This window comes from Giraffa tippelskirchi, chromosome 13 (assembly GCF_054371585.1).
Source record: "Giraffa tippelskirchi isolate mGirTip1 chromosome 13, T2T-mGirTip1v1.2.pri, whole genome shotgun sequence".
In the NCBI taxonomy this organism is placed as follows: domain Eukaryota; kingdom Metazoa; phylum Chordata; class Mammalia; order Artiodactyla; family Giraffidae; genus Giraffa; species Giraffa tippelskirchi.
In genome coordinates, this window is record NC_137287.1 from 108,777,197 (window position 1) to 108,920,538 (window position 143,342).

The 143,342-nt window shown below is 48.2% G+C and overlaps 2 protein-coding genes and 1 non-coding gene across 3 annotated transcripts; 1 reads left to right on the forward strand and 2 right to left on the reverse strand.

The window, feature by feature from the left end:
* Positions 1-15,256: 15,256 nt before the first annotated feature.
* TGM2 (transglutaminase 2) lies at positions 15,257-49,844 on the reverse strand. Its single transcript, XM_081558821.1, has 13 exons — positions 49,644-49,844; positions 45,356-45,535; positions 40,218-40,460; positions 34,816-34,934; positions 33,149-33,277; positions 31,993-32,170; positions 29,379-29,514; positions 28,644-28,747; positions 26,701-26,943; positions 24,637-24,909; positions 19,026-19,186; positions 17,891-18,027; positions 15,257-17,189 (listed from the first exon to the last, which is right to left on the reverse strand). The coding sequence occupies exons 1-13, from the start codon at positions 49,651-49,653 to the stop codon at positions 17,039-17,041; spliced, it is 2,064 nt and encodes a 687-aa protein (XP_081414947.1). The 5' UTR covers positions 49,654-49,844; the 3' UTR covers positions 15,257-17,038.
* A 14,262-nt stretch (positions 49,845-64,106) lies between these two features.
* On the forward strand, positions 64,107-64,213 carry LOC145533666 (U6 spliceosomal RNA). The gene has a single exon (XR_014074246.1). It is a non-coding gene; the product is annotated as a U6 spliceosomal RNA (small nuclear RNA).
* A 37,639-nt stretch (positions 64,214-101,852) lies between these two features.
* On the reverse strand, positions 101,853-140,604 carry KIAA1755 (KIAA1755 ortholog). The gene is made up of 14 exons (XM_081557146.1): positions 140,237-140,604; positions 127,816-128,013; positions 122,230-123,574; positions 121,555-121,752; positions 118,596-118,719; positions 115,615-115,708; positions 114,480-114,566; positions 113,287-113,403; positions 111,043-111,141; positions 110,017-110,165; positions 108,142-108,280; positions 106,795-106,917; positions 105,941-106,159; positions 101,853-103,126 (listed from the first exon to the last, which is right to left on the reverse strand). Exons 1-14 carry the CDS (start codon positions 140,237-140,239, stop codon positions 102,425-102,427), a joined length of 3,597 nt encoding a protein of 1,198 aa, XP_081413272.1. The 5' UTR covers positions 140,240-140,604; the 3' UTR covers positions 101,853-102,424.
* Between the last annotated feature and the right edge of the window lie 2,738 nt (positions 140,605-143,342).

Consider the following 143,342-nt stretch of genomic DNA (forward strand, 5'->3'; position numbering starts at 1 on the left):
GGGGTGCCTTCTATGGTTTCCTGTACCATGCAGATATTTGGATCACACTGCTTCCTTCTTCTGTTCCCCATCTGGATTGCAAATCCTCACCTATCCCTCTCCATCCTCCACTCCTGGAGACAAGTCTCATTTCCTTTCAAAACCTTTCGCTGGATAGTTACGATGGAAACTAAAGCCATCTTCATCATTTAATCATTTTCTGTTTGCTCAACAAAAAAAACTACTAACTGCTAGGCTGTTCCTATGGAGGATACAACGATGCCTCAATCTGCTGTTGAGAAGCTGTATCCTGGGAGAAGGCTGATGTGAGAAAAAGGGAATGTAGGGCTTCCTTAGTGGTCCAGTGGTTAGGAATCCACCTGCCAATGCAGGAGACATGGGTTCAACCCCTGGTCCAGGAAGATCCTACATGCTGTGGGGCAACTAAGCCTGTGTGCTGCAACTACTGAGGCCGTGCTCTAGAGCCCGTGCTCGGCAACAGCAGAAGCTACACAATTGAGAATCCCAAGCACTGCAAGCAAGACCAGCCTCCACTCACTGCAACTAGAGAAAGCCCACACATAGCAACAAAGACCCAACACAGACAAAAATCAATACATAATATATTATTAATATTAATAAATAATATATATTTTAAAATATACTATATTATTTGTTTCTTTTTGGCTGTGCCGAGTCTTCGTTGTGCACCGGCTTTTCTCTGGTTGCAGGGAGCAGGGGCTCCTCTCTAGTTGCAGTGCACCAGCTTCTCATTTCAGTGACTTCTCTTGTTGCAGCGCACAGGCTCTAGACCTGAGGGCTCAGTAGTTGTGTCTCTTAAGCTCTAGAGGACAGGCTCAGTAGTTGTGACAGGCGAACTTAGTTGCTCCAGGGCATCTGGGATCCTTCCAGATCAGGGGTCCAACCGTTGTCTCCTGCATTGGCAGACAAATTCTTTACCACTGAGCCACCAAGGAAGCCCAATAAGTAAAATATTTATTTAAAGAAAGAAAAAGGAAATGTAGAATGAATTCTACATACCTTCCTTGAATGCCTTTTGGGTGCCTGTCACATAGCTGGGTTCTGAGTACACAAAAGGGAACAAGATGTAATCTCCTCCCTCCAAAATTTCACAGCAGAGTAACAGAGATGAAATCAGATCTTAAATAATCCTGTGAAATGTAATAAGTGCCAGACACATGATAGATGCCTTATAAATCATCCATGAGTGAACGATGTGAATTAACATGGGAGTTCAGAAGAGAGAGAAATTACTTCTAATGGAAATAGATCAAGGAGATCTTTGCAATGGCATTCGAGTTGGGCCTTAGAATCAGTTGTTTTGGGGGCATTCAGAGAACTAGCAGAAGGTAGGGACAATCTAGGTATGGGAAGAGTATGAAAAAAGGAATGAAGTACGCTTTTATTTTTAAACAGCTTTATTGAGATATAGTTTACATACCATAAGCTTTATCTATCTATAGTGTACAATTCAATGGTTTTACTTGTATTGAAGAGCTGGGCAACCATCATAATATAACTTTAGAACAATGTCCATCATCTCCCAGAGAAAACACTCATTTGCAGTCATTTCCTATGCTCTCGAGCCCACCTCCACCCTCTCATCCCTGACTCTAGGCAACTAATAATCTATTTTCTATTTGTCTATTCTGGACACATCATGTAAAATAGAATCATAGTATATGTGGTCTTTTCATTTAGGATAGTGTTTCCAGATTTCATTCATGCTGTGGTATGTATCAGTACTTTATTCCTTTTTATTGCTGGATAATATTCCATCGTACAGATGTACCACATTTTATTTACCCATTCATGAGTTGGTGGACATTTAGGTTTTTTCTACTTGTTGTCGGGGGGCAGTTGTGTATACTCTTAAGCTACTATGAATAATGCTGCTATGAGTTTTCATGTTCGGCTTTTTGTGTGGACGTATGTTTTTTTATTTTTTTTCCTAACTCCAGTAGGAGTAAAATTAATGAATCAAATGGTAACTCTATGTTTAACCTTTTGAGGAAGTGTCAAACTGTTCTTTCAAAACAGCTGCACCGTTTCATGTTTCCAGCAGTGATGTAGGAGGGTTCCAGCTTCTCCACATCCTACCCATACTTGTTATTATCTGCTTACTGAGCATAGCCATCTGGTTACTATGAAGTGGTGAGTCTTTGTGGTTTTAATTTTCGTTTCTTAATGTCTAATAATGTTGAACATCCTTTCATTTGCTTATTAGCATCTGTATCTATTTTGGAGAAATGTCTTTCCAAGTCCTTTGTCTCTTTTAAAATTAGATTATTTTCTTTTTCATTATTGAGTTGTAAGAGTTATTTATGTATTTTGGATACTAGTCTCTTATCAGATAGATGATTCCAAATATATTCCCCACCCTATGTGTTGTCTTTTCACTTCTGGATGGTATCCTTTGAAACACAGAAGTTTTAAATGTTTGTGAAGTCCAATTTACCAATCTTCTCTTTTACCACTTATGCTTTTGGCGTTGTATCAATTGTTCCATTTTTTAACCTGGGTGCTGGTTTCATGGGTGGGTTCAGTTTATGATTTGTGGACTTTTCTGCACATGTACACAAGACTTCAATAGACAGGTTTGTTTTTTTTTTAAGGGGGTGATAATAAGTGCAGCTTCCTCCCCTGGGTCATTGCGGCGACTGAATGGATGAATGCATACACGGTATCTGGCACCCCTTAGTGCTAATACACAGTAGCTGTTAACTGTTGTTAAAAATCAGTCTCTGCCCCTGATGGAATGAATGATCTTGGCCCCAAGTTACTTCACCTCATCAGACCTCAATTTCCTCATCTGTAAAATGGGTAGCGCTGTGTGTATGCCCAGTCGCTCAGTCATACCTGACTCTTTGCAACCCCATGGACTGCAGCCCACCAGGCTCCTCTGTCCATGGAATTCTTAGCCAAGAATATTCCTTGATGATCTCCTTAATGCTTTAGGAAGCTCCCTCCAGCCACCAGAATGGCTAAAACACAAAGCAAAAGAAAATAATTTGAGTTGTCAGTGAAGATAGTGAACAATAACTACTTTCCTATGGGTTGCCATTTCCTACCCTAAGGGATCCTCCCAAACCAGGGATCGAACCCAAGTCTCTTACGTCTCCTGCATTAGCAGGTGGATTCTTTACCGTTGAGGCACCCGGGAAGCCTGTAAAATGGGTTAGTACCACCCATTTCACCAGGGCCACAAGGTTTCTCAAGGAGACAAGGTACATCATCAAGCTTCAAGTCTGCCTCTGCTGTGAAGGCAAAGCTCTCTGAACTTCATTTGTCTGTGTGTTTAAGCCAGAGACCTGTTGTTTATCAATCAGTTTAAAATGAGGCAATTTTAAACCAACGAGGATCTTTTGCTCCATTGTGCTTTTTCTTTTTTTAGTTACTCATGAAATGAAAATGAAACACTATTCCCAAGTGTTTTCTTCCCTTCCCAAGAAAGCCCTCCTCATTCTTTTTTTTTTTTCTTTCTTTTTTTAAGTTACTCATGACATGAAAATGAAACACTATTCCCAAGAAAAGTGTTTTCTCCCCTTCCCAAGAAAGGTCTCACAAAAGTTTGGGTCAATGAAACAGGGAAGTTAAAAAAAAAAACAGTCGTGACCGAGGAGAGACAAATTTTCAGCTCTATGAGCATCTGGGTGGCTGCCAAGAGCTGGCTGTGGGCCCCTCAGAGTTTCCATGAGCAGAACTGGCCGGGCCTGGGAAGGAGTGAAGGAGGAGCTGGCTGACAGAGAGCTGGCTTCCAGGTGGAGCTGGGGTGCCAGGCTTGGGCAGGGCTGGAGCTTGAGCCTGGCCGGGCAGAGGCCAGGGAAGTTCACTGCAGAATGGTCAGAGACCAGCCCTCCTCTCCTCTTCAAGCCCCTACCCTGGCTGCCCCTGTCCTAACCCGAACAATCCTTCCCACCTTTCCCTCCCCCCACCTTCCAAGCCTGTCTTGCCCTTGAGTTGCTGCCCAGGAAGACTTCTCTGCCCTCCCCCAAGCCTCCCCACTTTCTCCCTGGGGTGGCTGGAGAGAGCTTCCTAAAGCATCAAGGAGACCATATCACCTGCTACTCACCACCCTCCAGTGAGAACCACTGCATGGTAATACAGTTAATAAGTTCCAAATCCTTCTCTGGTCTCGAGGTCAAGTCAAGGTTTCGAGGGGCTTGAAACTTATACCTTGGAGGGGGTTGTTCGTTAAAGCACAACATGCATAAAAGACATACATCATAAGCGTATGTCTGGATGGTTGTTCAGTTGCTAAGTCATGTCTGACTCTTTGTGACCCCATGAACTGCAGCATGCCAGGCTTCCTTGTCCTTCACTATCTCCCAGAGTTTGCTCAAATTCATGTCCACTGAGTCGGTGATGCCATCCAACTATCTCATCCTCTGCTGCCTGCTTTCTCCTCTTGCTCTCAATCTTATCAGCATCAGGGTCTTTTCCAGTGAGTCAGCTCTTCGCTTCAGGTGGCCAAAGCACTGGGGCTTCAGCTTCAGCACCAGTCCTTCCAATGAATATTCAGGGTTGATGTTCTTCAGGATTGACTGGCTTGATCTCCTTGCTGTCCATTCCCCTGAATTGAACACATCTATGTAAACTGGCCCCCAGCTCAAGAATCAACCCACCACGAGCACTCCAGACGCCTCCCAGATACCCCTTCTCCTGCTTTGGCAGGCAGATTCTTTAACACAGAGCCACCTGGGAAGCCTTCCAGCTACAACCATTCCCTATCTGCGTTCCCTATCTGACTTCTCACATTCTCACATCATAGCTGAGTTTCGCCTGGGGTTGAACTTCACACAAATAAAATCATTCCATGTGTACCGTGTGTCTGGCATCTTTCCTTAACGTGCCTGTGAGATTCAACTAAATTGTTGCACATAGGTGTTCTTATTTTTTCTCATTCATTCCTGTAATATTACTTTGAATGACTATACCAGTTTATATGGGGCTTCCCTTTTGGCAGAGTGGTAAAGAATCGCCTGCCAACGCAAGAGACGCAAGAGTTTCAGGTTCAATCCTTGGGTTGGGAAGATCCCCTGGAGGGGAAAATGACAACTCACTCCAGTATTCTTGCCTGGAAAATTCCACAGGCAGAGGAACCTGGCAGGCTACAGTCCGGTTCAGTTCAGTTCAGTTCAGTCGCTCAGTCATGTCCGACTCTTTGCGACCCCATGAATTGCAGCACGCCAGGCCTCTCTGTCCATCACCAACTCCCGGAGTCCACCCAAACCCATGTCCATCGAGTCAGTGATGCCATCCAACCATCTCATCCTCTGTCATCCTCTTCTCCTCCTGCCCCCAATCCTACCCAGCATTAGGGTCTTTTCCAATGAGTCAGCTCTTCGCATGAGATGGCCAAAGTATTGGAGTTTCAGCTTCAACATCAGACCTTCCAATGAACACCCAGGATTGATCTCCTTTAGGATGGATTGATTGGATCTCCTTGCAGTCCAAGGGACTCTCAAGAGTCTTCTCCAACACCACAGTTCAAAAGCATCAATTCTGCGGCGCTCAGCTTTCTTCACTGTCCAACTCTCATATCCATACATGACCACTGGAAAAACCATAGCCTTGACTAGACGGACTTTTGTTGGCAAAGTAATGTCTCTGCTTTTAATTATGCTATCTAGGTTGGCCATAACCTTCCTTCCAAGGAGTAAGCATCTTTTAATTTCATAGCTGCAATCACCATCAGCAGTGATTTTGGAGCCCCAAAAAATAAAGTCTGACACTATTTCCACTGTTTCCCCATCTATTTCCCATGAAGTGATGGGACCAGATGCCATGATCTTAGTTTTCTGAACTTTGATCTTTAAGCCAACTTTTTCACTCTACTCTTTCACTTTCATCAAGAGACTCTTTAGTTCTTCTTCACTTTCTGCCATAAGGGTGGTGTCATCCGCATATCTGAGGTTATTGATATTTCTCCCGGCAATCTTGATTCCAGCTTGTGTTTCTTCCAGCCCAGCATTTCTCATGATGTACTCTGCATATAAGTTAAATAAGCAGGGTGACAATATACAGCCTTGACGTACTCCTTTTCCTATTTGGAACCAGTCTGTTGTTTCATGTCCAGTTCTAACTGTTGCTTCCTGACCTGCATACAGGTTTCTCAAGAGACAGGTCAGGTGGTCTGGTATTCCCATCTCTTGAAGAATTTTCCACAGTTTATTGTGATCCACACAGTCAAAGGCTTTGGCATAGTCAATAAAGCAGAAATAGATGTTTTTCTGGAACTCTCTTGCTTTCTCGATGATCCAGGGATATTGGCAATTTGATCTCTGGTTCCTCTGCCTTTTCTAAAACCAGCTTGAACATCTGGAAGTTCACGGTTCACGTATTGCTGAAGCCTGGCTTGGAGAATTTTGAGCATTACTTTACATGGCTACAGTCCATGAGGTCACAAAGAGTCGGACATGACTGATCAATTGAGCACAACACAGCACCAGTTTATATAATCATTCTGCTAGCGTTGGACTTTTAGGCTGCTTTCAGCTTTGGGATATTATAGGGGGAAAAAAGTTTGCTAGAAACATTCTTGCACATGTCTTTCAGAGAATATATGGACTTATTTTCTGTTGGGTAAACATCCATGAGAGGAATTACTGCCTCATAAAGATAAATGATCGTACATTTAGAAGATATGGCAAATAGTTATCCAAAGTGGTCATACCTATTTACACTCCCCTCACGGTCACATAGGGAAGTACTTCTTGGTCCATATCTCCACCGACAATTCCAATTTTTTCTCTTTTGCTTTGCATTTTGGCCATTCTGGGGAGAAGGTTGTGCTATCACATTGTACATTGAGTTTTAATTCAGAGGGAGAATCATCTTTAACAAAAAGAATAGAAGATCAAATTACAAATATAAAATTGAGTACAGAAGTGATTATTTATGAAGAATGTGAAAAGACATCATAACAAATTGCTGGAGACTCGCAAGTTTCTGACTCCCTCCTTCTGAGCATTTTTTGAGGCTCTTTCCCAGAAATGTTTATATTGAAATGCTTTCTGATAGCAACCTGGCTCCCCTCCCTGCCTGGAACACTCCACAGCTGCCTGTGGTCCTTGTGTGAGCAGGGCCCCACACAAGTGAGGGTCCCAGAACCTACAGCATCAGCTTTCTGGAAAATGGCCTCTGCACCCACCTGCCCCCAACTCTTCCCTGGCCTGGCTCCTCCTTTCCAGGGTCTCAGCTTCCATATCAGCTTCTCAGAAGGCCTTCCCTGCCCTCCTGGTTGAAGAAGACCCTCTCATTTTGTAGGTGTACAACACAAGACAGATGACAATACAGTAGGAGGTTAGGATCAGTTGCTGTGGACCCAGCCTGCCTGGTGGGCACCCTGGCTTCCTTGTTTTCTAGCTGTGTGACCTTGGATACATCACATAACCTCTCTGGGCCTCAGTTTCCTTGTGGTAAAATGGGGACAGTAAGGCTAGCTCCCTCCTGGCAGGGTGTTGAGAAGACCCAAGAAGTTAATGCATGTGATGTATTTACTTTTTAAAATATTTATTTATTTATTTTGGCTATGCTGGGCCTTCGTTGCTGCACAGGCTTTTCTCTGGTTGCAGAGAGTGGGGGTTACTCTCTAGTTGCAGTACATGGGCTTCTCACTGTGGTGACTTCTCTTGTTGCAGGGCATGGCCTCCAGGCACTCAGGCTTCAGTAGTTGCAGCTCATGGGCTCAATAGTTGCAGCCCCCTGGGCTCTAGAGCACAGGCTCAAGAGTTGTGGCACGTGAGCTTAGTTGCTCTGCAGCAAGTGGGATCTTCCTGGATCAGGGATCGAACTTGGGTCTCCCGCATTGGCAGGCAGATTCTTTACCACTAAGCCACCAGGGAAGCCCCATATAATGCCTTTAAAAGGGTGCTTGGCACCCTTGCTCTTACGATTGTACCAGTGGCTCCATTATTCTGAGCCCTAGTCTTTTTTTCTGACACATCTCATTTCACTCTGGTCATCTGCGTGAGTGCTCTGTAGGACAGGACCTCCACTGTATCCCCAGTGCGTAACTCAGTACCTGGCCCACAGTGGAGGCAAAAAAAGAGGGTGTTGAATAAATGAATCTCCTCTGTGTATCTCACATCTGTTCAGATGAGTCCAAGACAGTCACACCCTGGTCCAGGCCACCCCCATCCCTTCCTGCTGACCCTGGAACTAGTTAGAGAAATGGTACCTTGATCTTGCCTTTCTCAGATGTGGCTGGAGTTCCTGTTGGCTTCCACAGATACAACCCTTTACAGTTTATAAGGTCTGTTCCATCATAGTCACATCCCTGGTGGGGAGTAACAGGACAGTAACTGGGAGTTTCAGTGTGACAAAGCCCTGGAGAGGGAAAGTGGTTTCCTCAAAGTCACACAGCAAGAGAGAGGGGAGATGGGACACAGGCCCGGGACTCCCAGGGAGGGGCTGCCCATCCTTCTCAGGGTCTCTCTCATCCCTTCCGGAGAGCGCCTCAGGCTGAGCACATAATAGGCATATTTTCATATCATGTTTTCATGACAAATGGAAAGAGAAAAGTCCGTGGCTGCAGCCTTGGCTCTGGGACCGTGGACCTGCCACTGCCTACCCACACTTGTTTCCCCGTCTCTAAATGGGCTTCACTCACCAAGTGAAGGCAGATCCCGGTCTCACCTGGTCTGGTTGGCATTTCTCCTGTCTGTCTGTCTATTCCAGATGACTTTGGAATGAGCTGACATGGAGTTGGGCTTCCCTGGTGGCTCAGATGGTAAAGAAACCACCTGCGATTTGGGAGACCTGAGTTCTATCCCTGGGTTGGGAAGATCTCCTGGAGGAGGGCATGGCAACCCACTCCGGTATTCTTGCCTGGAGAATCCCATGGACAGAGGAGACTGGCAGGCTACAGTTCATGGGGTCACAAAGAGTCAGACATGACTGGTCAACTAAGTGCAGTACAGACATGGAGTTGCGAAGTGATGAAGTGCTTGAAGAGAAACTGGGATAACTACCTGTACCTCTGGTACCCTTGGGCAGTGGCCAAGAGCAAGGTTTGGGAAAATGTCCCTTCTGCCATTTTTCTTTCTATTTTTTTGACTGTGCTGTGTGACATGCAGGATCCTAGTTCCCCCACCAGGGATCAAACCTGTGCCTCATGCAATGGAAGCTCAGAGTCTTAATCACTGGACCTCTGGGGAAGTCTCTCTTCTGCCATTTTAAAAGGAGTACAAAGATCTCGATGAACTATTACAAGTTTGCTTGCCCCCAGGTGACTCCCGTGTTCCACAGGCTCGGCAGGGAACCGACGTGGTCATGAACATCATGGCCACATTAGTGGTGTCTCCGTACTTCTCTGTTGCTACCCTCATCTCTCCCCTGTGACAGCTGGGCTACCTAAGGCCCAGAGAAGGGAAGAGGTTTACCCAAGGTCACCAACACATCCAGGCAGACCTCCCGAATCCAAATCAAGTCAGATTCTGGGGCTCAGCTTTTTTTTTCCCCTGTTCATTATTAATTATTTATAAGCAGCTTTATTGAGACCTAGTGCACATACCTTGCAACTCACCCTTGTAATGTATATAACTCAGTAACTTGTAGTACAAAATTGTGCATCTATCACACAATCAATTTGAGAACATTTTCATTACCCTAGAAATCATTACCCTCCATGATTTTTAGCTGTCACCCCCTCCCAGTCAGCCTTCCAGCTTCCCAGCCCCAGACAATCACTAATCTACTTTGTCTTCATATAGTCACCTCTTCTGGACATTTCCTATAAATGAACTTATGCAATATGTGGTCTTTTGTGATTGGCTTCTTTTCATTGAATGTAATGTTTTCAAGGTCCACCTATGGTGGAACATGTATCAGTACTTCATTCCTTTTTTCTTGCCAAATAATATTCCATTGTATGGATATGCCACATTTTATTTAACCATTCATCAGGCATTTGGTTTGTTTCCACTTTTTGGCTATTATGAAGAATGCTGCTGTAAACATTTACAGACAACTTTTTGTGTGGTTATATACTCTCAGTTCTTTCGGGTTTATACCTAGGAGTGGAAATAATGGATCATATGGTAACTATGTCTATGACTCCAGCCTTTCAACACTGGCTTTCTCAGACCTTGAGGGGTGCTTATGTGGGGAAACTTGCTACTCCCAGTGGCCAGAGTCTATGGATCAAGTCTCCACCCCACTTTGGACTTAATTTTAGAACCTTCAAGTAAATATTAATACAATATTTTTTGAACTAGACACATTTTCACAGGCTGAATGTACTTGTTTACCCAGCACACAGATGAAGACAGTCAAAGCCATCTCCATGCTCCCAAACCCACCTTGTGCTTCTGCTGACTCTCTCCTCTGCCAGGGAAAACAGGACCCCGATTTCTAAACACCATGGATGAGTTCATGACCTTCATCCAAGTGGAATTATGTGGAAAATGGTCTTTCGTGTTTGCGTCTGTTGCTCAACTTCAGGTCATTACAGATCCTGTGTTCTCGAGGCTGTGTGTGTGTGTGCATGCTAAGTCCCTTCAGTCGTGTTCACCTCTTTGTGACCCTGTGGACTGTAGCCCACCACACTCCTCTTTCCATTGGATTCTCCAGGCAAGAATACTGGAATGGGTTTCCATGCCCTCCTCCAGGGGATCTTCCCAACCCAGGGATTGAATCTGCGTCTCTTATGTCTCCTGCATTGGCAGGTGGGTTCTTTACCACTAGTGCCACCTGGGAAGCCCCTCTCAAAGCTGTACACTCCATCATTTTTGTCATCCCTTCTCCTTTTTATGGAACCCTTTGGACTTTGCCTCTTGAAACAAAACATAAGGCTTCACAGACTTGCAGATACGTGTCTCTGTGTATGTGCTCAGGTCTGTTGGTGAGGGAGGTAGGGAGGCTGGGAAAGCGTATGTTCTGACCTGGTCCTGGCTCCATGCTTGTGTTTCTAGGAGGTCCCTCTTGGCCCTGCCACTTACGCCTCACCTCTCGGATTCTGTCATATTTCTGTTATTCTGGGCTTGCCGTGAGGCTAGGGGGTGAGCTGGCAGACATCCCAAGTAAACAAAAGCAGCTGGGAAGGAGAGGGACTTTTGGAAGCGGAAAGGAAAGGAAAGGGAAGTCGCTCAGTCGTGTCCGACTCTTTGCGACCCCGTGGACTGTAGCCTACCAGGCTCCTCCGTCCATGGGATTCTCCAGGCAAGAATACTGGAGTGGTTTGCCATTTCCTTCTCCATTGGAAGCGGAAAGATGGACCCAATCAGACACCCCACTCCACGAGGGCTGTGGTGGAGATTTCTGCTCACATACTCTGGCACATGGTGGAAAAGGAGGGTCCCAGTGGAAACTGGGCCTTCTCTGGGCTAGACCAGGCACTGGGATGGGGGTGCAGGGCAGACTGCCTGGGTTCTAATCCCCACTCTGTACCTAACCGACTGTGTGACTGTCAAATCTGTAAAATGGGGGAACACTGGGTAAGAATATTTGAGGAGTGACTAGCTCACTGGGTGAAAAGTTTCCTGACCTGGAGGAAAGTTGGCTGTTAGGTTAGAATGTGCCAGGAGCCAGCTAAATGTTTTGTGTGCAGCATTCTACTGAACGTGTGCACCAGTCATGAAAGAAGACCCCAAGTCACGCCCATTCAACAGATGAGGAGGCAGAGGCACAGAGAGGTTGAGAACCTGCCTGAAGCCACACTGTGAACCCGTGGCAGCACCAGGATTTGAGCCCAGGCCTGTTTGGTCCAGAATCCAGGCCCTTGACAATTTCACTTATAAGCTGAGCTTGGGTAGGGGCCCAGTAGTCTTGAGCTCCAATAGGGCAGTGACTAGCACTGTCCTGTAGGGCCCCAGACTCAACCCTCAGCTCAGGCTTGGGGAAGAGGATCTCAGGCTCATTTTTCCTGTCTATAAAATGGGCCTACATGACCCACAAAGCCTTCCTCCTTCCTGGGTTCCCAGTTAGTGAGCTCTTGGGTTGGGACAAGCCTATTGGGAGGTCCGAATCTGCCAGGGCACTGGCAGACCTGGCCAGGGAGGCCCTGTCTCTTTTTAGAAGGGGAGGAGTCAAGCCTGGGAGCTAGAGTTGGCACTATTGAGTTCACTTAGGGGCCCCCTCCTGGGAGGTGTGCCCCGACTCTGCTCTTGGAGTGCTCCAGAGCATGAGCTAGGTGCACAAACAGCTGGTCCTAAGCTAGACTGAGCATATAATTGTAAAGGGCTCTCTATCATATACTAAGTGGAACCAGAGCTTGAAGCAGTTGGCTGCAGTCCAGGAAGGCTTCCCAGAGGAGGTGTCTTTGGAGTAGAGTTTTGAAAGCTGAGTAAGAGTTACATAGGTGGAGATGAAGGGACAGGTTTTCTTAAAGAGAGAGCAGCAATACGTATCAGCTACTCAACTCCCTCCCCTGCCCCCACCCTTGCCTAGCCATCTCTGTTTTTCAGGGGCTGGAAGCCTAAAAATGATAACTACCAGAGCCCCTTGCCAGCCAGTTTCTGGTGAGGATCTGCCAGCGGGGAGAAGGCAGGAGGATGAGAGATACCAGTCTGCCTCTGGCTGCTGCCAGCACTGACTTCAGCAGTATTTGTAGATTCAGCAGCTCTGTTGGTTCCAGGGCTGTAGTGACAGCGCCTCCAGCAGCTGGGTGGTGCGGACCGGCTCTTGGGCTGCTGAGCATCCTGGATAGTAGACTCCTGATTTCTGGGTACCACTCCTTCTACTCTGCTCTTCCAGCACCTCAGATGCCTTGGGAGTCCATTTCCCTTATAAACTTCCTCCCCACCTGAAATAATGGTTCTGTTTTCTTGCTGGGCATTAATTGATAAAATGCTCAGGCCATCTAGACCAGACCCAGGTGCAATTTAAAATTTTTATTTTATTTATTTATTGGCTGTGCTGTGTCTTCATTGCTGTGCAGGCTTTTCTCTAGTTGTGGAGAGCGGAGGCTACTGTCTAGTTGCAGGGCTCAGGCTTTTCACGGCGGTGGCTTCTCTTGTTGTGGAGCACAGGCTCTAGGGATCGTGTGCTTCAGAAGCTGCAGTTCCTGGGCTCTAGAGCATAGGCTTAATAGTTCTGGGGTACAGGCTTAGTTGCTTGGATCTCACAGCATGTGGGATCTTCCCAAAGCCGATCAAACCTGTGTTTCCTGCACTGGCAGGCAGATTCCTTACCACTAAGTCACCAGGGACGCCCCAGGTATAATTCTTTAGGAACAGAAAGATTCAGCACCCTGAAAAATGTAATAACACACTTTGAGTTTTTTACTTGCATGTCAGGTGTTTCAACATGAGTTCCCTGAAGGCAGAGACTGTCTCCCAGCCTCTGCTCAATCAACAAACATTGATGAGTGCTTCATCGGTGTGGAATGAGATGAACGACTGGGTCCCTGCACTCCGGGAAATAGTCTAAACCGGGCACCATCCATCTGAAACTGAGTCCCCTGAAACTGAGTTCCCCTGATGAGTTTATGATTAATGTCTCTATTCAAAACTTTATTCCCTTTCTTGTCCCACCTCTGTTCCCCTAAAGATTGAGGAGTGTCAAGGAATAGGGGGACCATACCAAGCAAGACCTTGTGGGGATTTCCCAGGTACAAAAGTCCCTCTGTGTCCCTTGTTTCTTGTTAGTAAAAAAAAAGAAAAAAAAGAGGGTGTGGGGGGAGGCTTTAGTCTTCTAGACCTTCCTTAAATTCCAAGGAGCAGATGCAAGCAGTTAACAATGAGGACTATAAAATTACAGGCTTCCTAATTCCTCCTGAAGGGATATAGATAACAATCTGGTGCATATCTTTGAGTTGCTCAGTAGAGACGAAGACCATCCCCCGCCGCCCCCCCCCCACCCCGCCCAGGTGGAGAATGACGGCTATGTGCTACAAGCACGTACTCTAGACTAGTTAGAACCAGAAGGTTGAGATTCCTAAAACATCCCATTACCCACCCCCCACCAACCAATCAGAAGAAGGTCCACCAGCTGATCATGCATCCTATGACCCTCTCCCCTTACACTGTATTTAAAACCCTTCCCTGAGAGCCAACGGGGAGTTCAGGTCTTTGCAGCATGAGCTGCCTGTTCTCCTTGCTTGAAAAGAAAGTGAAAGTGTTAGTTGCTCAGTCATGTCCGACTCTTTGCAACCCCATGGACTGTAGCCTGCCAGGCTCCTCTGTCCATGGGGATTCTCCAGGCAATACTGGAGTGGGTTGCCATTCCCTTCTCCAGGGGATCTTCTCAACCCAGGGATTGAACCCAGGTCTCCTGCATGGCAGGCAGATTCTTTACCATGGAGCTATCAGGAAGCTCAAAGCACACTGTTGGCAGTGGCATTTGGCAAATAAAACCTTACTTTGCTGCAAACACATGCTGTCAACGTTTGGCTTTCTGTGCGGCAGGCACATGAGCCCTTGCTCAGTAACACAGTGTGGTAGCCAGTAGCCACCAGAGGCCACAGAGCACTTGAAATGCAGCTAGTCCTAATTGAAATGGGCTGTCAGTGTAAAATACACACCACATTCCAAAGACTTTGTATGAAAAGAAGAATGTAAGATACCTCACTCATAATTTTTATGTTGATTATGTGTTGCAATAACAATGTTTATTATACATGTTTATTAAACACAGTATGTTTCAGACATATTAGGTTCAACAAAATGCATTACTAAAAGGTATTTTACCTGGTTCTTTTTTTAATAGGGCCACTAGAAAAATTTAAATTACATATATGGCTTGTATTTGTGGCTCACATTATATTTCTACTGAACAACACAGGTCTTAGGGGAACTGAGTTGAAACACATCAATTGACCAATTCAGCATTTATTAGGGTCTGTTTAAGAGATACTTGGTCCCCACCCTTGAGGACTTCAGACAGGAAGTGGGGGACAGGTATATCAATATGGAACTAAAAGTCACTGTGATAAATGTTTGAGTTGGTCCATGTTCCAGGGTTCTGAGAAGAAATCTGGGTAGACTTCACAGAAGAGGTGACTTTAATGTGAAGCATTATAAATTGAATAGGAGTTCATTAGCTGAGTAAGGAAAAAAGAGGGGCACTCCAAGGTAAGAGGTTGAAAGTGCATGGGATGTTAGAAGAGAAACAGGCACTTCATTCTAATCTGAACATGGCTGTTTGGAGATAGGATTGGAGATGGAGCTAGACAGTTGTAGAGCCTTGAATGCTGGTTAAATATAGATCTGAGGGAGGCACTGAAGCTAGGGAAAGGCTCTTAGCATGAAGTGGCTTGTCCAGATGCTAAATGAGCTCACGCACTCACTCTCCTCAAAAGCATGACCAGACCTTGTTTGAATGTGAAAAATAAACTTTTATTTCAGTGCTCGCTCTTTGTGGCTCAAAAGCACATCTACTGCTTGCTTGGAACCCAAAAGCGTTTATAAAACCATAGGGAAATTGAGCAATATTTATATAGAACGAATATATACTGGCTCATCTTGTGCTTCTTGTGCAAAGCAGAAAGTTCTAAGTGTATCAGTGTGACTTTCACCAAGTCCCTATCTGGGGCTTGGGGGCTCCCTGGAGGCTCTGACCCCACTCCAGACACAGAATTCTCTCCCACTTCCCTCCTTCAGACTGAAGGAAGCCCGGTTATGTGGAGAGAGTGAGGAATAAGCTCAGAGATGGCAATTCGTGGGGTCCTCAAGCTTAGTCAGGCGGGCAGGGGCTGTGTTCCAGGACTCTGGCTCTTCAAAAAGGAGATGGCTTAAGATGCCAGCCTTGTTGGTGGGTGATCAGCATAGGCAACTAAGGTTGTTGTGAAGTCTAGGCATTGCGGTGGGCGAGCTCGTGGTTAGGACGGGGGTTTCTGGGGGGGCTCTTTCCCCCTAGAAATGGGCTCCGAAGGCAGATGCCTGGGCACAGGTGGGGGACCCTGACAGGATTGGGGGCAGGAAGGTGGTCATGGTCATGGTCTCATACTTCGAAACATCCTGGGTCTGTGACCCAAGGCTCTGTGAAGCCCGGGAGGAGGACCTGCTGTCATTGGCGAGGCTGGGTCATACAAGGCACCTGAAGTGCAGAGCTGGGAGGGCCTTGGAGATGAGCTGGTTCAACCACTCCCAGCGACCAAAGAGGAAACTGAGGCCCAGAGGAGGGGAAGGCAGTAGCTGGCCAGACCTGGGGCTCGAACCCAGGGCTCTAACCCCTCCCCGCCTCCTCGTCCTAATTGGATCCTTTTTGATCAGGTTCCAAATGGCCTCTTGGACGCAGCCAGGTCAGGGCTGGAGTGGTGGATGGGGCACTGGACTCAGAGTCAGAAAGGCCGGGCTCCCTTCTTGTGCCTCTACATTAGCCAGCCTTGCAAATATCCAGGAGCCCACAGGAGCAGGGCCGGCCACCTCCCTTCTCTGAGCCCAGTCTCCTCACTGAGAAAACAGCTCCCCCTCTGCAGTTTCCCGTGGCGATTGAATGGGCTGATGGCCGTGTGAGCACCAGTGAGCCCAGGAAGTGCCAGGCACTTACTAGGCGCCTAACCATTGTGAGAGGGTGGGGGGAGTATTGGGTCAGGGCTGCTGGGATGTGAGGGGATTTGGGGTGTGGCCTGTTCCTGGGACCCTCCCCATCTGCACCTGCTCAGACTCTGCCGAGGGCCCCCGGGGTCTGGGCTCAACCTGGGGAAGGGGTTCAGGGTACTCTAGGGAGCTGAGTTCCTTGATCCGGTCACTGGGCACACTTCTTTTGCCTGCTCCCAGGAAAGGAGCTCTGACGTCGATCAATCAGTGTGGCGGGTGGACAGTGGCTTTTTAAGGGGCATCTGGGCTGGGAATGGAGGGGGAGATGGCCTACCCCCCAGGCCCAGTCAGCCAAGACGAGGGCTCCCACAGTGCAGGCACAGAACATCTCTCATAGGTGGGGAGCCAGGCTCAGGGGGACAAGGTGGGCGGGAAGTACATTCAATTCCAAAGGGCCCCCTCAGGCAAACCACCCCTGCCCTGAGGTCCAGGGCCCAAGGAGGGGCACGTTTTGCTCATTAGCTTGGGATAAAGATTGGGGTCAAGCTGCTTGGGATAAAGATCGGGGTCAAGTTGGGGGCCCTCGGTGGCTGAGGTGGAGCTGGCATGGGGACCCCTTAGGAGGGGCCGACGATGACGTTCCTGAAGCCCTTCACGGCCTTCAGCCTGTCGCTCTCGAAGTTCACCACCAGCTTGTGGCGGCCCGGGTACAGGGGCAGCAGGTCCACCCTCACCTTGACTTCCTCCCCCGCCTCCACGGGGTCGGGACTGGGAGAGAGAGAGAAAGAGGGTGAGGAGAGGGACCCTGGCCTGGTCCCCATGATGAGGCCAGGCCAGGGTGACACGTGACTACTGAGATCTTAGCCCAGCGCCTCCATGATGTCCAGCTGAATAACGACAGGATAAAGTGGGCCCTGCTCATTGCTCTCAGGGGCCTGGGCCATCTGCCCTCCTGTGTGTGTGTGTGTGTGTGTGTGTGTGTGTGTGTGTGTGTGTGAGAGAGAGAGAGTGAATGGTGTGCCAGGGCATAAGAGTGTGGATGCTCATGTGACCACATGCATGAAAATGCACTGAGATGTACATATGTGATTTGTATTGTATACTGTATGCAAATGATAGTACAACAAAAAAGTGAAAAACAAGTATGTATGCTCATAAGCGTATGTGTAGATAGACACTTATCTGTGAGGGTACACAGCACAGGCACGCGTGTACACCTGTGTGCGTGTGAGGACCTGTGTCCTGAGGCGGGGATTTAGTGACTGAATGCGTACCTGTTCAGGTGTGTGAACCGTGTGCATGGGATGCAGCTGATGTGTGGGTGTTTGGACGTAGACATGTGTGGGTGAGTGTGTGGGTGATGAGAGGAGGGGGTTACAGTCCAGGGCTCGGTGTCCAAGGGCACCTGTCCCCTCCACGAGCATCGGCCCTCTGCTCCCAGGCCCCAGGTGGGAGGGATGGGCACTTACATGTCCACGGTCTTCTGCTCCTCAGTCAGGCCCGCCCCCTCCACAGTGAAGGTGCAGTCCAACAGCGCCACGGTGAGCGGGTTCTGTAGAGACACCTCAGCCACCAGCTTGCGGTTCTGCTTGGGCTCTCCCAGGATCTGGAGGAGACACGGGGTGGATGCCAGGTGCAGCAGAGTGGGAGAGGGGCCCAGAGACCCTCCAGGGCAGGCAGGGTCCCAAATGAGCCACCTCCATCTCTACTGCAATTTGGCCCCATGTCTGCGCAGCTCCACCTCTGTCATTCCTCGCCTCGCCCAGAAAACACAGATGATGGCTCCTGCCCAGGCCTCCTCCTTCACGGAGCTGCAGAGAGGCTCCACGTGACCCACGGGATGTAAAGTGCCTCCCTCATTCTAAGGTCTGGAGTGGAAAAATCAGAGGCTTTGGAAGCAGGCTGATCTCTGTCCTGTCCTTGCTGTGTGATCTTGGCAAAGACACCACCCTCTCTGAGCTTTGGTTTCTTCATAGGAGGGAAATGCATGACTGCAGGGTTTTCACAAGGATTCACTGAGCTAACATATGCACGATTCTAGCAGACTGTCCGGCACACAGCACTCACTCCTCACCCCGCCACCCCCTGCTCTTTACCATTTATTTGTAACAGAAGTACTTGGGGACCTGGGGCTGAGACTGCTTCAAGTGAATCACTCTGATGACCATGATGACGCTGATGGTAAGTATTAATCAGCTTTTATTGCACCCTCATGACGTGCTGGATACAGTCTATGTGTTTCCTGTAGACGCACAGCTAATCCTTATAACAGCCATTTTACAGATGAATAAATAGACTCCAGAGTCTGAGCCCTTAACAACTCCACCCCTTTCTGCCCCACCAGGGCCCCAGGACCTCAGCATCTTGCCTTAGTTTAGCTTTAAGGGTCACACAATTATGAGATCCCTAAATGTCATGATCCTACTACTCTGGGATGTGGGGATTCATTCCTAGAGGCTGTGAGTCCCAAATTCTTTCTGTTTCACGATGCTTTTCTTTGATGAAGCTAGGATTTGGGGAACCCTGGGGCATCAGAGATCTTGAGTCTGCAGGGAGGGAAGTGTATGCAGGTGCGGGATCTGGACTTGGGGACCCAGCCCTTACCCGGATCTTGATTTCTGGATTCTCCAGGTAGATGTCCCTCTCGGCCAGCAGGTAGCTGTTGGCAGCTGGCTCAATAAGGAGGCCTCGCACCTTGATAAGGTTCGAGTCGGTCAGGCAGTCACAGTACTTTTCATAGAGGATTCGAAGGGGAATGCTCTTCTCTGCAGAAGGGGAGAGGGGAGACCATTCATACCATCTGAATTGTGGCCCCCACCTCTCCTATGGCACCTCCACAAGGCACAGAGAGGGCAAGGGATGAGCTTGAGGTCACACAGCTGGTGAATGACTGGGCAGGTCCCAGCACTTTCTCCCACCTGCCCTGGCTCTAGCACTCCCAGGAAGGAAGTGGGAGGAGTGGCCTGGGTTTTAATCCTGCCTCTGCCCTTTGCTACCTGGGAACGCTGGGTGAGTCACTCCACCTCTCAGGATGTCCGTTTCCCCCCACGAGGTTGGTGGGACTGTACTCATTTTACAGATGAAGAAACACTTCTGCCCGTAAGTGTTCAGATGGGGAGAGCTGGTCCTGTTTGGACCACTGACTGACAGTGTGAGCCTGGGGAGATGACCTCCCCCCTCTGTTTCTGCTTGGTTCCCTCTCTGTTCCTAGGAACATCTGGATCCCACAGTGCAGAGCTAAGACCAGAGATCAGTTCAGAGCAAAAGTCACACAGCGATAGGGATGAGAACGAAGCTGGCAGGGCCAACCTCCCCACTGCAGAGAAGCAAAGTGTGGATCTTAGCCCCATTTCTCAAACAAGAACATGGAAACCCTAGGGCACCAGAGAAGCTTATGAGAGGCAGGCAGGAGCAGTGGAAAAGGGCACAGGAACTGGACTGATTATCCACAGACCACAGAGAAAATTCGGTACACATATACAGTGGAATATTACTCAGCTATAAAAAAGGATGAAACAGTGTCATTTACTGTGACATGGATGGACCTGGGAGTTATCATACTGAGTGAAGAAAGACAGAGAAAGACACTATTCAAATGGTATTGCTTATATGTGGAATCTAAAGAAATGGTACAAAGGAATCTATTTACAAAATAGAGATTGAGTCACAGATATAGAAAATAAACTCCTGATTACCAGTGGGGAGAGGGGAGGAGGAAGGATAAATTGGAAAACTGGGATTGATATATACATACTATATTTAGACTAAATAACTAGTAAGAACCTACTGAATAGCACAGGGTACTCTATTCAATACTCTGTGATGAACTGTCTGGGAAGGGAGCCTAGAAAACAGCATATATATGTGTATAACTGACTCACTTTGCTGTACAGCAGAAACTAACACAACATTGTAAATTAACTATATTGCAATTTTTTTAAAAAAAAGAGAGAAAGAACCCACAGGCTTATGCCAGGCCCTGCTTGTTCATGTGGTCACAGAGAACCTTGGGAGAAATCCTTTCTGCCCCTTGTGTGTGTGTGTGTGTGTGAGCTGCTCAGTCGTGTCTGACTCTCTGTGATCCCATGGATTGTAGCCCGCCAGGCTCCTCTGTCCATGGGAATCTCCAGGCAAGAATACTGGAGTGGGTTGCCATGCCCTTCTCCAGGGAATCTCCCCAACCCAGGGATCAAACCCAGGTCTCCTGCATTAAAGGCGGAGCCTCCCCCATCAAACAAGAATGTTGGAAGGATGGTGCTGGGACTCCGTGGAGCCCAGTCAACCTCTCCAGTGCTATGATGGGAGATGCTGCTTCCTCTTTTTCTGTCGTCTGCTCCCTCCCTCCCCATAAGAGACTCGAGTTTCCCAAACTCCAGTCCTTCACGTGATGTTTCACATGTCTGAGTAAATCCTCATTATTTGCTCATTATTTTTCTTTCAGTCCACTCACTTCATACTTTTCAACTTTTTCTGCTTAGGGAATTTTGTTACCATTATTTGCAGCAAACCTGTCTATTTACCATAAGTAAAAGCAAGCTGGTAAAAACAAACACCAGCAAACAAAGTCAGGTTTATTCAATTCAGGCTCATATTCTTGTCTGCTGAGCACTCTGAGTTTGGGACCCGAGTTTACTGTTAATGAGGGAGATTAGCAAGAGTCAGGGGTGCTCAGGCCAGTGAGCACCCACTGGGAGGTCATCTACAGGACAGTGAAGGCCTGAGCAGGCAGTCACCTTCTCTCTGCGTGGGTCAAGGTCTAGGTCCTGGCCATGCACACTCGGTGTCCCCTATCCTGCTCTCTGGAAAATGAGTGCCCAGCCCTCTCGTCACTCATTCCCTGGGTGGACCTGCCCCAACCTCAGCTCTGATGACTTAGAAGGGAAAAAAAAACAAAGCTTCTGCCAAAAAGGACAAAAAGGAGTAAAAAATTCCTGGGTCAGGACTTGGTGGAGCGGAGTGGAAACTCTGACCAGTTCCACAGAGAAGAAGGAAAACCCGGTTCTCCAGGAACCTGGAGGGGGTGGCCCCAACTGTTAACTTTTCCAGGAGGCTGAGGTCAGGGTGGGACTGGACCTTTGAGAATTGCCATCCACAGGCTAGGGGCCTTGGCCTGGCTTCGGGCCAGTGCTGGCCGAAAGAAAGAAACGTGTGCGGTTAGTGTCACTCATTGCTTAGATGGTTCCTTTGATCATCACGAGATTATGCTGCCCCACCTGGAGGGGTGAGGGCCCCAGAGAGAGAGGAGGGGGAGGGACAGGAAGGGGGAGAGCTGCAGAGCCAGGAGGCTGGGGTAAAGACCGCTAGTTTCAATTCAGCTGTCCTAGGTCTAGCTTCCTGTCCATGTGGAAATCCCCTGGATCTTATCATCAAAGTATAACCAGCAACTCAGCCAAAGTTCAGGGTCTCAGAGGGTAGGAGAATCAGTCTCAGGGTGACCTTGGACTTGAGGGCCTCCATAGTGCATCCTGGCCTAGCCCCACCTTCCAGCTAGAGGGCAACGCCCCAGGCTGCTGCCCTCCTCCGCCTTCTCCCGACAGGCTGTGCCCCTCGGGGGTCTGTGGAGCAAGTGGGACCCCCCTGCTGTGAACACTTTCCCAGGAAGAGACACTGCGGCTGGCGTGGCTGAAGCAGAACAATGCTGTGAGGAGCCCAGATGTATCTGGGAGGCAAAGTGTGACTCAACAGCTGCCCGGGAGGAAGTTACTCTGGCATCCTTGGTTCAGGTTGGGGTTCACCTTATGAAACATATTCCAGGAAAGACACTTCCGCCCTTTGAAGCGGTTCTGAATATGAGGAAGAACTGACATATGTGTATTCACACAACAGGGCTGGCACTCTCTAAAGATGAACCAGGTCTCTCTTGCCTTCGGAGATGGCCCCCACTCTGTCTATGGGGTGGGTTTCCTCCCTGAATCAACCTTTCACTTATAAAAACAAAAGAAAAGATGAACCAGCCTTTCTACAAATAGGGAAGCTGAGGCCTGGAATAGAGAAGAGAAATACCCAGGAGCTCACAGCCTGCAGGCGGAATCGAAGGAACTAGGACCTGGGTGTCTCCCAACCACCCCACACACCTGGAGGGACAGAGTCCTGCCCTCGACTGGGGGCCTGGAGGCAGAGTTGAGACCCCAGGTCCTCCCGACACCAGCAAGGTTGGCCGTGACTCAGGAAGCTCTGAGCCCGGCCTGGAGAGCACTGTCCGGCATAGCAGCTGTTCAGCAAAGGTGCTTCTTGTCCTCCCACACCTGTCTCCACTTGCTCAGTGGGGTGTGAAGGGCCCCACCATGGCCAGGCACCATTTTACATCTTCCAGATCTTTCCAGAACACACATCTCCTTCAGTCCTCACAGCCACCCACAAGGGGGATGTCAGCCCTCAAAACTGATGGATGAGTGCGGTGTGAGGCCTGAGGCTGTACATCTAGAAGGTGGGAGAGGTTTCTCCCTGTCTGTGCAGCAGTTAGGACTTTACACTCCCAATGCAGGGGGGCAGTGGTTCGATCTCTGGTCTGGGAACTAAAATCCCACGTGCTGCATGGTGTGACCAATAATTAATAATAATAATAGAAGGTGGCAGAGCCAGATTCAAGGCCAAGTCTGGCCTCTGCACATGTCTTTTAGCATGAAAGTGTTGGGGCCCTATCCCTGGTACCAACTGGCTCTGCCCCCAAGGCTTCCCTGCTGCTCCAGGACCCTGACAGAGTTTGCTCTGTCCTGGCGTGTAGCTTCAGGAGTGCCTGCCGTGGGCCTGAGATAAAGGCCCTAGAGCTGACTGATGTCCTACTCAAACCACGCTGTTCCCAGGTCCTCTCCCAACTCCAAGACTCCCCTGTCCTCTTCATGCCCGCAGGCTCCAAACCCAGAAGCCAGGAAAGGACTGCTGTGGGGGCTGGGGGTGGGGTGGGGGTGGAGACCAGGCTCCACGCTGCATCACTAAGTGACCTCATCAGTCACAACCCTGCTCAGGGCCTCCAGCTTATTTTTAGGGAGATAACCAGGCGTGATGACAAAGCGGGCAGTGAAACAGACCAAGGGGACAATGACTGTGCAGGCGACCGACCAGGAAGAAAGAGCAACAGAGGTTCAGCCCAGGGGTGAGGGCTGGGTGAGCTGCTGACATCATTTCAGCTCCAAACATGGAAGAGGATCTGCTCCCAGGGAGGCTGGGGGCCAAATTCATGCATAAATGTGGAGTCTAGAAAAATGGCACAGATGAACCTATTTGCAGAGCAGGAATAGAGACTCAGACAGAGAATGGATGGGTAAACACAGTTGGGAGGGGTGTGAATTGTAAATTTAGGATTGATATATATACACTATCATGTGTAAAATAGATAGCTAATGGGAAGCTACCTTATAGTACTGGGAGCTCAGTTCAATGCTCTGTGATGACCTAGAGGGGTGAGATAGGGAGCAGGGGGTGGGAGGTCCCAGAGGAAGGGGATATATGTAAACATATAGCGATTCATTCTGCTGTACAGCAGAAACTAACACAACCAAGTAAAGCAACTATACCCCCAATTAAAAAAATAAAAACCTAAGAAGAGAAGATCAAGGCTTTTCTCATCACTGTTGGAGCAACACTGTCCCACATGAGGCTGTTTAAATGAAATGAAAACTTTAGTCCCGCAATTTCACGAGTCACATTGCAAGCATTCAATAGCCACATGGAACTAGCGGTCACCGCACTGGACAGCGCAGATATAGAACCTTCTCATGTCTCCGACAGTTCTCTGGGCAGCACTAATCTTGAATCTCTTCTCGCTGAGCCTGAGAACCTCCAGGGGAACAGGAGGGGTTCTCTAAAGGGCTCTGGGGAGAGACAGCTGCAGCATGAGTTGCTAGAGACAGAGAGAAGGAATTTGCTGGAAGGGGCAGTAAGTAGAGAGTCTGGGAAAGCAGTCAGGGGTCACATAAAGATGAGCTGAAACAGAATAGTTGCTGCGAGTACAGCTTCAAGTTTCTGTCCTGTCACTTCCTAACTGTGTGCCCTTAGGAAAGCCACTTAACCTCTCTGTTGGCAGTCTTCTCAACTGGAAAACAGGGGCCATAAAAGAAACCACCTCCTACTTTTGTTATAATAAGGAACGGGGTTGCTATTTATAAAGTGCCAAGGACAGGGCCAGACCGCAGTGAGATAGATTGTTCATACTCAATGCTCAGGGCACGATCCAGTCAGTGTGGTCAACAGCTGCTCCAGGAACACAGATCCTTACCAGAGTAGGGCTCCAGGGAAAGGTTGAGCAGATCCTTGGTGCCGCACTCAGGTCCCAGGATCCCGTTGTAGCTGACAGTGCGGGCACAGAGCAGGAGGCGGCCAGTGTGCTCCTCGGAGGTGCTGTTGGTGATGTAGGCAAAGACGTCGAAGTCGCAGCCCCTGTTCATGCCCTCACCCACACGGATCCGCATGGCCACCCCTGTCTCCTCTTTATTAACCAGTTTGTTCAGGTGGTTGGCCCTCGTGAAGGCTTCCCTCTCCTCTGGGGACCCTGTGGGGATAGGGTAGAGAGCTTCATCACAGCTGGACAGGGGATCAATGAGGAGGAGGCTGGGGGCAGAGCAAGCTGGCTTCTCAAAGTCTTGGTGACTCAGAGCACCCAGAAGGAGTCCCTTCTTTACATTACTGTGCCAGGAGGAGGAAAGAGTATTTTATTTGCTTCCCACAAGCAAACTCCTATACATCCCTCAAGACCCATTCCCAAATGACCCCTCCTGCAGGATGCCTTCTCTGACTACTTCCCCAGGAATAACGACTCACAATGCCTTTTGGAGTTTCATAGCTGCCACTGCCTGCCATATATTTGGGGATTTTTGGCCCACTGGGTTTTTTTTTTCTGTTCATATGCTTACACTCTCAAGTCTCTTGAGGATTAAGACTGTGTTTCACTTAATCTTAAGTCATACCCAATGCCTACAACAGTGCTTAGTGCCTAGTAGGCACTAATACAATTCAAACTTTCTCACCTCCAAGCATTTGCACAGGGACCACTTTTACCTGAAATCCTTTCCATCACTTCTCCAATTGTTGAGTCCTCCAGCAGAACTGCCCCTTCCTTTATACCATTTACTTCTCCCCATGTGCCTTTTATTTTTTCCCAAGTGTTGCTGGGTATATATCTATTTTTTCTATCAAATCATCAGCTCTAGAAATTTCAGAGGCCAGGGAAAGCATCTTTTCCTTCTGTTTTATCCCTTCCTGCAAGAGCATGGCCACTTCATAGCCAATCCCCAGGCAGCCCTTCAAAGGTCAGTGGGGGTCAGATGAGGGTTGTGGTTTCTTAGTCACTTCTGTGAACCCTACTGTACTTGGAACACAGTAAATGCTTCAAAAATATCTGTCGATTGAATTGGACACTGATGTGCAAAATACATCCTTTTCCTACTCCTGATTTAACATCAGTAGCAAAAAGAAGCTTCATCTTTGTGTCTGACTGAGCCCATCTTATTATCTTTAAGCTTTTTTTGGTCCATTTCTCTTTAAACCTTTCTAATCTTCCTTCATACCCACTTCCCCAGCTCTATGTGAAATACTGCAATGATAAACACTGCAGCTTCTCTTACATGGCCCCTCTGGACTTCCAAGCCTCTTTGGCACAAATACACTGCAGTAAAAAGGCATGGAGTTGCCCATCTATTGTAGCTCCCACGACTAATGAGTACTGTTAATAAGGGACTTCCCAGGTGACACTAGTGGTAAAGAACCTGTCTGCCAATGCAGGAAATGTAAGAGACATGGGCTTAATCCCTGGGTTGGGAAGATCCCCTAGAGGAGGGCATGACAACCCACTCCAGTATTTTTGTCTGGAGAATCCCATGGACAGAGAGGATCCTGGAGGGCTACAGTCCATAGGGTCACAAAGAGTCAGACACAACTGAAGCGACTCAACACAGACGCACGCACTATTAATAAACATGGACATCCTAATTTTTTGTTACGATGCATGCCTCTCCTGTATAACAGCCATCCCTTTCAGTTTTACTAAGAGTCAAACCAACCAAGAAAGTGAGGCTTAAAAACCAAACGGAATCCTTTTGTGGAATATAAAATTTCTTCCCTAAATAAGTAATCCTTTACTATTGCCTCCCTCCACACACTCTGTGTGTCAAATTTGCACTTGTTTCTAAGGAATTTCTTGAAATAGACAGTAACCTACAGATCAGTCATGTGCGGGCTGCCAGATAAAACACACACACACACACACATACACAGGCATGCACGCCCACCGGGCTGGTAAAACCAGCTGCTTATGTGCAGGGCAGTGATGAGCCCCAGCACCTACCCTCCGGGTACTTGTAGTTGTGGGTGATGTCCTCCCGCTCATCTCTGCCCACACTCTTCGTGCTGATCTTCAGCCCCACCGCCAGGGAGTGGTTGATGGATTTGTGCAGAGATCCATCATCCTGCCGGATCCAGTCCACCACGTCAGCGTTGACCTCAGCAAAGACGAAAGGGGCATCGTATTTGGTGCTCAGGTCGCCCTCCTTGATGGCACGAACGGGAACCGGGCCACAGCAGTAAGTCCCTGGGTGGGGGGAGGAGGAGACAGAGATGGACCTGGGCTGAGGGGAGGATGGTACCTCCCAAACCTTCCACAATCAAACCACATGTGGGTAAAACCCACAAGATGATACAGCGCTTTGACCCAGGAACTCCATTTCTAGGACGGCAGCATCGAGTAAGAACTCAGAACTCCCAGAGAGGAAGTTCCCTGTGGTCTAGTGGTCAGGACTCTGCTTTCACTGCTTGGGCCTGGGTTCAATCCCTGGTCGGGAATTGAGATCTCGCAAACCTCACAACGCAGTCAAAAAAGAGAATTCCAGGGGACGCTAGAACTCAGCTTCTGGGGTTCAAATCTCAGCACAGCCTCTCATTAGCTGTGTGACACTGGGGAAGTCACTTAACCTCTCTGAATCCTGGCTTCACGTGATGATATTTGTACCCACAAATGAGGACTTGCAAACTCTTGTCTGCTATGTGTTTGATAGAGAGAAATGTATCCCAAGGCACTTTAGGAGATGAGGGAGCCAAGTGTAGGCAATACTTTACAAGGGCGTGTGTCTGTCTGGTTTCCTGCCCAGAATGAGAGTAGCAGTCAGTGCCCGACACAGATTCAGAGAGTGTGTGTGGACTGAATGAACAAGAGAGATCATGAACAAGACAGCCTGATGCTTATCTAGGTGTGGTTTACAGCCGCCTCAAACCAGTCACAAATTGCAATGTTGAGGATTAGAGGCTCAGTAGCTATATTACAATGCATCTATCTGATAGAATGTAATAACATTCAATTAAAATTCAAATCACGGAAATCGATCTGATGCAGAACTGCTAATGCTATACGGAGAAGTGAGGGGGCCAGGAGAAAAGGTCATGTGCAGCCAGAGTTCTTAACCTGGGGCCCATGGATCCCCCCGAGGCGCAGCAAATAGAATTCAGGAGTTCATGAACTTGGACAGGAAAAAAAAAAAAATCACCTCATTATTTTCATTATATTTTGATAACACTTTTTTTCAATTGTGCAAGCAGACCACAAACCACAGTCTTAGGTGCACTTGTGACCTGTCACTCATAAGAACCACAGATATTTTCATATATCTTTATAGTTGTCACAGATAACTGAAAATAGAGATTATGTTCACCTCTATCAAGAAATTAGGGAAATTACTATTACTGACTCTACCACTAGATCATGTTATGTAACACATATATTACTATATCACAAAAATATTTTTAAAAATTTTGATAACTATGTTTCAGTGTAATTCAACCCTTTTTCTACTCCCGATTTAACATTAGTAGCAGAAAGAAGCTTCATCTTTATGAAGGTATTATATTCAATATACGTGTTATATTGTGTGCATTTAAAATATTATTCTGAGGAAGGAGTCATTTGAAATTATTGGAAACTGTGTGTAAATGTTAATGAAATTTCTTTGGGGGGGAAGAGGACAAAGATGCTACTTGATTTTTTTTTCTTTGTGCTTCTCCATATTTTCTGTTTTCCACAACGTGCATGAATCACTTTTCAAATTATAAAAGAGGTGTTTCATAAAACACCAGTGAGGCTGCCCCAACACTCAAAGTTCCTTTGGAGTTGGCCAGACCTGGGTTAGCATCCCAGCTCTGCCCTTCTCTGCCCTTCTCCAGGGAGTCCCTCAGCTGGGTGGGTCCCCTCCAGCTTCTGTTTCTCCATCTCAGTAATGGGACCACTCCTGCCCAACCCACCTTCGCTCTTTTCCTGGGGCGTGGGGTCGACGGCTTGCCACCCCTCGTACCCTGGCTGCAGGTCTGGCCTGGTCATCCACGACTCCACCCAGCAGTGGAAGTTCCTGTTGGGGAAATAAAGCAGAACGTGAAGCAGGACTCACACACACTCCAACGTGCTGTTCACACTTGCCTTGTCCTAAGCTGAGCCCATCACGTCTTCCCAACACTTTGCTCTTCCTCCAGGGGTCCCAGCCAGGTGTTCCTTCCTACACTGAGAGTCACCCTCACCCCCTCAATCCCTCGGTCCACCTCCCTTCCCCTCTCAGTGGCTCTGCAAGTCCAGCTGACTTGACCTCCTAATTTCTTGATTGACCCTTCTTTTCCAGCCCACAGGTTCTGCCTGGATTCAGGCCCCATCACCACCTACCTGGACCACACCCCATCTATCTTCCGATCTATACCCACAGTCATCAGACCACTCCTCTCCAGTCTGAAGCCTTTGGAATCAAGCCCAGACCCCCAGCCTGCAGTGCAGACTCTGGACAAGGCGTTCTCCTTTCATGTGTCCTGTGTTGATTTTCCTTCCTCTCGGCCTTGGCTCCTGCTGTTCCTGCCTCCCTGGGAGCCTCTCCAAGTTCTGTTTCCTTTTGTCCAAATACTGCTCAACTTTTAAACCTAATTCAGAGGTGACCTCATTTGAGACATCGCCCCATCTCCTCTTCAGGTGACCCTGCCTACTGGGCAACCCCTCACCAGATCATCTCGCTCTTGTCACTCTGGATCTCCCCGAACTCATTGCGGAAGTACTCGATGAGCAGGTTGCTGTTCTGGTCATGGGCTGAGTTATAGTTGGTAACGACGCGGGTAGGGATGCCAAGGCACCGCAGCACTGAGTGGAAGACATGGTGGAGAGAGTTTAGGAGGTGGGCTGGGGCCCTAGAGACATCTGCTCTGCCTGGGCCTCCACATACCCATCTGTACCCCAGGGAGCACTGTACCCATTGTCCAAGTGGTGAGGTTGTGCCATCCCCTTGCCCAGACAATGGTGCCCACCTCGCTGATTGCCCCGTGTCCCCCTCTCTCCCCTTCACCTCACAGCTAACAAAAGAAGACTCTAAATGAAAATCTGACATTAACAGTCTGCTGCTAAACCCTCAATTGCTCTTCATGGCCCTCAAGGTCAAGGCCAAACCTCCACTGTGGGCCTTGCCCTGCTGGGTCTGGCCCTTGATCACTTCCTACACACTTTGCTCCAGCCACACTGGCCTCCAGCACTCTTCACTCCCACCTGCCCTAGGATGCTGGCGTATGCCCATCCCTCGGCCAGGAAGGCCACCCATCAGGTTTAGATTACCCCACCATCTGCATTCACAGCAAGACTAGGGATGCATCATCACTCTCAATATATGAGTATGTGAGGGATTCTTTAATTAGTCCTCTGAGGGCAGTGAGCGATCTGTCTTATGTTACAGTCCCAGAGCCCTGCAAGACCCGGTACAGACTAATTTGTCAAATGGGACGAAGGAGTGAAGTAGAAAGAGAAGGAGGAAGGGAAGGAGAAAAGGAATGACAGATTCAGAGCGAGGAATGAACAGTTGGGTAGGCAGATGACGCAACAGAGGTCAGGACCCCTCCGTTCCAGCTCCAGCTGCTCCGGGCTATGTGGCCTGGGGCCAGTCCCTTCACCTCTCTGTGCCTTGTTTCATCCTCTCTGGCTCAGAATTCCAGTGCTCTGGGGCTCCACTGTAGACCAGGAGGGCCTGCACTGGGTCGAGGCACAGTTTTCAGAGAGGCTGGAGTGACTGAGAAAGGGGCTGGTGTTGCAATGATAGGTGACAAAGAGGCAGGAGGTCAAGTGGCATCTATAGACCACGGAATCCTGCTCGAATAGTGGTGCTGGGTGTTCCTGACAGAGGGGATTATGGGTGCTGCTTCCCTTTCATTTTTTAATATACTTTTTATGTAAAATGTAAGAGTAACATATTCTCAGGGTAAGATAAAGAAAGAAACATCTAAAAAAAGAAGTGAAGCAGAAAAGCCTACTAAATACAATCTGTAGGACCTCTGTTTTACTTTTAGTTTTGATGAGGTTGAGTCTCTGCAATGGGGGAGAGGCAGGAATGTGACCTTTGCCCAGTGCCTGCCATCAATCGGGGCATAAACTTCCCCGAAGGCCCCGGATTCAGGTCAGCAGATGTGAGAGCCCCGGGGGAAGGGAGGAAGGAGCAGCTGTGACCTTCCACCTCTTGCCTGGTTCCTGTGCCCTTTGGCCTGGGTAGGGGCCAGACTCTCTGCTGCCCGTGGGGAGAGCTGGTGTTTCAACTCCAGGCCTTGCCCCATCACGACAAGCTTCAGAGTACAGACTCCAGGCTGGAGGAGGCTTGTCCTCGCTGACCCAGGAGCAAGGCTCCACTCCTGTCCCAGGGATGGGGTCCCGGGGGGGCCTCATCCTCACAGTCTAAGACCACGAGGCTGTGCCCGAAGCTGGCCCACCTGGTTAGATGCCTGGCTGTGCAGATCACCAGCTGTGTGACCTTGGCCAAGCCACTTCTCCTCTCTGAGACTCCATTTCCTCCTCTAAGAGGAGCTAATAATAGCAGCTTGTCGGGATGTTGTAATGATTCAGAGAGGGATGGGTGTGAGCAGTCTGGCAGAACAGAAAAGTGTGTCACCGTGCCTGTCACTGCAAATATCCGTCCAATCACTGTTGGCTAACTAACGGACACAGAGAAAACATCCCAGGATCCAGCCGAGGAATCCCAGATGTCCCTGGAAACCCTGAAACCCAACCTAACCTGACTGACTGTGCTAAGTGACCTCTCCCTGAGTCCTAAGAGCTCCCTGTGACTTAGGTCAGTTACCACTGTCTCCATTTTACAGGTGAGGAAACTGAGGCCTGGAGACACCAATTCTCTTGCCTGGGGATTAGAGGCAGAGCTCGGATTCAAACCAGGCAGTCCGACTCCAGTCCCTGGGCTGATCCACTATTCAGCTCCCTGCAGAAACCCCACAGCTGGGACTTCCCTGGTGCTCCAGCGGCTAAGACTCGGAGCTCCTGATGCAGGGGGCCAGGCTTTGATCTGTGGTCAGGGAACTAGACCCCACATGCTGCAACTAAAGAGTTCAAGTGTCATAACTAAAGATCCTGCATGTTGCAACTAAGACCTGGTGCAGCCAAATAAATATAAATATTAAAAAAGAGAAGAAACCCCACAACCACCGGGGTCAGACGTCCCATTATTTGACCAAGTTTTCCCAGGCTCTGTTACACATCAGGCCTGGGAGAAGGCCACAGGAACCCTGACTCAGCCTTGGCTCCTGGAAGCCGAGGACGGTTCCAGGCCCCCCATGTCTGTGTGCCGCTCACCAGTGCAGGCCACGGCGGCGAACACCCAGCACTGGCCATACTTGACGCGCTGGCAGCCATCTTTCTTCCAACGCCGCAGGATGTCCACGCTGCCGATCCAGAACATGGGGCTGATGCCATCCTCGTAGTTGTTGTCCCAGCGCCCCAGCAGCACGCCCTGGTCATCGTTGCAGTTGACCTGCGACCCGAGGGGGCGTCAGAGGGACCAAGTCTGGGGTTAGTGACGGCTGGGCTAGGGTGGGCATGAACTCGGCACGTGGTGAAAGGCAGGGGAGGGGCGTTCCAGGCTGAAGGAGCAGCAGGTGCAAAGATCCCGAGGTATGATTAATGGGGAGGTTGGAGATAGGTGCAGGGGTGGAAGAGGAGGTGGAGAGGCATCAGGGTCGTGAGGATGATGCTGGAGACGTGAATGTGTGCAGGGGCTGGCAGGCAGCATGATCTGAGTTTTACAGAGGCCCGTTCTGGCCCTGCCCAGATGGTGTCATTGCCCCCAGACCCCCAGCATCCTGCTGCCCTGGCGCTGAGCCAAGCAGGGTCTGGCCCCGCCCCCTCTGCAGCCCACCCACAACGCTCCCCCTCCTCTTCACCCCCGCCCCTCCGCTCTGGTCACACTGGCCTCCTTTCTGCTCCTCATATTTGCCAGTCATGCCTCCTCGGGGAACCTGTGCACAAGCAGTCCCCTCTGCGTGGGACACTCTTCTCCTCCCAGTTACATCAGCTCCAGAATCATCACTTAGGGAAGTCCCCCAGTCCTCCACTGGGGTTGCACCCTGCGGTCAGACACTGTCACACCTCTGGCCCCTTTGAGAGCTCATTGCAACATGACTGGGCATTCACATGATCCTGTGGTTAACTCTGGTTTTCTCCCACACTCCCTAGAATAGAAGCTCTAGGAAGTGAGAGACCATTCATGTCTTCCACCTGCTTCTCCCCGGTGCCTGGAGCATGGGTAGCACTTGATAAATACTTGCTGGATGAGTGAATGAATGAAGGAATGAATTGCTTTGCGGGACCACATGGCCCTCATTTGTATACATCTTGTCTGTCCAAATACAAGGTCTCCTAGCTGAGACTCACCCATCTCCCAAGTCCCCCCGACCATGACAGCCGGGGCCTGGTCTCCATTATCACCTGAGACAAGCCTGCGCTCACTCACCATGCCGCTCACCACCCGGCCCACGTAGACCGGACTACTGCGGCGGGAGCAGTCTCGGCTGGCGTTCTTCAGGAACTTGGGGTTGACGTCCAGGAGCATCAGGCAGATGTCCAGGATCCCGTCTTCAAACTGTGTCAGAGGAAAGAAGGGCAGGATGAGAGAGCTGAGAAGTCACCTCCTCCAGGAAGCCTGCCTTGAAGCCCAGCGGCTGTGGGAACCCCCTGCTCTGTCTCACACATCACATGTGAAGGCTCGGGTCGGGTCTGCCACATTGCCGTGGTGCCAGCTTTCCTGGCCAAGGAAAGGGGGTGGGTGGGGTGGGACAATGGCTGAGTGTATGAGAAAGGGGATGGGGTGTGTCTGCATGCAGACTTGGTGAGGGGGGTGGGGGTCCTGGGAACTTGGAGTGGAAGGAAAGTCCAGAGTCCCTGGAGCTTGACTGCCCTCAGTCACCTCAGGCCCAGCCACTGCCCTCCCTGCCCCCAAAGCCAAACCTTCACTTCCCTAAAGCCTGACTCACCCCACTGAGCTGGTAAGTGTCCCTCCTCCCCCACCCCCACACACTGCTCTGATTGGAACCAAAGTATAAATTGTAAAGATGTAAATCGAATCTCATCGCTCTTGTTTCCATTGCACCTAGAGTAAGATGGAGACGTCTCTCCGTGGCCTGCAAGGCCCTTCATGATTGGTGTCCCACCCCATCTTAACCTCACCTCTCACCACTCTCACCCACACTCACTCTGCCCCAGGGCTTTTGCATATGCTGTTTCCTTTGCTGGGAATGTTCTCTCTGCCCCTCTCTCTATGACTCACACCTTCTCATCCTTGCAGCTTAGGTGCTGTCTTTATCAAAATCTCTCCTTGTCACCATCCGTCAGACCACTTTGGTCACATTCAAACGCTTGTCCATCTGCTCCCTGCTCTCTGTGTCTGTGGCCTTGTCCCAAATCAGGCCTTATCACAGGCCTCCTTCCATGACTCAGAGCAGCCCTCCCTGGCTTGGCCCATTCATTCTTCGGCTCCCTATTGCCATCGGCCTGACGTTCACGGCTTGAATACTGTGGACTTCTCCCACGTCATCTCCTGGGGCCCCATCTCATGCAAGTGTTCCCCAAGCTGCAGGACACTTCTTAGGCACAACATAGTTTCCCACCTCTGTGCTTCTGCTCATGCTATTCCCTAGGACACTGCACACCAATATGTTAAAAATGTATTTTAATGCAATTTTTTCTGGCAATTTAGACGTGTAATTCGAGTTTGAGAACCACTAATTTAGACAGTGGTTTAAAGCCCCTCTCAGCCCATGCCTAGCACAGAGTCAGTGTTCTCCAAGTACTGCCCATTATTTTGATATATGGCCTTGAATGGCTCCCTTCTCCCTCCTGGAGCACCTGCCAGCCCCATAGCTCCTAAAGGGTCTCTGACTCTTTCCCATCTTGAATCCAGAGCTGCTGCTCCCACAATGCACAGGGCCATCCTTTGCTGTGTGACCTCAGGCCTGGCCTGGGCCCTCTCTGAGCCTCCAGCCATTTCAGGGCCCTTGAATCTTCGACAACATGGGGTGGGTGACTCTGAGACCTTGCTTACACTTTCTGATTTTGTCTCAGACCCAGGGCCCAGCTCACAGCAAGCCAGAGATGGTTAGGAGGGGCAGGGTGTGGCCCTACCTGCCCAAAATTCCAAGGTATGCTCTTGATGAACTTGGCTGAGCCCTGGTAGATGAAGCCTTGCTGGGTAAGGACGTACTCTCGCCTCTCCTCATCTGAGTCCAGGTACACAGCATCCGCTGTGGGTAAAAAGGAAAAGGCCTCAACTCGGCATCCGGCAAGGCCAAGCTTCCCCACAGACATGGCAGGCGGGGTGCCAACTCTTCAGGGCCGGGGCAGCTCCCCAGAGGCCATTCTCTCTTTTAATCAGAAACTAATCATTAATTAATAATCTCATATCAATAAGATAAAGTAATATCAGTTGGTGAAAATAGTGACTGTCTTTTATCCAACACTTGCCACGTGCCAGGACCTGTGATAAATGTAACGACGTAAGTTAACTTGTTTAACCTCCACCAAAGCCTCACGTGGAAGGCATCCTTGGAAGCCCCATTTTACAGATGACAAAACTGAGGCTTGAGAATATTTTAGGGATGGGAAAATGACACCAGCACAAGAGACAGAGGAGCACTGACTGGGGCCAGGAGTCAGGAGTCCCCTAGCTCTGAGTATCCTTTGCTGTATGACTCTGGGCAGGTCACTTCTCCTGCCACCTGACTGTGTTTCCTGAGAGTCAAATGTGATCACAGAACTGAAAGGTGCTTTGCAAGCTAAAGGCCTGAGGCAGTGTGAGGAAGGAGCATGAATCAGAGAAAGTCAAGGCAAGGTCGCTGAAGCTCAGAGGAAGCAGATCTGTCCAGCTTGGGGGTCAGTTGGCACCTGAAGGTTGCCTTGATGACATTCTAAGCAGAAGACTAGAGAGATGAGCGGTGCAGCTATTGGAAAGTGGACGATACTTAGCTCCCTGTGGCTAGTGACGACAGAAGAGGGCCTGAGGCAGTGGGGCCAGATGGCAGGAGGGCAAAGGTTAGTCCGACTTTTCCAATTCCCACTCACAAGTGAAGAAATTAAGGCTGGGAAGGGGAAATCTAGAGCCATGGTATGGCTTTGATCAGTCCTAGGTATTTGTGCCTTCATGGGCTCCTTCCTCCATTAAAGAAAATTTTTTTGTAATATATTTTTTACTGCATTGGTATAACGCTGGATCTTCCCAACCCAGGGATTACACCCAGGTCTCCTGCATTCTCAGGAGGATTCTTTGTCTTCTGAGCCACCAAGGAAGCCCAAATATATTAATATTATGTGTTAAAACATATTCTCTGGCCTGAACCTTTTTTTTCTTGGTCTTCTGATTTTAAAAGAAGCGAATACATTTTCATGGGTCCCTAAGAGTGTGGTGGGCCCAGGCAGCGTGCCTACTGAAATCAGCCTGGGGAAATATGTCCAGTGCCTGGGGAAGCGGCTGCCTGGCCCCTCAGAGCCCTGGGCCCCTCTACAGGAACAGGCAGGCAGCCCCCGCCTGCACTGCTTGGAGGAAAACAAATGTGAAAGTGGCGAACACCTTATGCATCCTGCCGGGAGGCTCGGGCGATTGCGCAATGAACACCTGTCTTCAGATAAATGAGCTATGTGGCTGTAAATCAACTGGTGGCGTGGGAGAAAGAATCTGAGAGAAAGAAAAGCCCACGATATTTCCTTATCCAGTGGGAGGGTCAGCACATGTTGAACTGTCCCCACCTCAGCCCAGGAGGTCTCTGGCTGGTAAAGATGGAGGTCTTGGGGACGCTCACTTGGGATCCTGACCATGCTGGAACTCTGGGACCAGAGGCCCCCAGGTCATGGGCAGATGTTGCCCTCTCCCCCAAGAGGGAGAGCAGTTTCCTCCCTTAGCGCCCCCCACCCCCTCTGAGCCAAACTTCCTATCTCCACATTTCCAGCTCCCCGCCCCGGGATGTTAGTCCCTTTAGTCATTGTGGTGCTTGGCTGGCTGCCACCCCATCCCTCCAGGCAGGGAAGAGGCAAGGCCACGGGGAGGGGTCATCCCCCAGAACCTCACTGCCCGTTCCTTGAACTCCGAAACCCCACAGTGATGGGGTTGGGGAGGGGCACTGCCAAGTTCCTGCCCCAGGGGCAGGATTGCCAACTACCTGTAAGTTCACACTGATTAAAATCAAAATGAGTGGACAGTGGGACCAGCAAGGCCACTTCTGTCCTGAGAAACCATTCGGTGTGACCACATGGCCTGTGAGCAAGGACACTCCTCCCTGTGATAAGCCATAGGGAACCAACTCATGTCTGTGAATGGGAGCCAGATGGCAAGACCCGGGGCACTCGCAGCTCTTAAAAAGGATGAACAGTGACTTTCCTGGTGGTGCAGTGGCTAAGATTCCGCACTTCCAATGCAAGGGACCCAGGTTCAATCCCTGTTTGGGGAACAAGATCCTACATGCCGCGACTAAGAGTTTGCATGCCATAACTTAAGATTCTGCACGCCACAACAAAGACTGAAGATCCTGCAGGCCACCACTAAGACCCAGTGCAGCCAAATAAATAAACAAAACAAAAACGAAACAACAACAAGCGATGAGCAGATGTATGCAAACTGATGTGGAAAGAGCCTCAAGACTGTAGCTGCTGCTGCTGCTAAGTTGCTTCAGTTGTGTCCAACTCTGTGCGACCCCATAGACGGCAGCCCACCAGGCTCCCCCGTCCCTGGGATTCTTGGGAGAAAAAAAAAAACCCCAAGTTGTAGGTTGATGTATACGGTGGGATTCTTTAATGTTTAAGACAGGGAAATCCATAATGCAATGATGTCTTCTACAACATCATCAATGTAATTAACACTGCTGTATGTTACATATGAACACTCTTAAGAGAATAAATCCTGAGTTCTTACCACAAGGAAAATATTTTTTACTTTAATTTTGTATGTATATGAGATGATGAATGTTCACTAAACTTATTGTGATAATCATTTCATGATGCATGTAAGTCAAATCATTATGCCGTGCACCTTAAGCTTATACAATGCTGTAGGTCAATTCATCTCAATAAAACTTGAAGAAAAAAATAATACAGCAATGTCTCCGGACACACACACTTGAATTTAAGGAGATAAGCCCTCCAGAGACAGCTAATAATGGTGTTTCCTAAGGAGGGGAGTGAAGGGTGGGAGGCTATCTCTCTATAGTGCTTGAAACTTTTATAAAGAGGGTGTTCTCATATCTTGTGGCTTCCCTGGTGGCTCAGAGGGTAAAAGCATCTGCCTGCAATGCGGGAGACCTGGGTTCGATCCCTGGGTCGGGAAGATCCCCTGGAGAAGGAAATGGCAACCCACTCCAGTAGTCTTGCCTGGAAAATCCCATGGACAGAGAAGCCTGATAGGCTACAGTCCATGGGGTTGCAAAGAGTCGGTCACGACTGAGCGACTTCACTTTCACTTTCTCATATCTTACTGTTATAATTAAAAATAAAAGCCAGGCTTCCTTGGTGGCTCAGTGGTAAAGAATCCACCTGCTATTGCAGACAGGGGTTTGATCCCTGATCCGGGACAATCCCACATGCCAGGGAACAACGAAGCCCGTGTGCCACAACTACTGAGCCCATGCTCTAGAGCCCAGGAACCACAACTATTGAAGCCAGCGAGCCTAGAGCCCGTGCTGCACAATAAGGGAAGCCACCTCAGTGCAAAGCCCATGCACTGCAACTATGAATAGAAAGTAGCCCCCACTCTCCGCAACTAGAGAAAAGCCCGTGCAACAAGGAAGACCCAGCACAGCCAAAATGAAATGAAAAAACGGAAAGAACAGCCAAGGTATATAAAAGAGAAAATAAAAGATCTTTCTATTCGAAGAAAATGCCCCAAAATGGAGAAGAAAAATAGATAAATAAATAAATAAAGCAGTGGTCCAGTAGGAGGCTGGTGGTCTGGAGGTCTGGTCTGGCCCAGTAGGAGGCCAGAATTTCTGCTCTGGGGCCGGGCTTCGAGGAGGGAAGTCCATCACCAGGCTGGGCCTGCCCACATGGCCCCTCTCTCTGCCTGGCTAGGTATGAGCAGCAGTAGTCATGTGAGTCGCTCATTCCTGTCCGACTCTTTGCAACCCCTTGGACTGTTTGCGACCCCCTCCTCTTTCTTGCTCGAGACGGACTCAGCTCTTTCCCTGATTCTCTGGTTTTGTCTGGCATAGGCCATCTTACTTCTTGAAGGAGCTGCCAAAAGCCACTTATCTCTAAGCCTCAGTTTCCTGTCTGTAAAACGAGGATGCTAATCTCTGCCCCTGGGGGTTGTTGAGAGCAATCATTAAAAGAGTGTATAAAGGGACCTCCCTGGTGGCTCAGTGGTAAAGGTCTGGGAAAATCCCACCTATCACGAAACGACTAAGCCTGTGCACTGCATCTCCCAAGCCTGCACTCTATAGAGTCCGAGAGCTGCAACTATAGGGCCTCTGTGCTGCAGTGAAGGAACTACTGAAACCTGCACGCCTAGAACCTGTGCTTCAAGCCACTGCAATGAGAAGGCACCCCAACAAAGGGTGGCCCCTGCTCACTGCAACTAGAGAAACTAGCCTCACAGCAACAAGGACCCAGCACAGCCAAAAATAAATAAATAAAGATATATTTTAAAAATAGAAATCAAAAGAGAAGTTTAAAAAAAAATGGTGATAATGATAATTTATTTAAAAAAAAATAAAAAGAGTGTATAAGGAGCACTTAGGTGGCCAAACTGCTCCTGCCCACCTCTTCTGGGTACCCCATTCCTCCATCTCCCTGCTTCCCTTCCCCAAGCCAGTCTGGTGAGATTTAAAACAGAGCCCCACAAGACAGAACCAGGTGTGAGGCCATGGCCCTGGGCCTCCACTGGACAGTCCTTTCCTGAATGGGGCTTCTGAACCCAGGCCACCTCCAGGCCCAGCTCACAGTGCCAGGGCCTCAGACACAAGGTGGGATCCCTTTGTAGCTGTGTGCTGTGCTTAGTTGCTCAGTTGTGTCTGACTCTTTGCAACCTCATGACTGTAGCCCATCAGGCTCCTCTGTCCATGGAATTTTTCAGGCAAGAATACTGGAGTGGGTTGCCTTGTCCTCCTCCAAGGGATCTTCCCAACCCATGGATCAAACCCAGGTCTTCTACATTGCAGGTGGATTCTTTAGCATCTGAGCCACCAGAGAAGCCCAAGAATACTGGAGTGGGTAGCCTATCCCTTCTGCAGGGGATCTTCCCAATCCAGGAATCAAACCGGGGTCTCCCACATTGCAGGTGGATTCTTTACCCTCTGAGCTACTGGTAGCTGTGTAGACTGGGGCAAGTTATTTTGCTTCTGTGAGCCTGTCCCCACCTTTGTAAATGGGAATAATGAGAGTTCTGACATCATGATGTCTTGGGAGGCTAGAGCCTCACTCAGTCCACCTGGATGTCTCTGCTGCCCCATCTTCCGCCCACCACCCCCCCACCACCAAGTGGTTCCCATGGATGGGTCCAGCCCTGCCCATCTCCCCATCCTGCCCACGAATAGAGTGCAGCTCACCTGGACACCAGCTGTTGAAGAGCAGGGTGAACTGACCCAGCATGAAACTGGAGCCCTGGTAGCCGGTGGAGGCCTCCAAGCTGAGGTGGTAATGGCCAATGGGGGCGTTGGCCGGGGTGCTGAGCTGCAGCGAAAGGGTGCTGTCTTGCTGGTCCACTGCCACCGCTGCCCAGGCCCCCTCCTCCACAGCATCGAACAGCCTGAAGAGGGCCTTGGTCCCGGCCTCCTCGCTGGGGTCTGGGCCTGCAGAGGGAGAAAGCAGGGGGCTGTGAGCCGGGGGTGGTGAGGGAGGGTAAGCACCAGCAGGGGCAGAGTGCACGCCTGGGGGGTGCCCTGGGCCTGGGTGTGAGGCCCAGTTCTGCGGCTAACCATTGAAGGAACTTGGAGGAGTGGTTTCATCTCTCTGAGCCTTGGCTTCTTCATCTGGGGACTGGACTCCAAAATGTACAGACTGGTTTTGTGGGAATGCACGAAAAGTGGCAGGCACCCAGCACGTCCTCAGTCTCCTGGGAGAGGGGACAGCGTGGCCTGGGACAGGGTCACAGTGACACTGTTCTGGACTGGCGTGACTTTGAGTAAAAACATCCTTCTCTCTGGGCTCAGTTTGCTCATCTGTAAAATGGACAGGAATGAGGCAAGGTACTCCTCAATGGTCCTCCTTTCCCACTTAAGTCCTTTACCTCCTGCTTTCTCTTTCAGAAAAAGAAGCCCAGACTCTGAGTAAAATGGGACCTTGGTCCTCTGAAGTGGCCAGTGGGGCCTGTCTGAGAGTCTGCTTGCTCCTGGCTAGCAGAGGGTGCTGGCCATTGTAGATCCAGATGTCTGTCTCCCCAAGGCCCCCTCCATTTCTTGGCCTCTGTATCTCCATAGGCAACTCTGAAGAGCCAGAACCATCCCTCACCTCCCTACAGCCTCTGACACTTTACCAAGTACCCTTGGCACTTCCTGCTTCCCCCGAGACCCCTTTTACAGGTGGAAAAACTGAGGCTCAGAGAGAAGGGCTCTTCCAAGAATGTTTCAGGGGTCTGTGGCAAAGTCAGCATTTGGTCCAAGGTCTCCAGGCCCTGGGGTCCCCACATTGTCTCTCATTCCCAAAGGGGAGGTTTCCCTAGTTGGGAGGGCATACTGCCTCAGGCCTCAGTGTGGTGAGGGCCTCCCTCCAACTGGCTCTTTTTTGGGGAGAGGGCAGGGCCCCGCTTTTGCAGGCAGGTCTGAGTCATAGGGAGGACGAGGGGGGCCAGTCACCCTTTCTGGACTTGGGTGGTGAAGAGAAGAAACAGAACTTTCTCTGCCTGGTTGGGCGGCTGCCCAGGAGGGTTTCTGTTTATTCTTCCATCTCCCTCCTTGCCACTCTGCCCACCCACTGCTGATAGTATGGGGGCCTGCTCAGTAAGGGGCTACCTGCCAGCCCCGCCCACACCCGGGCCCAAATATAACTATGAACTAACAGGCGTGATGTCGGCCTCTGGGGCCCTGAGTGCCAGGAGCCAGCTGTAAGTCTTTAAACACTCCCTGTCTTCCAGAGTTAGTATTTAGGGGAGGAATTGGGCAGCACTGGAGCCTGACAGCCAGCCTGAGTCTGGTCCCCCCAGTGAGACCTGGAGTGCTCATGTGACCTCAGCTAAGTCATGAGACCTCTCTGATCTGCAATTTTTCCATCAAAGACGAAAACAGGTTTAGGCTACATTCCTGGAAAGGTTTGATTCCAGGTCTGAAACTGACTCTGTGATCTTGGACAAGCTATTTAGCTTCTCTGTGTCCCAGTTTCCTCATCTGTAAAATGGGGTCAATTGCAGTACCTCCTGAAAAGGTCATCGTGAGGCTTAAAGAAGCTGAGGCTTGTAAAGCACATTACAAGGTGCCTGGCACACAGTAAGTGCTCATAAGTAATAGTTATTTATTACTGTCACTACCACCTTCTAAATGCTGTTTAGAGGAATTGGTGAGAGTTCATAGAAAGCATTTAAAGCAGTGACTAGCACATAGTAATCATGCAGTAAACATGAGCTATCCTCAGTGTCATCCAACAAGACCATTACAAATCAGAGTTCTCATGCCAAATAACAGATTTTGAGACTGGAGTGGAATGTAGTAATTGCCTAGTACAATTGCATCACTTCACAGATATGGAAACTGGGGTTGAGAGTGATAAAGTTGGGGTGACCATACATTCTAGTTTTCCCAGGATAGTCCTACTTTATGCTTGTTGTTGTTGTTTAGTGTTGTTTAGTTGGTAAGTCTTTTGTAACCCCATGGACTGTAGCCCTCCAGGCTCCTCTGTCCATGGGATTTCCCAAGTAAGAATACTGGAGTGGGTTGCCATTTGCTTCTCCAGGGGATCTTCCTGACCCAGGGATTGAACCTGCATCTCCTGCGTTGCAGGCAGACTCTTTATCGAGTCACCAGGGAAACCCTTTCATGCCTGTGGTCCCAGCATAATTCTCTCATTCATAATCTTTTCATTCTCAGAAGAGACTCTGTTGGGATGATCAATGTTCTGGTTTCCACAGTAACAGGCTGGGCCGGGTCCCATAGTCACTGTCACCACTGACACACCGCCCTTGGGGACCGGCCAGGAAACACTTGCTCTCTGTCCTGTGGCAGCCTTGTACACACACACACACACACACACCTTTCTTCTGAGGGGTCTTGGAGGATGGGATGAGGATGGGCTGTCCCCAACCCCACCACTGTTCACGTAAGCTGGCTTAGAAAATTCCTTGGCTGCGGTTCCATGCGGTACTCTTTGTGGAGCCAGAGGCTCCGCAGAGACCCCACTGGGCATAAATGACCCTGGAGACCTGAGGGGTCCTGGCCTCTATCCTGACCACAGCAGTGAGGGGCTGGGTGGGGTGGATGAGGGGAAGCTTCCAGAGTCAAGCCTGCTATTAGCCTCATAAGGGTTCTTTTCACTGTTCCAGGCTGACCTCACTGTCACTCCTCCACCCTCAAACCCTGGCCTCCCTTGTGGGGGAAGTAGAGCTTTAGTCCGTAACAAGGATGGTGCTTGTCTGCTGTGGTCTGTACCCCACAACAGACCTGTCTGGCCTTGAAGTGTCAGGGTGAGACGCATAGCATCTGGGCATGGGTGGCATCAGGCCACACACTCCATTTGCTGGGTGACCTTCACCAGCTCTCTCCCCTCTCTGGGCCTCAGTTTCCCTGAAGAGGTAGGAGAAGCAGATTACAGGCTAGAATGTTCTAACACCAAAGCAGGGTGCCTGGGCCAGGCTTGGCCAGAGACTGACCCAAGCTAGGCCTTAAGGCGGGAAGCCTGGCTTCCTGGCATTGTCCCTCAGCTTCTTCAGCCCACGGGAGGGTCTTGGTAGGTCAGACAGGGAAGTCAAGAGCACCCAGAGATACAGTGCCTTCTATGGCTGCCCTGGGGGCTGCGGAAGTTAGCAGGGGAGGTTGGTGATGGCTTGGATAAGTTGGCAGAGACGAGAGAACAGAGATTAGTTACTGGGGTAAGAAGGTCAGCTGCCTGCCTCCCGCTGTGGTCCCAGCCCTGAACTAGAGGCCTCATTACCTAGCACCAGGTTGCCTAGACAAATGGAAAAGAAGGAAAAAGAAATCAGACACCTTGAGAGTGAAAGATGGGGGAAAAAGGTGGGAAATTCCCATACCAGCAGTTCAACGACCATCTATTTCACAGAAGAATAAACCAAGGCCAGCAGGCCCTTGTGGTGAATACGTAGATGTCTCTGCTCTCAGATCACAGCAACAAAAAACCTCAACTCTGGGGTCAAGGTTTGAATCCTGCTGTGTGACCTGGGCAAGTAAGTTGACCTTTCTGAGCCTCAGTGTTCCCATCTGTAAAATGGGAGTTAGTTATGCATTCAGAACAGAAGGATTCTGGATAAGTATACTTACACCACAGATGTGATTTTCCTCAGCCCAAGCCTGACTCTTCTCAGGGCACCACCCCCAGCCCTTAAGTTCCATAGATTCAGGCTTCCACTTTACAAAAAGGGAAACTGAGACTGGAAAGATCGGAAACTTGCCAGAGGGCCCTCAGGCCTATAGAAAGAACCCCAAGGCTGCTGGGTGTGCGTGGGGGGGGGGGATGCCCCTGGTCAGTAGGCGTGTCCCTGCCAGAAGGGAAAGGAGGGGAGGGGAGGATGGAGGGGATTTCCGTGGCAGGTCTGCAGGCACTGTGATAAGCTTTATCAAACGGCTTCCCAGGTAATACAAGCCTCAGCCTGCTTGCTCTCTGGCCTCAGAGACCTCAGAAAGAGCTAGAGCTGGCCTTTCCCACCCTCGAGCCAGAGTCCCAGCTAGGTGGCCCCTCACTGACCTCAAGGGAGTGGTTCCCACCAGAAGCCAAACCCAGCGGCATTTAAGGTCACTTTCCGGGTATGGCAAACAAAGATGACTGGGCATTGGGTGTCTGGAGATGGAGTTGCTGGGGCCTCAATGTCCCTTCACCCACCACTAGAGTCCCTGGAGCAAGATCAGCAACTGCTGTGAACATTTGCAGGGCACTCCCTCATGTCAGGCTCTTTTTACCTAAGGACCTTCTACTAGGAGTGCTTTAGCTCAGAGAGGCTAAGTGATGTGCCCAAGGTCACACAGCAGGCAGGCAGTCTGGCCCTCACCAGAATCCAAGTCTGTGAGTCTGAGGCAGCCTCCTGATGCTTAGAGAAAGAACTATGGAAACACAAAACTGCCCACTCAGAGAGCTAGAAAAAGCTGGGTTCTCTCCACCACCCAGACTCCCTTTGGGTCCGATTCCAGAGGCCTGGTCAGGTTGTGTGGGTTTGGAGAAGAAGCTGTCGATAATTGGAAAATTGTTTGGATGTGGGAAAAGGCAGGCAGGATCTCTATGGACCTGTGTGCTAGCAAACGCCCCCCACCCCCCACCCAACCCTGGTGATAACAGGTCATCAGGAAGCCAGGCATCCAGAATCACCAACTTGTCTACAAGGCTGAGTGGCGTGAGATGACATCTCTCCACTCTCTGGGCCTCAGTTCCCTCATCTGTAAAATGGGATAGTGACTGCTGGGAATTTCTCAGGGGAATTCCTGAGAATTTCTCAGGAATTTCTTCCCAGGAGGAGGAGTGGTGTCACCTTTCCCATGGTCTGTCAGGGGACAATGAAATCACAGAATGGGGAGGGGTGGGGAGTAGTACTCACCAGTCACGGCACAGAAGGTGAGGCTGTCCAAGCTGGCCTCATAGTTTCGGCCCTCGAAGTGCAGAGTCAGCCAGAAGGGCTGGCCCCGCCGCACCACCAGCCTCTCCCTGCACAGGTCGGCTGTGTGGTGGTCACGGCCATTGGCCTCCAGTTCCAGGTCACATCTCTCCAGGATCAGCTCTGTGGAGACAGTGAGGGGCTTGAGCCAAGGTTCCATCTCACAGCCAGCTGTGTGCCCCAGGCTCCCTGGACATGGGGTGTTCAGGGCCCTCCCAACCCTCAACTGCCCTGTCATGTAGAAGTTAACTGGGCGTAAATCTCCCCAACTCTTTTTTTTTTTGGCCATGACACACTGCTTGCGGGATCTTAGTTCCCTTACCTGGGATCGAACCCAGGCCTGCTGCAGTGGAAGCTCAGAGTTCTAACCACTGGACCAGCAGGGAAATCCTCCCCAACTCTTAATCATAGGTTGTGCACCCTGAGGCAGGTGGGGAAGGCTCTGCTACCTCCTGGCTTTGGCCCTCAGGTGACTCAGCTCTTCTGGGCCTCAGTTCCCCAACCTGAGTCTACAGCGAGAGACAGTAGGACCCAGGGTGGCTGTGAGCCATTTAGCCCAGTGCCTGGCACATAATAAAACACCTCCTAGACACGGGCTAGTCTATTGTGACTGGAGGGTTCTTTTAATAAAAAGTGGGGTGGTATTTGGTATTGGTTAGTTACACTTTGCCTTTTAGGTTTAATTTTCAATTTCCAGGAAATACAGAGGACTGAGGAGCTCATTAAGTTTAGGACCAGGACAAGCATGCGTGCTTAGTCGCTTCAGTCGTGTCCAACTCTTTGCAATCCTATGGACTATAGCCCGCCAGGCTCCTCCGTCCATGCGATTTGCCACGTAAGAATACTAGAGTGGGTTGCCATGCCCTCCTCCAGGGGATCTTCCTGCCCCAGGGATCGAACCTACGTCTCCTACATTGCAGGTGGATTGGTTATCCACTGAACCACCTCCCAAGTCCCAGGACTTGCACCTTGATCAACAAAATTCATGCTCTGGGAAACTACAAGCAAAGTATTTGGTTTCTTTAACCAGTAAATTTCAAAAAAGAAAGAAAGAAAAAAGACAAGAAAAGAAAGTTGAAGGGATAACCTATAGACTAAAAGAAACCTAAGGCACATTATAACCCACTGTGCTATATAAGCCTTACTTGCATTTTGATTTTAAAAACTGTTTATCACACGCAATTAGAAATTTGAACACTGATAGAAAATGGTAATATTAAGGAATTTTTAATTTGTTCTTGTCTAAAAAGGAGTCCTTATTCATTGGAGAGAAATATTGAAATATTTACAGATGAACCATGTGATGTAATGGGAAATGAAGTGAAAGTGAAAGTCGCTCAGCCATGTCTGACTCTTTGCGACCCCATGGACTATAATCCATGGAATTCTCCAGGACAGAATACTGGAGTAGGTAGCCTTTCCCTTCTCCAGGGGATCTTCCCAACCCAGGGGTAGAACACAGGTCTCCCACGTTGCAGGCAGATTCTTTACCAGCTGAGTCACAAGGGAAGCCTGGTGTATGGGATCTGCTTTCAAAAATGGAGGACGGGGTGATGAGGGGGCAGGAAGCAGCGGTAGCTATAAGTTGGTGGTGGTTGAGACTGGGTGATGAGAACATAGGCATTTATTGCACTATTCTCTCTACTTTTATACGTGCTCAATATCCTCTATAACAATATTTTTTAATGACAGGAGTTTGAGAGTCTTCAGGACCTGGGTTTCAGTTTGGACGTACTGCTGTGTGATCCTCGGCAGGTGTCTCTCCCTCTCTGTGCCTCCTTTTCTGAAGATCCAAGGGCTTAGCCCAGGGCAAAAGTTTGATGTGTGAAAGTTCTCTTTATAGTTTCTGAAGGAGCTGAAGACCAAAGTAGGGGTGGGGTGACAGGACAGTGAGGGGCTAAGGAAAGCACAAGTCTCATAACCTTGGCAAGCTCAATCTGACATAATCAAGGTCAAGATTAGGGGGACAGTAGGGTGGGAGGAGTGGGCAAGGCAGGACTCCCAGAGCTATGGGGCCCTTGAGAGTAAGTGTTCCCACTGAGGCCCAGAGGCAGGGACTGGCCAAAGTCACCCGGCAGGTGAGTCCTCCCATGGGGTCATCCGCGCAGTTCTCCTCCCTCCTGCCAATGAACATCCTCTAAACGAGGTGCAAACAAATTGCCCAGTGACTGCCAAGGACTTTGACATGGGTTATCTCCACTTAAACTCACAACTGCCCACTTCAGTTCAGTTGCTCAGTCGTGTCTAACTCTTTTCGACCCCATGGACTGCAGCACGCCAGGCTTCCCTGTCCATCAACAACTCCCGGAGCTTACTCAAACTCATGTCCATCGCATTGGTGATGCCATCCAACCATCTCATCCTCTGTTATCCCCTTCTCCCACCTTCAATCTTTCCCAGCATCAGGGTCTTTTCCAACGAGTTGGTTCTTCACATCAGCTACTATCACTATCTTCACTTTCTAGTGATATTATGTGGCCCCAGGTCTCATGGCAAGTGCAAGACCAAGCTTGGGGATTTGAATCCAGAATCCAGGGCTGTAGAGTCTGGACCCCGGCCCCAGTAACCACCTTAGTCACAGCTTAGGCTCTGTTGTCTGTCCCCCACCCACATCCTGCGTTGTTTCACACCTGGGAGGAGACCTGGGAAGAAGGTGAGGCCCCTGCGATCACAGCAGGAGAGACCTCCACTAGCCACAAGGAAGAACTTCCTGCTGGCCTGCTGGGGTGAAGAAGGAAAACTGCAACGCCAGAGAGCTGACAAAGCAAAGAGGCTCAGGGTGCTGAGTCCAGCAGCATTAGTGCAGGCGCGTCCCCCATTGTAGAGATCTCGCCTCTGAAATTTGTTGTCCCCACAGGAGACCTTAGAGAAATGGTCAGACCCTGGGGTCTGGGGCAAATGGGGCGCTATCTCATGCTATTGTGTGAAGAAGGATTCCCAGAAATGATGCCCAGCTCTAGAGGTGCAGAAACACCAGGGTCTAGGATCATAGGATTTCTGTACTGAGAAAGGACCTGAGGTCTTCCAGGCCACTGAGACCCCTGTAAGAAGTGGCCACTCTGGCAATGGGGCAGGGGGCTCATCATAACTGGCCATTCCAGGTCCCCCAGCCCTACTGAGCCCCACTCTTGGAGACAGGGATGGGAAACTGCATGGGACACAAGTGGCTGCCGAGCTGGCTTTCAATCACATGTCCTTGGAAGCTGGGTCCCAGAGAGGAACAAAGGTGGCCCGAGAACACAGCCGGTCAGGCACGTCCATGGCTCCTCCCGCTCATTCCCGCTCCCTCTGCCCCATGTGCCCCTCCAACGTCCCCTCCGCCTACCTTCCTTCCTGGGGGCTGCGGTGGTGCCAAGGCCACCTCCAAATGGACTTGACCCAAGAGTCAGCCAGAGTGCTGAGTCCAGCAGCATTAGGGCAGGTGTGTCCCCCATCATAGAAGTCATGCCTCTGAAATGGTAGCCCTGCCCGAGTGTGAGTGTGTGTGTGAGAGAGTGTGTGTGTGTGTGTGTGTGTGTGTGTGTGTGTGTGTGGAGGGGGACAGGAAGGAAAGGAATTGAGCCCCTTCTCCACTGCTCTCCTCACAGATGTACCAGTGGCTGCTGTTACTGTCCGTGTTTTACAGGATGGGAAACCGAGACTCAACCAGTGGCCAAGGACAGGGGATGCAGAACTTGGAGGCAGGGAGGGGCCTGCGAGAGCAAGTCTGCTCTCAGGCCTCTCCTCCCCTGGATGCTAGGAGCTCCTCTCCATCCGCTGAGACCAAGGAGACAGCCAGGCTTGGCTTACACGCCATGAGGGACTAACCAAAGCTCAGTCCCTGAGGCCAGGCCAGCACCCTCTGCACAGCTTTGTGCCCAGCACGCAGCAGGGAGCCAGGCTCCACTAACTGACTGAGGACGACTGGCAATGGTCCGCGACCAGGTACCTTACAGTTTATAACACGCCTTCATGGTCCATTGCCTCATCTGATCCAGGGAGGCAGGGGTTAACGAATATGCCCTGGAGATGGGGAAACTGAGGTCCCAAGCAGAGCCAGAAATGGGGGCCAGGCACCTCTCATCCAGCCCAGCCCTCCTGTTTGTGCTCCAAATTGGGGGCTTAGGGATTGAGCCCAGCCCGGTCCTGACCCCCACTGCACCAGTGGGACCACCGAGACTAGGGAGAGATGGCTGGCCTCTGGACCTCGGGGCCCCTGCGCGGTGGCGGCACCCCTGACTCTGATACTCACCCTCGGCCATGGTCAGGTGGTGGCTGTGCTCCTCGGACGGGTGGCAGGACACTCCAAGTGCAGACCACTGGCGGCGGGCAATGCAGAGGTTGAGAGTGAAGTGAACTTATAGCCCGCTTAGGGGCGGGCTGGGGGCGGGGCCGCGGGGAAGGCGGGACCTGGAGAGGCCGGCTTTGCCCGGTCTGGGCCCACGCGGTTTCCACCAGCCTGCAGGGGCGCACCGGGAGGCAGGAGCCCAGGGAGGATGGGAGAGGGTTGGGCAAGGGCGCCCTCTGGGGAAGCAGACAGACCGCAGGGCTGGGACAACAGCCACAGGGACACACAGGCCAGGACACTCAGACACACTTGGATACACAGAGTCAGATCTTGGGTGACAGAGACACCTGGACACAGAAACACACACACAGAGACAGACACACGGTTGCATCAGGACACACAGGCATACTTGGATACACAGACACGGACCCACAGTCAGGTCAGACCCAGGATCAAGAAGACACACACCTCCTCAGATACAGACTCACAGAGACCTAGGGATGTGGACACACAAACAGACAGATACAGCAGATGAACCTGGACACACACCTGGTGACCTGGACTTAAAATCAGTGACATGCCTGTACGTAGACACAGCCAGACACACCTGGACAGGTATCCACTGAGAACCACACGGAAATAAGCAGGTGTCCGGAGGCACCCATCTCCCAGACACACACAGACAACACGCTGTCAGTGTCAGAGGTGGACACAAAATCAGATTAGGGCACCTAGAGACACACAAAGGTGCAGATCCTGGGAGTGGGACACACACACAGACACGGCCTCCTGTACAGACATGCAGACACACCCGCAAAGACAGACATACCACACCTGTCTCTGTAGCAAAACCCAGACATCCCTCTAGCTCATCTGTTCCTCTGTCCCATCCATCTAATCTAATCACTCATCCATCCACTCATCCATCCATCGATCCATCCATCATCCACTTACCCCTCCCCCTCTCACTTCCACTGATGATGCTCCTTGCAGGCCTACCCTGTGCCAGAAGGAGACAAAGCCAATCTCCCGGGGACTCAACCTCTGCCCCCTCACTCCTAGCATCTGGGGGCAGGAGGCATCACCCAGTCTTCTCCCTCTGATCCTCCAGCCTCCTATGGTTCTTATCCACCATGAGTCCTGAGCAGGAAGGGTCTCTGGGGAAACAGGGGCCTGTGAGCCTCCCCCAGCCCTCCTTCCTGAATGGAGCTTCCTGCAAGTTTCATGTCTATTGATGGATTGGGGCTTATAAAATTGGCCCCAGTTTCCATTCTGGTGTGACACAGCACAGGGAATAAACCTGTGTTGTTTCAGTAGATGTTTGTCACTGAGTCAAATGGACCCTGCCTGGGATCTTAGTGAACAAACTCACAATGATTTTGGGCCCTGCCGATCCATAAAACAGTCCCATGGGTGAACTGTGTAATTGCTCCATTTTATAGGTTGTTGTAGAAAGTGTCCCCTGCAGCTGACGAGAGCTCCGAAGAGGAAGAGGGGCGAGTGAATATCAGTCAAGAAGTGGGGTCTGAGATCCCACTATGGAGCTACGGGCAGGTATTTTGAGTCTCCAGGTATTTTAGGTTTCCTCCTTTGCAAAATGGGGGTAAGAATTCCTCTCTCTCAGGCCTGGCATAACACTCAACCAAAATGACTACAGTTGGGCGACTAGTACCTGATGAGCACTAGATAAATGGGATTTCTGAGTTTTGGAGCAAAAATGCCATGTGTCCCAGAATCTGGCCCTGAGGGACAGGGACCCCAAAGAGAGACAGGAGGCCTGGGGACAGTCAGGCTCTGCAGAAAGAAGGCTGTAGGTTAAATGTTTCTATAAGAGTCAGCCTTGCCCCAAATAAATGGATGAATTTTGCCTTTGTTCATTCTTTTCCATTTGAAAATATGTTCTTCTCCACGTGGTACTCATCTTTCTTTATCGTCCCCACCTGGGAGCTCTGTGGAGGGCAGGAATGGACTGGGATCTTAGTAGAATGCCCATCAGGTTGTTCCTGGGGCCTGGCTTGAGGCTTGGCACAGGGCCCCAGATCTGTTCTTGACCCAGACAGCCACCTCCTCTTCCTTCCTCTCCCCGATTCTGTAGAACTGTGACCACCTACATGATGCAGGGCCTTGAGCAATCCCAGGACAGTTGGGGTCAGAACTGACTTCTGAGAAGTGGCGGATAAAGACCAGAACCCAGGCTGGGCCCGAAGACCTGAATTCCAGGCTTAGTCACCAGGGGCCCCTTGCCTCAATCTGGGACTCCATTTTCGCATCTGTTCAGAAGGCCTGGGAAATGCTGCCTTGTCTTACCTCACTGGGCAAGTAAAAAATTCAAAAACTCCCCCTCAGTAAAATGAGGGGTAACTGAGGTCCAGGGAGGGTAGTTATGGGCTCAAGGTCCCTGGACAGTGCAGGAAAGGGTCCTTCATCATCCCTTGCAGGGGAAGTGCAGGGCAGGGCACAGCTGAGGTCATTCTCGACTGTACGATCCCGGATAAATTACTAGAAATTATCTCCAAGCCTCAATTTCCTCATCTCTAAAATGGGTATAATAAGAGTCACCGTTGTTGGGAATTAAAGATAACATCTGATGCAACGGGGGGCACATAGTAAGTGCTCAAAATCACCTAAAACTTTTTTATGATGATGTCATCAAGCGTCAGGACTCTGGGACTTTCCTGGTTGATCCAGTGGTTAAGAATCTGCCTGCGAATGCAGGGGACAGGGGTTTTATCTTCCCTGATCTGGGAAGATCCCACATGTTGAGGAGCAGCTAAGCCTGTGCACCGCAACCCCTGAGCCCACACATAGAGTCCACGCTCTGCAACAAGAGAAGCCGTTGCAGTAAGCCTGCACATCTCAACGAAGAGTAGCTTCTGCTCCCCTTAACTAGAGAAAGCCCATGCGCAACAACCAGTGCAGCCAAAAATAAATAAAATAAAGAATCAGGATTCCCCTTTCCCCACAAAAGGAAGATTCTGACGTGTGTAGGTGAAGCAGGTTGCAAACAATGTAGACTATTTGCTGAGGGTTACTTAGAAGAACTCCCAGTTCCCAAATAAGTCTTGGACCCAGGGTTACTGACTGAGGCCTGAACTCCCCCTTTTAAGGGGTCAGTCCTTCACTCCATAAGGATTTCCAGGTCTCGAGGTGGATTTCCAGGTCTCGAGGTGGAAACAAAGGTGAATTTTTAGAACTTCAGAATAACCCATTAGCGGCCAGATGTCTCATTTAAAACTCACAATATGATTTTTGTCCTTTATTAAATGAGGAAACTGGGGCTCAGAAAGGTGAAGTGACTTGCTTGAGATCACAGTCAGTAAGTGGGGACATGAAACCTGGGCTTGGTTCAAAAACCTCTGCTGGCTTTTCCAGGGTTCAGAGGTCAGTCCTATCCCACCCCTCCCCCCTCCATTCCCACCCACCTAGGGGTGGCACCTCAGGGGCCTGGGTCTTGTTTAGTCTTAAAGCTCTTGGCAAGTGAGACCTCTAATGGCTGTGGTCCGTGATTGTGACCCATGGTGTCTGGTGTATTGTAGACATTCAATACATATCTATGGCATAGGGGTGGGAGTGGGGATGGGTGGCGTGGGGATGAATCAGAGTAAAAGGAAGAAGGAAAGAAGGGAAGAAATTAAGGTTCAGAGAGGTTGGGGAAATTGCCCAAGGTCACACAGGTCAGTTGAGCTCCAAAGCCCTGGCTGGACTCAACTCTTCCCTAAGGACCAGAGACCCCTAGACCAGAGATCTCTTGGATGGCTGAGTTGGGAGTGGAGGGAGGGCTGGGCAGTAGTGGGTGGGACTGCGATAGGACGCAGTCTCAGCTTTTCTACCAGCTGGTGACTAATGACAGATGAGCAGCGTCTAGCTTAAAGCCCAGAGCCGGCAGGGCCAGATTCCCCTGAGGTGGGAGGGGCTGATGTAGGAACATCAGGACAGGGGCCTTGGGGAAAATGTCAAGGGGGCAGGCATGACCTTTTCAGGCCTTTGAGAGGGAGTGGGTGGCTGGCCTCTCTAAGGCAGAACCTGGGTGTCCCAGGCCATGGGGAGCAGAGAGCAGGACATCTGACTGGGGAGGACTCTCCCCAGTCCATTTTGCAGATGGAAAAACTGACCTAGCCATGGTGTCCTCAGCTCCACCCTTAAAATGTGCCCCCCACCCCCCACGGTCCCTGGCCCCCAGCCTAGCGTCTTGGTCCCAACTCTGCCACTTAAACTCTGGAGACCATGGACCCTTTAGTTCATTTCTCTGAAACTGCAGTTTCTGTGAGAGCAGGAATTACCACCAAGACCTCAGGGAGCTGACATGAGGATGGGAGGTGTGGAGCCAAGAGGAGCCTTCTGAGAAGTGATCTGAGCTTGTCTCACTCCTGCTGAAAAGTTGAGGCCCTGTAGGCATGGCCCAGCTTAGCCTCCAATCACATCTCCCACATTTGCACCCTCCAGCCCCACCAGAACCCCCCAAATGCACCCTGAAGTCATCTTCCTCCAGGCCTGGACTCCCGTTGTGCCATCTGAGATGCCGTCCCTCTTCACCTATCAGTTTCACCAGGCTTTCCATGCTCCCGAGCAGGATTTCCTTCCTTCATGCCCAGCACCCACAGGGCACAGCTACACTCTGCCTTGTATAAGGACCCATGTGTGTGTGTTTGTCTCCCACTGCCCACCAGACTCCTGGTGGCTGCTCAATAGATGGTTGTTGAATGAACAAGTGACCTGCGGCAGAGAGAGACAGAGAGAAGGGGGAGAAGGAGGGCATTGTTCAAGCTGGGGCAGGCTCTGATGGTTAGCTTAGATCCCTGGTTGACAGGATCTGTGGTGCTGGTTGCCTGGGGCAAGGACATGGTTCTGGGGCATCTTTCAGTTCTTGTTGCCTCCACCAGAGATAAGAGGTCTGGGCCCAACTTACTCTTCAGTCATATCTCCTACGATCTCAGGAGCAGACAGACCCACTGCTGAGCCTCAGAGAATGCAGATAACCTTTTCAAGATCACACAGCAAGTTAGGGCAGAGAACATAAGTCTTGGCCTGTACCTCTCCTCTCAATTTTGAAAAGGCAGAAAGTTGCTTTTATTTAACTTGGCAATTGGACATCAATTGAAACCAAGAATGGTGTGAAACTTGAGACTTGCACGATGGAATCAGGGTGAGTTGGTGTGGCAGGGGCTGACACAGGGTCCAAGAGTGCCAGGCTCTAGCCCTCTCTCCCTCCCTTTATTGGCCGTGTGACCTCAAGTCTTAATCTCCTATAAAATAGGACAACCCCTCCCCTCCCCCGCCACAGCCCACTGGACTCAGAGGAGGAGGCCCAAAGTAGTGACGGCCCCTCCCAAGGAGAGTAAGCCGATCCTATTATTGTCACTATTATGTGGTTGCAGTTCTTAACTCTCCAGACACCCCAGGGAATGGAGGGTTTTAGGATTTTTGGAGAGTTGAGCCCTCCCTGTTCATTTCAGGCTTCAAGACTTGCTTTACTCGTGGGAAAACCCACCTCAGACCCTTACTCACAACCAGTGATCACTTAATCGGCATACAATCCTAACAAAGATGTAACACCCTTACTGATGCAACAGCCCCTAAAGGTTAGACACAGACATTAGGACTGCGGAGAAGAAACACCAGAGGTGGGAAGTGTTGAGAGAGAGGGAGACGTCAGAAAAGCTGCACAAGTAGACAAGAGAGCTCTGACGTTGGTAAGGTCTGGGGGCATCTGGAGCTGGGTTAATAGTCCAGCCTCATGGGGCCATCATCATCTATCAGGACAGTGACCCAGAAGCAGCCTATGAGTAAAAGGGACTTCATGATCTGCCCATTGAGCCCTTGAGACACTTTTCACTCCCTCCCTGCTTCTTTTCACAGCACTGATGTCCAGCTAGAAGGACACAGATGTGGGAGCTCCACAGACCTGGGTTCAAAGCCAGCTCTGCCAGTTATTGGGTTGGCAAAAAAGAATCGTTCAGGTTTTCTATAAGATGTTTTGGGAAAACTCGAAGAAACTTTTGGCCAAACCAATACTTTCCTGGGTGATCTTGGCTAAGTCATAGCACTTCCAAGCCTTAGTTTCCTCATCTGTAAAATGGGTATGATAATAATCATGCCTACTTCTTCTCAAGCTTTCTGTGAGGATTAACACCATGCCTGGTAGAGAATAAACACTCAGAAATGGGTGAGTGATTATTTGACAATTAAGAAAATGAAGTAGTGATGCGTCTACCACATGGGTGAACTTCGAAACCATTGCACTCAGGGAAAGAAGTCAATAACAGATGCCTACATAGAGTATGATTCCATTTATATGAGATGCCCAGAACAGACAGGTTCATAGAAAAGGAAAGTGGGAGAGTAGTTGTCAGGGACTGAAGAGAGGGGGTGGGGAATAGAGAGTGTATAATATGGGTGCAGGGTTTCTTTGGAGGGGATGAAGGAAATGTTCTAGAATTAGATTGTGGTGATGATTGCACAAATATGTGACTATACTAAAAACCGTTGAATTGAACATTATAAATGGATGAATTTTGAGGGGAATAAATTATGTCTCAACAACATGGTTTTTTAATATTGCAATAGAGGGACTTCCCTGGTGGTCCAGTGGCTAAGACTCCACATTCCCAATGCAGGAGGCCCAGGGTTTGATCCCTGGTTGGGGAGCTAGATCTCACATGCTGCACTTATGATCCAGTGCAGCCAAATAAATAAATAAAATGGCAGTGGATTAAAAAAAAAACATAAAGTAAGAATAAAACTCTGGAAGCCTTTGCAAATATTGTCCCATTTTCAAATTAAACCTAACAGAAATACTTGCGCTTGTGCCCAAAGGGCCTGTACAGGGAGAGTCTTTATAGCATTATTTGTTACGGTCAAAAGTGGCCACAGCTTAAGTGCCCAGCAAAAGGAGATGAAAAAATAAGCCGTGCTTCGGAACATTATACAACAATTAAAAACCAGAAGAGATAGTCCTCTGTGTATGGACATGAAAACAATTCCAAGTCACAATGTTGAGCAAAGAAAGCAAATTGCAGGACTTTACCTAGAATATGATTCCACAAAACTATTCATTTCCTATGAAAATAATAAGTAAACATATGTAAAATATGTAAACAGAAGTACACAGAAGAAGGTTTGGAAAATTTCTCTCCAACTTGCTGACGGTGATGGGAGAAGTATTAGGACCATAATTAAGGGGTGGTAGTGGTAATTAAAGGCTTCCCAGGTGGCTCAATGGCAAAGAATCTGCCTGCAGTGCAGGAGATGGGGTTTGACCCCTGGGTCAGGAAGATCCCCTGGATAAGGAAATGGCAACCTACTCTAGTATTCTCGCCTGGAAAATCCCATGGGCAGAAGAGCCTGGTGCGCTACAGTTTAATTGATTTGCAAAAGAATCAAATACCACTTAGTGACTAAACAACAACAAGTGGTGATTAAAGGTGATTTCAGTATTCCCTGGAAGGTGATAAAATTTTTAAGTGGAGAAGTATTTTTATGTATCACTTTGGTTAATAATTAATTTTTCAAGAGGAAAAGAATAACCTGTTTACATTTCAGTTCAGTTCAGTCACTCAGTCGTGTCCAACTCTTTGCAACCCCATGAACCGCAGCACGCCAGGCCTCCCTGTCCATCACCAACTCCCGGAGTCCACACAAACCCATGTCCATTGAGTTGGTGATGCCATCCAGCCATCTCATCCTCTGTTGTCCACTTCTCCTCCCGCCTTCAATCTTTCCCAGCATGAGGGTCTTTTCAAATGAGTCAGTTCTTCACATCAGGTGGCCAAAGTATTGGAGTTTCAGCTTCAACATCAGTCCTTCCAATGAATATTCAGGACTGATTTCCTTTAGGATAGACTGGTTGGATCTCCTTACAGTCCAAGGGACTCTCACGAGTCTTCTCCAACACCACAGTTCAAAAGCATCAATTCTTCGACGCTCAGCTTTCTTTATAGTCCAACTCTCACATCCATACATGACCACTGGAAAAACCATAGCCTTGACTAGACGGACCTTTGTTGACAAAGTAATGTCTCTGGTTTTCAATATGCTGTCTAGGATGGTCATAACTTTCCTTCCAAGGAGTGAGCATCTTTTAATTTCATGGCTGCAATCACCATCTGCAGTGATTTTGGAGCCCAGAAAAATAAAGTCAGCCACTGTTTCCACTGTTTCCCCATCTATTTGCCATGAAGTGATGGGACCAGATGCCGTGATCTTAGTTTTCTGAGTGTTGAGCTTTAAGGTAACTTTTTTACTCTCCTCTTTCACTTTCATCAAGAGGCTTTTTAGTTCCTCTTCACTTTCTGCCATAAGGGTGGTGTCATCCGCATATCTGAGGTTATTGATATTTCTCCCGGCAATCTTGATTCCAGCTTGTGCTTCTTCCAGCCCAGCATTTCTCAGGATGTACTCTGCATATAAGTTAAATAAGCAGGGTGACAATATACAGCCTTGACGTACTCCTTTTCCTATTTGGAACAAGTCTGTTGTTCCATGTCCAGTTCTAACTGTCGCTTCCTGACCTGCATACAGGTTTCTCAAGAGGCAGGTCAAGTGGTCTGGTACTCCCATCTCTTTCAGAATTTTCCACAGTTTATTGTGATCCACACAGTCAAAGGCTTTGGCATAGTCAATAAAGCAGAAATAGATGTTTTTCTGGAACTCTCTTGCTTTTTCGATGATCCATCGGATGTTGGCAATTTGATCTCTGCTTCCTCTGCCTTTTCTAAAACCAGCTTGAACATCTGGAAGTTCATGGTTCACGTATTGCTGAAGCCTAGCTTGGAGAATTTTAAGCATTACTTTACTAGCGTGTGAGATGAGCGATTGTTTACATTTAGAATTGAGTTTTTATAAAAATGGAAATACTCCAAAATAAAGAAATTTTAGTAGGTAGGAAAAAATATAGACTGAGAAAAAAAAAAAAATCCACAATCAGCCCATTAAAAACAACAACAACTTTTGTCAATATTGGCACAATCTTACAAAACCAAACCCACGAGCATAGCACATGAGTAAAGAAGAAATACACAAATGTTCCCACATCTGAAATTTGGAATTTTGAAAAGGGTACACTGTGTTTCTGTTTGCTTCCCAATCCTATTTATGTCTTTAAATGCTTCTGGAGCACTTAATCCCAGTGAAATCTAAGAAAGTGTTTGAAAAATCTTTTCCTGTGTTAAAAGGAGGGTCAGAGAGGTGAAGCGATTGCCCAAGGTCACCCAGCTCAGAAGGGGCGGAGCAAGTGCCCCAAAGTGCATGCTTGGAATCCATACGGCGGGAACTTCATGCCAGGGGATTTCAGCCTTGGTGTGGGAGCCTGGCTAAGCCACCACGGCCGTTTGGGGCTGCAGAGGCCTGGGAGATGAACCACTGGATTCTGTAGCATCACCCCACATCTCCCCCACTTAGACTGAGTCATTGGTTGTGTCTGCCTGACACACCCCGTTCAGTCAATAAGAGTCAAACACATTTTCTTTCATGGAAATAAATGACTCTCTAAGGCAGAGGCTGAACTTGTCTGACTAAATCGAACACTTGTATGGCTTGAACTAACCACTTGTTTCTCCCGCCTGCTTGATGAGCCACTCAGTTGATTGTCTGAACCCAGTGCTCGTAGGTCTGAAGCAGCCCTCAGCTTGACCCCGTCAGTCTGAAGCCCAGCTTTCATATCTGAGGGCAGTCTGCCAGCACCACGTCCCATTGTCACAGAAGATGGAAGCTTTGGCCACGTTCCTACAAAGACAGAGCTCAGTGTCTAGGATAATAAACCCCTAGGCTATAGGCCTCTGCAGTTGGAGCCCTCTTGGTAGATTCAGCTTGATTGCTTCTGGGGAAACTCCCCTTTCCTACAGGCTTGATGAAGCTGTCAGTCAAACGGCCCTGCCCAACTCTAGTTACCTGCGGGCCTGGGACCCAAACTCAGTCAACCAGAAGCTCTCCTGGGACTTGGCATCATCCAACTCTGACACAAGTTCTAAATGATGGTTAAAGTTCTTTGGTTCACTCCTAAAACCACTTCACATTTTGTCTTTTCTGAAGCTCGGCTTTTTAGCTTTTGTTTGACTTTTTAAAATCAGATTTATTGAGTTGCAATTTATACATGCATTCCATTTCACCTTTCTGAGTATATAGTTCAATGAGCTGACAAACATGTACTGTCCTGTTACTACATCACAATTGTGATTTAGAACGTCTCCAACAGCCTCCAAATTTCCCTCCTGCCCTTTTCCTGGCAATTCTCTCCCCACTTCCTCTGTGCCTGGCAACCGCTAACTGATTACTGTTCCTATTTTTTGTCTTTTCCGGATGTCATCTAAGTGAAATCAGACAATAGACACCCTTTTGAGTCTGGCTTGTCTCATTTAACACAGTGCATTTGAGATTCATCCGATTGTTGCAAGTGCCGGCCGTTCCTCCTCTTTGTGTTGCTGAGTAGTAAGTATTCCACTGAATGAATACATCACAGTTTATTTCTACATTAACCAGTTGAAGGACATTTGAGTTGCTCTGGGTGATTATGGATAGAGCTGCTATAAATACAAAGCTACAGTTCTTTGTGTGGACATATATTTTCACTTCTTTTGTGTAAATACCTGTAAGCCATCCCCATGTCCTTCCAATTGATTTTTTTTTGTAAACTGTTAAGCTGCCCTGAGTCTGTGTCTATTCATATAACCAAAGACTGAAATAGACATTTCTCTTATTAAATTCTCCAAACAACTCTAAGGGGTTTAGGGATTATTGTCCTCATTTTACTGGGGAAATCAAGGCTCAGAGAGCCTAAATAACCTGTGCTGGACCACAGAGCAAGGATTTGAATCCAAATCAAAGTCCTAAAGGGAGTCACAGCTGCCTTTCTAAATCCCTGGTCACCTTGGTGGGAGAACAGCTTCATAATGAGAGTTCTAACTCATATTGATTGGCTGACAGTTGGTACAATAAATGCTTCACCCCTTTACTCCGACCTCAGTTTGCCCACTGGAGAAATGACAAGATTGGACCCACAATGAATTTCTGATGCTCTAGATTCCCTGGTTTCAACACACTGTGACTATTAATAAGATAGAGCTGTCTGATAAACCATTCCTGGGAAATGGAGCTGGTGGGGAAGGGGAGCCCAGCACAGCCCCCACACACAGCAGCCCCCACAGATGGCTTCCTGAGCTTGCACCCTGCCTGGCTGACCCCCAAGCAGAGCAATTTGCACTCTCTGCTTTCCTGGCTTGAGAAAAAAAAATACCCCTGTCACATTGGATTAACATCACCCCTCTCGCTGAGAATCTTCTCCTGGGTGCAGCCCCCTCTCTTTGTCAATATTTTAAGAATGTTCGGGTTTCTAAACAAGACCTGACAGGTTGAGGTGTTTTTTTTTTTTTTAAAGAATAAAACGAATCACCTTGAACGTGGTCTAGGGCTCGAATTAGATTAACCCTGTCCTTTCCCAAGTGGCAGCTGGGCTTTTGGCCTTGCTGGAGGATGGAGAGGTGAGAAGAGGGAAGAGGGTGATGTCTCGACTCACCTTCTTCCCAGATCCTCATCCTCCCTGGGTGGTACCTCTCCGGAAACCCAGAGGCAGAGTGATGGAGGGCTTCCAGGTGCAACAGCCACATGCTGTTAGCTGGGAGCATGCCTGGTGAGTTAAAGGGATGGCAGGGAGTCCAGTGTAGTGGGAGTGGAGTGAGCAGGAAGGGAACAAAAGTGGTGGATGGAAAACAGGTCCACACACAAGTCATGCATGTAACTTCCTGTTAATGTAACTTCACCTCAATTTTCTCACCCAAATAATGGAGAGTGAGAGTTCAAGCCTCCCAGACTTGAGAATGCACTATTGCATGGGACAGCGTAGGGCACAGCCACACAAACCTTGGCTGTTTTAATGACTCGTTATTTTTAAGGGCTTCAAGTGCCATTTGTTCCCGTACATCAGCTCTGAGGTGTGGGTGAGAGGGGGATGCTAGCATCTTGTACACCCACTGTGTGCCGGCCCTGTAGGGAGAAGCCTTATGCATGTACTTGCTCTTCACTGGTTTGTTTGCAGCCCCATCTGGCCTTACAAAGACGCTAAGTTGTCCTTCTCTTCCCTAATTCTCTGTCTGCATGATGAATGGCTCCATCCCCCCAATTGCCAGATGAGAAGGATGAGGTTGTGAGAGAACAAGGTTCACTGAGCACCCGCAGTCACTGGGTGGACATTCAGGAGCTGGGATGGACCCTGGGTCTGTTGGGTGGCTTCACACTTGGTCTGCCCCTTCCCTGTGGATCCCAGCTCCATGTTCTGATGCATCCCCCCAGCTGAACACAGCGGACCGCCTCCACATAGCGTCCCTTCTCAGCTGCCATCTAGCAGGCCTGGAAAAGGTACATCTTTCTAGACCAGCAGCTCCAAGACCCACTGGGACTGCATTGCTGGAGCTTGGGCAGAGCATCTATTGCGGTGGCACAAGGAGGCAGAGGTCAGCAGGACTTTGGCCTTCATTAGTCCTCCCTCCCAAGTTCACAGGGAGCAGCAAACACCAGCTCAGCCACCTCCAGTGGCTTTTATTAAAGCCTTTCAGAGCCACACAGCCCCCTCTGCCTTTTGCAGATGGGGAAACTGATGCATTTGCCTAGGAGCAGGTCTGCTCAGCTCTAAAACTCATGCTTTTTGCAAAATACCTTTCCCCTGTCAAAGGGCCAGTTCTCATGTGGGGAGCTCAGAGAAGAGTCCAGGTGGGAGAGGATGGAAGCCCAGGCTAGGGAGGTGGTGGGGCCCTGTTTGCGCCTCCGTGCCTTTGTCTTCTATTCTTTGTGCTTGTCTGTCCTTCACATCTTACTCCCAGGGCCAAATGTCCTGATGATGGTTGCTGCTGATACATCAGCATATGTGCGGCCATCATTCGCTCAGGGCTCACTGTGTTTGTGGACCTGTGCTTTCCATCCCCCACTCTGTTCCCTTCCTGCTCACTTGCCTCTCACCATGCTGCCCTCCCCGCCACCCTTTTAGCTCACCAGGCATGCTCCCAGCTAAGAGCTTTTGCACTGGCTGTTCCCTCTGCCTGACATGCTCTTCCCTGATGTGGTGACCTGGGCACAATGCAGGTACCTGAGAAGAGTGTGCTACATCTGAATGGTGGGCTGTGTGGGCTTGTAGGAAATTCAATGAAGGAAGGGGTAAAGATTTGGCCACTACACACTGATTGCTGTAAAAACGAGATTGCTTAACTCTCTTCTGTCTCAATTTCCTCCTTAGTTCTTAAGAGATGGACAGCGTCACTGGGGTCTCTGACTCGTCGCAGCTTGTGGGGAGAGAGAGGTCATGTCCTGAGAAACAAACCAGTTCCGCCTTTTAATTATATAATCAGGGATCCTGAGGTCAAGAGAGGGTTCATGCTGTTTTGAGATCCATAAAGCATTAGAGACAAAGATGTGGATTTTTCTTTTAAAAGAGATTACCTATTGGGTAATTTACTTATTGAACATTTATTGAATACCTACTATGGAGTGAATCATGAATAAGACACAGTTCCTGCTGTCAAGGAACTCTCATGTGAGTGGGAGAAATAGGCTATAAGACACTCACTATGTAAACATTACTTCCCATATACTGTGTTCAGCATTGTGGTGGAGGAAAGCTTGGGGCCTGAGGGAACACAGATGGGAGAGAGACTCTCTCCGTGTGGTAGATCAGGGTAGGCTTCATGAAAGAGGTAACACAATCTGGGTTTTGCAGTATGAGTAGGAGTTTGTAGGGCAGATACCATGAAGAGGAGCATTTGGTGCAAAGGGACCTATCTGTGCATATAGCGGCAAAGTCACAGGGGTGAGAAAGAGTGTGGAGAATTCATGGGAATGGAATGTCAAATAGTGTGGCTGGAGTTTAGGGGTGCCTGGAGGGAATATTAAGGTTGGAAAGCATGGTGGGCCCCAGACCATAGCCAGCCTTCAATTCCAGGCTCAGCTTAGCCCATAGGGAGTCATGGGAAAGCTTTTAAATAGCAGAGTGGTGTGATTAGGGCTGAGTGTGGGGAAGATAACGATGTAATCATTAACCATGGAATTTTAAAGTTTAAACTGAGTGATTGTCATGATCTCTGGACCTTATTTTAAAGATGAACAAATTGAGGTCAAAATATGTTGCCCACAGCTGGCCAGGGGGAGAAGCGTTTTCTCCCACCCAGTCTCTGATGATGAGCTGATCCTGAGACTGGGACATTGGGATGTGTTTACATGTCCTGTGAGGTAAGCTGTTCCCAAATAGGATGAGGTCCCAGCCTTCTGTGACATCTCTCTCTCCATTTCTCTTCTTTGGTCCCGCCCTTTGGAGTCTCCGAAGACAATGGTGCTTATGAGAGCCCCCTTCTTACAAGTTCCTTCTCTGCTTGTGTGACCCTATCCAGGTCCCTTCCCCTTGGGAGCTTCAGTTTTTCCATCTGGTTAATGGGTGTGATAAATGAAGAGACAGTGCTCACTTCAGTAGCATATATATTAAAATTAAAATGATGTAGAGAAGATTATCATGGCTCCTGCGCAAGGATGAAGCACAAATTTGTGAAATGTCCCATATTTTTAGATGTAGAAAACAAACTTATGGTTACCAATGGGGAATGGTGGGGGGGGATAAACTGGGAGACTGGGATTGGCATATATACACGATTATATATAAAAGCGATAACTAATAGGAACCTACTGTATGGCACAGGGAACCTACTCAGTACTCTGTAATGACCTATATGGGAAAAGAATCTTAAAAAGAGTGGATTTATGTATTTCTATAACTGATTCACTTCACTATACAGCAGAAACTAACATAACATTGTAAATCAACTATACTCCAACAAAAATTAATTAAAAAAAATAAATGAAGTGATGGCTGGTGCTGACTATCAAACATTCTGGGACCTCCTCCAACCCTCACTTCCTAAGGAGGAAGGAGGACAGTCGTGACCAGGTTTCCTGACCATGGCAAAAAGTGTGAGGCAGAAAGTTGCTGTTAGTTGGAAAAACTGGGGAAAGTTGGGAAAAACAACTTTTTAAAATAATTTACATAATTAGTCCAAATATGGCTCTGGGTTACACAGAGCCAACTGGATTCTTACTTTTCTCATTCAGGTCCCTAATACTTCTTTTTTTTTTTTAATGAAAAAAATTTATTTATTTATTTGTGTGGTTTTGGCTGCACTGGTCTTTGTTGCTGCACAAGGGCTTTCTCCAGTTGTGGCAAGCAGGGGCTACACTCTAGTTGCAGTGGGAGAGCTTCTCCTTGTGGAGTTTTCTCTTGTTGCAGAGCACAGGCTCTAGAACACGGGCTTAGTAGTTGTGGGGCATGGGCTTAGTTGCTTCACAGCATGTGGGATCTTCCTGGACCAGGGATCAAATTGGTGTCTCCTGCATTGCAATTGTTAAGAAGGATTCTTAACCACTGGACCACCAGGGAAGCCCTAATTTTGTTTTTATTGTGATGAAAGTTACATAACATAAAACATACTATTTTAACCATATTTAACTGTACAGGTCAGAGGCACTAGTACATTCACTTTGTTGTGCTCCTCTTAATGTAAACTAAGACCTCAACAGCTGTGTACGTCAAAGTGGTAAAAACCATCCACTGATAGACTTCTCATAATATCGAGGGACAGCCCTGGAGAAGTATAGACACCCCTCTTCTAGTTCCCCGAGACCTTACCTGGCTGAGTCCAGATGATGGCAGGGATGTCAGGTCTGCTTGCTGGCTTGGCAAGTCAAAGCATTAATGGCTCCAGGACCTGTTGGGTGCATGGGAGGGGCAGGACTGAGTCATTGATCTAGTCCCTTAAGACTCTTGAACATGACCTCACTCTGGCACAGCCTCTGCAAAACTCAAGACTGGCACCTGGGGAGATGGGCACAAGGCTTTGGAACTCTGCCAGTTTTAGCTGGAAGAAGCATACTATGTTAGAGTCAGGATTATCCTAAAAGCTCAATTCTACCCTCTGGCTGCTTGAGAAAGATCCAGAAACCTTCAGGCAGAAAATAGAGGTGCAGTCACTTGGTCACCACACATAGATTTGGGTCCACCTCTATGTCAGACCCTGTGGGAGACAGAGAAATGAGGCAGGCATATTTCCTTTCTGTGGCTTTAGCAGGACATCTGTGATTTTTCCCCTTAATTGATATTAATGCATGTTTACTTTCCAAAATTTATAAAATACAGAAAAACCAAAAGAGGAAAGTAAAAGTCATTTCAAATATTATCTCCAGAGAGAACTGTTAACATTTTGCTGTACTTCTTTCAGGCTGGTTGTACCATATTTAACTATATGTGTGTATATGTGTGTGCTCAGTCACTCAGTCGTGTCTGACTCTTTGCGACTGCGTGAACTGTAGCCCACCAGGCTCTTCTGTCCATGGGATTTCTCAGGCAAGAATACTGGAATGGGTTGTCATTCCCTCCCTCAGGAGATCTTCCTGAACCAGGGATCAAAACTGAGTCTCCTGTATTTTAGGCAGATTCTTTACCTACATGTATATAAATGTATGTGTGTATGCATTTAACTTTTTTTGGATTTAACTTCTAAAAATGGAATTATTTTTCATCATCCAACCAATGTTTCTTGAGTACCTACTTTGTGACAACATGTGCCAGCCAGTGGCAGGATAAAACATATATGGTTCCTAAAGTCATGACAGTTGCTGATAAGTACTACTCTGACACCTGACTTTTTTCACTGTATGTCTGACATGTTTCAGGTCACCACATGTATTTCTACAACAGAATTTCATAAAATAGATGAAGCCCACTTTATCAAACCTCTATTGTTGCACATTTAGTTTTTTCTCCATGTTTTCACTATTGCAAACAGTGGTCATCACTGCAGACGTTTGTTATGATTCGTTTAGACATTCATTTCAACTTCTTTTGATGTGCCTTCCTGTATTTCAGGGGCAGGAAGGGTGAAGATTGCATCTCCTAGACTCCATTGCAGCTAAATTTTGGAGACTTACTTGCTCATATCCATTGGATGCACATGTGTGAGGCTCCAGAATCATTGCAGATGGTGACTGCAGCCATGAAATTGAAAGATGCTTGCTCCTTGGAAGAAAAGTTATGACCAACCTAGACAGCATATTAAAAAGCAGAGACATCAATTACTTTGCCAATAAAGGTCCGTCTAGTCAAAGCTTTGGTTTTTCCAGTAGTCATGTATGGATGTGAGAGTTGGACTATAAAGAAAGCTGAGCGCCGAAGAAATGATGCTTTTGAACTGTGGTGTTGGAGAAGACTCTTGAGAGTCCCTTGGACTGCAAGGAGATCCAGTCTGTTCTAAAGGAAATCATCCGAATATTCATTGGAAGGACTGATGCTGAAGCTGAAACTCCAATACTTTGGCACCTGATGTGCAGAACTGACTCATTTGAAAAGACCCTGATGCTGGGAAATATTGAAAGCAGGAGAAGGCGACGACAGAGGATGAGATGGCTGGATGGCATCACCGGCTCAATGGACATGAGTTTGAGTAAACTCCAGGAGTTGGCAGTGGACAGGGCAGCCTGGTGTGCTGCAGTCCATGGGGTTGCAAAGAGTCAGACAACGACTGAGCGACTGAACTGAACTGTGTGAGATTTTAAAGGCAAAGCAATGTCTAGGTTATCTTCCTGCTTTGGCTGTTTACTGCAGGTTGTGAAGGCATTAAGATTTTCTACAGCCGTGGTCTTAGTGTTGTCACCAGCTCATGGGTGTCAAGAGGTGGTGTTGGGGCATCAGCACATCTGATCCCTGAATTAAAGCTGAAGTGACCATTTTTTTCAATTAAAAAAGTTTTGGCCATGCCACACAGCTTGTGGGATCTTAGCTCCCTGACCAGGGATTGAACCTGTGCCCCAAGCAATGGAAGTACAGGGTCTTAACCTCTAGATGGCCAGGAGATTCCTCACAGTGACAAATTTCTGAAGACAACAGTTATGAAGCTTCCAGGATGTGGTACAGACAGCAGCTCCCACAGGTCAGCAGTACAGTGGTGATTTACAAGAGTCACTCCTGGAAGCACAGCCCACTCACTAGATCTTTCAATAATTTTGAAAGAACCCAACTTCCCTTATTAAGTCTCCACTTGAAGTAGAAAATGCGGTTTCTGCTTCTTGCAAGTGAACTCTGAATCATACAAGCTACTCTTTTGAGTCTGTTGGCAGTGATTGCCTTAGCATAAATTTCTAATCATGGAATCAAGGACCCATTTTTGGTTTAAATAGTTTTATTTATAAGTAATATACAATAAAACATCCATTTAAAGTGCAGTTTCATGGCTTTTAATATATTGAGAGTAGTGCATCCATCATCACAATCTAATAGCAGAGCATTTTTTTCCCCCCAAAAGAAGCTCCATACCCATTAGCAGTTATTCTTTACCCTCCTTCTCATCCTAGGCAACCACTAATCTACTTTCTGTCTCTATGGATTTGCCCATTTTGGACATTTCCTACAAATAGGATCATACAATGTGTGATCTTTTTCACTGGCCTCTTTGACTTGGCATTATAATTTCAAAGTTTGTCCATGTTGTAGCATATACAGCATCAAAATTCTGTTGCTTTTTATTGCCAGGTCATATTCCATTAGTGGAGATACCATTTATCAGTTGACAGACAGTTGGGTTGTTTCTAGTTTTAAGTTATTGTGAAGAACACAGCTGTGAACATTTGTGTGCGTGTTTTTGTGTGGATGTATGTTTTAATTCCTTGGAAGAGGAAATGGAAACCCACTCCAGTATTCTTGCCTGGAGAATTCCATGGACAGAGAAGCCTGGTGGGCTACAGTCCAAAGGGTCACAAGAATTGGACACGACTGAGTGATTGAGCACATGTTTTAATGTTTCTTAGGTATAGACTTAGAAATGGAATTGCTGAATTATACAGTAACTATTGTTTAGCTTTTTGAGAGACTGCCAAAGTTGTAGCACTATTTTACATTTCCATTAGCAACATCTGAATTTCTATTTTCTCCACATTCTCCCCAGCACTTAATATTGTCTCTTTGTTTATTATAAACACTCTAGTGGCTATCATGGTTTTGATTTACATTTCCCTAGTGACTAATGATGCTAAACATTTTTTTTTATGTGCTTATTGGTCACCTGTATATCTTCTTTGGAGAAGTGTCTATTCAGATCCTCCTGTGTTGGCAGGTGGGTTCTTTACCACTAGCACCACCTGGGAAACCCATTCAGATCCTTAGCTCATTTAAAAATTTTTTCATTATTTATATAGCTGTTAAGGTTATTTATATATTCTAGATACAAACCCCTTATACTACACGTGATTTGCAAATATGTTCTCCCATTATTGGGTTGTCTTTTTGATGAAATTGCAGCACAAAAGTTTGGTTTTGTTTATTTATTCTTATGTTTTTGGCTGCACTGTGTCTTGCTTTGCACGGGCTTTCTCTAGTCGTGGTGAGCTGGGCTCCTCCTTATTGCGGTGCACAGACTTCTCATTGCAGTGGCTTCTCTTGTTGCAGAGCACAGGCTCTAGCGCAAGCAGTCTTCAGTAGTTGTGGTGCACAGGCTTAGTTGCTCCGAGGCATATGGAATATTCCCAGACAAACCCTTGTCCCCTGTGTTAGCAGGCAGGTTCTTATCTACTGCACCACCAGGGAAGTCCCTGCAGCACAAAATTTTTAATTGTGATGAAGTCTTATTTATCTTTTTTTTTTTTTTTTTGCCATTTGTGATTTTGGTGTTATATCTAAAAAGGCTTTGCCTAACTCAAGGTCATGAAGGTTTATGCCAGTATTTTCTCCTAACAGCTTTATAGTTTTAATTCTTACGTTTAGATATATGATCCATTTTGAGTTAATTTTTATGTATGGTGTGCATGTGGATATCCAGTTGTCCAGCATCATTTTTTGAAGGACTTCTTTCCCCCACTGAATAGTCTTGGCATCCTTGTTGAAAATCAACTGACCATAAATGTAAGAGCTTATTTCTGGACTTTCAGTTCTCTTCTCTTGATCTATTTCTCTGTTTTTAATGCCAGAAAACATTGTCTTGATTGCTGTAGATTTGTAGTTAGTTTTGAAACTGGCAAATGTGAATCCTCCAACTTAGTTCTTCTTTCTCAAGACTGTTTTCAGTATTTAGTGTCCCTTGCAATTTTGTATGAAATTCAGGATCATCTTATCATCTTTTGCTAAATAAAAAAAGGCCAGCTGAAATTTTAATAGAGACTGCACTGAATCTATGGATCAATTTGGAGGGTATTGCCGTTTTAACAATATTAAGTCTTCTGGTCCATAAACATGGGATATCTCTCCATTTATTTAGATCTTCTTTCACTTCTTTCAACAATACTTTGTAGCTTTCAATATACAAGTCTTGTACATCTTCTGTTAAATGTACTCCTAAATATTTAATTCTTTTGATACTCTTGTAATGTAATTGTTTTCCAAATTTCATTTCATATTGTTCATTGCTAGGGTAAAAAAACATAATAAATCTTTTTGTAATGATCTTGTATACTGCAACCTTACTAGCCTCATTAGTTCTAATAATTTTCTAGTTAGTTTCTTTAGAATTTTCTCTATATAAAATTAGGTCTTCTACAAATAGATATAGTTTACTTCTTTCCAATCTGGTGTCTTTTATTTTATTTTCTTAACTGATTGCTCTGGTTGGCATCTCCAGTACAATGTTGAGTAGAAATAGGAAGGGCAGATGTCATTTTCTTGTTCCTGATCTTAGAGGGAAAACATCTAGTCTTCTGCCAGTAAGTATGATGTTAGCTGTGAGTTTTTCATAGATGCCCTTTATCAGGATAAGGACTCACCCATTTTTTAAGACTTCCATTTTGTTACATGAATCATGTCCCTTTTACATGCCAATCATTTTCCTTCAGCTACTCTCTTGGCTACAACATTCCAGTGACAACCTGGGTCACTATGAAAGTGTAGCCTCTAGGAATGACCAAAACTCTCCAAGTGATGACTATCACTAGAGAGAGACTGAATGAATCAACTCCCTTGATCTAGGTACAATAATCCTATGCATGCAGTTTAATGTAGAACTTGTTCTCTGGTGACTGTAACTATACTGTGGATTTCTTTATGAACTTCAGCTAAATTAGTGGCTCTCAACCCTGTCAGTCCAGAGACACTCCTCCCTTAATAGCTTTTTATTGAAGTAAAACATTGTTATATGTCAACCTGGCTGACCCACAGTATCTAAGTATTTAACCAAACATTATTCTAGATGTTTCTGTGAGGATATTTTTTAGATGAGATTAACAGTTAAATCAATAGACCTTGGATAAAGCAGATTATTCTCCATAACGTGGGTGAGTCTTGTTTAATCGGTTGAAGCCTTTAATAGAAAACAACTGCCCTTCCCCAAAAAAGAGAGAATTCTAATTCTACCAGCAGATGGCCTTTGGACATGAATTGCAACATCGGTTCTTCTCTGGGTCTGCAGTCTGCCAGCCTCCCCTGCAGACAAAGGACTTGCCAGCCTCCACAATTGTATGAATCAATTCCTTAAAATACTGCCCCAAATTATATGCATACAAACATACATACATATATATATATATACATGTATTTATATATCCTATTGGTTCTCTTTCTTTGGAAAACTCTTAATACAAGCATATACATAGAAAGTGGACATAAAGACTTGAGTAATTTTCACAAACTGAACACAACAGATGAAAAAAGAGGACACAACCATCGTCCTCCTCGTGCTTCCATCCAATCACTGACTCCCCAGAGGTAACCATTATCCTGACTTTCAATAGCCTAGATTAACCCATACTAATATATATGATATACTGACTTCTAATAGCATCAGATAGGGCTGGTTTCAGGACTTTATAGAAACAGCATTTGCTCAGGACAATCCCTTTTGTGTCTGGCTTCTCTCACCCAATGTTTAGTTAAGATTCATCTGCATTGTTGCCTGTTCTTGTAAAGAGTTTGTTGTTTTTGCTCTGGAGGATTCCATTGTGTGGCTCACCTCAGTTTGTGTATCCATCCAGCTCTGATGGATATTCCATTGCTTCTAGTTTGGGATTATTAGGAATGTGCCATTAGCAACATTCTTACACATGTGTTTCAGTGAAAACTTGTAACAAATCTAGTCTGCTATAAACCCGAAACTGTAATTGCCAAAGCCCCTTTTTCATAGCAATTATCTTATGCTTCCTTGCATTTTGTTTTCCAAAATGAAATTCAGGAAGGATAATCTACAGAAACATGTATATGTCAATAGGATGCCTAGTGTGTAATATAAAGGAGGTATAAAAGGGAAGTCATTTACAATAAAATTATGTGTAACTCCATACGTTCTTGGGAACAACCACCCCAAAAGACATAATAACCCATATCTACTCATAATGAATAAGTTTGGATTCCAGGGACATTACAGATCAGACGCCATGATACATAAGCAGTGCAGGAAAATGACAGGGCAGGAGGAGGTGCAGGTGAAAATTAAAATCAAAACAGTTGTCAGAGCAAGACACAACAGACCAACTCATTTGTGTAAGATAAGAGAAAGAGACATAACCTTCATTGAAGCAGGGAGAACACACCAAAACACATCACAACCTATCAGGTGGAGAGGAAAGGAAGGTGAGCATTTGAGTGTGAAAGTGTTAGTCACTCAGTCGTGTCTGACTCTTTGCGACCACGTGGACTGTAGCCCCCAGGCTTCTCTGTCCATGGAATTCTCTAGGCAAGAATACTGAAGTGGGTTGCCATTCCCTTTTCCAGGGGATCTTCCCAATCCAGGGGTTGAACCTGGGTCTCCTACATTACAGACAGATTTTTTACCATCTGAGCCACAAGGGAAGCTGAGTGTAGTGATAAATAATTCCCATTTTATGGCCACCTGATGAGAAGAACTGACTCATTTGAAAAGGCCCCGATGCTGGGAAAGATTGAGGGTGGGAGGAGAAGGGGATGACAAAGGATGAGATGATTGGATGGCATCACCGACTCAATGGACATGAGTTTGAGTAAACTCCAGGAGTTGGTGATGGATAGGGAGGCCTGGCGTGCTGCAGTCCATGGGGTCACAAAGAGTCGGACACGACTGAGTGACTGAACTGAACTGCCTGATGGCACAGGACAGGGGAATGGTGTGGCCACACAGAAAACACGTCTTCTTTGGAATCTCATTCCTCAACAAACAGGTGCATTCTGCCTTCAGGACTTTAAAAGAAAAAAGTCCTTTGCTACAGCATCCCTTGTTAGGGATTAGCAGGTGCATCACAAAAGGAAGTTTTCCATTCAATGCTATCAAGAAACCATGTGGTGCTTCCATGAAGACAGTTTCTGAGCAAGACTGAAAAATGACAGGTAACTTCAGAGTAAATCATCTCAACGTTAAATTTTCACAACATAAATTCAAAGCAACCATCCTTAAAGGAACTCAGATTTCATGCATCTCTAATTTATTAATATTTGGCTCTTAACCTGTAAAAAAAAGATTATGTGTACACAATGGATTATGAGTTAAATATCTCTTCTATTAAATATTTACAGTTGGTTTCACTTTTTTTTTTTTTTGGCAGTAACATCATCCATGCCTTGGAACATTTTCTTCTCAATATGTAATCAGTGATGGTCTAATACATTGGCCAGACAGACTACAGAAAGAGAAAATTATTCAATAATTGAATTAATGTCCTTATTCCATTTATGCTCTCCTGTCAATAACCTTCTCCTAAGTCACTGAGTTTTTCACAAGACAGCTCATGAAAAGCTTTCAGTATTGTAATGCACTAAAGCTTGACCTATTTATATTTGTCTTGAGTTTTCATTGGATGGGCGTTTGAAATTTGTGAAAGATGCAAGGCAGTTTCCAACAGGATGAGCCTGTTTCATGCATAGTGAGATGCCCAGAAACCCTGGTCCTTGTCTCTAAATGTCACTTGGGCCCCCAAAATGATCCTGTGAATATGTAAAATGCCCCCCTAGAGAACTACTGACTTAAATTGACTTCATCTCAATTTTGTCTTCATCCCAAATGCATTTGTTGGCATTTGGGTTCAAGTATAGGAATTGATATTCACTGGGCCTTAGGAAGCATCACTACAAACAAAGCTAGTGGAGGTGATAGAATTCCAGTTGAGCTATTTCAAATCCTGAAAGATGATGCTGTGAGAGTGCTGCACGCAATATGCCAGCAAATTTGGAAAACTCAGCAGTGGCCACAGGACTGGAAAAGGTCAGTTTTCATTCCAATCCCAAAGAAAGGCAATGCCAAAGAATGCTCAAACTACCACACAATTGCACTCATCTCACACGCTAGTAAAGTAATGCTTAAAATTCTCCAAGCCAGGCTTCAGCAATATGTGAACCGTGAACTTCCAGATGTTCAGGCTGGTTTTAGAAAAGGCAGAGGAACCAGAGACCAAATTGCTAACATCTGCTGGATCATTGAAAAAGCAAGAGAGTTCCAGAAAAACATCTATTTCTGCTTTATTGACTATGCCAAAGCCTTTGACTGTGTGGATCATAATAAACTGTGGAAAATTCTGAAAGAGATGGGAATACCAGACCATCTGACCTGTCTCTTGAGAAACCTGTATGCAGGTCAGGAAGCAACAGTTAGAACTAGACATGGAACAACAGACTGGTTCCAAATAGGAAAAGGAGTACGTCAAGGCTGTATATTGTCACCCTGCTTATTTAACTTCTATGCAGAGTACATCATGAGAAACGCTGGGCTGGAAGAAGCACAAGCTGGCATCAAGATTGCCGGGAGAAATATCAATAACCTCAGATATGCAGATGACACCACCCTTATGGCAGAAAGTGAAAAGCTAAAGAGCCCCTTGATGAAAGTAAAAGAGGAGAGAGAAAAAGTTGGCTTAAAGCTCAACATTCAGAAAACTAAGATCATGGCTTCCGGTCCCATCACTTCATGGCGAATAGATGGGGAAACAGTGGAAACAGTGGCTGACTTTATTTTTCTGGGCTCCAAAATCACTGCAGATGGTGACTGCAGCCATGAAATTAAAAGATGCTTACTACTTGGAAGGAAAGTTATGACCAACCTAGACAGAATATTAAAAAGCAGAGACATTACTTTGCCAACAAAGGTCCGTCTAGTCAAGGCTATGGTTTTTCCAGTGGTCATGTATGGATGTGAGAGTTGGACTATAAAGAAAGCTGAGTGCCAAAGAATTGATGCTTTTGAACTGTGGTGTTGGAGAAGACTCTTGAGAGTCCCTTGGACTGCAAGGAGATCCAACCTGTCCATCCTAAAGGAGATCAGTCCTGGGTGTTCATTGGTAGGACTGATGTTGAAGCTGAAACTCCAATACTTTGGCCACCTGATGCAAAGAACTGACTCATTTGAAAAGATCCTGATGCTGGGAAAGATTGAGGGCAGGAGGAGAAGGGGACGACAGAGGATGAGATGGTTGGATGGCATCACCGACTCGATGGACATGGGTTTGTGTGGACTCCGGGAGTTGGTGATGGACAGGGAGGCCTGGCGTGCTGTGGTTCATGGGGTCGCAAAGAGTTGGACACAACTGAGCGACTGAACTGAACTGAGCTGAACTGACTGATTATATATATTTCATCTTCGTATAGTCAGTCCATTGGTCCTGTTGATCAAGGTCTTCGGACACCCTGGTTCTGATACCCACCGTTCTGTTGCTCCCCCTACCCCCACACACCCTGGAAAGGACCATCTTTCTACCTTAAAATGATGGATAGACAGTCGAACAGGATGGAGCTGGGACAGAACCCTGTGACAGTCATTTTAGACTTTTGTTCAGGCCAGCGGGGAGATGACATCTGATATTTTCTGGCTGCTGGTTATTGTTGGTCTCATAGGATGCAGCCCACATTGCATCAGCTTGTTCTTAAGTAGAATGCTTAAATGCTGGAACTTCATAAGAGCAGAAAGAGCGCAAGTGAGAACAGAAAACTGACTTGCCCAAGGTCACTCGGCGAATGATAGTCCAAGGTGGGGTACAGCCGGTTGCCCCAGAACTGACTCACTCCAGGCTCCAGGAGATTTACATTCTTCTGATGGCTACTCAGAAGCCCAGGGTGGATCGTACACTGCTCCGAGCTGGCCTAAAAAGGGGTGGAATCCAGGGGCCTCTCCCAGCCAAGGGCAAAGTGTCCACAAGTCTATTTTGGCATCTGGCTTGTCTCTGGAGAATGGGCAGGGAGCCAAGCACTCCGTGGAGAATGTGGGGTGAGTGCTCATGAGATTAGAGACAGCAGCAGCTGCCTTCTCAGGCATCCGGGACAGACTGGTGGATGCAGCCCTGCGACGGGTGGCCCAAGCAGTGTTGCCATCCTTCAGCGCTCTGTTTCCCTTTCTGTAAAGTGAAAGCAATCTCTCCTCCCTTGCATACCTCCCAGGGGCATTGTAAAGAGCTAGCAAGGAGGACCTTCTAGAGCATTCCAAAGACATTGTCTTTTACTCTGGGTGAGATGAGAGACAATGAAAGCATTTGAGCAGACAAGACAAGTGATTTGACTTGGGTTTTAACAGGGTGTTCTGGATTCTGTGTGTGAGAGGAATGGCTGCCTGAGAGGACTGCCACAATCATCCAGGTGAGCGATGATGTTGGTAGTTGGGTAGGTGGTGATATATGTGGATATATCTCTTTTTATTTTTGGCTGTGCCATGCAGCTTGCGGGGTCATAGTTCCCCCAACCAGGGATTGAATCTGTTCCCCTGCAATGGAAGCACAGAGTACTAACCACTGAAGAGCCAGAGAGGTCCCTATTTGGATACATCTTGAAGTAGTACCAACAAGATTTGCTAACAGATTGAGAGATAAGCATCAAAGATGATTCCAAGTGGGACTTCCCTGGCAGTCCCATGGTTAAGACTCTGCATTTCCACTGCAGAGGGCAAGAGTTCAATCCCTGGTCGGGGATCTAGGATCTCACACGCCATGTGGGGCAGCCAAAAAGAAAAAGAAAATTATTACACGGATTTTGACCTAAGGAAGGAGGAAGTTGTTACCCTCTACAATGGGATGGCTGTGGGAGGAGCTGGACTGGTAGCCTAGAGCAGAAGTTTGGTTTGGGACCTGGGAAGTTTGAGTTGCCTCAGGTGGAAACATCAAGTTGATCGTCATTAAATAAATAACCCCTGCTGTCTCTCCCAGAGAAGCACTTGACTCTGACGGCATGCACTTGAATTTGTGATGATATCTTCATCAAAAATTGGCATCTGGGACTTCCCCGGTGGTCCAGTGGTTAGGGTTATGTGCTTCCACTGTAGGGGGCACAGGTTCAAACCCTGGTCAGGGAACTAAGATCCCACGTGTGACACTGTACTGTCAAAAAAAAAAATCAGTGTCTGTGTCTGGAACATCCACCCCTCCTCCTCTGCTTGTTTTCTTTCTTTACTTGGCTCCTAAATACACGGGCCTCATCTCCCATCTGTCTCTCTTTGTGCCTCAGGTCCAGCCCTGCTAGATGGTATCTGCTTTCTTTTTGAAATGTCCAGTGTGAGTTCTAAATACTCGAGGTAGCCTGTATCTAACATCATGGGTTTCCTTGGTGATTCAGATGGTAAAGAATCTGCCTGCAATGTGGGAAACCTGGATTTGATCCCTGGGTAGGGAAGATCTCCCGGAGAAGGAAATGGCAACCCACTCCAGTATTCTTGCCTGGGAAATCCCATGGACAGAGGAGCCTGGCGGGCTGCAGTCCATGGGGTCACAAAAGATTTGGACACAACTGAGCGACTAACACTTAACACATCCCAACTGTACCCTCCCTGATGTGTGAGCATCCACTCAGTTGTTGTCATGTGATATGGTAACAGTTGCTGCTGCTCTTGTTGTCTAGTCCTTAAGTCGTGTCTGACTCTTTTGCAACCGCATGGACTGTAGCCCGCCAGGTTCCTCTGTTCATGGAATTTCCCAGACAAGAATACTGGAGTGGGTTACCATTTCCTCCTCCAGGGGATCTTCCCAAACCAGGGGTCGAATCTGCATCTCCTGTATTGGCAGGCGGATTCTTGACTGCTTCAGGGAAGCCCCAGGGTAACAGACAGACACTTTATTTAAGTGGGTTGTGCATGCGAAAGAGTTCTGGAACCCATTCTTGCTGCTAAAAGGTGAGAAGTTGTTAGTGAGCTGCTGAGTTTGAGTCTGTTTCCTCATCTGTAAAGTGAGCAGAAGGTCCTTTCTGGGTGGGAAGGAAGAATCAGAGTGAGGCTTAGAACTGTGTCTTCCTGCCACTGACTCAGAGTCCAGTGGGCTCTTGAGTTGGGTTTCTGAGATTTAGCCTCAACCCATCAGTTGCACTAGAAGCAGCCCCTCAAGACCAGATGGTTCTAGCTCCCAGCCTCCAAGAAATCCAGAACTTACAACTGGGCAATGGCTTTCCTATGTTGCCCAGCAACACAGGCTAGAACTGGTACCCCGGCTCTCCTGACCCCAGTCCAGATCATCGCCCTCACCCCCACCTACCCCTACCACATGCACACACCCTCAGGGTCTCTTAACCTACAGTAAAGCGCTCCATCCTCCCAGTCAAAGAAAGAACCCCTCTACCTGCTCCATGTTCCGCCTTGCCCAGGAGTCTCTCTCTCTTTTCTCTCCCTCCTGGGACGCTCTCCCTGTCTGTCCTGCTGCTCATCTCTTTGGCATTGCTCAGGCCCCCATGAACTAGACTTTCAGGAAAGGGTCTGGATTTTGGGTCTCCCACAGGTTTCTGAACCTAAGTACAAACTTATTATAGAGCCTTGGCTATGTGCCAAGTGAGTATAATATCACTTATCCAAGCTTCTTAGCAACTCCAAGATGTGGACACTATTCTTAGTCCCATTTTAAAGATGGGTAAACTGAGGCCCAGCAAAGTTAGAAGGCAGAGCTAGGATTTGCAAAAGCAGCCATCAGGCCCTTCACCACCATGCTATACTTTTCCAGAGATCTCACCCTAGTCAAGCCCTATGGTCACCACTACAGGCAGCCCCCTTGGCCCTCACAGCTACTGCTCTCTGGCCTAAGAGAACCAGGCCCCTGAGGGTGGCCTCCAGGGAAGATACATCAAGGCTGAAAAGCAGGAAATGCCAAAGTGGAGCCTGGTCAGGCCAGGGTCGCCCCCTGGTAACTCCCGCCCCAGCTGAGGCTTGGCTGTGCTAGGGACTGGGCCAAGCCCTGAGGCTAAGGAGGAGCCTCCCCCAGGGAAGTCCAGGCACTGAAAAACAAGCCTCCTCCCTCTCTGCCAGCTCAGCTCTCCCAGCCCTGCCGGGGGCCTGGTGGCAAGGCCGCCCTCCCCGGGGCTGAGGCTGAGCTTGGCAGGACGTTCAGCCCCAAGAGTTTGAGGCTACCAGCCCTGCCTTGAGCTCTGGCTTCCTCTTCTGAAAACAGACTCTTGTTGCCTCCCTAGACATGTCTTGGCCCTTCGTTTCCCCCAGGGCCAAGGGACAGGCAGAGGAGACCCTGAATGCCCACGAAGACTCCTAAGATGCCCATTTATCCACTGGGGAGACTGAGGCAATGAGTGTGGATGTGACTTATCCAAGGTCAGTGAGCCAGCAAAGTAGACATGTGTCAGACTCTTGAGCCCAGCTCTCCACACAGCCCAGGGCCTCCCACAAGGAGGTAGGAAGAACCTGGGAGGTGGCAGCATGTGTGTGAATCCCCAAAGGGGAGGGCGTCAGTAGCTCCCCCAGGACCTGCCGAATGCTCCCATGATGCCAAGGCCCACGATTTCGCAGTCATGAGAGAGTTAAGACAGGGCCCCTTGGGACTGAAACCACTTCCGTAGAAAAGAACAAACCAACATGAAATGAAACCCCAAACCAGAAAACCCCACAATGAGCAGTTGGATCCACTACCTATCCTGACCTTTGAGCTACAAACTTAGATGATAAATCCAGGAGTGGCTTGATATCTTCATTCATTCATTTAACAAACAGTTGTTTGACCACCTACTGTATTCCAAACCCTATGCTGGGCATTTGGGATTCAGTGATGAGCAAACCAGTCCCAGTTCTCCTGGAGGCAGACAAGAAAAGAGGCATTTACCAAAAGGTACATATGTGGCCAGCTCTTGTTGGGTCAGGAACCGGAGACTCTGAGTCAGTGCCCAGAGAAGTCACCAAACCTTACCTGGGGGAAGAGCATGGTCAGGGAAGGCTTCCAGCAGGAGGTGACATTGGAGCTGGGCTTTGAAGGATGTGTAGGAGTTCGCTGGGCAGGCAAAGGAAAACAGCAGGTGCAAAGGCCTGGAGGAGCAGGAGAGCGTAGCTTCTTTAAAGAACAGCCAGAAGGCCAGTCCTCCTAAAGTAAGGTTTGGGGAACCCGTGCAGATCCCTGATGCTTTTGTCTCTGAGTACCCTAAGACCTGCTCTGACCCAGACAAGGGACAAGAGGATGCTGTGGGTATGCCAGGGTCAAGACCAAGGACACTCAGCAGAGATGGGAAGTTGAAAGCTGAGCAGTTTCTTCCAGGCTCTTCCAACTCCCTCACAGACACAAGAAATGGGGCTTCTGGCAGCCTAAGACAGCCCAGGACAGAGACCCAGGTAATGGCAGTGGAAATGAGCATACACCAGAAGCTGGCATGTAGGAAGCAGAAAAGGGATCTGAGGATGTGGGCAGAGCATATCCTGAGAGTTTCTGAGCCACCGTCCCAGCCTCTGGTCCAGTCCCTGTGGACGCCTTGTCATCTACAAAATGCTCCTGCTCTGTCCACACCTCTGCACGTGCTGTGTGTGTTCAATCAACCAACAGTCATCGAGTCCCTGTGACACTACCACTGTGTGCTAGGCTCTGGCAACAGGGGTGACTGGAACAGCCCTGCATGGTCCCTGCCCTGTTGGAGGTTAGAGCCTGGCTGGGGACGCAGATGCCATATTGTCACTGAAGAGATGTGGGCCTTGAAGGGAGAGAGTGTTACTCTCTGAGAACAGAGGAACTTGACCTAAACCAAGGGTATCAAGGAGGGCTTCCTGGAGGAAGGGATGCCTAAGGAGGATCTGGAGGAGGAAGGGGCACAATACAGGCAGTGGGATCAGAGCTTTTCCTCCTGGGAGATGGGTCTTGTTCAGGACACTTGAACAAGCCAGTTCCCTAGGCTGAGCCTCAGTTTCCTCATCTGTACAATGGTGCAGAGGAGGCTTGGATTTCCAGCTCTGATCCCTGGCTCAAAACATTCACTGAGCAGTGGGAACAGCAGTTTCTCAGGACTCTCAGTGACCTCTTACCCTGTGACCCACAGCCTTTCTCCTTGTGCCCTCTGTGGTTGAGACCTGACCTCTGGGCTTATCAATCTGACTGCTGAATTCTGCCACATATGACGCTTAGGGTTGTGAAACAACTGCTCAGTTCCCCCGAAGGCTGCCATTTCCGACTCCCTGAGCTCAGATCCCAGACAGCTGTTTTGCTTGCCCAGGAAATAGCCCCCAGGGGATGCTGACCTGGGGTCATTGCTTCAAAGGCTCGTTCAGAAACAGCTCCATTTCTGGAAAAAGCTTGACCTCAGGGATAGCAAACCTGGGTCCTGGACTCAGAGTTGACAGTGTCTTGGACAGCTTGTGACTGTATAGTCATTGCATCTTATCCTTATAGGGCTTTTAAACCTTCACTGTGTATACATGAATTTCACAAATATTTACTGTGTACCTACTATGGGCCAGGCACTGTTCTAGACATTTAGAGAGACAGCAGTAGACAAAAACCAAGCAGAAAAAGAAAAACAAAACTCTTGCCTTTGTGAAGTTCACATTCTGTAAATGCGTTGACAAAAAAATGTACCACAATGTCGAGTGGTAACAAGTGCTTTGCAGAAAAATGCAAAAAGGATAGAAGCTGCTAAATAAGACAAGGAGGTCAAGGAAGAATTCCCTGAGGAGGCAAGAACTGAATAAAGCAAGAGTGGGAACTGTGGATATCTGGAAAAAGGGTACCACACAGAGGAGAAGGCACGTGCCAAGGTCCTAAGGCAGGGATGAATCAGAAAGAGCAAGAATTAATGTGCCGGGAGTCCAGTGATGGAGATGGAGAGTGTTAAACATCAGAGTTGCAGAGCGCTTTGTCAGGGTGAGAGTGTATGTACGTTTATGTGACAGAGAGACAGAAAGAGAGACAGAGATACAGTCAGAGAAAGAGAAACCTAGAGACTCACATTCCTCTGTCTTTCTTTCACCTCCCCCTCCTCATCTTGACATTTCAAGATTACAGGGGTGGGGAGGAAGACAGATGATTAAATGATTTAAATGTGCAAGTAAAATAACAATTCAGTGAGCACATTATGCAAATCTATGCAATTAACATCACAAATGAGGTGAAGCCACTGGGGCCAGAAGAACTAATTTCTCTGGGGGCTGGTGGAAGGAAGGTGCTCATAAGACTGAGTTCAGGGACTTGTAGGCTACAGTCTTGTAGACTGAGGGTGTTTACCTTCCTTACTTCCTGCATCCTTCCTGCACCTATCAGAAGCAGGAACAGTTATTGCTCTCTTTTGTAAAAGAAAAAAGTAAGGTCTGGAGAGGAGGAGGAGATTAGCACCCAGGTCTCTTGGGGTTAAACTTTCGGTTGAAAGTTTTCCATTTCAGCCCTTGGGGAGGTTTGAGCTTCTGGGAGGGGTAGCAGCTTTCTCAGAGCTTGAAGGAAGGCTAACTGTCAGTAAAGGACCAGTTACTAAATGTTTCAGGCTTTGTGGGCCATACTTGATTGTGCCCTTGCAGGGTTAAAGCGGCCGAAGGGGATATGTAAATATTTGGGCATGGCTATGTGATAATAAAACTTTATTTACAAAAAACAGACAGTGGGCCAACCCCAAGCTGTTGTTCGCAGTTGCTTTAAGAGATGTGGTTTAATCAGAGCTCTCCTGCAGCAGGGCAGCTAGCCACTGAGGTCTGTGGTACCCTAGGCAAGTCCCTGATTCCCCTGAACCCATCTCTCCATCTGAATAAGGACGGGATATTCTGGGAAAGTTCTGGGTGAGGTTCAGCGAGGGGGATGAGACCCACACCATGGGGGAGGGCTCAGGATGTTGGGTAGGGCAACCCCTAGCAGGGCCGGTATTCCCGTACTATCTCAGCATCACAAACCACCCAAAACTTTGTGGTTGAAGACAAGCATTTTATGATACTTCCTGGGTCTGTGGACCAGGAATTTGGACATGGCACAATTAGGGACAGTTTGTCCTGATCCATGTTGTCAACTGGAAGTGCTTGGAGGGTGATTCAGTGGCTGGAGGCTGGAATCACATGGAAGCAACCTCACTTACAGGTCCGGAGCCTGATGCCAACTGTCAGCTAGGAGCTCAGTGGGGCGGTCACCAAAACCCCTACATAGGGCCCCTTTCTAGGCGGATAGTTTGGGGCTGCCTTATAGCCTGGTGGCTGCATTCCCAGACGTTAGCAAGACAGTGGTAAGGAAAGGATGTGGGTAAACCGGACTATGTCGTATTTTGCAGAAGCAGAATATCAGGCAATAAGAGAAAGTGTAGGAACTTCCTTGGCAATCCAATGGTTAAAGCTTCGCCTTCCAATGAAGGGGGTGCGGATTCAATCCCTGGTCAGGGAGATAAGATCCCACATTCCTCACGGCCAAAAAAACCAAAACAAAACAAAAAACAGAAACAATATTGTACAAATCCAATAAAGACTTTGAAAAGGGTCCATTAAAAAAAAAAAAATCTTACAAAAAAAAGAGAGAGAGAAAGTGTAACATGCCCTGGATAAACTCAAGAACCAGAGTGTGAATTTCAGAACCCCTCTGTGTTCTCTTTACTGATGATTGTGAGAAAGGTAAACTATAGCCTCCTATAGGTCTTCACGTGGAAACAAAGAGTAGGTCTCAGTAGTTAGTGTTAGTTTCTCAGTCTTGTCTGACTCTTTGTGACCCCAAGGACTGTAGCCCACCAGGCTCCTCTGTCCATGGGATTTCCCAAGCAAGAACACTGGAGTGGGTTGCCATTTCCTTCTCCAAGGGATATTCCCAACCCAGAGATCAAACCAGATCTTCTGCAAAAAAAAAGGAAAAAGAATGCAGGAACAAACAACTGTGATCAGGCAAAAGAAATAACTTCAACAAAGACAAAAAATCAGTCATAGGGTTTCCCTGGTGACTCAGTGGTAAAGAATCTGTCTGCCAGTGCAGGAGACACGGGTTCTATCCCTGATCCAGGAAGATCCCACATGCCTCAGAGTAGCTAAGCCCGTTGGCCACAAATATTGAACCTGTGCTCTAAAGCCCAGGAGCCCACGCTCTGCAACAAGAGAAGCCACCACAAGGAGAAGTCTGCACGTCGCAACTAGAGAAAAGCCCAGGCAGCAATAAAGACTCAGCACAGCCTAAAATAAATACATAAAATCATTTTTAAAAAATCAATCACAAAGACTCCTGGTTCTGTTTCAAAGGTAGAGATCAGCTTGAAGCACATTTTTGAGTTGTTTTTCAGGCTCCAACCCCCCTTGAGCACTCATGCACCAGACTAACTGGAGCCTAGGGAATGATGATACTGACTTTTGCTGACCCTGGTGACTTCATTCAACTAACTGCCTGGATTTTGTCAACCTAGAGTAAGCTTTGCATCATTCTAATGCTAAAATCTCCAGCCCAAGGGTGGGGATTACTATCATTTTTTGAACATGCGATGTGTGTTTGAGCACGTTGTCATACCGCGCAAGCAGGTCTCAAGTTCCACCTCTATGTGGAAGGTCACAATTGCCCTTTCATGAATATGCTTGCACCCTTAGCTTAAAACTTCCCTGATCTTGCTGTTTGGGAGATGGTACTTTGAGAGCTAACTCTTTGTCCCCTTACTTGTCACAAGTAATAAATGCTTCTGCTTTAATTGAAAGTACTTGGTGTGTTTATTGGCTAAGCACCCCAAGCGATGCACCCATTGCATCCATTAACAATGGCTGCCCTGGGTTTTTGTTGCAGAGCACAGGCTCTGGATCACAAAGGCTCAGTATCTGTGGCACTCGCTGACTTCTCTAGTTGTGGTCCACTGGCTTAGTTGCTTCTCAGCATGTGGGATCTTAGTTCCCTGCCCAGGGATCAAACCTGCTTCTCCTGCATTGGAAGGCAGGTTCTTATCCACTGGACCACCAGGGAAGTCCCTAGATTTGCATTTTTTTTCTGATCAGTGCTCAATAGAAGAGTCAGGGTCACATGGTTAGAAAAGCAAGTGAGATGGTAGGGGCTGTCACAGCCACCTTTGGGAAATGCAGTCTGCCCCACACACATGGTGTGAGGGCCCCCGAGTGGAGTCTGGGTCTGGGGTCTCCTGGGTCAAGGCGGCGTCGGCACTGTCACTGGAAGCTCACACTGCTCAGATCCCTCCCTCAGACCCCATCATGCCCTTTCTGGTCAAATCCGGCACATGCTCAGTCTTGGATCTCCTTGCAGAGCTAATCCTGGGGCCCTTCCTGCAGTGGGAACACATTAACAGAGCTGCTAAGCTTTTTTCCTATAAACAATGAAGGAAACAAGAACAAAGCCCCCACCCACACAACAGCCCCAGTGACCCCAGCTTTGCAGGATGGTTGACCAAGCAGATGGGGAAACATTGAGACAAAACCAGCTGCGAAATCCTTCCTTGAGCCACGGGACGTGGTTATGTGTTGAGGGTTGGAGGCTGGAGCTGGGATCCTGGCCTGGACCCAGGGAATAAGGAGCCTCAGAGAGCCGATGGTAGAAATAGGTCCCCTGTAAGAGGTCAAGGGTGCCCCAGGGGCACAGGGTCATGAGCAGATTTCACAGAAAGAATCACTGAGATCAGGGCTGCTGAGATTCAGTGAGGAGACATAAAAGGCAGACCGGCCTTCAGGTAGATTAGCACTGGCTCCCTGATCCAGATGATTCCAGACTTCCACCTCCTCCACCATCTGATACTTTCCCAGCAACTGGAGGAGAATCCAGGGCTTACAGAAGGGAGTGACTTTCCTGGCGTCTCACCAGTGACCGAGCTGGGACTTGAATCTGAGGCCCCATCTCCTTCCACGGAGGTGGCCCAGAAGAGGCTTCTTGGGGTTCAGAATCCCTTGTAAATAGGTCATTAATAATGATGCTACCTCCCACACGTGGTCCTCCAAGGCTGAGAATTACACACATCTCCTTCAACCCTATGACAGCCCTGAAGGCTATGGACTCTTACTGGTATCCTCGCTTTCCAGAGGAGAAAATAACTTTCAGGGAATAAATGATTGAGTGGGATGAAACCCTAAATGCTCAAATGCATATTTAGGGGGAGGGAAGTGACCCTCTCTGAGAGCACTGGGGATGCTGGGATATTCCTAGCCCTTGCTCAGGCTCATTGAAGCTTCCTGTCTCAGGTCATTGGCAGCTGGAAATCCCAAGAGCCCCAGCCAGATGTGGCTATGTCCACAGGAGTTCACAGGGTGGGTGTGTGTGAAAGTAAGTGGTCCTTACAGGCATCTCATCCCTAGTTACCCTATTCCAGCTTCCTGGCCATTAGAACCAGGGTAATTGCCCCCATTTGAAGAGATGGGCAAACTGAGTTCCAGAGGAGAAAACAGGTCACCCCTTTTCTGGGGGGAGTTGACGGTAGGGAGCAGAAATTGCAGCTGGACCCTAGCTGACATCCTGCCCACGACTCCTTCCCCAGGGTGAATGGGATGTGTGGGAATGATAGAGGAATAGGGACAAGCCAGCAGCTCCTTCCCTGCAGACTTCAGCTGGGCAGACAGTCCCCATGACTCATCCCCACATCCCAGTGGCCTTGAGGCTCCCCTGGCCTCCACCTCCCTGTCCCATCCTTGCTCTCCAACAGTGAGGGGGGCACCAGATCTGCCCATCCCCACCCCCTGTTCTTAGGGAGGCATTGTTCTTCACTGAAATACACCAGATGGGTAGGGTGACCATGTAATTTATTGACCAAATAGGAACACTTTGGAGAGCTATTAATAATTATGTGGGGACAGTAGGATCTAATTGAGACTGTCCCAGGCAAATGTCTGGCTACCCTACAGTTGGATCATTACTTAACTCAAAGTATTAGAAGCATAAATGTCATAGCATAAATGTCAAGCATAAATGTGGCGTCAGCCACAAGCTAGGGCAGAAGGCTTCTGGAGCAGGTACATTTTTGAGAACCCTTCAAGTCATGGGGCATCCCTAGGGGAATTCAAATCTACATGGAGAGGTTCAGAGCCCATATTCTGAAGTGAGACTTCCTGGGTTCACATCCTAGTTTTACCAGTTAGGGGCTGTGTGAGCTATATGTATTACCTAACCTCTCTGACCCTTTGTTGTTGCTGTTCAGTCGCTAAGTCATGTCCGACTCTTGTGACCTCATGAACTGCAGCACACCAGGCTTCTCTGTCCATCACTATCTCCCTGAGTTTGCTCAAACTCATGTCCATTGAGTCAGTGATGCCATTCAACCATCTCATCCTCTGTCATCCCCTTCTCCTCTTACCCTCAATCTTTCCCAGCATCAGGGTCTTTCCCAATGAGTCAGTTCTTCGCATCAGGTGGCCAAAGTATTGGAGCTTCAGCCTCAGCATCAGTCCTTCCCATGAATATTTAGGGTTGATTTCCTTAATTTTCTCTTTTATAAAATTGATGTACCTGCCAAGGCCTGCTGTGATGATGAAACAACTCAGGCAAATCACCTGCAACAAATCTGGCACAGAATAGATGTTCAGTAAATAAAAGGCCATTGTCATTTTGTATTAGTTTTTATTATTAGTAACAAACAATGCCAGGTACTGAGAGGGGCAGACCTCCAGGCCTCAGATAGGGCCCTCTGGTTATACACAGTCCCAAGGGAATGAAGGTCAGATTAAGGGAATGAGTGCTCAGCATGAAGGGTAAACTGAGGACTGAAAGGTTCAGAGATTAGGAGAGCCTTTCTGATTTGGTTGGGGTCATCCGAGTGGGCTTCCTGGAAGAGGTAGCCTCTGGGCAGGGTGATGATCCAAGCTTTTTGGAAGATTAAGATCATAGCTCCTATTTCTTAAAAAAAAAAGAAAGAAAGAAAAGTTTAATTTAAAAACATACATTCGCCCCAATGTGCACAATAGCATTATTTACAATTGGCAAGCTAAGAAAGTAATGTAAGTGTCCATTAACAGATGAATGGAGAAAGAAAATGTGGTATATATATATATACATACATACAAATGTGTATATATTATGGAATACTACTCAGCCATTAAAAATGAAATCTTGCCATTTGCAACATCATGGATTGACTTGGAGGGTATTATGCTAAGTGAATTAAGTCAGATAGAGGATAAATACTGTATGACATTACTTATAAGTGGAATCTAAAAAATACAACCAAATATAACAAATATAACAAAAGAAGAAATAGATTCTGATACAGAGAACGAGCAGTTACCAGTGAGGAGAGGGAAGTGGGGAGAGGCAAGATAAGGGTAGGAGATTAAGAGGTACAAACTGCAGTGTATAAAATAAATAAGCTACAAGGATACACTATATAGCACAGGGAATATAGCCAATATTTTATAGTAACTATAAATGGAGCATAATCTTTAAAAATTGTGAATTACTATGTTGTATACCTGAAACATATAATATTGTAAATCAACTATACCTCAATAAAAATTTTTTTAAAAGAAAGAGAAAGTCATAGCTCTTGTTCCTAAAGAATTTATTATGCCCCCTTTTCTCAGTACAAACATCAAAAAAGAAAGTTAATTATAAGTTCTGCTTTCCATCTTCGCAACAGCTTCCGTGCTCTTTTTGAGATGTCAAGTATCAATTTTTCCCTCGAAAGTTCCTTTTGAGGTCCTCAAGCTTCCATTTCATCTCCTTATTGTTTGCTCTGGGTCGCAAGAAATACAAGGCCCTAGAGCTTGCTGAAGCATGAAAGAGACACGAAGTGGAACCAGTAGTGAGCAGGGCAGCCCGGCCTCAGGGGTGGGGTTTGGGGTTGGGGACTGGATTGGGAGCTGTGTCCTTTGCTGACTCTGGGTCTCTTGAGGCTGGCTCTGGGCCCATCAGCTTTGGCTTCCCCTCCCTTCCCAGGACTACTTCTCTGCTTTCTGTGGACACAGCTGGACACAGGTGCCCTCTGAACTCAAGTTTACACATGCTCAGTTCAGAAACTGCTTAGCATCTCTGAGTCCCAAATCCAAATCCTGGAAAAGGAAACTTATGGGTGAGTTCGTGTCACATGTCTATCTTTCCATCCAATCAGTTTATGACTGAGGGGCTGCAGCGCAGTATAAACTGAGAACTAAAGGGTGGGATGCTGGACATTCACCCTGAAGAAAAGGGAGAAGGCTTTTCCAGGAGGAGGGCACAGCAAGGTCAAAGGCGTTTAGAGGTGGGGAATTGGAGGCTTCACAAGGACAGTCCTAGTGGCTAAATTTGTGGCAGCCCTTCTGTCCCATAGGCAGCTCCCATAGGAGTGGCACAGACATGGCCTGGAGAGGGAAATCACAAGTGAATCAGCAGCAGAACCAAAGCTCAAACCTATTTCCTTCTCCCAGCCCAGGCTTGAATGTCTGAGGCTTAGGAGGGAGTCCGGGTAGAGGAGCAGGGAGAATGAAATCAAAAACTAACAGGCTTCACAGGAGTGATAATGACATTTTAACTTGGAAATTGCAAGGAGACAGAGCTGTGGAGGCATATGCAAATTTCCATGCAGATGAGATGCAAATAAGGCCGCTTGCTCCTGCCTGGCGCACCTGGATGTGACTCAGTGACAAATCCTAATGGCATCGCATGGTTGTGTGATTGATTATCAAGGCCAGCTGGGATGACAACTGCACTCTCCTCCTGGGTGCTGAGGGAGATGAGACTGTTTCTAGAGCGCCCTCTGATGGGAGACGCTGAGGGATGGCCCTTTGTAGCTCAGGGATGGCAATTTGGGGATGCATCAGTGGTAAAGAATCTGCCTGCTAAGGCAGCAGACACAGGAGACACGGGTTCAATCCCTGGGTCCAGAAGGGCTCTTGGAGTAGGAAATGGCAATCCACATCAGTATTCTTGTCTGGAAAATTCCATGGACGGAGGAGCCTGGCAGGCTACAGTTCATGAGGATGAGTTCATGAGCAAAGAGTCAGATGACTAAGCAGGAGCACCAAACACTAGTATCTCCATCACATACTCATCCATGGCAGACATCATTAATCAATCATAGAATTCCTTCTAGCTGAGAGAACCAGGTGCTCTAGGCAGTCCCTACTAATCGATTAAAGTTGGTATTCATTCATCTAACAAATTTTGTTGATTTTCTTCCCTGTGCCTAGGGTACATTGAGCAGGCAGGTTCACTTCCTGTTCTTATGAAACTCACAAGAGTTTAGTGGGGGATATGAGCATTAATGAAATATTGCAAAATAGCAACTGAGATTAGTGATATGAAGAAAAACTACATGGCTGGCATAAAGGGGGATTTTTGACTCCTTAAGGGTACCCAGGAAAGTCTGACCCTGTTGCTGATATCTGAAGGATAAAGAAGGCTTAGCTAATTGATAAGGTAAGAACATTCCAGGCGTTGAGACAAGAAATAGATTGTAAGCAGAAATTGTCAGTGCTACATCCAGATTTCCTATGATCATTGTTCGTTTCTCTGCACCCCTCCTTTGGCTCTGTCTGCTTTTTTGTTTGTTTGATTGTTTAAAGGAAAAAAAAACTTTATTGAGATATAGTTCACATACAATTGACTATACAATTCATCTGTTTAAAGTATACAAATCAATAGTTTTTAGTATATTCACAGATACGTGCAACCATTATCATAGTCAATTTCAGAACATTTTTATGACCTCAAAAAAACCCAAAAAACTTTGCTCTTTAAGGATTCATATCCTCTCACCCCACACTCCCAACCTTAAGCAACCACTAATCTACTTTCTGTATCTATAGATTTGCTAGTTCTGGACCCTTTAAACAATAATTCTTTATTCCTCCCTCCTCCCAGCCCTTGATAAACTCTAACCTACTTTATGTCTCTGTGAATTTGCCTACTCTAGGTATTTCATGAAATCATGCAATATTGATTCTTTTTTTTCCCTGATTTGTTCCATTTAGCAAAATGTTTTCAAAGATCATCCATACTGTAGCATGTATCAGAACATTCTTTTTACAGATGGATACTATTCCATTGTATGTATATACCACATTTTGATGGGCATTTGGATCATTTCCACCTTTTGGCTATTATGAATGATGCTGCTGTGACCATTGGTGTACAAGCACCTGTTTGAGTCCCTGTTTTCAATTCTTTTGGATATATACCTAGGAGTGGAATTGCTGAGTCATTCTATGCTTACCTTTTTGAGGAACCACCAAAATGTTTTCCACAGGGGCTGTACCATTTTGCATTCCTACCAGCAATGTACAAGTGTTCCAATTTCTCTACATGCTCACCAATATTCATTTTCTGCTTTTCCAATTATATTCATCTTAATAGTGTGAGGTGGTATCTATTTGTGGATTTGACTTGCATTTCCCTAATGACTAATTATGTTGAGCATCTTTTTATGTACCTGTTACCCATTTATATATCTTCTTTGGGGCAATGTCTCATTCAAGTTCTTTACCCATTTTTAAATTGAGTTACTTGTCTTTTTGTTGCTGAGTTGTAAGAGTGTTTTATATATTCTGGATACTAAACCCTCATCATACATAAAATTTGCAAATATTTTCTCCCATTCTGTAGGTTGTCTTTACATTTTTTTGATAATATGCTTTGATGTACAGTTTTTTATTTTTATGAAATCCAATTTATCAACTTTTACTTTTGCTGCTCATGCTTTTGGCGTCCTAGCTAAGAACTCATTGTCAAATCCAAGCTCATGAAGATCTACCCTTATGTTTTCTTCTAAGAATTTTTTAGCTTTATCTCTTACAGTCTAGGTTGTTGATTCATTTTGAGTTAATTTTTGTGTATGTTGTGAGGCTTAAACAAATGAAGAGATTCAATTACATTCTTTTACAAGAAGAAATTCTGTTGTTCCAGCACCATTTAAGAGCTCATTCTTTCCCCATTGAATGGACTTGGCAGCCTTGTTGAAAATCAGTTGACTGTAGATGTATGGATTTATTTTGATTCCCTCTGTCTAGATGTCCATCCTTATGGTAGTACCACACTCTTTTGATTATTGCAGGTTTGCAGTAAGTTTTGAAATTGGAAACTGAGAGTCCCCCTAGCTTGTTCTTCTTTTTCAAGTTGTTTTGTCTACTTGGGGGCCACTTGCTATTTTACATGAATTTGAGGATCAGTTTTTCTGTTTCTGCCCAAAAAAAGGCTGTTGGAATTTTGATAGGGATAATGTTGAATCTGGAGATAGCTTTGGATAGTATTGACATTTTAACAATGTTAAGCCTTCCTACCCGTGAATATGATGTCTTTCATCTCCTTGGCTAAATTTATTTCTAAGTATTTTATTCTTTCAGATGTTTCTGGAAATTAAATTGCTTTCTTAATTTCCTTTTCAGATTGCTCATTGCTGGTGTGTAAAAACACAGATCTTTGCGTGTTGATCTTGTAACCCACAACTTTGCTAAATTTGTTTATTAGCTCTAGTAGTTTTCTGGTGGATTATTTGGTATTTCCTATACACAGAATCTTTTTTTTTTTTTTTTTGGGTGTTAGTTCTAGAAGGTCTTGTAGGTCTTCATAGAACCATTCAACTTCAGCTTCTTCAGCGTTACTGGTCGGGGCATAGACTTGGATTACCGTGATATTGAATGGTGTGCCTTGGAAACGAACAGAGATCATTCTATCATTTTTGAGTTTGCATCCAAGTACTGCATTTTGGACTCTTTTGTTGACCATGATGGCTACTCCATTTCTTCTAAGGGATTCTTGCCCACAGTAGTAGATATAATGGTCATCTGAGTTAAGTTCACCCATTCCAGTCCATCTTAGTTTGCTGATTCCTAGAATGTCGATGTTCACTCTTGCCATCTCCTGTTTGACCACTTCCAATTTGCCTTGATTCATGGACCTAACATTCCAGGTTCCTATGCAATATTGCTCTTTACAGCATTGGACTTTGCATCTATCACCAGTCACATCCACAGTTGGGTATCGTTTTTGCTTTGGCTCCATCCCATCATTCTTTCTGGAGTTATTTCTCCACTGATCTCCATTAGCATATTGGGTACCTACTGACCTGGGGAGTTCATCTTTCAGTGTCCTATCTTTTTGCCTTTTCATACTGTTCATGGGGTTCTCAAGGCAAGAATACTGAAGTGGTTTGCCATGCCCTTCTCCAGTGGACCACATTCCGTCAGACCTCTCCACCATGACCCAAAAAAGATGTCCTTTTCATTATAGGGGACTGGAATGCAAAAGTAGGAAGTCAAGAAACACCTGGCGTAACAGGCAAGTTTGGCCTTGGAGTACAGAATGAAGTAGGGCAAAGGCTAATAGAGTTTTGCCACAAGAACGCACTGATAATAGCAAACGCCCTATTCCAACAACACAAGAGAAGACTCTACACGTGGACATCACCAGATGGTCAACACCGAAATCAGATTGATTATATTCTTTGCAGCCAAAGATGGAGAAGCTCTACACAGTCAGCAAAAACAAGACCAGGAGCAGACTGTGGCTCAGATCATGAACTGTTTATTGCCAAATTCAGATTTAAATTGAAGAAAGTAGGGAAAACCACTAGTCCATTCAGGTATGACCTAGATCAAATCCCTTATGAGTATACAGTGGAAGTGACAAATAGATTTAAGGGACTAGACCTGATAGACAGAGTACCTGATGAACTATGGACAGAGGTTCGTGACATTGTACAGGAGACAGGGATCAAGAAAATCCCCATGGAAAAGAAATGCAAAAAAGCAAAATGGCTGTCTGAGGAGGCCTTACAGATAGCTGGGAAGAGAAGAGAAGCGAAAAGCAAAGGAGAAAAGGAAAGATATTCCCATCTGAATGCAGAGTTCCAAAGAATAGCAAGGAGAGATAAGAAAGCCTTCCTCAGCAATCAGTGCAAACAAATAGAGGAAAACAACAGATTGGGAAAGACTAGAGATCTCTTCAAGAAAATTAGAGATACCAAAGGAACATTTCATGCAAAGATAGGCTCGATAAAGGACAGAAATGGTATGGACCTAACAGAAGCAGAAGATATTAAGAAGAGGTGGCAAGAATACACAGAACTGTACAAAAAAGATCTTCACGACCCAGATAATCACGATGGTGTGATCACTCACCTAGAGCCAGACATCGTGGAATGTGAAGTCAAGTGGGCCTTAGAAAGCATCACTACAAACAAAGCTAGTGGAGGTGATAGAATTCCAGTTGAGCTATTTCAAATCCTGAAAGATGATGCTGTGAAAGTGCTGCACTCAATATGTCAGCAAATTTGGAACACTTAGCAGTGGCCACAGGACTGGAAAAGGTCAGTTTTCGTTCCAATCCCAAAGAAAGGCAATGCCAAAGAATGCTCAAAGTACCGCACAATTGCACTCATCTCACATGCTAGTAAAGTAATGCTCAAAATTCTCCAAGCCAGGCTTCAGCAATACGTGAACCGTGAACTTCCAGATGTTCAAGCTGGTTTTAGAAAAGGCAGAGGAAGCAGAGATCAAATTGCCAATATCCGCTGGATCATCGAAAAAGCAAGAGAGTTCCAGAAAAACATCTATTTCTGCTTTATTGACTATGCCAAAGCCTTTGACTGTGTGGATCACAATAAACTGTGGAAAATTCTTCAAGAGATGGGAATACCAGACCATCTGACCTGTCTCTTGAAAAACCTGTATGCAGGTCAGGAAGCAAGAGTTAGAACTGGACATGGAACAACAGACTGGTTCCAAATAGGAAAAGGAGTACGTCAAGGCTGTATATTGTCACCCTGCTTATTTAAGTTATATGCAGAGTACATCATGAGAAACGCTGGGCTGGAAGAAACACAAGCTGGAATCAAGATTGCCGGGAGAAGTATCAATAACCTCAGATATGCGGATGACACCACCCTTATGGCAGAAAGTGAAGAAGAACTAAAGAGCCTCTTGATGAAGGTGAAAGAGGAGAGTGAAAGAGTTGGCTTAAAGCTCAACGTTCAGAAAACTAAGATCATGGCATCTGGTCCCATCACTTCATGGGAAATAGATGGGGAAACAGTGGAAACAGTGTCAGACTTTACTTTTTTGGGCTCCAAAATCACTTCTGATGGTGATTGCAGCCATGAAATTAAAAGACGCTTACTCCTTGGAAGGAAGGTTATGGCCAACCTAGATAGCATATTTAAAAGCAGAGACATTACTTTGCCAACAAAAGTCCGTCTAGTCAAGGCTATGGTTTTTCCATTGGTCATGTATGGTTGTGAGAGTTGGATGGTGAAGAAAGCTGAGCACCGAAGAATTGATGCTTTTGAACTGTGGTGTTGGAGAAGACTCTTGAGAGTCCCTTGGACTGCAAGGAGATCCAATCAATCCATCCTAAAAGAGATCAATCCTGGGTGTTCATTGGAAGGTCTGATGTTGAAGCTGAAACTCCAATACTTTGGCCACCTCATGCGAAGGATTGACTCATTAGAAAAGACCCTAATGCTGGGTAGGATTGGGGGTGGGAGGAGAAGGGGACGACAGAGGATGAGATGGTTGGATGGCATCACCGACTCGATGAACAGGGGTTTGGGTAGACTCCGGGAGTTGGTGATGGACAGAGAGGCCTGGCGTGCTGCAATTCATGGGGTCGCAAAGAGTTGGACACGACTGAGCAACTGAACTGAACTGATACACAGAATCAGGCCATCTGTGAATAAAAACAATTTTACTCATCTCTTTTCAGTTTGGAAGCCTTTTTTTTCCTTTTGGAGGTTTAATTGCTCTTTTTATGGTCTAATTGAATTCCTTTTATTTGTTTTTCTTATCTAAGTTTCTTGTCCAGAACTTCCAGTACGATATTGAATAGCAGTGGTGAAAACAGGCATCCTGTTTTGCTCTTGACCTTAGGGAGAGAGCTTTCAGTCTTTCACCACTGAATTTGATCTTAGTTGTTGGGTTTTCAGGACTTCCATTTATCATGTTGAATAAGTTCCCCTTTATTTTTTGGAGTGGTATTTTTTCTTTTTGTTCTTGTTTTTATTTTATTTTGTTTTTAATCATGAAAGGCTGTTGGATTTTGTCAAATGTCTTTTCTGAGATAATTGAGATGATCATGCTTTTTCTCCCTTTATTCTGTTGATGTGGTATATTGTATTGATTGATTTTATCTTTAACTACCCTTGCATTCCTGGAATAAATCCCACTGATCACCCTGTATAATTCTTTTAATGTGCTATTTTTTTTTGGTTTGCAAGTATCTTGTTGAGGATCTTTATATCTATATTCATAAGGTAATATTGATCTGTAATTTTCTTTTCCTGTGATATATTTATCTGGCTTTGGCATCAAGATAATGTTTGCTTCATAGAATAAGTTCGGAAGTGACTTCATTCCTTTTTATAGCTGAATAATATTTCATGGTATGAATATACTACATTTTGTTTATCCATTTATTGGTTGACCAATATGTGGATTGCTTCTGCCTTTTAACTATGATGAATAATTCTGCTCTAAACCTTCATGTAGAAATTTTTGCGTGGACATATGACTTCATTTCTTTTGGGTGTATAATTCCTAGGAAAGAAATTGCTTGGTCATACGGTAACTTGATGTTTAACTATTTAAAGATTTTTCCCCAAAGCATCTGCATTATTTTACATTTTCCACCAGCAATGTATGAAGGTTCCAATTTCTCTACACCCAGTCAACATTACTAGATTTTTAAATTCCAGCCAGCCTACTAAATGTGAAATGATATCTCATTGTGGTTGTGATTTGCATTTCCTCGATGACTAATGATGTTGAGAATTTTTTTCATGTCCTTATTGAAATTTTGTGTATCATATTTAGAGAAACACCTATTCAGATCCTTTACCCATTTTTCTAATATTTTTAGTTTTATTTATTTATTTGGCCTCAGCAGGTCATAGCTGTGGCATGTGGGATCTAGTGCCCTGACCATGGATCAGACCCCAGGCCCCCTGCACTGGGGGCTCAGAGTGTAAGCCACTGGGCCACCAGGGAAGTCCCTCCTTTACCTATTTTTCAGTTGAACTTTAAAAAGTTTATAATTTAGTGGTGAGAACTTGCTATGTATTGTAATACAGAATATTATCTTCTATGGGCCCACACTTATAACCCTCCAAGCAAGCACTGCTCTAGGGTTCCTGGGCCCTGCTTTGAGAAGCAGGCTTTTGCAGAGGCCTGCAGTGGGAAAAGAGCCTCCAGCAATTTCCATGTGATTAGGCAGAGGCTGAGGCTAGATCTGAAATTGTACCTTGGCTTGCTTCCCTTCTCTGTCCTATTTCCCCTTTCCATGATTTCATGATCTCCTCTTCAGCAAATCACCAGTATCTTAGTCCTTGTTGCCAGGTCTGCTTCCAGGCGAACTTGAAAGAGCTTGGAACAGCTCAGGAACTAAGAGGAAGGTAGTGTTGTTGAAACTCAGAGAGCATGGAGATAGGGGAGTGAGGTGAGGCTAGAGTGATGGGCAGAGGCCTGACCACACAGAACTTTGTAGATCACAGTGATGGGCGGAGTGGGGGTTACCTGGAGTGCCATGGGATGCCACTGGGCTGTGTTAAGTGGGGACTAGAGTTAGCTTACATTTTGCAAAGGTGCCTCTAACTTCTGTGTGGAGGTCAGATCAAAGGGCCCAAGAGGCTGCAGGAGGACCATTGAGGATACTATTACAACTGTCCAGGAGAAAGAAGATGAAGGCTGGGATGAGTCTGGGAGGATGGAAAGAGAAAGAAGTAGATTAGGGAGAGATGAGGAGGGTGGATCTGGGGGCTCTAGGGCAGTTCAAGGACAACTTGCAGGTTTCCAGCCAGGGTGCCTGGATGGATGGTACTCAGAGAAGGAGGCAGAGTTGGGAGGGTTCCACAGGCCTGATGACACCCCCTTGCCATCTCTGGTCTTGCCCAATCCCCCTGCTTCACAGATGGAGATGATAAGGCCTGAGAAAGTGCAGTGGTTCACCCAGATCCCCATCATGCCCCAGACTGGAAGGGATGGGATCCAGGGGTCCTGCCACCCGGCCAGAGGACTTGTTTATTCTCCAGGGGGCCCACTGGCTCTGGCCTCAGAGAGCTATTTTGCAGCTGGGAGAGGGTGGGGTTTCGGGCCTGATGGATTTGTCCTGGGCTGAAAGCCAGTTTGCAGCTCCCAGAGAACAGAACATTGCTGTACCCGGAGGGCAGCCTGTGCTGCCAGCTGCCCTCTGTCTTGGTCTGATGTGGGTAACTTGAAGACCTGAGGGTGTGGGGTGCCCACCTCAGAGTGGCTCACATCTGCTCTTCTGCAGTGAGCATGCACCAGAACTCAATCCAAATTCTATGGTTCCCCTTCTCTGGTCCTTCTTTTCCTTGCTGTGTGACCTTGGGCCAGTCACCTCTCTTCTCCAGTCTTCAGTCTTCTCATCTGTAAAATGGAAACATCCTAGAGCGTGAATTTCATGCACTCAGGGTGGTAGGGAATATTGGATGAAGAAATGGATGGACAGGCCTTTGTTCCATCAGAGCACTGGTGCCCGTGTCTTTCTCTCTCTCTCTCTGTCCCCTTCAGGCGGCTCAGCCTCTTTTCTTCCTTCTTTCACTTTCTTATTGGTCAACTCTGTACCCCCAAGTTCCGGTCCATTAAAGGACCACAACAATTGGCGCGCCAGAACAGGGACTTGGGATATGGCAGGTCTGACAGAGTGACCCTGGAAAAGCTTACTGAAGCTGGTAAGTACTAAAGACACGGGTATAACGGTGAGCCTATTGAGGCTGGTAAATACTAAGGACGTAAATATAACGACGGGAAAGCCCAATCACTTTTTTACTTTACTTTATCACTTATTTTTACAACTTTTACAACCCCTTCTATTGAGAATGATTCTAGCCTCTGGCTTTCTGGATGACTCGTTAGATTTTTGATCCCTGTCTCTGCTAAAAAGGGCTATCTTGTAAGAGAGTATATATATACCCACAATATGTTAAATAAACGCCTTTGTTCCATCAAAAAAAAAAAAAAAATGGATGGACAGAAAAAAACCAACACCACATGTTAACTGTAAATTGTCTAAACTTCTATTTGAGCTCAGTCCAACCTCCACTTCCAGCCACTGACCTGTGGATTTCTCAGACTTCACAGTCTGGATTTCTCAGCACTCTGGGGAGGAAAAGAAGTAATGTGGAGCTCAAGGATCCCAAGATCTTATTATCCTGGCCCAGCAGGCTTGACACACCCACTGGACAGATGGAGAAAACTGAGAGGCAGCCATCCTCTCAGAGTCACCAGACAGTTAAGCCTGAATTCAAAGGCTGGGCACTCTGATCCAAATATGAGAAATATCCTTATCCATTCAGTGACCCAATGGGACAGATGGGGTAAACCAAGGGCCGAAAAAGGGGAAGCAACCTGCCTGGGGTCATGAAGGCAGCCAACAGGCAGCAGGGCGGAAGTGTCACATGAGGTCCCTGACTCCCAGGCTGTGCTCCTTCTACCATCCCTTGCCCACCAACCCTGGAGCTTGCAACGGGTCTCCCATCACACTGGGATAATCACAGTCATGTCGCTGGCAGACTTCCTCCTCAGCCCCATTTTCTTCCCACCAGAACAGGCTGCAAACTTTCTTAAGAGATCCAACAGAGAGACATTGCCCCTCCTCGGCCTCAGAACAGACTTTGGGGATTAGTTGGGAATCTTTTGGGGCGGAGGGACACACCATGCCTCCTCCACGAGCAGATCAGGACAAAGTCAATCAATCAGCTCTCTTTGGCTTTCAGGAGATAGCTGGGGATCCACTAACTGGGGATACTAATCAGGGAATCCATACGATTCAAAGAGCAAAAGACTCTTTGGGAATCCGTTGATGTCCTCTAGAGGAATTTCTTCCCTGATTTGTTGGGTAATAAAATCAGAGGCTGGGCTGGCTTGGTGCCAGAGTATAATACTACACATCACTTAACGAGCACTTATTGGGTTCCAGGAGCTTTTCTAAGGACCTTCCACATAGTAACTCATTTAATACTCATAGCAAGCCTCCGAGGTCTGGTAATTCTCATTTTAAGGATGAGGACATCAAAGCACAGAGAGGTGGCCTAATCTGGCCAAGGACTCACAGCTTGTGAGTTATGGAGCCTGGGCAGGAACCCAGTCCACCATCCATGTGACAGACCACTACGCCATGCTGCCTTGGATGCTACTGGAGACCAGAGAAAATGCTGCCTAAAGGTCAAGTCCCACTCGGCCAAAGCCCCTGGGTACATGGCAGTGTCAAGACACAGTAGGACTGCTGAAGGGACAAAGCCCATGGTCACTGCAGGATTAGCAACCAGCCCAGCTCGTCTGAGGGTGAGTCTGAAGCATCAGTGCTGTGTCGAGTCCCAGTTCTGCCACTCACGATGTGGCACTGGGCAAGGCATCACCAAACCTCTCTGAGTTTCAATTTCCTTCTCAGTAAAATGGGGTGAAATCAGTATCAGCTTCGTAGGATTGTCGTGAAAAATTCAACAAGGCCGGCAAAGCTTTTAAAGGGCTTAGCACCAAGCCAGGCACAAAGAAAATGCAGAATAAATGTTGACTGTTAATATTATTATTAATTATTTAAAAAATTTTTATTTATCTTTTAGCTGTGCTGGGTCTTTTTTGCTGCACGAGGGATTTTCTCTAGTTGTGGCCCTTGGGCTTCTCGTTGCGGTGGCGTCTCTTGCTGCTGAGCATGGGCTCTAGGACACACGGACTTCAGTAGTTGTAGCACAAGGGCTCGGTAGTTGCAGTTCCTGGGCTCTAAAGCTCAATAGTTATGGTGCACTGGCTTAGCTGCTTCTTGGCATGTGTGATCTTCCCGGACCAGGGGTCGAAACTGTGTCTCTTGCATTGGCTGGCAGATTCTTTACTATCAAGCCACCAGAAAGCCCTATTATTGTTAATTACAATATTTCATTTCTGCACCCCTTCTCTTCTTTGGGCTGCTGTGAATAAACAAGTTGTTGGGGTTCGGTTCTTTTTGGAGACAGAGGGATGTACAAGATGGCTTTGAAGCCCCCTCCCTCCCAAGGATTCCTGGATTGTCCATACCCCTCCTCAGCCCCCCTCAGCCCCCCTCATCCCTAGCAGTAGCTGTCTCTCAGAACTCAGTTTTCATCCTTACACCCCAGGTACCCTGGCTCCCTGCCTGTGGTCCCCACTGGCTGGATGCTGTTGCTATGGCAACAGCATTTTAAGAGCCTTCAGCCCCCCTCTGAGGCAACAGGCATGGATGGAGATCAGCAATCAAATGCCTCCTGCATCCTCAGGCCTGTCTGGACAGAAGGTAGGAGATTGGAATGAAAGATCACAGCTGGCTTGGGGTTGGGGTTGGGGGACCAGCTCCGGTCTCAGCCCCAAGTGTTTCCCAACAGCACCCACACTTCACTGTGTTGCCCGAGCAGTTGGTTACAAATGCAAGTTCCAGCCACCCTGCCCCAAGGGTCTGGTCTTGATTATCTGGGGTAGGATCCCCTAGGAAGCTGCCTTTGATCAGCTCTGCTTATGGTTCTGAGGCAGAGAGGCCTCAGACCATTCTTGATGGAATCTTGAGTCCCGGAAGATGCCCGAAGACATTTTGGGCATTGAGGTTTGTGTGGCTCTCTCTACTGAGACAGCTCTTGAGAAACCCTGTTTGTTCTCCAGTCCTGCCTTCCCCCCTCCTTCTAGAGCCTCATCTTGTGGGAGGACGTGTGCCCCACCCTCATCCTGGAGCCAGGAAAATTCCAGGGCTAAGCTACCAGAGGCCACCTTGGTGAAGCATCCTAGGACAGATGGGCACACGCTCTTGGGATAATGACAGTCAGGGGAGGTGCCAGCCGGGGTCACTCTGGGCAGTGTGAAAGGCTCGCTTTGTTCTGGATGCTCTGATCTCAGAGCCTCTTGGGTCTCTTCCCACTGTCTCCTCGCACCACCTGCTGGCTGGGGACGTGGCTCCCTACCACAGCAAAACCTGATGGCACTGGACACCAGAGGCTGTGCCTAAAGAGAGGTGGGGCTTGGGGGTGGGGAGAGTGGATGGTAGGGCCTGAGGACCTGTGCTGGGGACGGGAAGAAGACAGAGATACAGGAGAAAGAAGGGGTCCTCTCTGGGGTTCCTTGAACTTGAGACTGACACTCACGTCGGTTGGAGGAGCCAAGTGACAGACGCGGCAGACAGTCCGCCTCCCCACCCCTCTTTTGTGCACTAACTGGCCTCCAGCAGGTGATTCTCTTTGCTTGAGGCCAGCGGTGCCAGCAAATAAATTACATGCAATAATTCCCTTGACAGTACACCCTTTATTCCCTTCCCAGACTCACTCCCCCTGCTCCTTTGCCAGTAGTTCCTGGGATCAAAGCCAAAGAAAGGTGCACTCGAATCCTTACGTAGGGTCTGGTTCCTTGTAGGCCCCTAAGACAAGAAATCACTCCCCAATCTCCCCAACCTGGGTTCCATCATGAGGGCAGCTCAGCCCCTCATGTTCCAAGGGGAAGCTGGCATACCCCAGAACTCCAGGTGGGTGTCTGGCCCGCCTAAGTCAGAGACCTCTAGAAAGGTCTGTACCATCAGCTCTTTCCACGATGAGACTCTGGGGTTTTGGAGCCAACGCCACGCTCCCTCACATCCTGCCCTGGCCTGCCCTGTGCTCTCACTGTTCTGAATGTGAGAGTCAGGCTCCCCGGAGCTACCTGGGGCCAGGAGCAGGCGCTGGGTTCTCGTCCTCTGAGCATGGGCCAAACTCAGTAGCCACGTTCTGAGGGACCGTCCTGGGCTCCCCATCTGTTGCTGGGCTCCACCCTAGGCACCCCCCACCCTCTCGGGAGCCTAGTGTGATTGACGGGAACTCCCAGCTAGAGGGATGCAGGGGGACTTGTGTGGGGCGAGTCCTCCAGAGACGTCTGTGAGCCTGTCCCCTCCGAGGAGAAGCTGTCCCCAGCAGGCCGGGGGATCTGAGTCTGCCTGGGGAGTCGCTGCCAGGAGAAGAGGGTGGTGAGGAAACGCTCAGGAGCGGGGTCCAGGGGCCCATGGGGGTTTCTGCCTTCATCAGCCTCGACAGCCTGGCCAGCTTCCTGGGTGGGAGCGGCCGCTTGGAAATTTCTGTTCTGTCCGCGCCTGGGGGCCCAAGGAGGCCAACGGGATTTGGGCGAACGATCTGAACCCAGTGAGTCCTGGAGGAGCAGGTCCCATCTGCCCTTGGAAGTGACTTCCTCATTTAGGCCCTGGTCCTTGGTGGCCGCCCCCCTGAGTTCCAGGCACACTGGGTGGGCCGGGGAACCTGCCGGGCACGGACAGTGGGCCAGCGCCTTCTTCAGGAGCATCTGGATGTCCTCGTGTCTTGCCCGGGCCTCCTCCCACAGGTCTCGGCCCAGGCCCTCCCGGCTCAGCGAGGCCACCTGCAGGCCCATGGTTGTGAGCTTCTCAGCAGGAAACTCAGACACCAGGCGCTGCAGGTAGCGGTGGAGACGGCGCTGGTCCCCAGGGCTGGTCCTCTGGGCCTTGCCCAGCCTGAGCTGGGCCATCAGGTCCTGACAGTCCATGTGGAACCAGGTCATCTGGGAGACAAGAAAAGAGGGAGGTGGGGGCTCCGTGAAGATAGGGATATACCACTCTGAGCAGACAGGAGGCTTCTAGAATGAATCTAGCTAGAGAGAATTAATAAAAATGCCCAGTCCCTGTTAGAGGCTCCCCCCAGCATGGCCGTGGTTCTCTCAGTTGCTGCTGCTGCTGACAATATTCCTCTTTCTTCCTCAGGGGCCCACCAGAAACAAACCCCAGCACCCTTGAGATCTTCAGGCACAGTCTTCCAGACTTAGGGACCAGTAAGGACTCATTCCCTCTAGGGCACAGATTCCCCCTCTGTGAAGTGGAGGTTGTGGTAGATAACCATGAAAGTTGGGGAGCTGAAAAATGTGGATTCTCGGACAATATGAACCCCTTATAAGTGGTGCTGAGGGAGGAGACTGGCTAATATTGATTGAACCACCGACTGTCTGCCAGCCTCTCTGCGTCTCATGTAGGATCTCACTGAACCAGCGGCCCATTTTACAGAGGAGGAAACTGAGGCTCAGAGATGTGAAGTCACTTGCCTCAGGACAGGGAGAAGCTGGGATTTGAACTCAACTGTCCTGCTGCCTCAAGAGGGTATTTTGCAAGCACCTCCTTGCACAGGAGAAACTGGCCGAGGCGGGGGCACACCCTTGCAGTTCCACGGGGAGACTGTCAGCCAGACCTGGCCTGGAAGCCCCCTCACTCCGGTCAGGTCTCTGCCTCCTTTGGGGATCCTGCCTGTCCCCACGTCACCCACAAAATGTCTGCAGGCCGCAAAGGAGCCAACACATTACCAGCAGCTCGTGAAAAACATAATCTTTCTCTCCATTAATTTAGAAGCCGACAGCGAGTCGTTAGGCGGTGGGGACTGGAGAACCGTTTTCTCCGAGGAAACCATCCTTCCGCGGATTAAAGGAACTTGTCTGTAGATAAATGGCTTCATATTCGCGGAAGCACACTGAGCTCATGGCTGGGAAAGGGCTCCATAAATCTCCCTTAGCGGTACAATCGTGTTATTATTATTTAATGCCAAAGCTGCCGCCCGCACGCTCTCCATCTGGGGCTGAGCCCAGCCCTGAGCCGTCCGGCTGTCTGTCCGTCTGGGACCAGATATTCCAGGCCAAGCCGGACAGAGGTGGACAGCGCCTCAGAAACCATCTTGCCCCACTGCTTACTGTGCGGATTAATATTCAAAGCCAGAGAGGGAGAACGGGACCTACCCAGGCTGAACACCGAGAGACGGGCCAGGTGGGAATGAAGGCTAAGGCCATCCCCTCCTGTCTTGTACGACCTCCGACAGACTCAGGCCTCCTGCCCGCCTTCTAGCCCTCCTCCCTCCACCAGATTCCTCACTCTTCCTCCATTCACGTGACCAATTACTGAGCCTCCTCTGGGTGCTGACCCTGCCCTGGGCACCATGATAGAACCAGGACCCCGGTCGGACCGGTCCCTGCTGGGGGAGCCCAGCTCACAGTGACACATAAAGGAGAGGCGAGCAGGTGATGGAGCCACAGGATAAGCTCAGGTTACAAAGAGCACCATGAAGTCAGCAGCACAGGGTGATAAGAGAGAATGGGGCGGGTGGGGCAGGGGCTGGGGGCTCAGGCAGGGCCTCTGTGAGGAAGGGACATATGAGCTGAGAGTTACCAAAGGCAAGAAGCCAGCCCGTCAAGGGGAAAAATTTTCCAGCCTGAGAGAACAGCCAGTGCAAAGGCCTCAGCGCTGGAGCCAGTTTGCTTTCTCCAGAGAAGGTTGATGGGGCTGAAACTGGCTAAATTTAGTAAACAAGGGAGAGAAGCTTCCAGATACCCTTAACCCACGAGGCATTACCCCTCTTCCTCCTGTTGCCCCAACTCTGCAACAGAGAGGTGGGATGAGATCAAGGTTCTCGCCTGGTTCTCACCCCATGAAGTTGCCTGCAAAGGTCTACGTATGGAGGGAAAGTCTATGACTTTGATCAGATTCTCAGAAATCCCCAGGCTCCAAAAAGCAATGACAAACCTAGACAGCATATTAAAAAGCAGAGACATCACTTTGCTGACAAAGGTCCATATAGTCAAAGCTATGGTTTTTCCAGTAGTCATGTATGGATGTGAGAGTTGGACCATAAAGAAGGCTAAATGCTGAAGAATTGATGCTTTTGAACTGTGGTGCTGGAGAAGACTCTTGACAGTCCCCTGGATAGTAAGGAAATCAAAACAGTCAATGCTAAAAGAAATCAGTGCAGAATATTCATTGGAAGGACTGATGCTGAAGCTGAAGCTCCAATACTTTGACCACGTGATGCAAAGAGCTGACTGACTGGAAAACCTGATGACTTTTCCTGATGCTGGGAAAGATCGAGGGCAGGAGGACAAGGGGGTGTAGGGGATGAGATGGTTGGATGGCATCACCGACTCGATGGACATGAGTCTGAGCAAACTCTGGGAGATGGTGAAGGACAGGGAAGCCTGGCATACTGCAGTCCATGAGGTCACAAAAAGTCGGACACGACTGAGCGACTGAACGACAACAACCTGCCCCTAAACCCATCACTTAAGAAGCAGCTGTTTTCCAAGGGTCCTTTGAGAGTTCGTGTCCCTGGGATGCTCCTGTGTAGTGGGACAAATCGGGTTCAGAGATCAGCTGGACCTGGCTTAGGAGGGTAACTTCATCTTGCAGACCTTGTTTCCCTTTCAGAAAATGCAGTTAATTCTCGTTCCTCCTCACGGGACTAAGGAATGAAGGGAGCGTAGGGCTGTGTCTGGTCTACTCCCTGCCCCCCCCTTCCTCCCATGTGTTGGGGGGCAGGGGTGGGGAATCTGTGCTGGAAGGCTCACCTTCTTGCAGAAGTGGTGCAGGTGGAGCAGCGTCTCCAGGTCTGTGCGTTGCCGCTCGGCTGCCATGTAGAAGTGGGTCAGCTTCGCCTGGAAGGCCCGCTGGGTGAAGGCAAAGGCTGCCAGCTCCGGGAGCTCGGTCCCTCCTGCCTCCCCAGCCCTGGCTGCTGCTGCCAGCTGGGCTGCCTGCTTGCACAGCTCCAGGCCGTGGCGATACTGGGCCTGAGCGGGGAGGGGAGGGTGTCCACTCAGCTGCAGCCTCTCTACCGAGATATGAGACTTCCTGAGCCTCAGTTTCCTCATCTATAAAATGGGAACCCAGGGCTCACTTTGCCCACTGGGACTCTGCTTGGTGTCACCTTCTTCTGGAAAAATTCCCTGACCCCAGAATCTGAGTTAGAGGCTTCTCATCTGTGCACCATGGTGTTCTCTTTCTATTTCCCTGTTGCCCCTCCAACCCCCCCTCCAAAAAAAACAAAACTGGCCTGGAAATTCCCTGAGGGCCAAAACGGGCTGAACTGCCCTGGACTCCAGGGCCCAGCACATCGAGGAGGCAGATTCCCCCCGCCTCCCAGGCTGATTCAGTAGGGCTAGAGTAGGACTCTGGAATCTGTATTTTAAGAAATCCATCAGGGATTCTGAGACTTGTCATCTTTGGACTTGGTAGTCAGGGAAGGCGTCCTGGAGGAGGCAATATCTAAGCTGAACCCTTTGTGATCCAAGCCGCTTCTCTCACTGTCTCGAGCAGCTTTCTAGCACCTTCCCACCTCTACACTTTTTTCCCAGCAGTCCCACCCCCACCACGCTCTGGTCCCCTCCATCTGCTCCCACCCTGCCCCTCAGTCTCAGGAACGCACCACAGCCTGAAGGAAGAAGTCCTCGAACTCGGTGTGGGTTTTCTCCACTGTCTCCAAGCTTCCGTCCTTGGGGGTCAGCACTTGCAGGCACCGGCTTCCTTCCTGCTCCATCCAGTGGCTGACCTGGAGCAGGGAGGGAGGTTTGGATGTGACGAGCTGCTGAGGAGACATCCCTTGGCCAGCTTCCTGCTTTCCTGAGAGGCTGAGGTCTTGTCCTCAGTCATTTGGGGGCCCACTGGCCTGAGCTGAAACCGCCCCCAATTCTGGAGACATGAGGATTCAATGAGGGACAGATGGGGTAAAATGGCTCTTGATCCCATGAGTCCTCTTTGTATTCTGGGGTGTCTTAAAGGGCACATACTCACCCACTTTATCCTCACAAAGCCCCGCGTGGCTACTAATTTTATCCCCCATTTAAAAGATGAGGAAACCTAGGCACTGAATAGTTTAGTACCTTGTCTAGGGTCACACCACTAGTAAGAGCTGGAGCCAGTACTGGAACCCAGGTTGTCTGGCTCCAGACACCCTGTGCTCCACGACCCCGAGCATGCAGGGATGTTGTGGTTCTAGGCACTGGCAGTTGGACAGGATGATGTCCGGTGTGGGCTCCAGGATCAGACCCCCAGGTGTGCAACAAGGGCAGGTGACATAACATCTCCCAGACTCCGTTTCCTCATCAGTGAGTAGGCGAAATCCTAACGTCTTCCCTGTGTCACTGGTAAGGGATGAGGTTGAAAAGTGGTGATGGTTGCAAAGGCTCCAGCCCAGGGCTTGGGACAAAGTTGGTGTTTAAGAAATGCAGCTTCTGGGGGGTCTTCCCTGGTGGCTCACTGGTAAAGAACCCGCCTGCCAATGCAGGAGACAAAGGTTTGATCCCTGGTCAGGGAAGATCCCACATGCTTCGGAGCAACTAAGCCTGTGCACCACAACTAATGAGCCTGTGCTTTAGAGTCCAGGAGCTGCAACTACTGAGCCAGCAAGCCTAGAGCCAGCAACGAGAGAAGCCACTGTCATGAGACGCCTGTGCATCGAAGCTAGAGAGTAGCTCCCGCTCGTCGCAACTAGAGAAGAGCCTGTGCAGCAACAAAGACCTAGTACAGCCAGAAATAAATAAATACATAAAATTATATATATAATGTAGCATCTTGAGTTATGACCTCAGTCACCAAGCACACTTACAGAGTGCATGTCGTGTGCTCCAAGAACCCCTGCCTGGCTCTCCAAGAAGTGCTAACCTGGTATCTTTATACCAGAGGAAAGCACCTGGCTGGGGCGGGGCCTGGAGAGGCAGAAGCCCCACTTCCACCCTCAGGTCCCTGGGCCAGCCTCCTCCTTCCCCTCTCTCACCTGGTGGATGGCAGCTTCCAGGCGGCCCAGACGGACACGGAGCTCCAGCCTTCTCAGGAGGTGGTTGGACACAGTGACCAGGACGTGCAGCTGCTCGTCCACAAGGCTGTACAGGGTGGTGGCTTCAGCCAGATGGCTCCTGGGAGGCCACGGAGGGTGAGAGAAAACCCAAGATGTTGATCCCTTGCCCCCCACCCCCTGCACTCCTGCCCAGCATAGGCCTGCTTCCCTGACTCCCTCCAACTCTGTGGCCCTGGCCTGGGTGCTTCAGCTGTTGACTTGCTGTGTGACCTTGGGCAGGTCCCCACACCTCTCTGGGCCTCAGCTTTGGCCTTCCGTGGGACTGGGAGGACCAGAGGCCACAGCAGAAAGCCAAATGACCCTCTCTTTCCCTAGGAAGGTAGGAACCAAGCTGGACAGATCTGGGTTCACACCCCAGGCCTGCTACCTTCTAGTAAGAGGAGCTTATGCAAATTCCTCACCCCTCTGTGTCTCGGTTCTTCAACTATAACAAGTGAGGATAACAGAACCCATTTCACAAGGTGGTTGCACCCTCCTCTGCCCTAGCGATCCTTTAGAAGGAAAAGGTAAAAGAGGAGAGGAAAGGAGAGTCCATTTTCCTGGAGGGAGCCTCATCTGACCGCAGCTTCCCACGGGTCACTGCCCTTCTAGGGAATGGATGAGCACCCAGGGTGAGTGAACAGGATGGAAAATGCCAGGCTGTCTGGCAAAGGGAGGGAGGAAGTCAGGGACAGGCAGGAGGTGCGGAACAAACACCCAGAGTGGCTCACATGGGACCACAGCGCCCCCTGGTGGAGATGCTGGTGGCCAGCGGTCTGGCCAGGGCCATGGCAAACCAAAGGGACCCCGGAGCTGGACAAGTGAGGCAGGGGCATGCTGGGAAAGGCAGTGCCAGCCCCACCAGGCCATGTGAGGGGCAGGGAGATGATTCCACCTCCAGAACTAGGGCCCACTGCTGCCCAGCGCTTGCATCTGCATGAATCTGTCTGGGCACAGCTCAAGGTGGTGTGTTCAAGATTCTGGGCCAGGCTGCCTGGGTTCAAGTCCTGGCTGTGTGACCTTGGGCAAGTCACTTTTCTTCTCTCTGAGCTTCAGGCTCTTCCACTGTAAAATGAGGACAGTACTAGGATCCACTTTGTGGGTGGGAATTACATTAACGTTCTTGAGGCCCTTAGAACAATGCTGTGTTCATACTAAGCGCTATTTGGGGTTGGTTAAATACACAAAGCGTTCTTGGAAGCTTATGCAAACTTTGTGATTGTGCTCGTTCTAACAGAGATAAAATTTTTACAATTACTGGACGATTTAATTGCTGATTTGCACCCCACCCCATCCTTAAATTTAAGAAAATTGGTACTTTCTAGGAATGTGCATTGTTTGCATATTGTTAAATTTCTGAGACCTTAACACACCGTGAAGTTCTCTCAGGCCCCTGCCAGGAAAGGCAGGGCAGTTCAGGGGTTAGTGCTCACATGGCCTGGCTCTTACTTCCTTTCGCTCAGCCTCAGCATCCATCAGCCAAATAGGAGGATGTGGGCCTCGTGTAATCTTATGAGGAATAGGAGACAAGCTCTTGCAGGCGCTCAGCCCAGGGTTTAGGTCAGAGATAGTGCTTGGTCTATGATGATGACCGGAAGCAGGGGAGCTTGTCCTCCAATGCCTGGGCTTACAAGGGCTGCAGAGAAGAGACTTGCCAAGGTACAAGCCTCAGCTTGGGGTATGGGCACTGCGAACATCCCATCCTGGACATCCTCAGAGCCCACCCTATGTGTCCACTCAGCAAAGTGGCCCCAGCTCTGAGTCCCAGCCCGGGGAACAGGATGGGGTAGGGGAGGAAAAGCCTGGTGCCTGTACCTGACGTCCGGGTTGAAGTTCAGCCTGCTGCCCTCCTGTCGCAGGCTGGCCAGGGTGGCTCCGCCTTCCCGCTGGAGGCCCATCAGGCCGGGGTCCCTCAACACAGCCTCCATCAGCTCCTTGGACTTGCTCAGACACCTGGAGGCCTCCTGCCAGGGTAGGGAACTGGCCTGAGGCTCAATTTCCACTCTCCTTCTATAACCTTCCAGGGCTCCCCACACCCTGATCCTACCTGACTCCCCTAGTTGGGCATTCAAGGTCTTACGGAAAGTCCATCCTTTCTATCTCTAAAACATCTCCTCAAGCCAAGCTTCCTCTCATTTCCATGGCAACCTCACTGGTCCAAGCATCATCATCTTACTGGGACACCCATCCCAGCGCTTTGCTGATTTCCCCACAGCACCCTGGCTCCCCGTGCAGTCTGTTCTCTGTATGGCAACCAGATAGATCTCAAAGGGCCCATCTGATCATCCCACTGCTGCTTAGAACTCTCTAGTGGCTTCCCTTCCCATTTAGAATCAAATCCCAACCCAGCTTCTCCCTGATACAGCTGTGGACCCAGAAGGTCTCCTCCTTTTCCCTTACTTTATTCCACACTGGCCTCCTTGCTCAAATATAGCAAGCACAGCCCCACCTCAGGGCCTTTAAATGTGATTGTCCTCCACCTGGAGCACAGTCCCCTTCCTGTTCCCAGGGCTCCATCTCATCCTTCAAAGCTCAGCTTCAATACCCTCTTTCCCCTTTATTCTCAATCTTACTTTCACAGCCTTCAGCATCACTTGTAATGATATGTCCATTTCTGTTTACTTCTTTTTTTAATGAAGACCTCTCACACTGCACCATGAGCCCCATGAAGGCAGGGACAAGTCGATCTGCCCCAGGCTGGGTCTCCAGGGCGTGACACATAGTAACTGTCCAGTAAATATCAGCTGAATGAATGAATGAAAACAAAGCCCCTTCACTGAGCCCTTGGTCCATGGAATTGGAGGTGCGTTGTGGTTTCCCCACCTCCGGCTCCTGGCTCACCTGCACCCCTCCAGGGGGCTCACCCTTCTCGAACTCCTTGATGGAAGCCTTTAGCAGGCAGGAGGCCTGGCGAAGGTCAGCAAGGAAAGGATCCAGCTTCTGTAGGACAGGAGGCCCAGAGTAGGGGTGTCAGCCTGTGAAGAGGGTGCTGCTCCCCTCCACCCACCAGGAGGACATGCAGGGTGGTGGTTCTCAAATGTTAGCTGCATCAGAATCACCTGGAAAGCCAGTTAAAATCCAGGCTGCAGGACTTCCCTAGTGGGCCAGTGGTTAAGACTTCGCCTTCCAATGCAGGGGATGCAGGTCTGTCTGATCCTTGGTCGGGGAGCTAAGATTCCACATGCCACTCGGCCAAAAAACCAAAATGTAAAATAGAAGAAATACTGTAACAAATTCAATAAAGAATCTTAAAATGGTCCACATCAAGAGAATCATTAAAAAAAAAAAAAAAAAACCCAGGCTGTTGAGCCCTCCTCCTGAGTTTCACTGGGGTGGGTTATGACAGCGTGCATTTCTAACAGGTTCCCAGGTGAGGCTGATGCTGCTGGTCCAGGGACCACAGTTTGAGAACCACTCAAGCTGGAAATGAGAGGGAAAAAGACAGAGGACCCGTCTGACCTACTCCCAGACCACTGGGGATACAGTGGGGGAGGGAACGGTAGGAGGGGTGAGATGGCAGGGGTGGAAGACATCCTCTCTGAGTCTCACTTCAGCCCGGCTTTACCGCTTACTAGCTGTGAGGCCTTGGGCAAGTTTCTTAACCTCTCTGTGCCTCCACTTCCTCTATAAAATGGGAGCACAGTAGTTCCTGCCTTCGAGGCTTGTGTGAAGACTAAATGGGTTTATTTGTGCCAGGCACTTAGAATAGCAACCTTAATCATCATCATTATCAGCTTAATGAAAGTGGAAATGTTAATCGCTCAGTTGTGTACAACTCTTTGCGACCCCATGGACTGTAGCCCTACAGGCTCCTCTCTCTTTGGGATTCTCCAGGCAAGAATACTGAAGTGGGCTGCCATTCCCTTCTCCAGGGGATATTTCTGACTCAGGGATCGAACCCAGGTCTTCTGCATTGCAGGCAGATTCTTTAACATCTGAGCGACCAAGGAGGCCTCTATAGGCTGGATCTATAGGTAAGATTTTATTTAAAGGGAAGGCATTAAAGCAAAAATATAGTTTAAAAGCCCCTGGAGGAACTAGAGATCTCTGGAGAGGGGAGCTGGGGGCCTGTGGAACGAGTAGGGTAAGAGATTTTTCAGTTTATACCCTTCTGTACTAATTGAATTTTGAACGTATGGTCTGTTTGAAAATAGATCCAATTAAAAAGAGCGCAGGCCAAAAGCAAATAAGCAAATGGCCACGTGAGACTAGAGACCAGTGGTTCTCAGTGGGGGTGGTCTCCCACGCCAGGGGACACCTGGCGATGTCTGGAGACATTTTTGGTTGTCGTCATTTGGAGGATGCTATTGTCAGAGTGGGTAGGGTCCAGGGATGGTACTAATCATGTGACAGGGCACAAACAGCTCACCCCCAAGATGAATCATCCAGCTCCAAATAAGAATAGTGCTGAAATCGAGCTGCTCTGGTCTAGAGAAAGACCAGGGCCAGCTTTCTGCACTGGTCCTTGAGTGGTTTAAGCCCATAAGCACCTGTGTGCCGCTGCAGAAGTCGTGCCCATCCTGTGCGTCCTCATGTGCTAAACCGGGCATGAGATGCCCCCTTGCGCAGGGTTCGGGTGAGAAGGGACTGAGGTCACATGGGAAAGGAGCAGTTTCCTTACTTCCTCTCTCTTACAGGAGGGAGCACGCCTGCCTCCCCCACCAGACCCCGAGTTTTGTGCATCCACAAAGCAGATGCCTGCAAATGTGTTTGCGGGAAACTCTCACATCACTCTTAGCATGTGGCAGACACTCTTTCTTCTAAGCTCTTTACCCATCTTAGCTCAAGTCTCACACTAGCCCCAAGAGGAGGTACTCTTCTTAACCCCTATTCTGTCATTGAGGAAAAGGGCTCAGAGAAGGTATATAACTTCCCTAAGGTCACACAGCAGAGCTGGGGTTGGGAGGCAGGCTGTCTGGCCCCAGAGCCTGAGCTCTTCATCACTCCACTCTGCACCCTCATTATCAATGTTTGTTGAATGAATGTTTTTGAACCAGATAAGCTCAGGTGGATCCATGGAACAGGATAGAGAATGGAGAAAGAGAAGGGATGAGGGTGTGGGGTGAAGGCTGTGATGATAGACACCTGGAAGAATTGCACCCACTCGCCATGACAGTAGGGGAAGAGGCCTTCCAGGGCCGTAGGGAGCTGGCTGGGGTCCACGTGGTGGCTGAGGGCCTTCAGTGAGGTCAGCACCTCTACCTGCAGACCAAAAAAAAAAAAGTCATTCTGACCAGGGAACTCAATGTAGAGACCAATGTCTGAGAAGGTCCTGCCCAGATCCATGCCCCAGCATTTCTCCACCTCCCATAGGTAAGGCTGTCCTTGGCTCTAACAGTTGCTTTCTGGGCAAAGAATTTTCTCTGGAAACTCTGATAAATCAAAATTGAGAGCCAGACCCTGGGTAAGGAATAGCAAATAAACAGCACTCATACTGCCACTCTCCTAGCCTGTGATCGAGGCAGACATCATTAATCAATCACGGCACTCCTTCCCTCTGAGCTGGGCTCTTTCCAGCACAGTTGTCCGGGCAATCACACAAACCGATTAAAGCTGGCCCTTGTCATGCAACTTCTCTGTAATCCTTGTACTGTTTTCTGGAGACACATAAAGATGTTCTCTGGGATGTTGAGAAAGGTCACCAAATCCTAAGGGTACCCATTAAGACGTGGAGCAGGGACTAGGTGACTGCTTCTCCGAGGTAGTGAAACTTGAGGCTTATGGTACAAACAGCTCCAGATACCTAAGCTTGGGATGGGGAGAATTCTGTGGGGTTCTGGAGCCCATTTTTTATCCCTGATTTTTCAAGTGTGCTCTAGAGACCAGCAGCCCCAGCAGCACTTTAGGAACATGCTAGAATGCAGAATCCCAGGCCCAACCCAGAACCACTTTATCAGTACTTTGGTGATTCCCCAAGAAATTTGTAGGCACCCCCGCTGGCTAAGTGGTAAAGAATCTGCCTGCCAATGTAGGGCAAACAGGTTCGATCCCTGGGTCGGGAAGATCCCCTGGAGGAGGAAATGGCAACCCACTCCAGTATTCTTGTCTGGAGAATTCCATGGCTAGAGGAGCCTGACAGGCTACAGTCCACGGGGTCGCAAAGAATCGGACTTGACTGAGCACGCCTGCGTGCCATGGGGGCTGGGCAGGAGAGTGGTAGGATCCAGGCCTCGTATCTAATTGACCTGCGCTCTATTATTCCAGGGCCACCATTCTTCACCCCAGCTCAGCTGAAGCCCAGCTCCTCTGCACCTCAACCAATGTTGCCTTCCCCTTACCTGGATGTCAGGTAATGCCTCCAGCTGGAGAGCTGCCTCCTTCTCCCCCAGGAAAAGCATGGCACGGATGGAGGCTGGGACCAGTGCCTGTCAGAGAGAACCATTTCAGAGCTGATCTGCCTCGGCCCTCACTGAGCCTCCCCTCTAAGATGCAGGCAAATGGGCCACAGGGATGGGTTAAGGGTTCCCCATGGCTGGGACTCACGTGGAAGGGAGGGCTGGGATCCTTATTTGGAGGCTGAGTCAAATGATTTATTGGGAGTCATTGGAAGTCAAGGGAACAGCAGGTTCAAGCTGGGTTGCAAACTTTCTGGGTGACCCGCCCCCTCTGGGTCTCAGTTTCCCCATCCGTAAAGGGAGAAATAGGAGAAGATTGGGTGGAGGTCAGACCACAAAGTGAGCTTATCCCAAACTTCCATTTATGCTGCTGCCTGTGCTGGTGAGTTATGAATCCCTTCCCTGTCCTGTTCTCAGTTGGTGAGATTTACGTGAGCTAAACCTAAGCCAATCAGTGTGTCACAGTCCCCTGACCACAGACACTGGCTGATGGATGGATACCTGAGCCAACGGGGGCTAAGAAGACCCTCAAAAAAGCTTTTACTGGGACTTCTGGGAAAAGAATTGCTCTTTTCTATTGAACTTAAATGACAGACCATATGAAATTAGAGATGTTGGGGACCACACTGCCACAAAGAGTGGGACCTGGCTGATAATGGCACTCCCCCAGAGGAATGGAGCTAGAAATAGGGAGAGAAACCAGATCTTGGTGACAATATTTGAGCCCCTGAATGAAGTCATGCTTGAAGTTGGATTTAATTTCCAGACTGAGTCACATCAACCAATGAATGACCTTTGTCTTGAAGCATGTTTGGGTTGGGGTTTCTTTCGCTGCACAGCATGTGGGATCTTAGTTCCCCAAACAGGAAATGAACCCAAGCCCCCTGCAGTGGAAGCACAGAGTTTTACCCACTGGACCACCAGGAAGTCCCCTGGGCTGGGGTTTCTATTATCTACAACTAAGGTTCCCTGCCTGGGGTCCCGGTCCTAGCTCTGAGCATCCCCAGGATCTGTGAATATCCAAAGGCCTCCAGTGCTTCTAAAACTTGGTAGACTAAGACTGTCCACTTCCACTCACCTGGGTGGCCTGCAGGGCACTGACCAGACCAGGATGTGGGGGCTGTTTCCTAGCATCAATCACAACTGCCAGCCCCTTAGTTTTATCTTCAGGCCTGTGGGTGGTAAACAGAATTGGCAGTCTTATTGGATGAATCAGGGCCCTCGAAGGGAAAGGACCCAGTGGAAGGTGAGGGAAACTGGCTGCTAGAAGCCTGGATACTACTGAACTCTTCATCCTGCAAGACAAATTTCCAGTGCCTTCCCAAGCCCCCAACACACACCACCTCCAGGGAGCCCTCCATGATTCTTCTCCAGGCAGAGTTTATTGCTCCCTCTTCAGGGCTCCTACAGTATCTCACACAGCCCTCTCAGACATCCTAATAATCATAAACTATATGCTACTATCCCAGTTGCAGTAGGTGAGTCACCCAACTTTCATTCACCCTTTTTGTTGGGGCAGAAGGCTCATTTTGTTCAAGAATCCAACTTTCTTCCTATAACCACATCCCTTCCTCCTCCAGGGGCTGGATTCTGATTGGTTGAGGCCAATAGCCAACCCAATTCCCCTGCCCAATGATCGGCTTAGATAGGGACAATGTGACATTTTCTGGCCAATGAGATGTGAGGAGATGTTTGTTGGGGACTTCTGGGAAAGACATTTTCTCCTTTAAAATGTTCTTACAAAGAGATATAAGGCAGAGACAAAGACTGATACATTTCTTTATCAGATAAGACATTTTGAATTGGAGTTTGTTACTTGCAGCCCAAACACCCTCACTGGTTCACAGTGCACTTTTCAGTGATTACCTTGGGATTTTCCAAACAGGCTCAATTGTCAGAACTTGTTAAAATAACGATGCTTCACCTCCACCCCTGCTCTGTCCAGCAAGAAATGTGTCCAGGGGGTAGGGGGTGGAGCCAGGCAGTCTGTGGTTCCAAGTACCCTGGCCATTCAATCAGACCGGGAAAGTTAACCTGCAACTGCCTTCAAGCCTTACAACCACCCAAGTCACAGACCAAAACCAGAGGTGGCCAGTGTGGGGGGTGGAGCTGTGGCAGTCACCTGGGCACGTTGTTTCACCTCTCTGGGAGTCCATTTCCCAGCTGTAAATGGAGCTAATGATATTGAAGGCTTCAGGGAGATGTGGTGAGGACTGATGGATTCATTGCTGTAAAATACTAAGGGACAGCGCAGAGAAACAGGGATGTCAATGTCTGCTGTTATCACTGTCCTGAGAGGGGAAACTGAGTGCTGGGCAGTGACATAGCACACAGTGAGAGGAGGTGAGGCCAGGGCTCTGACTTCATGTCCTCACCTGCTTCTGGCTGTGGCCATACTGGGAGGGAAGTTTGTTTCCACCCCTGCTTCCACTGCCAGCCTGGACACCCATAGAGGTCAAGGCCCAATATAGGAGGATCGGGGTCCCCAGCATGGCCCAGCATGAAGCCTGGCTCAGGGCAGGTGCCCGGCAGTGGTGGTTCACAACAGGAGTGGAGAGGCAAGCCCAGCACATGAGAACCCCATGCGCAGTTCTAAAGGAAATGCTGGTGCAATCCTAAAGGAAATCAGTCTTGAATATTCACTAGAAACACTGATGCTGAAGCTGAAGCTCCAGTGCTCTGGCCACCTGATGCTAAGAGCTGACTCATTAGAAAAGACCTTGATACTGGGAAAGGTTGAAGGCAGAAGGAGAAGGGGATGACAGAGGATGAGATGGTTGGATGGCATCACCAACTCAATGGACATGAATTTGAGCAAATTTCGGAAGATGATGAAGGACAGGGAAGCCTGGCATGCTGCAGTCCATGGGGTCGAAAAGAGTCGGACACGACTGAGCGACTAAAAAACAACAAATGCGCAGTTCACACTGCACCCCACTTCCCTTTTTGTGATCATGCTTGGTCCTCACAGCCCACTTGGTCATCTCCCTTTTTCAGGGGGCTAATGGGAAAGTTATCCCTTTTTCAGAGAGGGAAAGTTACCACTCCCAGGTCACACAGCAGGTTGGTGGGATGTGGGGGTGGTTTCCATCTCCCCTTCAGACCTGAAAAACCACTCCTCTTTGGACAAAGGGTAGAAAAATCTCAGTGGCCAGCAGGTGGCAGTGTTGGTTCCCATGGGGTGGAGTTGGAGGAGGAGATTCCAAAGGGTCCCATGAGTCCCTCCCCCACCCACCCCAGCCTGGGCGCTGCAACTCAGGAGAGATGGTATCTCTTCCCCAGTCAGTCCAACCTGAAGTCTTATGGGAAGTGGAGGGAAGGGGTGGTGGTAGAAATAAGCCTGGTCACTCATCACTCACTCATTCTTTTGCTCTCTCACTTATTCATTCCTTCACCCATTCACCCTTTCCTTCACTTGTTCAACAAATATTTATAATTCAGATCAGTTCAGTTCAGTTGCTCAGTCATGTCTGACTCTTTGCGACTCCATGGACTGCAGCAGGCCAGGCTTCCCTGTCCATCACCAATTCAATTATCACCTCCTCAGGGAAGCCTTCCCTGATTTCTCAATTGAAACTAACTGCCCCTTGCCCTTCATCTTACAACAGAGGCTCTAAAAATGTGTTTGCAGCCCACCCACATCAGTATCACCAGGAAACTTGTTAGAAATACACATTGTCAGGTCTTATGCAGACCAACTGAAACAGAAACTCTGGAGGTGGGGCCCAACCATCTGTTTTAACAGCCCTCCAGATGGTTCTGATGCCTGTTGAGTTTGAGAACCACTGATCTACGATATCCCTGTTTTCTTTACCACACTAACACTCCTGAGAGCTGCTGGTCCGTGGCTGGTTCCTTGTACACCATCCATCTCCCCTGCCAGCCTGGGAACACCCCAATGTCAGGGACTATCCTGCTTTTTCTGTCTGTCCTGCTTTCTTCCCAGCATCTGGCTCAGGACCGAGAGGATGTGATATCTCTTCATATGGTACCTGGTGCTGGGCTCTGGGCTGAGAGGCCGAGGGGGCATGGGGTGGTCAGGCTGGCCCAGCCCCTTACCTGGGGATGGTACACAGGTAAGAAAACAGCTTGGTGACCTCCGAGGCCGTGCACCATGGTGCCTCCCAGGGGCCCTTGGTGGTTGACACCAGAAGCAGGGGCCGCCCCGCCCTGTCCCGACCGCCTGGAAGAGAAAGCACACACATGAGCAGTGGGCACTTTGGCAGAGCCCCTTCTATAGGAACCTGCTCTGTGGCCTCTAGGCTTTGCCTGTACTGGTCCCTCTGTCTGGAATGCTCTTTCTCTTCTCCCTCTGAACTCCTATTCATCCCTCAAGACCCAGTTCAAAAGCTACTTCCTCAGAAAAGTCATCCCCAAAACCATCCTCCATGCGGAGGCAACCTCACCCTCCTCTGGGCACCCCTTGCCCTGGGCACCGTGGGCAGAATAGAGCTCACGGAATGAGCTTTGGGGGTCACACAGACAGGAATTGAAGTCCCATTTCTGCACTGATTTGCTCTGTGTCCTTAGACAAGTCAGTGTGTCTCTGAGCTTCAGTTTCCTCATCTCTTAAATGGGGAGAGTACAATACCGAACAGATTAGGTTATTTCAAAGACTAAATGCAACAGTTCCTGAGAAACATTTAACACAGGCAAGGGCCTCATAAACAGGTTGCTATAATAGCCATTATCTCTGTCCTCCTCTCAGCCCCCACGTGGCGAGTGTGCATTCCACAGCGGACAGCTCACTATTTACTCTTTTTTGCTTTTTTTTGACCATACCACCCGGCATGCAGGATCTTCCCTGACCAGGGATTGAACCAGTGCCCCCTGCATGCAGAGTCTGGACCGCAAGGGAAGTCCCACTATTTATTCTTGCAGACATCTAACCATGAGTTCTCCACAGACTATTTCCTGTTCCAGGAATCCAGACAGTGTGCCCCACACTCCCCACAAGGGTCAAGAGTCTGAAGCCCAGGGGGTCAGCACAGCCTGTCTACACTGTGGGGAAGGAAAGGAGAGCAAGGGGAAAGAGGCCCTGGCCACTGGAAACTGGGCCTGTCCTGCACCCTGGGCTCACAGCCCTGACCCCCAGAGTCACCTCACTCAAGGCCACCCTTCAATGAGCACTGTTGACTCCGTGCAGGTACAACCCTCCACCATGTGGGAGACCCTTTGTAGCTCACGAAGCCTTCAACAGACTTAGCCACATTTGCAAGTGTTGCCTTACACACGGGTGCAACCATCTAGAACATAGAAGGATTGTGAGACTTTGTGAACAATTAACATGGGGACAGGGCTTCTCAGATGGTGCTAGTGGTAAAGAACCCACCTGCCAATGCAGGAAACATAACAGACGCAGGTTCAATCCCTAGGTCGGGAAGATCCCTTGGAGGAGGGCATGGCAACCCACTCTAGTATTCTTGCCTGGAGAATTCCATGGACAGAGGAGCCTGGCGGGCTGCAGTCCATGGGATGGCAAAGAGTCAGACATGACTGAAGCAATTTAGCACGAATATAGGAACAAACAGCCTGAGCTTCAACAAAGATGACCAAGAAGACAGACAATGTCCCCCAGGAGTTTTAAAATGACAGAGCAGGGACTGCCCTGGTGGTCCAATGGTTAAGAATCCGTCTTCAATGCAGGGGACATGGGCTTGATCCCTGGTTGGGGAACTAAGATCCCACATGCCATGGGCAACTAAGCCCCAGCACTGCAACCACTGAGCCCACATGCCACAACAAAGGGCCCACATGCCAGAACTAAGACTCGAGGCAGCCAAATAAATAATAAATATTTTTAAAAGGGAAAATAAAACAAAATGATGGATCTGTCCACAGAAATTTAGATGTCTATGAAATAAAACAGACTTGCAGGACAGTCAGTTTCCAGAAAGCACTGTGGTTTCTCTTGCTTCGAGAACTTTGCACATGCTGTTCTCTCTGCCTGGAACACCATCCCCACCATTTTACACAGATAACACCTACTCATACTACAGAACTGAGTTTCACATTACTTCCTTCAGGAAGTCTTGCCTGACCTCTCCTCTACCCCAAGCACCCCAGGGGCCTCCTCTCTCCTCCCAAAGCCCCCTGTAATGCCACATAGTCACATTTTCCAATGAATTATAATAATCTACTGTAATAACCTGTTGAATTTACTCCCAGAATATGCTTCCTGAGAATAGGCTTGGTTCTCTGCTGAAGCCTCAGTGCTAAGCCCAGGGTCTGACACACAGTAGGTGCTCAATAAATCTTCATTGCAAAGATGAATAAATGTTAAGCAAGAGTGATAACACTCTCAGTACTGGATGACGTTGACACCCCAATCAGACCCCCCTTGTCAGGTCAGAGCACTCATCCCCCAGAGGCTGTAGTTACAGACTGTAAATTGGCCCAGAGATGTCCCCTTGTCTGAAGAATTGCCCTCCACTGAACTGGGTCACGGGTTCACTTGCATCCTCATCCCAGGATCAGCCTGCAGCTGATGACTCACAGATTCAGGTGTACAAAAGTTCAGCCCCTGAACCTTAAGATAGAACCATCTCTGTGATGTAATTCATGCTCTAGAGCTGCCCCGCCCCCGGAGAATCAGGTCACATCCTGGCTTAGCTTCTCCCCTGCCTTGCCCTGCCTCCCTCACTCCCCTTCCCCTGAGAGTAACCTTCAGGAAAATAAATCACTAATCCAAGGTTCCCTGTCTTAAGCTCTGCCTCTAGGGAACCTGACCTACCATCCACCTTGATGGCCTCACTGGAAGTAAGACAGATGGATGGATGGAGGGAGGGAGGGAGGAATGGATAGATGGATGAATGAATACCTAGAAATTGCTTTAACCTCCTTCATTGGAAAGATGAAGAATCTGAGTCCCAGGGAGGCCTGGTCCAGAACACAGGCATCTAGCACCTTCCCTGCCTCCCCCACACCCACCAACATCTGAAGATTCTCAGCAACCCCTATCCCCACCCTCCCAGTTCCCTCCCCTTCACCTCCACTCGCCCCTACAGCCCCTGAGGACCTGGCAGACATGCTATCCTGGAATGGAAGATCTCCACGCTCAGGGCCCCAATCCTGGGTTCAAGCCCTGGGTGGTCCTCGTCCAGAGTGGGGCTTTTTTCTGGAGGGCCTGCAGAAGCTTCTGGGAAGTCAGCCTTTTCCTCGGTCACTGGGTCTGAGTCAGCGTCTAGGCCAGATGTTTTGGTTTGAGTTGTTCCAGCTGCAGATAAACAACAAAGAATATTGCAGAAGATGGATTTTCCCAGGGAAAATGTTTTCTCACATTCTGCCTAACGATAAACGCTTACAATATCGATCTCCTTCTATGTGGCAGGCATTGTGCTAAGCTCCTTACTACTGGTGTTGTCTTTGAACCTCAAAACAACTCGAGGAGGCAGATGAGATCTTCGTTGCACAGAGAGGGAGACCTGGCCTTATAGAGGTTAAGTCGTTGATCAAGGTCACCCAGTTTATGGCCAAGCTGGGCTATAGACTCAGGCTGTCTCAACACAACCACAGAATCTTGCTCAATTACAGGCTCAAGAGAACTTAAGCTTCTTGACATGCCACCCCGTGCTCTAAAACCCTGAGACAGACTCAGCCCAAGTGGATCTTGTCCCTGATCCTACACCACTTTGTCACCTGATCACATCCAGAGAACAGTTGCCCTGTCCTGCTGAGCATGCGGGCATCTTACCTTTCCCTAAGCACTTGGCTCGGTTGGGTTTGGGTGAGTAGAGTGAACACAAGACTTTCCAGGGCCCGTCATGCTGGAGCGAGGCTTTCTCTGGGGCTGCAAGGGCTTGCCTCTGCCCCTTTAATAATGAGAATTTGAGCCCAGGAGTGGGTGACCCGGAAGAGGAAGTGTTTTGACTGAGGTTGGTCACAGGCTTGGCAAGTCTCCCATTAACCTGTTTGGTCCTCTCTTCCATCTTGGTTTTGGAGACTGGGGCAGCAAGAGGAGAAGCTGGGCACAGCCGGGGAGAGGATGCTTGTTTTGGTCCTGGCTTGAGCTGGACCATGTTCTCTGAGTTTCCCAGAATACCCTGTGTCTTAGAGGTGGGTGGCTCTTCTGAGGCACCTGTCTCGAGGCCAGATGGACAATGCAGTGGGTTTACAAAGATGCCGAGGTATGGCTCTTGGAGCTGGTGTTCTGAGTCTTGGGTAGGGACTTGATTTTTAGCTTTTCTCCTCAAGCCCCAAACACAGGGTTTCCTCCCCAAGCTTTCAGGCTTCTCACAAGCCCATTTTTCCAAGGAAGGCTCTCCATTGGCTCCTGACAGAGGCAGCATCCTTTGAGAGAAAGGGATTTCCTTGGTTCCAGATAGCTCCTCCGGTGCCCCCAAAGGACACCCATTGGGTGTTGCCCCCTCCTTACTGGGAGACCCTTCTCTGCTCTCTTGGGAAAAGTCCAGAAGAGCCACATACTCTCCCTCCAGGTCCTGGCTGGCCACACTGTCCACCCTGAAGCCCACCTCCCCAGGTCCAGCTTGCTCCACCTTGATGAGTCCTGGGTACTTGTTCCTGTGTGTCCTGCCCTTGCCCAAACTCTGGACAAGCAGCACCTGGCTGTCTGGGCACCTGGCCTGGTGCAGCTCTTGAGAGCTGCTCAAATCCAGTGCCTCTAACTGAAGGGACTCCCAGGCTGGGGAGAGGAGATTCACTGCTGGGGGTCTGTCATCCACAAACTCTGGGCTGGTTATCTTGGTCCAGGGCACAGGGGTCATGCCATCTTCTGAAGCTACTAGGCAGTTGTGTAGGGGACTGCCCTCAGAGTCACTGTTGATGGCCTCCAGCCAGGCTTGGGTGAAAAGTATAGGATAGGATGACTCAGGGACAGGCTTCGTGTCCACTGTGCGGAGGTCCACAGAGAGGCACTTGATCGTGAGGCAGACGGACTGCTCCTCCTGGGGCTCGACTTGGAGGTAGAAGTCACCTTGGCGCAGTAAGAGGGGATTGAGGGGTGCCAAGTGGACCACAACCTCATCCCGCAGGCACAGCGGCCAGCCCTCGTGCAGGAAGAGGCGGTGTGAGTAGGGGGCCTGCAAAGAGGAGGGGACAGCATCAGAGAATCGGGCTCTGAAAGCCCCGCCCATGGGTTTCTTCCTCCCCTCTCCCAGAAGGAACATTGAACAGGTCGAGGACTCAGGTGAGGCAAGAAAGGTGCCTAGGACACAGCATCCAAGGAGGCCCCACTGTCAGCATCCTGCAAGTCACCCAGCCCCGAGAGGGAGCGCCTCCTTAAACATTGGGCCATCTGTGCCTCTTGCTCCCCCTAGTCCTGGCCCTGACCTTGAAAATATCAATACCTGCTCACCTACTGGGCCACAGGAGAAAAGCTCTGAGCGCCAGGCACCAGTTAGCAAGAGCCTTTTCCATGAGGATTGTCCTGCCGGCTGCCTTCTCCTCTCCAGCCATCAAAACTCCTCTCAACCCAGTTCAAGTTGAACGCTCCACTTTAGGGCCAGGGAGACATGGGTAGCAAAGTCTGAATTGCTAACTTGTGCAAATGACATAATTTCTTTGAGCCTCCGCTTCCCAATAGGAATAATGATACATATTGGTATTATTTGGACTTGCCCAGGTGGTAAAGAATCCGCCTGCCAATGCAGGAGATGCAGGTTCAATTCCTGGGTCAGGAAGATCCCCTGGAGGAGGAAATGGCAACCCACTCAGGCACTCTTGCCTGGAAAAATCCCATGGATGGAGGAGCTTGGTTGGCTGCAATCCAGGGAGTCACAAAGAATCAGAGACAACTGAGTGACTGAGCTCAGATACCAATACACACATTGGTATTATTGGGTTGGTATGAGGTCGCGAAGAGTCGAACACGACTGAGTGACTTCACTTTCACTTTTCATTTTCATGCACTGGAGGAGCAAATGGCAACCCACTCCAGTATTCTTGCCTGGAGAATCCCAGGGACGGAGGAGTCTGGTGGGCTGCCGTCTGTGGGGTCGCACAGAGTCGGACACGACTGATGCGCCTTAGCAGCAGCAGCATGAGGATTAAGTGAGATCATAAATACATGTATGTTTTTTAAAAAACAACGCAATGCGTAAAATATAATAAGTAGATGTTCGTGCATGCTCAGTCACTTAGTTGGCGCTGTGTGGGCCCAGTGTTCAACAGTGACACCATGTGGCATCAACAGAAACAACAGCTCCACCAGACTGAAAACAGGTCTTTCTCTTCCTGACTTCCAATCTTTCGGAAAAAGATCGATTCCTGCAGATCGAATAAGCCCCGATAATCTCATGTAATTTGGATGAGTGTTTGGGAGACCTGAAGAGAGTGACACTGAACTTCCTGCAAATCAAGCAGGTGTTTCCTGGAATTATTAATTGGGGGAATGATGAGATCTGACCACACCTATAACTGCCATGTCGATAAGCCAGTTCATTTCAGTTACACTGCAGATTTGGCTATCTCCAAGAAACTTTCTATCCATAAACCACAAGTCTGTGCGTTATTTCACTCTCTTCATATAGTCCTCTGCTGTTTACAGCATCTTTCCCCCTCCCTCCGCTTCTCAGTGAATGAGATGAAACAGCCGAGTGGTAATTTGCAAATAGCAAATCACCATAGAAATGACTGTTATGATCATCTTATTTGACTCACAGTAACTCAGTAGAGCAGGCATTTCGGGAATTATCATTCCCACTTTACAGATGAGAAAACCGAGGCTCAGAGAGATGGGGAAAAAAGTGCCTCATAGTCACACAGCTGAAAAGCAGCAAAAGCAGGACTTGTGCTCACATTTAGAATCAGCCATATCTGTCTCCAGTCTCCCTAGACTTCTTTGATTGTGGCTGTCTGGCTGGGTGCTGGTGGTTATAAAGGCAAACTTTGAGACTGGAGCATTCTTATTTCAGAGGGAGAAAGAAGACAGTGGTAAAGTAACAGCCAGCAGCTATTGAGCAATTTCTTCATGCCAGGTTCTGTGCTAAGCTGTGTGTATCATCTTGGCGAGGTACATACATTCTATGTTATTAACATTCCTGCTTTCCTCATAAGGAAACTGAAGCTCAGAGAGGGGACATGATCCCCCAGCTTCACAGTGATGGAGACTGGATTTGAACCAGGGGCACCTGACCCCTGGAGGCATACATTAATTCCATGCTACCACTCCCTGCTCTGAGGTGACACAAATTCTCCTATAATTACAATTAAAGTTGTCTATAATTTAAAATGTAAAAAATCTAAATGTTGTGATCCTTGCCCCCAGAAGAAATGAGGAAAGGAACAGTGCAAATACAGTTTTAATGGCCAAATAAAAGAAGCAGTTAGATGTATAGCTTGCTGGGGAGAAGAAATAAAGATGAGGAGCCATTGTGTGCATGGTCAGTGGCTCAGTCATGTCCGACTTTTTGCAGCCCGTCAGACTCGTCTGCCCATGGGATTTTCCAGGCAAGAATACTGGAGTGGGTTGCCTTTTCCTCCTCCAAGGGAGCTTCCTGACCCAGGGATCGAACCTGCATCTCCTACATTGGCAGGCGGATTTTTTACCACTGAGCCACGAGGGAAGGATGGGGAGGATACAGCTTAAATAATGTCAACAAGGAAATGTGGAAATTGGCTGCAATTTTTCAATGAGACTCTTTTTATCCTCCGAGAACAGCAAATGCGTATGGATCTATTTCTATGTGCTAGGCACGGTGCTAAGCATCTAGAATGAAATGACCTATTTCCTTCGAGTTCCAACCATCTCTTATTCTAGCCTCTGAAGCTTGAACTTTTAGCTGCCACATTCAATTTTTTCTATCACTGAAATGATGTACATAATTCCTCCATTAATTTCTGTTCCTAATATGCCAGGTCTCTGACAGATATGAGCAATTCAGGAAAGGCTAGTAGGACCTAAGATGCTCTTAGCAATTCTTGAGGCTGCAGCACTTAGGGGTGGGCATTGAATAACAGAAGGGCAGGGCAGAGTCAGCAACTCTGTGAAGGATGTGGGTAAGTTCCATGAGTAGGCATCTGAAGCTTTGGTCTCCAAGGGCCTCTCCCCACTCTTTTCTTAAAACGGCCTCCAGCCTCTAACCACAGAGGTAGGCACAGGATTCAAGCCTTCAAAGTCCTCATATCCATTCCTCTGGCTGCAATAATTGATCCAAGGATAGACACAGGATCCAAGCCTGGCCAATCCTGGTACCCCATTCCCCTTGCCTCAATGATTGGTCCAAGCGTGGATGCAAGACTCAACTCTGGCCAATCAGGATCCTCCCTTGTGATTTTCTATCTGCAACTGGTGGGGAAGAGTTCATTTTCCTCTTTAGGGTAGGGTTTGATCCCGGTGCTGCCCTGGGCTCCACGCTCGAGGAAACACCTAGACTGTAAGAATGATCCTGACAAGCAGTAGAAGCAGAGACAAGAGACGGAGTCTCAAAGGGGTCTGATCAGTGGATCACCTCAGGCCCATGTTGGGATCACCTTGTCCTGATCTAAGTAAGGATCTGTCATTTGCAGACAATGAGTTCTGCCTAAAACACTTTTCTTTCCACTTTGCCTCAGGAGAGGGCTCCCTGAGATATGGGTTTGAAGGAGTCTCATTGACTTTCCAGGTGGCTCTGTGGTAAAGAATCCACCTGCCAATGCAGGAGACATGGATTCGATTCCTGGGTCAGGAGGATCCCCTGGAGGAGGAAATGACAACCCACTCCAGTAGTCTTGACTAGAGAATCCCATGGATAGAGAAGCCTGGCAGTCCATGGGGTCACAAAGAGTCAGACAAGCACTAGTATCTCTGTTGCACCCTTAAACATGGAAGACATAATTAACCATTCATAGAATTCCTTACTGAGCCAACCAGGTGCTCTAGGCAGTCCCCACTAATCAATCAAAGTTGGTATTTGTTCATTCATCGTCCAGGGAGGAAAGCGAGAGTTCTGATGCCACAAGGGCTTCAGGCAAGCTCTGGGACATTCTCTACTATTTCCACTGAAGCTTCCGCACTTCAGTCGAGACAGCCAGATGATGTCCACGGTATCAATTCCTGGGGGCCAGAGAATCTACACGGATGCTTTACCCAGGCCTCCCTCCTTGTTATTCAAAGTGCAAATGTGATTGACTCCTATATGTCAGAGGGTAAAGGCCCAAGTGACCTTCCTGTCCATCTATGGGGCTAAGTCTTTTGGGGGACAAGCAATTAACACCCGAAAACCATCCCACGTCCTCAGTTTATGCTCTTCAGCAAGACACACACCAGCCGATTTCCTTCTCTGCTCACCTCCAGCCCTTCTGGGAGAGCTTGTACCCTGACCCCATGTCCCTTTCAACTTACACAGGCTGCTTCACGCACTTGTTCACACAGGCGCTTGGCAGGGATCAGGAAGTCCAGGAGGAAGTTCAGTCCATCGCCCTGGAAGTCAGAATCCAGGAGACGGAACACCTGACCCAGGATGGTAGGTGCTGTTGCCTCAAAAGGGGGATAGAGGCCAGCCAGGGCGTGCTGGATGGCTGCGTCCAGGGATGGGGGGTCCTGTGGGGGACAGGAGAAGACGATGAAAAGTGATTGCAGCAATAATAATAAGAGTAGTGGCCACTTCCCAGGACCTTTCTGGCCCCATATGACTAATGTCTTTGCTAACTCTGACTTCCTCTGCTACCCCTTTCCACTCGCACACCCTCTCCAGCCACACTGCTTTCTTTCCTGTTCTTCAAACACTAGGTGCAATCTCACCTCAGGGCCTTTGCACTGGCTTTTGCCTCTGCCTAGAATGCTCCTCCTTAAGACATCTTCATTCCCTCACCTCCTGTAGCTCTTTGCTCAAATGTCATCTGTTGGTCCAAGGTGGAGTAGAAGAACAGGGGAAGGCGTTCAGGTCAGGGCCAGAAGGAAAGGGGTGGTCAGCACCCCCAAATCTGGCCACTTAGCTGACCTGCAGACCTGCAGTTTGAAGGTGAACCACCAGTGAAGCCCAGCCTGGATCAGGCAAGCCTCAGCCATATGCAGACACATGAGTGATAATAAATGGTTGCTGTTTTATCCTACTTGTTTGGGGTGGTTTGTTACACAGCTATAACTAACTGATACAAGTTGGTATAATTGATACAAGCACCCATGTTCATATATCAAAGATGCCTTCCCTAGGTGCTTATTGGGAACAGACCATCAACACATACCCTCCTAAGCCTACTCCTTCCCCACAACCCTACCTTAGTGATTGGTCCCCTCATCCAGTCAGAGTCCTAAACCAGAAATCTGCTCATCATCTTGCCCATTCCTCCTGCCTCTCCTGCCCACAAGCAACTGTCAGCTGCATCCTATAGTCTTCTCATCTCCAACAGTTCACCAACCCACTCCCTCTGCTCTGTTCCCCTGCCTTGCCTTGATCCAGGTCCCCATCACTTCTACTGAATTACCTCATCACTGGTTTCCCATCTCTAGTCTCCTTTCCAGCCATTTCTCGAACAGGACCCCAGGGTGATCTTTCTCAAATGCAAACCTGGGGGATTTCCCTGGTGGTGCAGTGGCTAAGACTCTGCACTCCCAATGCAGGGGGCCTGGGTTTGATCCTTGATCAGAGAACTAGATCCTACATGCCGCAACTAACATTCTTGCTTCCCAGGTAGCTCAAACCGTAAAGAATCTGCCTGTAATATGGGAGACCTGGGTTGGATCCCTGGGTCGGGAAGATCCCCTGGAGAAGGGCCTGGCAACCCACTCCAGTATTCCTGCCTGGAGAATTCCATGGACAGAGGAGCCTGGGGGGCTACAGTCCATGGGGTCGTAAAGAGCTAGACACGTCTGAGCGACCAGCACCACCACCAACGATCTCGCATGCCACAATGATGATCAAAGATCCCATGTGCCACAACTAAGTCCCAGCACAGACAAATAAATAATTTTTTTCAATGCAAACCTGGCCTTGCAAGTCTCCTGCTCAAAACCTGCCCACAGGTTTCTCACTGCCTTCAGAAAGCAGCCAGCCTGGACTCCAGCCTCACTATTCTTCCCAGGCTTCTGCCACAAGGACACACACACTCTCTTCCTCACTTCCAGGCTTCGCACATGCTGTTCCTTCCTCCGGGGATGCCGCCCACCTCCATGCACACTACACTAACTCCTTCTCATCTGCAGCATCCCAGCCAGTCCATCATCTCTTCCAGACTTTCTCGGACCTCCCGCTCCCATCCCAGCTGTATCAAGTGTCCCCTTTTCTTGGCTTCCATGGTGAATGCCACACTGATTTTGTCTCCCTTGGTGGACCCCAGGCTCCCTGAGGACAGGAGTGGTATGCAGAATAATGCCCCCCCCCCAATGCCCACATTCTAATCTGTGGAACCTGTCACAAATTCCCTTACGTGGCAAAGAGGAACTAAAATTGCAGATGGAATAAAGTTGCTAATCAGCTGGACTTAAAATAGGGAGATTATTCCGGATTATTCAAGTGGGCCCAATCCAGTAACAAGCATCCTCAAAAGTAGAAGAGAACGCAGAAGAGGCAAAAGTCAGGAGGAAATGTGACTATGGAAGAAGCATCCAAGAGAGGACATGCTGCTGGCTTTGAAAATGGAGGCAGAGCCAAGGAATGTGGGTGGCTCCAAGAATCTGGGAAAGGCAAACAGATTCTCGATGAGAGTCTCCAGAAAAGAATGCAGCCCATCAACACCTTGATGTGAGCCCAATGAGTTGGACCTGCTGATCTATAGAGCTGCAAGATAACAAATTCATATTGCTGTAAGCTACTAGACTTATGGTCATTTATTTCAGTAGCAACAGAAACTAACACAGCCAGTACTGGCTCTTATTCATCTAGGGTCTTTGTTTCTGGCATAAAACAGGTGCTCAGTAAATGTGGAGGGGTGAATAAAGTGTCCCTCTCTGAATCACAGCTTTTCCACCTATAAAATGGGCAAGTGGGACAAGGCCAGAGGTTCCCAACCAGGTATGGTAATAGGATCCGTGGGTTGATTTTCAGCTCTTAAAAAGCCTGAGGGAAGCTCTTCTGGTTGTCCCAGATTGGGTGCCTGTTATGAGTCCATCTATCGCTGAGGGATGTAAAGGAAGATGAGAATAAGTAAGACTGCAACATAAAGAGGGCCTATCTAGGGCAGAAAAATCATTTTTATCAATGAGGTCCCTGGAGACAAGGAAATAAAATAGAGACTTTGAGGAGGAGGAAGAGTGCATTTCTCCATCTCAGAAAGATTTCAATGCCAGGAGGCTATAAAGCAAGGGATGCTAGCCCAGGGCATTTAAACAAGCGTCAGGGTCACTGCTGGGTCCCCAGCACCCACGCAGAGCTGCGTACAAGGGAGGACCTCTACTGCTCTCTGTAGAACGAATGAATGAATGTCTACAGCCCCCATTCTGAAGGAAAGAGGGCTCTGGCATGACATCAGTAAGCTCAGAGGGGACACACACCCACACACAGCAGTGCGCAAGCCCAGGAGGGGCTATTTTCACACTAACATGAGGACGGGGTTCGATTTCACAGAACAAGGAAAAGCTCATCTGGCCTGGTGACCTCTCTCAGTGCCTCCCCTGGCCAACACCCAGTAATCCCAATACCACCTCTCCTCCCCAGCCATCTAATACTGAGGCCAGCAGTGGGGACGGGAAGTTGGGGGACCCCGTCTGACACCATGAACACACAGACACTCTAAGTTAGGCCACCACCCATCCCTCCCCTCTCCTAGGTCCTACTCCACCGTGCTGCCTGGAGCAGGCGCCTCCCTCTCTGGGCCTCGGTCCCCGTGGGCAGGTGGAGTTGGGCTGGCTGTGTTTTGTTTTGTTTTTAGAAATTTAATCATTTATTGTCACATTCATGAATGTTAGCATATCTGAATACCTTTTATTTTTAATGCCTTTTGTACTATTATCACTTACTGCTTTTCTTCAAATCCACTCACTTTTTTTTTTTTAATCTCTTGGTCACGCTGCAGGATTCTAGGTCCCAGACCAGGGAAGGAACGCACACTCCCTGCCGTGGAAGCTTAAAGGTTTAACCACTGGACTGCCAGGGAAGTCCCTTCACTTACTTTTTAAAAATATACATACGTAATTGCATCTTTTTAAAAAATTCATTTATTTATTATTTTCAGCTGCGCTGGATCTTCATTGGTCTGTGGCTTCAGTATTAAGGTGTGCGGAATCAGTAGCAGTGGTGTACGGGTTTAGAGGCTCCATGGCATGTGGGATCTTCCTGGATCAGGGATCGAACCTGGCCCCATAAGTGCATCTTAAATAGACACTCTATGTTACCATACTGGTTCTGAAACTATGGCCAGATTTCTTGAATTCAAATTCTAGCCCTGCCATTTATTGGTCCTGTGACCTGGCAAGTTACTTAACTCTCTTTGCTTCAATTTCCTCATCTTTAAAGTTGGAGACTGTCATCCTACCTGCCTTAAAGAACTGAGAGACGTTGAGTGAGAGAGTACATGTAGATTCTCTGCCTGGGTCTAACACTTACTAAGTGCTTTAAACAACAGCCATCACTGCTTTTTTTGTAGTCAGATTACAGTTATTATTATATCACTGCTTTAAGTGGAAAAATCAATACAAATTGGCCTAAATAGAATGTAACTCCACAAATAAACCAATGATGCATTGGGTAGTTTTTATATTATTTTATTTATTTAAAAATATATATACTTATATTCTTAATGTGTTTAAATATGTATTTATTTATATTTATTCATAAGTATACTTACATGTATTATTATCATAGCTATTTGCATATCTTATGTAACTGTGAGTGCTCAGTTGCTTCAGTCATGTCCAGCTGTTTGTGACCCATGGACTGTAGCCTGCCAGGCTCCTCTGTCCGTGGGATTTTCCTGGCAAGAATACTGGAGTGAGTTGCCATGCTTTCCTCCAGGGAATCTTCTCAGGGATTAAGACCTCAAACCCTCCTGCATTGCAGGTGGATTCTTTACCACTGAGCCACTGGAGAAGCCCCTCCGTAAATGTATATTTATGTAAATAATTTAATATATAACTACAAAATAATTTCACATTGTATAAAATCTATTTCTACTCTTCAATTTCCATAAAAATAAACTATTTTTAAAAGAAAGAGTAATGTATTTGCAAAGCGACTATACTTCAGTAAAATTTAATTAAAAAAACAAAAGGTAATGGATAAACAGCAAGGTCCTGCTGTACAGCACAGAGATCTACATTCAATAGCCTATGGAAGGACTTCCCTGGTGGTCCAGTGGTTAAGAATCCACCTGCTAATGCAGAGGACATGGGTTCAATCCCTGGTCCAGGAAGATCCCACATGCCATGAGGCAATTAAGCCCCTGCACCTCAACTACTGAGCCTGCATGCGGCAACTACTGAAGCCCACGTGCCCTAGAGCCCGTGCTCCACAACAAGAGAGGCCACTGCAATGAGAGGCCGCAACCAAACAGTAGCCCCTTCCCTGCTTGCACAACTAGAGAAAGGCTGTGCATAGCAACAAAGACCCAGCACAACCAAAAATAAAAACAGTAAATAAACTTCTAAGAAAGCAGTGTTTGCTTTAAAAAATATCCTCTGGTAAATCATCATGGAAAATAATATAAAAGTGTGTATATATGTGTAACTGAATCACCCTGCTGTACAGCAGAAATTAACATAACATTGTAAGTCAACTATATTTCAAAAAAATATTGAAAACAAACAGTAAACAATGAAAAGAAATACTGCCATTAAATTCTAGGGACATTTGGTGACCTCTTGAAGGTCAGGACATCTCTCTTTCTTCCCAAAGGAGATCACCACACCCTAGAAAGGTGTTAAAGACATCTTTTCACGGAGGGAGGCTTACTCCCTGGGTGCTCAGATCAGAAGAGAGTTTGAAAGAGACAGACTCTAACCACACGATTCCATGTTATTTAGTTTCAGTCTGGGACCACCTGTGTCTCAACTACAGTCTGCATCCCAATGTCTGGGGGAAAGAAAATGATGAGCCTCAGTTCCCCATCTGTAAATAGGAATTCCAGTCCCCTGACTGTCTTGCTCACATGACTATTCTGGACATAGAAGGAGATAAGGGAGGAAGTCGTAAGAAAAGTAAAAGATGTTGCTGTTGTTGTTATTGTTATTAATTGTTATTTATTTTTACTCATCCTGTCGAACAAAGCTCAAGTCCTGGCCTCTGTGTGAAGACATCTGGTCCCTTCCTGAATCCACAAGGGTCACCCCCATACTAATAACAGTTTCTAGACACCTGCTGTGAACCACACCCTCTACTCACATTGCTTGGCCACACACAACCATGCTAGGGGCAAATAGGAACATCCCATTTTGCAGATAAAGAAACTGAGGCAGATCTGGCCCAAGGTCACAGAGAAGGGGAGAAAAAGCCAGAATCCAACCCAGGCCTGGGAGGGTGCAGTCCCTCCTCTGCCTCATCCCTGGGGGTCTGCCTTGGGGCCCCCAACAACCACCAGATTTGGGGGCGCCCTTCCCAGTTGTCTGTCCTGCCCTGTTTCGAGTGGGGCCTGAAGACTCTGTTTACCTCTCACGGTCAGAGGCTTGTAGCCTGGGACGCCTTGGCTTTCACACATTGGCTCAGCTGGCCGCACACTTTAACCATATAAGGAGCAGCCAGTAAAAAGGAAGAATGTTCCAAGTTAACATGACTCTGAGCTCTTGGCCAGAGCATTACCTGCTACAGGCCTGAACCCCAGGGGCTCATAAGCTGTCCAAGTATTGGGGGAAGCACATGGTGACGGGGCCCGGGCGGCTGCAGAGAGAAAAGCTGGCCACTCTCCACTCAAAATCAACTGAGCAGCCCAGCCTGGGACCACAGGAACCCAAACACCGTCAGCCAGACGTGGGCCCCTCAAAATGATTTCCGTGAAACTCAATCAACGTGTTTCCATTCCTCCCCTGTGAGCACAGCCCGGCTGCGCCTTTAACTGCTCCTCGACAGAATCTGAGGCAGGAGACAGCCTGAAGCTGAGAAAGGAGAGGGTGTCACAGCCCAGAGCCCGTCTGTAGCCCTCCAGCCCCCTCCCCTGTGACCAGTGCCACAGGTGGAAACACCAATGGGGCTGGCAGGATCGGCCCGCAAGGCTGGCACCTGTATGATGCTCACAGACCTTCTGGAATGACCCACGGTACCTTGTATGATGCCAAAGGAAAGAGAAGAGTGTCTGTTCCCGGCAGTCCTGTCTGGGCACGAGAGGAGCGGGGAGTACGGGTGTTTGTAAATTTCTGATCAATGTCTTTGCAATGAGCCTCTACTATTATTGTAATCTTAAGTCTTACCTTTATCAAGTAAAATAAGCAAATCGAAAGTGCACGGGCTTCCCTGACGGTAAGGAATCTGCCCACAATGAAGGAGATCTGGGTTCGATTCCTCGATTGGGAAGATCCCCTGGAGAAGGGAATGGCAACCCACTCCAGTATGCTTGCCTAGAGAATTCCATGGACAAAGGAGCCTGCTGGGTTGCAAAGAGTCGGAAATGACTGAACGACTAACACAACATAAAGAGCACAGGTTGACGCATTTTTAGCTCTGTACACACCCCTGGAACCACTGCTCCAATTGAAAAGTCAAGATTTCCACGCCCCTCCCGGCAAGAAAGAGGCCCCCACCTAGACCACTCTCCCATTCCAGCGGTAAGTACTCCTCTGACTATTGGAATTTTTTTAAAGAAAAATTCCCATGCAGTGTGATCTCCACTGTGTAAAAATGTGCGTAAGCTGAGAGGCCATGAAATAAAGTGTTAACTGTAGTTACCCCTGAGGGCTGTGAGGGGCAGGAGCTTATAAGTCGCAGTTTTAATTTTCCTCCTCAGTCGCTGGATTTTGCGAACACTCTGTAACCAGCCTGCAGAGATTTTATAATTAGGGGGTGGGGATATAAAAGTGTGATTGTGTGTGTGTTTTTAAGTCTGGTTCCCTTTTTAAATAGTCTCACCAGATGTGGTTAGCTGGGCCTTTTGAGAGGTGGGCTGAACTCTTAAAGGTCCAGCTTTATCCATTTGCTCCAACAGGCACAGATTTTAGCATCACATAGTATCAACACCTCCAAGCTTGGAAAAGGAGAGGATGGAGGAAAGCTGAGGTAAGCAGTATCCTCGGGCTACGACCTTCAACCCCTGCTCTCCTCTGTGGCAGAAATGCCAAGGGAAGATGAGATTTACCGTTGGCTCACTGAGTCATCTTGGCCTCAGTTTCCCCATCTGTAAAATAAGGGCATTGGTCTTATCTATCTCCAAGGCCATTCCAAGTGGGGCCTTTCTAGAATTCAAGGTATAATCAGGTCCAGGAAGGATTGGAGCTGGGATATGGTTCCCCAGTGGGATCAGTTAACCCACAGGTAGTGAGAAAGTTTACAAAGGTCTGTCTCATCCATCTTCCTACTCAGGTCCAAGGAAGTTCTAAACCAGCAGCCACAGATGCAAATGCCTACGGAGGCCTGAGAGTTGACATGGAAGACGAAATTGGTCTATGTGTGAGAAAATAACCCCTCTAGCCCTTTGGCGAGTGGCCCCTTATGGTGGGCCTCAGAATCAGGGAAGAAGTAGGGAGCTGTGTCTCCTGGGGCACATGCCCCATTTCATCAGCTCCAGCCCAGTGCTGCCTTTGCCCAGCATTGCCAGGTCCACTGACATTTTAGTAAAACCTCCCAATATTTTAAAGTTTGGCCAAACCAAGTACATCTGTGAGCCTGATGCAGCCTGGTGGGTATCAAGCTGCGACCACCAGGCTCAACTACCTGGGACCCTCCCCTTGAACTCCTCCAGCCAGGAAAATATAACCAGTGTTCTGTTGCTCTGGGTGCCAGGAAGTTATTGCTCACATCCATCTAAAGCTTCTCCTGCTTTGAATCCTTTTTAGTTTTGTGTGGGTGGAAGTATGAGTGAGAATTGGCTCCTTATTAAAAAAAAAAAAAAAAAACTTCCAGAAACTGGAAAAACAACTCAGATGCAGTGAACTAAAAAGCAAGTGGGAGTCAGCAGACCCATGTTCGAGTCTAGCTTTGTTATGTATCATCTGTGTGATCTTGAGCAATTTGGTTCACCTCTCTGGGCCTTAGTTCTAGGTTTGTTCCTTCTCCTCCTGGCCCTTTTGCCTCTGCCCTGGGGTTCATCTCCCACCCAAACTACATAAGGTTAATAACGATTGTAACTAGAGCTTCTTCCTACCGAGCAAGGCTTCTGTGGCATGTCTTATGCTAAAAAAAATTCCATATATTCTTTTATCTCATCTTCTCAACAATTCTATGGGATGGGTATATTTATTTCCATTTTACAGATTAAGAAACTGAGCCCAAGTCAGTGGTAGAGCCAGCATATGAACCTGCCCACATAACTACCAGTTCTGCCTCTTCCCCAGGCTCCCTGCCACTTGGCTAGGCTCCCCTTTGGCCACAGTGGTTTTTCTAACACACAGACCCAACTGTAACCTTCCACTGCTCAACTATCTTGAGAGGCTCCCCATTGCCTGAGCAACTCAGTCTGACATTAGTGGCCCATTAATCTCCCCAGAATCCCCTTCCTATGTCTAATACACAATACACCCTAGCTCAGGGCTTCCCAATGACCCATGTATCTCATTCATGAGTTTTTCTTACTGTTCACCTAACCTAATTTATTGTTTCTTTAATATCCATTTTTTATGGGGTTGGCGAAAAAGTTTGTTTGGGTTTTCCCAAACATTTTGGCCAGCGCAATACTTCCTATTCATCTTTCTGTCAATTCATTCTCAACTTGAATTTATTTGTATTTATTATCATGTGTTCCTGCTGTTTAAATCATTTCCTAACACTCATTAAGATGAAAAGCTGTAAAATGAGAAATGTTCAAGTGGCATCGCAGTCTCCCCTTCCAGGATCCTTTGTAGGGTCCCCACTTTGGGAAGCACATCCTGAAATCCCATGAGCTCCTCCCCAGACTGGGTGAGCTCTTCCCCACCCTTCAGAGCCCTGCTTCACCTGCATCTTTTTTTTTTGGCTGCTTGTGGAAATCTTAGTTCCTTGACCAACGATTGAACCCAGGGCACTGAAAACCCTGATTCCTAACCACTGGACCACCAAAGAACTCCCTCGACCCATATCTTTCATTTTTTCATGATATGTGTGCTTCCAGGCAAAGTGATGGATTCCACTGCCCATCATTGAGCACAGAATTCCCAGGGAGTGGTCTGCCTTCCCCAGTGACTGCAAGCCCCCCAGGCAGGGACCAGGGCTGACTCATCTCCAGGCCCTAATCCTTACACAGGGCCTGGCACACAGTAGGTGCTTTGGAGGACCACCTACCATTGCAAAGATAGGTACTTCGCAATGTTGAATGAATTGAATTGGACTCAACCAGCTTTTTTTAAAGCATGGGATGGGATCACAGGTGGCCCACGGGATGATTTGGGGAGGACATGAACTTGATGTGAAATCACAGTAAGAAAGTTATTCTAATTCTCTCCCAGTCCTCTTTATGAGACCAAAGAGAAAGCTCAGTGCCAATATGCCTGGAACATCTCTTAGACACTTAGCTACTACTTCTTTTAAGAGAAAGAAAATAATCCTGGGCTTAGAATCAGCCACATCCAACTTGATCCAGCCACAATTTTCTAATATATATTCACTTTCATTGCATTTATTTTTACAGTTACTTTCTATTAATGACAATGAATACTGATTTTTCATGGACATGATATAAGATTTCCTATTTAAATAAATTTTTAAACTTACAAAGTAGTTGATTTAAAGAAAATATTAAGTAAACAATAAGTAGTAAATTTTATAATTTCTTTATATCTTATCCAGTAAATAGTTATGCAAAAATTATTATAATGATATGGAAATTTCAGAAATGTGGGACTAGATAATTCCTAAGTCCCTATCATAAGATGCTCTGACCTTGGGCTGCCCAGAACACTAAATAGCCATTAATCAAATCACTCCACAAACGTTACAGCTGTGATGGGTGCCACAAAGTAGAGATACATAGCATGCTAGAGTGAAAGGCAGAGGAATCAGGAAAGACTTTCCTGAGGAGGTGACATCGGGTGGAGATTCACAGGATGAATAGGAATTCATTTAGAGAAAGGTGTTCCACCTAGCAGGAATAGTATGTGCAAAGGCCCTGTGGCAGAAGAGAGCATGAAACATGAAAACTCGGAACCAAAGTCAGAGCGGCTGGAGTACTCTGACTCCAGAAAAGATGGGCAAGTGGCAACCTTTAATATTTAAAGACAGAGATAAGAGGAAAATCCATCCCTCACTCCCATTCAGGAAAGAATTGTTCACCCTTTGAGAGGAGCTGCTCAGTGTCTGAGCCTTGATCTGGGGGGTCTGTGGCTCAGCAGGGCATCTGGATTCTAAAATGAATAACTGCGTTAAGTCTGAAACCAGAAAAAGTGGCTCTGGGGTGGCCAAGACCACCCAGAGCAGGTTCAGAATTCAGGCTGTCCTAATTGCCACTTCCTGTTAGAGTGACCTTGGGCAGTCACTTAAGTTCCCAGAGCTTTGGGTCTCCATCTGTGGGGTGGAGATAAAGCAGGTTTACTGTTAGAAGAGGTGTGAGTTACATGATCTCCCGTATGTAAATTGCCCAGCTCAGAGCCTTGCCTGTGGTGAGAGGTGAATATCCATTAACTTATGATGACTATTGTCAAACAGCTCCAAGAGCGACGTGTGTGTACACCTGCCCTGTGGTGCGTGGATTTAGGAGTCTGGTTTTACAGTATGTCTGTGGTGTATATGCAGGTGATTATGCTCGTATTCTAGCAATCTGGGGGAGCAGGCATACAAAGCTCGAGTTCGAGAGGGCATGTGTGTTCAGTGGTATGAGAATGTTTGGATGCTCTGTGTATGTATGTGTGAACCTATTTGTATAGAAGTCTGCATGTGCACAAATTCAACTGACACAGACTCAATCTAGTCCATCACAGTCAGGGATTAAAGTTATGGCCTGTCCCCAGAGCCCTTTTCCAAATCCCCACCACTTTTGTGAACCGGCCCGGGGCTCCTGGCTGAAACTGGGCTGAGATTCCTTGAAAACAAGCTTTTCTTTCATTCTGTTTCCAGATATTGGCACACATACACATACACACACACACACACACACACACACACAGCACCCCAACCTTCTCAAGGTGCTAGCTCAGAAAGACATGGCATGGAGGTATAACCCTCCCTGCTCTATCTCCCACTCCCCTAGGCCTACCTCCCCACCCAATTCCCATGGGTGCATTTCCTCTTGGACCAATGAGCAGACCTGACTTTGCTTCTCTGAGTCGAAAGCAGCAACACCACTCCAAGTCTGGGTGAACAAGTCCCTCCTCTCCCCTCGGTACCCTAACCCACCTTGCCCTCTGGTGCCCAACTGGGCTGAGAGGGGACTTGAACCCTTTCCTCATCCAAACACTGTGACAACAATGCACATATCTGACCCTCAGCCTCAGGTCTGAAATGTAACACTACCCCAAGTTTGTCCAAGTTCAGAGCTGGGTTTCAGCTCTGACCTGCGCAATGGGATGGTGCAGTATAGAGTTTACCAAACATCCAACCTTAATGCATCCACTTCACACAAGGACAGAGGCAGGCCCAGAGAGGAGGGAGGAAGCCATCATCAGCGATGGGTTCCTGCACCCTCCACCCCACCCCTGCTGGTGAGGGCATTTAAGCACAGACCCCTGGCCAGGAACTGAAGGTGGTCTCAATGTAAAAGGAGTCTGCCTTGGACACTCCCTCTAGGGCTGTGCCCATCAAAAGGGGACAGAGCAAGGTGGTCCAGGCCTTGGCAGGCGTTACCATGGTGACGGGGTACAAGCGGCGGCGACTGCTGCTCCTCTCCCGGGTGACTCTCAGAGGGTCCAGTCCGTGCGTCGGTGCGTCGGTCTGTCTGTCGGATGCAACTTCAGACCCTCCGCCTAGCCCTGGAGCGGGAGGAGCGGGCTGGCCCCGGGGCGTCGACCCGGCCTCATCTGCGAGGGGAGCCGGGATTCGGGCAGAGAGACAGAGGAGGTGCAGGAGAGACGCACGGTGATTGAGACTGGAGACCGAGACAGAAGGGGAGAGCCGCGGGCGGCGAGGGCCGGGCCACCACCGAGGGCGGCCGCAGGGGCGGGGCGGGCGGGGCGGGGGCTGCTCCCCGCGTGGGACCCGGCGGCCGACGGCGGCCCCTCGGAGCCGGCGCCTTGCCCCCGCCCCGCCCGCCGCCGTCTGTGATGAGAACCAGACGCCCCCCTCCCGGCCCGGGCCTCGGCTGCCAAGGGGAATTTGATCTGGCCCTGTTCCTCACTCCTCCCGCCGAGCTCCTGCCTCAGTCATCTTGCACCCCGCCCACCCCAGGAAGCGCCCATTGTACAGACTGGCAGAACGAGGCTCTGGCACAATCCTGATGCTGGGTGAAGTGAACCTCTTCCTCATTCACTTACCAGTTGGGGGATTCCAGCAAGGCAAAACTCTCATAAATCAGTTTCCTCATCTTGATGGCGGTAGTGATGATAATGCTGACAATGGTGATGATAGTACCTGCTTCTTAGATTTGGTGGCAAGAGATAAGCATATGTCCCAACGCCTTTCCCCTGTGAAGCCCACTCATGCTTCACCAGGACCACCCAACTCAAGGCTTGGAGGAAATGGTGGTTGTGTGTGAGTACTAGTCTTGTTTCTCTCAAATAGTGACCGGCTATGTGACTGTGGCCAAACCACTGTTCCCAGCTAAGCTTCAGTTTTGGAGGGAGACTGGGAAACTAGCTGATAGCTAGTTATTCTGGTTGGGTGACTCTGGGATTCATCCACTTCTTTATCAACATTGTACCATGCACTGAGCCATAACAAGACAGAGACCCTGTCCTCAGGTAATGGACAATCTAGTGGGAAAGATGGACAAAAAAACAGAAAAAAGTAATACCTGAGTGTGCAAACTGCTAAAAAGGAAACAGACAAATGTTAATGCTGGACAAGTAGGGGGATCAGCCTAGAGCTGGTGGTTTAGGAACGAGAAGAGAAGCCTAGATCTAAAAGAGGGGAAGTATTTAGGTGAAGAATGGAGATGGATTGGGAGAATCAGAGTTCCAGGCAAAAGGAACAGCATGTACAAAGGCCCTGAGGTAATATTAAGCTTAAAGAAGTTGGGACTAAGTAAAGAACTGAAAAACGGACAAGTATAGTAGTAAGGGTTTAAGTTTAAAGTCCAAGCATCATTCACAGCCCATCTCCCAACCCACACAGGTCAACCAGTCTTTTTGCAGAAAGTATCCAAGCTGAATGGAAAAGGGAATGGCAACCCACTCCAGTATTCTTGCCTGGAGAATCCAATGGACAGAGGAGCTTTGCCAGGCTATACTGTCCATGGGGTGGCAAAGAGTCAGACACAACTGAGCAACAAGACCACCACCACCATCCAAGCTAAGAGCCATCCCATCTTGCTTGTATAACTTATACAAGTTCCTTTACATCCCTGGGCCCCTGTTTGTTCATTGTTAATTCGGGGCTAAGAATCCCCTATTTCTAGTAGCTCCAGCCTGGGGGATCTCTTGATGGTATGTATTCAGCAATCAAACCCTCTCCAACCTGCAGGAGCTGGTCTGGATGGTTTTGGTATCATTACTCCAGACTCGAGGTTTGGAGAGAACAGACTTGTTGATGCCAGGTGGCAGGAGTCTGCTGGAAGTTGAGGGGATCGTGGGTTGGAGGTTCCAGCTTTGCAGGGAAACAGAATTGACATGACATCTAGTGTTTGGGATTTGCAGGCAACGGAGACTGACTGTGAGTTAGGCAAAAAAAAAAAAAAAAATGAAGGATTAGTAGAGTATGGGGTGCTCACAGAATCAGTGAGAAGGCTAGGGTCCAGCCTCTGAAACATACCAGGTAAGTGGGATGGTCTTGGCAGGAATGAGTTGTGAACTCTTGATGACCAATGGAATTACATCAAGACAGACAAACACACCAAAGTAGAGCTTTCCATGTGTCAGGTGGAAAGTGTGTAAGAATTACGATGTAAATTCCATTATTGTCCTCATTTTACAGGTGAGAAAACCCTGAGGTAACGAGAGGTTATGCTCAAAGCTGGATAGGAGTTAACTGTGGAAACCAAAACTGGATGTGCTCAACTGTGTCCAATTCTTTGTGACCCCATGGACTGTAGACCACCAGGCTCCTCTGTCCATGGCATTTTCCAGGCAAGAATACTGGAATAAGTTGCCATTTCCTACTGCAGGGGATCGTCATGACCCAGGGATCAAACCTGTGTCTCTTGCATCTCCAGCATTGGTAGGTGGATTCTTTACCACTGCCCTACGTGGGAAGCCAAAATTGGACAAGGCTGTTCATCTCTAGAAATAATGGTATAAACTACCTCCCTTTTGCTACCACAATGAATCCCAAGCTGTGTGTCTCTCCTTGACAGTTTCAAAGACTTAAAAGGGAGATTCTCATTGGGCCACATGCCCAAGGTCCCACCAACCCTGAACATCTCAGATCAGTTTGTCACCCAAAAGAAAATTAAGTTGCATACAAAGGGTGGGAAGAGATCTGAAATGGCATATAAACCACAAGTGTGCTCTTTATAAAGTTCATTGCTTGGCTCCGTTGACATCCTTGGCAACTTTATTCCCATCCCATATTCTTTCAAAATACTTTCTACTTTATGGTTCAATTCCACATGTACACACACATACCCATACAACCTTGGCCTCATATTGTGTGTGACCTCAAGCAAGTTCACCTTTCTGTGCCTCAGCTTTATCCTCTCTAAGCCAGAGAGAATAATATTTACTTCCTCACAGAGCTATGGTGGGGATTAAATAAGTTAATGAGCATAAGGTGCTTTGCACTGTGTCTGGTACACGGCAGAATTAATATACAACACTAAAATGGTGTTGTTTATGTTAGGGAACCAATGGTTGTGAAA

Coding starts and splice junctions, on each gene's coding strand:
- TGM2 (XM_081558821.1), bottom strand. Junction 32,171..33,148: donor GCCGGGTGGTGAGCGGCATG/GTGAGTGAGCGC, acceptor CTCGGGTCGCAG/GTCAACTGCAACGATGACCA. Junction 19,187..24,636: donor TTCCCTGGAGCCCTACTCTG/GTAAGGATCTGT, acceptor CCCCTTCTGCAG/AGAAGAGCATTCCCCTTCGA.
- KIAA1755 (XM_081557146.1), bottom strand. Junction 108,281..110,016: donor AACTTCAACCCGGACGTCAG/GTACAGGCACCA, acceptor GTGGCCTCCCAG/GAGCCATCTGGCTGAAGCCA. Junction 106,160..106,794: donor ACTTCTTCCTTCAGGCTGTG/GTGCGTTCCTGA, acceptor CTCCCCGCTCAG/GCCCAGTATCGCCACGGCCT.